At 40.8% G+C, this 112,421-nt stretch overlaps 7 protein-coding genes across 8 annotated transcripts; 4 read left to right on the forward strand and 3 right to left on the reverse strand.

Annotated features, from left to right (window-relative positions):
- Positions 1-4,122: 4,122 nt before the first annotated feature.
- On the reverse strand, positions 4,123-15,314 carry tmc1 (transmembrane channel-like 1). Its single transcript, XM_073465472.1, has 21 exons — positions 15,291-15,314; positions 15,180-15,192; positions 14,309-14,332; positions 13,070-13,541; positions 12,779-12,967; positions 12,595-12,685; positions 11,530-11,611; positions 11,275-11,381; positions 11,057-11,155; positions 10,800-10,942; positions 10,575-10,719; positions 10,294-10,488; positions 9,221-9,400; positions 8,986-9,138; positions 7,483-7,611; positions 7,269-7,336; positions 6,862-7,101; positions 6,655-6,780; positions 5,282-5,360; positions 4,675-4,798; positions 4,123-4,340 (listed from the first exon to the last, which is right to left on the reverse strand). Exons 1-21 carry the CDS (start codon positions 15,312-15,314, stop codon positions 4,123-4,125), a joined length of 2,901 nt encoding a protein of 966 aa, XP_073321573.1.
- Positions 15,315-31,592: 16,278 nt separating this feature from the next.
- Positions 31,593-39,468, forward strand: zfand5a (zinc finger, AN1-type domain 5a). Of its 2 annotated transcripts, none has more exons than XM_073466012.1 (6): positions 31,593-31,895; positions 35,204-35,365; positions 36,158-36,260; positions 36,368-36,453; positions 36,988-37,116; positions 37,485-39,468. In XM_073466012.1, exons 2-6 carry the CDS (start codon positions 35,206-35,208, stop codon positions 37,631-37,633), a joined length of 627 nt encoding a protein of 208 aa, XP_073322113.1. In that variant the 5' UTR covers positions 31,593-31,895; positions 35,204-35,205; the 3' UTR covers positions 37,634-39,468. The 2 variants fall into 2 exon arrangements, with proteins under 2 accessions (XP_073322113.1, XP_073322112.1); XM_073466011.1 differs by having other exon boundaries at positions 31,667-31,964.
- A 6,189-nt stretch (positions 39,469-45,657) lies between these two features.
- On the forward strand, positions 45,658-60,990 carry snrnp200 (small nuclear ribonucleoprotein 200 (U5)). Its single transcript, XM_073465604.1, has 44 exons — positions 45,658-45,943; positions 46,176-46,339; positions 47,745-47,916; positions 48,011-48,203; positions 48,353-48,408; positions 48,526-48,624; positions 48,745-48,897; positions 48,978-49,077; positions 49,169-49,305; positions 49,404-49,481; positions 49,669-49,842; positions 49,959-50,096; positions 50,187-50,342; positions 50,452-50,622; positions 50,720-50,913; positions 51,054-51,177; positions 51,773-51,922; positions 52,029-52,271; positions 52,357-52,545; positions 52,646-52,843; positions 52,959-53,111; positions 53,206-53,286; positions 53,445-53,528; positions 53,798-53,904; positions 53,988-54,106; positions 54,200-54,354; positions 54,440-54,629; positions 54,716-54,889; positions 55,023-55,183; positions 55,278-55,505; positions 55,594-55,785; positions 55,880-56,058; positions 56,165-56,316; positions 56,405-56,513; positions 57,429-57,537; positions 57,632-57,821; positions 57,913-58,077; positions 58,204-58,325; positions 58,451-58,594; positions 59,356-59,532; positions 59,636-59,796; positions 59,964-60,045; positions 60,177-60,269; positions 60,374-60,990. Exons 1-44 carry the CDS (start codon positions 45,899-45,901, stop codon positions 60,521-60,523), a joined length of 6,411 nt encoding a protein of 2,136 aa, XP_073321705.1. The 5' UTR covers positions 45,658-45,898; the 3' UTR covers positions 60,524-60,990.
- Positions 60,984-65,630, reverse strand: ciao1 (cytosolic iron-sulfur assembly component 1). The gene is made up of 7 exons (XM_073465605.1): positions 65,244-65,630; positions 63,764-63,912; positions 63,571-63,682; positions 63,250-63,338; positions 62,958-63,159; positions 62,163-62,232; positions 60,984-61,486 (listed from the first exon to the last, which is right to left on the reverse strand). Exons 1-7 carry the CDS (start codon positions 65,380-65,382, stop codon positions 61,252-61,254), a joined length of 996 nt encoding a protein of 331 aa, XP_073321706.1. The 5' UTR covers positions 65,383-65,630; the 3' UTR covers positions 60,984-61,251.
- A 235-nt stretch (positions 65,631-65,865) lies between these two features.
- tmem127 (transmembrane protein 127) lies at positions 65,866-68,499 on the forward strand. The gene is made up of 3 exons (XM_073466041.1): positions 65,866-66,662; positions 66,754-66,918; positions 67,008-68,499. The coding sequence occupies exons 1-3, from the start codon at positions 66,425-66,427 to the stop codon at positions 67,316-67,318; spliced, it is 714 nt and encodes a 237-aa protein (XP_073322142.1). The 5' UTR covers positions 65,866-66,424; the 3' UTR covers positions 67,319-68,499.
- A 722-nt stretch (positions 68,500-69,221) lies between these two features.
- On the forward strand, positions 69,222-74,089 carry gatd3l (glutamine amidotransferase class 1 domain containing 3, like). Its single transcript, XM_073467024.1, has 7 exons — positions 69,222-69,338; positions 69,427-69,479; positions 69,560-69,673; positions 69,816-69,947; positions 70,065-70,157; positions 73,625-73,790; positions 73,955-74,089. Exons 1-7 carry the CDS (start codon positions 69,222-69,224, stop codon positions 74,087-74,089), a joined length of 810 nt encoding a protein of 269 aa, XP_073323125.1.
- Positions 74,090-76,069: 1,980 nt separating this feature from the next.
- igsf9b (immunoglobulin superfamily, member 9b) lies at positions 76,070-110,598 on the reverse strand. The gene is made up of 22 exons (XM_073465415.1): positions 110,466-110,598; positions 103,071-103,166; positions 99,713-99,919; positions 89,329-89,475; positions 87,689-87,840; positions 87,377-87,494; positions 86,891-87,032; positions 86,313-86,458; positions 86,020-86,162; positions 85,798-85,938; positions 85,597-85,713; positions 84,757-84,907; positions 84,542-84,653; positions 84,263-84,438; positions 83,948-84,186; positions 83,717-83,801; positions 83,425-83,595; positions 83,214-83,250; positions 79,117-82,413; positions 78,801-78,958; positions 78,429-78,640; positions 76,070-77,381 (listed from the first exon to the last, which is right to left on the reverse strand). Exons 2-21 carry the CDS (start codon positions 103,129-103,131, stop codon positions 78,441-78,443), a joined length of 6,000 nt encoding a protein of 1,999 aa, XP_073321516.1. The 5' UTR covers positions 103,132-103,166; positions 110,466-110,598; the 3' UTR covers positions 76,070-77,381; positions 78,429-78,440.
- Between the last annotated feature and the right edge of the window lie 1,823 nt (positions 110,599-112,421).

The following is a 112,421-nucleotide window of genomic DNA, read 5'->3' on the forward strand; positions in this document are numbered from 1 at the left end:
TGGGATAACGGCTAAAAATATATCATCCACCCAGTAAGGAGACACCAGAGTAAATGTACTTTACATAAAGGTCAGACCCCATTAAAGTTATGGTGGTGAAAACTTAAGTAATCCTGAGTGTAATGTGAAACAAGTCACTGCTGTTTAAACACTATATCTGTAACTAGGATTGGTCTATCTTAAAACAACACCCACATGCCCATATGTGCAGTGAAAGAGTTTAAGTGTTTCTTGTCTCTTTCTGAAGCAATACCAATTTATGCAATGTGGAACAAAATCCACAGTCTTCGTTTTAATTTTGCCAAGTATGCTTTCACATACAAGGAATTTGTCTTGGTGTTTTGGAGCATATCAATAAACATTGTAAGTAGAGACAAAATATAGAGTCAGATAGAAAGTAAGCATTGCAAGTCAAGAACTAGAACTAGAAAATTAAAGATTGGCAATAAAATATGAAAAATACTATAAAAATATGTCCAATATGTCTTATTTTTATTTTCAATTGTGTGCAGGAATGTGCAAAGTATTTACAAAGAAATGTGCAAAAGTTCACATAATGCAGAATATTTTAAATGTGCAAGACAGACAAAAATGTTACAAATACACACTTGATTTAACAGTTTTGTCAGCTGAACTTTGGAATCAAAGTTTTAGGAAATGTGAGCCTGTCATTTGAGTTCGTCATAAATCAGATGTTAAATAAGGAGGTGAACGTGAGTGTTGAATGTTCATATGTATCCACATTCCATGTGTTTCCACCACTAAGATGCAGCAGCTACTACCTGTGTTATTATGGTCAAATGTTACATCTGACCTCTTGAATAATACAGGAGGAAACAGGAGACACCAGGCTGCTCACACAGGGAGCCACACACTTCAGAGGGTAATATGAATGCTCGCTTTAAGGCTTGTTGGAGTTTTTTATGTCCTCATCCAGCTCCTCCTCCTGATTGTCCTCTCCACTTCCTGCAACCATTCAATATCAATACTCTTCTCCTTCAGTCTTCATCCTCCCCTCTCACTATACTGTACTGGGAAAGGCCTGGATGCATTTATTCTTAAGAACCTTTTACTAAAAGATGTCCAACTTTCCATAAGTTCAGACACTCAGCGGCAACCTTTGCCCTTTTAAAGCAAAACTGGACACCGTCTGAGCAGTCAAATCAGTGCTTCTAGCGCCACAATGCCTCACTCCTCCCTTCATTACTGGAAAAGAGATCATGGTACGGCAGACGTGGAGATATCCGGTAATGTGTAACCTGTCATGGCTCAGTTTTCTGCCACATTGTACAAGCTTGGAAGGAGACTGGGGCAGCGCCAAGACACAACTCCAGGAGGAGGGTGAGACAGCGGGCATCAGGGGGTTGGTATTACCTGGATGAATAAGGGTGAGGATTATGATGTATACAGAGAAGATGGAGGCTCCTTATCAACGTGTCCTCAGTCTTCACTAAATAATGTGATTGACAATTCTTGGCCCACAATGAAAGAATAAAGCATTGGGGGCTTACTTCATCCTCTAGTTCTCAAATGACTGCAGAATTAATATTTAATGCTTACTTGCCATGAATTGATCATGAGCATCCATGGAAGTGGATTTGATTGGCACTGTAATTCAATGTCAGTGGCATTATGAGCTTGCTGACTTGTGGTCTTGAATGATTTAGACACAACACATCCTCAATGCAGGCCCTTACATCGCACTCTTCTTTTAATTAAACAAGAAGGACTTTCAATGTGTAGAATTTCAGGTGAATAAAGTTTAAACCTTTAGGTTTGACGGACAGGTCAGATAATGACAGGTTGATTGACAGTGCAGAGCAGAATCTGCCATTGGGACACTGGATATGACCACGGCGTTATCAGATGATACGACGTTGCTACATGATGAAAGTCAGACCAGGTTAATAGATTTACACTGACAGCTCAGATCTGAATGTCTGGCACAGATTTGACTGTTTCATTTCTAATAATCTGACAGTCTTTATGTGTCCCACATATTAATGTTTCCATTCTGGATAACTGATGTAAGTTGAGTGTGTAAGTGCAGCCAGAGATGAGAGTAAGATCCATTTAAGCCCAGCTAGCTAGGTTAAGTGGCTTCCATGTCTAATGAATTGTTTAAAACTTTGGCCCAGTCACAGGTCCAGGGACAGCTGTGCTCATTGACTCAGTGTGAGAGGCCGAGAGAAAACTAGAATGGCACCAGTAGAGTGTATACCTCCGCCAATGTCAAACAGCCCCCTTTTCCCAGCCTAATCCAGTATCACACTCAATAACCCTGTATCGCTCTAAATTTTAAACCACCCATAGCTAATTAACCATTACTTAAACTCACCAGCATCAAATTGATAGATACCACCTAAATACACCTAATTTTCTTCATCAAGATTCGTGCATTATTCCCTGAGAAATTAGTGCAAAATGTAAAAAAAAATGTAAAACTCTCAACGTAAAAGAAAGTGAGAAAAATAAAAAGTTGATTGGGTCTGTTTTGGGCTAACACACATCCTCCATCCAAGTTTTGTGGAAATACGTTCAGACAGACACAGGTAAAAACATCCTTGGCGGTGTCATGGTTTGGATTTTTGGTTTGATTACTTCCTGTTTTTTTTTTTTATTTCCACTTCCTTTGCCTTTTTTTCCCCACTCTTGTTCTGTGTATACCTGTGTGTCATTAGTTAAACACTCTCTGTGTGTTTAAGCCTGTGTTTTTCCCTACACCTGTTCCTGGTCCTGTGTTGTCCTCGTGCCTCCTTGGTTTGGAGTTTGCACATGAATTACTGTTTTGTTGCTGGAGTTTTGAGTACCTGCCATTTGTCATTGATTTTGGATTGTGGACTTTCATATCAGCTTATGATTAAAGCCCCTTTTTGTTCTTTACCTTCTTGCCTCTGTGTGTGTTGCGTTTGGGTAAATTTTTGCAAAACTTGTCAGGCGGAGGTTAATATATATCAGTGTGGTTTTAAATAGTTATAATTTTGAATACAAGTAAACAAATTTATTAGGAAACTGATCAACTTTTCCTAACACATGAAAAAGATCCACTAAGGTTAACAACCAAAGTTAAAGTCAGTTACTACATGGGATCTCATCATATGTTTGCAAAGACAACAAAAACAGAAATAGTGCAAGGAGTATTACCCTGGGTGAATACATTAAACTAAAATTGAGATATATATGTTAAAAGAAGTAGAAGCTAATTTTACATTGGCTAACATGGTCCACCAATCCAATTATAGAATGTGCAGAATTCATTAAAAATAATAATAATAATAATATTTAATCAACACGTCAATGTTTAGCTTTCAATTTCGACAACATGTGAGTGATGAGTTGCTGTGATATGAAGATTAGGCCAAGCAGAGCAAAATGGAAACCTCTGTGTATATGCGGTCTCACAATGTTTGTGGGTCAGAGGCGAAAAAAAATAAAAATGGCAGCAGCCGTATGTAGTGGGGCACCAGCACACCGAAAGTCATGATATATTTATTGTGAAGAGAGGGCACTTTATCACGTTTTGTCCGCTGGAAGGGCACCCTAGAGGACACTTTATTAGGTCTTATCTACCATAGAGGAATCCAAGAGGGCACTTTCGCTGTGTTTTTTCAAACATGGAGGCACCAGCGATCGCTCCTGCACCACCAGTGCCTACCATCAAAACAGAAAGCACGCTGCACACCTGTCTATAGCCAAAGTAGCATCAAAACACGAAGACTAATATTTTCCCTGTTTTGTATGCTGCACAGAAAGACAATTATTATTCAAATTTACTGCAGATTTAATTTACAAATGTATTGATTTGTAGTTTTAAAAGACACTGACACAGAACTGTAATACAACCTCTACAGAGAAATTACTTTCTGCTCTTGTTAACGTTTATTCATTAACAAAGGAACATCTACTAAACTGAAATTATTGCATCTTATTTTTTATCATGAATACAGTTTTTTTTATTATTATTATTATTCATTTATTCTTTCACTCAGGAGAAAATGTGAATTAACTTCCGACAAGTCAGCACTCTCGTTACTCTCAGTTCACAGTGTTCTGATCATCTGGACATGACTTTCTCTATAAAGTGCTTGGTTTCAATATGATATCATGCTGTTTTTCACTCCCTCAGTGTCTCTGCAGGCTCGGCACCCGGTACATCCTGTGTTCACTTTGCCGAGGGAAACCGGGCAGGTACCCAGGAGCCCCGTGGTTGCCGTGATGATAGGTCCTGGGGACGGGGGCTCTGGTGGCTGGAAGTTCCTGGTCTCTAACAAGAGGAGGAGGGTTACGTCCATTTTTCCCATGAGACAGCCTCTGACTGCTACCATGGTTTTCTTCTACATCTGCAGAGGGAGAAGATAGGATGAGATTTTATTATTTCAGATATATATATATATATATATATATATATATATATATATATATATATATATATATATATATATATACATATTTCCTCCATTTCAATTATCTCTTATTTTCTATGTATTAAGTTAAATGTTTGACTTGTCTGATAACCTTTAACATTTTTCAGTTTCAGGGCTCTGTACAGTCAGAACAAAGGCAATTTAGGAGGAAAGCTTAACAGGTTTTTGTTTGTTTGTTTTTAATTTATATTTGATTTTTCATTTTATTCCAGGATTACAGGACATCTTGTGTAAAATTCAAAAGTCTCACCTTCTTGGTCTTGCAGTGAGGCGTTATTGTTCTGCTGTTGCTCTGCAGCTTTCCTCGCCTCCTCGAGATCCATTTGTGCCTTCAGTGCTGCTTGTTTGTTCTTCTTCTTGTTCTCCTCGTTTTGCTTGAAAAGGACACACAAGCAGATATCTTATTCAGTCCACTTAAAGCACAGTGCAAACCCACAGAATTTTACAAATAATTTCAAAGTTTAGAAATATAGAATAAGGTACAGAAAGGTGCATTCTAATATTACTTTTATTCAGCTGCTGCACTTGACATGCAACATAGCTGGCCTGCTGGTTCTTGGAGAGATATAAGCTGTTACTCTGCTGCTCTCTGCTGGTGTGATGATACTGATACAACTACTGTGGCCTACACACTGTTGAGATGTTTCAAAGCTGGTCAAATGTATTGGAAAAGCAAACTTGAAGGACAAAGTAACAAACACTAAAGATCCTGAGAATTTTCTCTCTATATTTACAGTGTTAAAGGTTGGTGGTGTGACGTACTGTGCATTACATCATTTTGCAGAACTTTTACAGCCTCATTTCTCCACTTTGAGTGTCATTCATGTATAATTTCCAAGTGTAAACGTTTGAGTCACCGTTTGTAGTTTTTTCTTCAGTTCCACATTAGCTTCTTTGTAGCTTTTGGATGTGGACTGCAGGTAATAAATGGCCAGTCTGAAAGATAAAATAACAGATTATTACCATCAAAGAATCTGAAACGTTAAAAATCACAAGAAAACTATCAAAATAGCTTTATTGTCACGGCCTGGTCATGTTAGACCTTCAAAACAAACTCAGATGTGTCACACTTGATGCCATCAGAGATTGTTGTCCGGTCTACATACATTCCTTTCCAAAGAGCACCTTTAACAAACTCCTCCTAACTTCAGTATTTTTCAACTTGGACCCATTTTCCCATGTTTTTGTGTCTAAGCGATTTAATGACAGCGATGTCTGAAACAGCGCTGCAGCTGGCAGCAGCCATGAATTACAAATTTATTTCGATCGAACCAGAGTTGGTGACTGTTGAAACAGTAGAAAAACAAACGAGGATGTTTTTGTTGAGTTTTATTCTGTTTTTCTGTCGAGTTTCGATGAAGAGTGTACTACGATGATAAAATTACTTTTTCTGCAAATAGAGTCTGATGGCTTTGGCGAGCAGTGTGTTTCAGGTTGAACAGAAAGGATCTTATTCTTTAAAGGTCTGTCTCTATCTGGCTCCTCTCCATAATGTTTTCACACAACTCAGAACTCAAAAATTTCCAACGTGCTACAGGAAAAAGTACAATGGAACATCACTCGAAGTTGGAATTCCTACTTGTAAACTCGGGGCACATCACTCTACATACCCCCACTTTATGAGAGAGCTGCTGTCTGACATCACACAACAATAGCAGCACCCATGGGGGGGGGGGGGTACAGTGTATTTGCAGACTACAGAATTTGTATTAGAATACAGAATTTAGATACATTTCCAAGTGAAAAAGTGCTGTAAAATAAACTGTACAATAGCATCTGTTACCTCATGTGTCGTTTTCCAGCCTCTATTATGTTCATATTTACAAAGAGGCTGCACTGCTGAGGGTTCAGCTGTGTGCACACTTCCCAAAAGACATAATTTTGTTACATTCAGCCAAGTTTTTTGTCAATTTTTGGCATTGTGCACCCGGAAGGCTTTGATGTCGGAAGATGGGAATTTCAACCAGGAAATTCCAGCCTCCGATGTTGACTGAGTGCAGCAGTAGAACAATAATCTGGTCCTGTCAGAGACACAACACAGTTGCTGTCCCTATTAGTCACTTAGACACAAGAACATGGGAAAATAGGATCCACATTGAAAAATACCCTTTAGTTACCCTTTAAAATGTACCACTAAAAGAAATGATGACAACACGGTTATGCAAGATATCATAAGCTGTGTAAAAAGTACATATTCATGCAGTGTGCTGCTGAGTGTTTGCTGACTCACACCATCAGCAGTATGAAGGGTAGCACCAGCCCGGGGTTGGAGGCATAGCTGAACACTCTACTGAACCAGGCAGGGAAATCTGACTCCAGCGTCTCCTGGATCACATCAAACATACGTTTTTTCCCACTGAGGAGAAGAGAATGATTGTGACAGAAAGTCAAAGTAATTAAATTGTGAGTGCCAGATACCTTGAAAAAACATCATTACCTGAAAGGTCCACAGTCAAAGGAAGGAGGGATGGTAACGATGGTGTAGATGGCAGGCAGAGTGGACAAGAAGAGGATGACCAGCAACATGGCCATGTAGAAGTTGTTGGAGCCAGAGGCCTTGAAGACCCTTTCCTGGGGGACATTACAGCACATGACGGCCCAGCACTGCAGGTACATAGACACGTGGAGGCGGAGGACGTTCAGGGCGGGCAGGCAGGGGGCGTAGAAAGCACCCATCCTGTAGGGAACCAGGCATAACACTGAGTGGAGGACTGAGACTGAGTGCTCGCTATCATACATTGATTTTCATTATACCAGTGATGCTGGTTGTAAATAAAACATTAAAAAAATATAAGGGGGATTGAGCATCCTGATTTAAAAAAAACTAGTATTTTTACATCTCACCATATCATCCCTTGATTGAAGATCAGGCCCAGGACGTTCCCACTGACATCAAACTCAGAGTACGACGGCTTTCACAAACAACATGAAGGAGATAAACATTACTCTGCTGTGACCAACATTTAAATTCACCTCTAGAAGAAAAGGTGCCCATTTTGAATGTGTAATGACATTTCAGTGGCACAGTCACTGTAATGAGTGAGCACAGATGACTCACAAATCCGGCCTCCAGGTCCCAGCACCAGCAGTAGTTGAGAAAACGAACAAGCACGGCTCTCAGGAAATCACCAATCAGCAGCGTGATGTAGGTTGTCATGGTATCAGATATGATCAGGCGGACAAACTCCTGCAGAAGAAATCATAGAATGATCACCTTACAGGGGATATACTTTGTGTTATCACTATATTTATTGTATAGATTTTTATAGTCTTACCCAACAATAAATACTGTATTTTATTTTAATGCAAACCCTAACACATTTCCATTAGAAATCATAATAATTCACAAGCAAATGTAATCAGTGTATGGTTTTCGAAAGTTGCCAATATTGAATATTGAAAAAGTAAAAGATGGTATTATTAAAGTGTATTTTGTAGTTGTGAGCATGTTGAAGCATTTGAAGATATAACAATAAGCAAGAGTAGGCACTGGGGAATACTGTATTTCTATTGCAGATGAAACTATCAAAATGCCTCTGTTCTCTGCTCTTAAAAATTAGCATATCTCCAAAACTAAAATATGTACACAGTCAATAAGTTGTAGAATGTTAAGACATATTTGTTAATGTTTCTAAATTTAAAAATCTTTCAGATCAATATGTTTTTGTTTTTATTTAACAAAATTTGATGAAAATGATGATTCATTTCTGACATAATTTCAATCGTTTAATCAATATTATAGTTTTTTGACTTACATACCCTTATGGCTTAGGTTGTACAGATTCCAAGAATATGAAGCATTTGACGATACTCCAAAAAATCATCAAAATAAGCAAAAATACTAGTGAAGGCACGGGCGGATCATTTCTATTGCAGAGCTCAAAGGGTTAAAAATGACCACTCATTTAGACCAAATCACATAACTGCCACTGCCATGTTTGTGTTGACTAAGACTTAGTGATTAAAAGTGGACATATATAAATAGACTTTGGAAAAGGTACATTTTGAAATACAAAGCTGCTGGAATTTAATATAAATGACCTACAATAAACTCTGTCTGTATGATAATATATAGTATTTTCTCTCCTTTCCCTCAGGCTTAAATGTTTAAAACGTTTTGCTTGAAAATTAATTTGCACCCCAGCCTCCTCCAGCCCCACCTGCCATGGTTTGGATTATTGGTTTGGTCATTTCCTGTTTTATTTTGTAATCTATATCCTCTTGTGTCTTGTTTTACTCTCCACCTCCCGCCTTTGTTTGTTTACACCTGTGTTACATTAGTTAATCCTTCCTGTGTATTTAAGCCTGAGTTTAACCCTCGCTCTGTGTTGGTTCGTCTGTGTCATCTGCGCCTGTTGTTCCGGTCCTTATGTGTTCCCTGTGGTTTTCTGGTTTGTCCTCTGTTTTCGTATTTCTCTTTAGTTTTTTCCTTTGACCTTTGCCGGCCTTTTGCTGCTTGCATTTTGGACTTTGGTTACCAGCATCATGACTTTACGATATAAAAACAATTACGTCATACAAAAGTAATTGTTTACACAAACACACACACATGCGCTCTGACCTGCCCCACCATGGTCTCCCAGCAGGGCCCTCTGGGCACATCAGCAGGCTGCACAGTGAAGGGTGAACCAGTGCTGTTTTCTGATCCTGTTCCATTGTAAAAACTGGCTTCCCAAGTAGTTATATTAAACTTCACTATCTTTTCTTCTTCCCTCTGCAACACATACACACCTCAGGTTAACTGTACTGTAAACATATGAAGTATATGTCACACATCTGCATGCTGCAGTTCTCACTTTAAGGTTGATCTCATCCATGAGTGCGATGATGAAGGTGTAGAGATTTCCCAGGAAGAGGGCGAAGATGCGACCCAGCTGCCACTGCAGGGCGACACGGGGGTGGTAGTTCTCCAGGGCACTGATGACGTCAAACAACATGGGGCAGAACATCCCCAGTAATGACATCACCATGTTCACCTGAGGAACACAAAGGCCCAGACTACTGAAAGGTCATATGATACATCAGATAACTAAAGGACTGCACATCTGTTCCTTACCATGGCCGGTGTAGGTTTGTCTGGATAGTCAGAGTGCGTGCTAACACTTTAATGAACAGTAACCCAGATGTGACAAGCATTAGGTCTCATTTGAGAATGACAAACTCTGCACATACGTCATTCTGCACAATGAAGGTCGAACATCCAAGAGAAGTAACAATTTGAAAAACATAATTTTGAGTGGACGAAGGATTTAACACTCAATCTGTGTCCTAGATCTAAACTAAATTCTAAGTTTTTTTCTAATTTTCATTGGCTGTGGCATTCTAATGTCACATTTCCTGTCAGTACAAAATGGCAGTGATAGAATGTAACTAAGTACATCTACTCAAGTAGTTGTACTTTACGTAAAAAGTTACATTTCCTGCTACTTCATACTTCCACTCCATTACATTTGGAGGCAAAAATTGTACTTTTTACTCCACTACATTTATTTGATAATGTTAGTTACAAGTCACTTTCTGTATTCAGTATTCAGTGACAGTACAGAGAAGTTAAACTTGAGTAAAGGATCAAAAGTACAAATACAAGTAAATTACTAGATTTAAATTATCAGATCAGATATTCAGCATTTTTCTTTCTGTTCTGTCTATTCGATTGTTAATTCAAAATAAAGTTAATTTAAAAAAAAACACTACTTTGGCTTTGATGCAGTATGTAACATTCCATCACTGATGTATAATAATTAATGACACCACACCATTTAATGAACTTGCTCAGCACGTCCTGCCTACTCAAATGATTCATATCTATTCTATTCTTCTATTCTTCTTCTATTTCTGTCACTTTAATTGTCTCGTTTCTCATTTCTACCTCATTCCTCTCCCACCAGCTGTGATTCTCCAGTCCATCGAGGGCGAACTTCTGAGAGCGACGCACTACGAAGTAGATGAGGTATCCACTTCCTGCTAAGCAGCACAGCACCAGGAAGTTGGCCAGCACACGCAGAAAACGAGTCAGATGGATGTTGTCATCCTTCCGGCTCTCTTGCTCCTCTAGTATTGCCTCCTGCAGAGGTATCATGTACAGGATATAGATAAATGTGATATAAATTGCAACAACTACTTTACTGATTCATTAACAGCAGCACTGACCTTGAAACTGGTGGTGATGGAGGCAAACTTATTGTCTGCAGTTTCAGGGTTTCCTATCAGGTAGTCCCAGCTGGTGAACATCTTCCAGCTGAAGTTAAAGCTGTTATCATCTCCAACCCCAGATTCATTTGCATTACGGGCCATCCTTTAATCAGATATACAGATTCAGTATCATATTTTACCTAAAGGAGATTAATTAACTCTGTGTAGTCATTATAAACTCACGTTCTTATGACCACCATATAGCTATAGGCCACTGTTCCTACACCAACCAGGAAGTATGACAGAGGCATACGGAACTTGAGCCAGCCAATGGCACGCTGGTTGTTGTAGAAACCGTAAAAGAGGACTGAATACTGAGCGTAACCCTGTGGGTGGAAAATTTAGCAGCAAAGAATGCATCATTATTTTCCAGAACAAAACAACACAAAGCTATTTCGAGAGCTTGTGTGTGTGATGTAGCACTTGTATTATTAACTGACTCCAAAGTCCCATAAGACAGCAAAGTCCATGGCACTGCCCTCCTCAGCCCTGGGGACAGTCTTTCTTGGGATGCTGCCATAAGGTCGCCCCATTAATGCCTGATAGCAGTAGAGAAAACATGCAATAAATATATATATGAGAGCAAAACTGATACCGACACAGTACAAGGAAATGGAATATGATTTGATTCTGATGAAAAAAAATTCATGTACAGTACCTCTGGCACCATAACAAGGCCAAAGGTCAGACCGAACAAGATCATGTTGATTCCGTACATCCACCTCAGGAAGATAAAGTAAGAGGCAACCGAAGAGCCAAAATGACCTGAAGGAATGAATATGAGGATAACTAGAGCTACAACCTTTAGCAGCCCTGCTTTCAACCCTTTGAAGTCTATATATAAGTCTGTATAGAAGTCAATACCGGAAATTACGAGAAAAATAATATATCTGAAAAATAAACCAAACTTTACTTTCAATTTCCTTGATTTTCATCTCCCATGGAATGCAGGCCGTTCTGAAGTTTTCAAAGTCTCGCTGAAACTTCATCCATTTCTATAATAGAAAAATAGTTGAATGAAAATGCATTTTATATTCCAAATAAGGAAATCAAATCAGAGCGCGATTATCAGCCATGAGTAACTTTAAGTGCAGTCATGAGATACTTGTGCATTACTTGAGTATTTCCATTTTCTGCTATATTAAACTTTACCCACTACAATGTTGAGGCAAATAACTTAAATTACAGTTAGGTTAGTTATATTTACTTGAGTTAAAGTTACTTTACAGATTTAATTTAATAGTACAAATATAATCACCAAATAAATTATGATCATAAAACTTTATTGATCCCTGAGGGGAAAATCACAAGCTGCCCAGCAGATAAAAGTAGTTAAACCACCTTTATCAGCTTCACCATTAAAGTGATGAATACAGTACTTCATCAATAATTATAATTCATTAATATAATATGCATTATTCCGATATATTACATTTTGCACGATGAGTACTTTTACTCTAAGTACTTTGAGTATATTTTGACGCTAATATTTTTGTATTTTTACCTAAAGGTGCGATATGTAAGAATTAACTAACCTATCAAAGTCACATTCAAACATGGGGCAGCATATCGCCAGAGTAACTGCTAACTGTAGCTGCTAACTGTAGCTGCCTTTAGTTAGTTAGCTCCTGTGCTAGCCATGCAGCTAGCAATCGGCACTGGGAGTTTGGAGAACCGGGGGAGTGTTGGTGTTTACACCACTAGCACAGGAGCTAGGGCTAGCTGGTTAGCATGCTAACTTCGGTATATATATTTGCAAAGCAATACATAGACATCGTTACATCACAACTGTTCTTTACACTCTTTTGATAATTTAATTAATTTTTGTATTTTTTCAACTAAAATTCTTACATATTGCACCTTTAAGTAAGGATTTAAATAACTTTTACTTGTAACAGAGTATATCTACACTGTGATATTGTTACTTTTACTTAAGTACTAGAGCTGAGTACTTCTTGCATCTCTGGTCATTTCTTACCTTGGTCATCATGACCTTGTACGCATAAAGCTTCCTGCCTTTTCCTTTCCCCAAAGCTCCCTCATATTTCTCCACAAACTGCTGAGACTCCCTACAAGCAACAAGATGATGTGATTTAAAGTGAAGGTGTCACATCACATCTGATCCTGAGAAAGTACACGTCATTAATAACACGTTCATTTACCGTAACGTCACCAGTTTCTTTTTCATCGGCCAGGGTTTCCCCCTCAGACCCTGGATCAGTTTCTTCCTGTTGTCCACCGCCTCCTTCAGCCTCTCCAGCTCCTCCGGCGTCAGAGACTCCGGCCTCACCTCTTTCTCTTCATTGTCCTCTTCCCCATTGTCTTCTTGCTCGCTCGTCTCCTGCTCTGAACTGAAGGGATAGAAGAGAAGAGTGTTTAATGTCTTTGCAGCTTTCTTTTGTGCTTGAAAAGGCCTACAGATCACTCTGTGAATTTGTCAGATAATACTTTACCTTGTTTCAATTACTTTTTTGTGCTTTTTCTTCTTCACTTCCTTTGTCTTCTCCTTTTCTCTACGTCTTCCTCCATCCTCTTCTTTCTCCTCCTTTTTGGCACTTCCATGTTTCTTTTTTCCCTTGGCATTTCTTTCTTCAGACTCTTCCTCCTCCTGCTCAATTTTTCTTGTTTTTTCATTTTTGATGTTCTTCCTTGTTTTTGCCACCTTACCACTTTTTATGTTGGCCTGCCCCTCCTCGTCTCTCTCTCTTCCTCCTGTTTCTTGATAGCTCTTCGCTCTCCTTCTCCTCTCCCTCTCTCTTTTGTCAGGCCGGGCTTGTACTTCCTCCTCTCTCTCTCTCGATCTCGATGCTCTTCTTCTCCTCCCATGTCCTCTCTTCTTTCTCTCTCTGTCACCTTCCCTTCTTTTTCCTCGGTGTCTTTCCCTCTCATGTTCCTCTGGGTGAGTGGAAACTTCATCCTCGTCACCTGTTGTCAAAACAAAATGTCGTGTTTGTTCAGAGTTGCAATAAGCTTTAACATGATGCACAAATTATTTACCATAATATAATTTAACATAAACCCATTATCACCAAATAATCCTACAGTAATGTGAAGTCTGTCATTGTTCTCTACTTGACTAAACCATTTCTTTTTCTCTGTCACTGACATGTTTTTATCCAGGTGATAATCGTGTGATAAATGGGGGCAGAGGTCATGACAGAGGTCATGACTTTAAACTTTATCAGGATCTCCATTAGTTTTCTCAATGTGGTCGCTAATCTTTCAGGGGAACGCACAGCAAAGACTTAACTTAGCATTTCAGTTTCAACACAACAAGAAATTGCTATAAGACTTGGGCATGGGACAATATTATAACAGCCTGTTGATGAACAAAATCACCTTATCCTGAGGGTTTTTTATTATGAGCCACAATAAAGGTAGGTATTATCCCATCCCTATAAGCAACAGAGCCCATCAAAACAAACACAGAATTGTCACACAGCACACACGTGGCGTCTAGAAATACACAAAAATCAAACAAACAGAACAGGAGGAGCAGCGGGGCCAGATGGTGGGTATATGGTGGCAGCTTGTACGAGAAGTGACTGCTAAAATGGGAGGATATGCACTAAGTTTAGACATCTGTGCCTCAAGTTTAATTAGGAAAATCTTCATGAGCACCTCACAAGTAGTAATAAGCTGAACCGTAGGGACCAATAGTGATTCATGTAATAACACAAGAACCCACTCACCTGCAAGTTCCAGTCCAATGTCAACTGTAAGAATGACAAAAGTGGAGAAATTTCAACATTTTTCAGGTTGAGTATCTTTGAATTTTCACAAATGTGATGTTGGAGTGACCTGTTACAACTTATAATTTCTGAATTGCATCTGCACATTGGGTCAACAACAGTTCATTCTCAGCTTGACTTTTAAATTTGATCACTTCTCATATTTTCAAATGACGCCTCATGAGTCACAGCAAGGCGATGTTGAAACGTGTACATGCAGACACAATCAGATCAGAATCAGTGCTGTGTCACAACTGCTGCACAGATGATATAAGAGAGCAGGGAGTGACTGACGTGATACCCATCTTCATCGTAGTTTGCATTGTTTTCATTTTCATGACAGAGATTAAGTCCATGTGATTCTTCTGAGACACAACAAGACACATACCTGCCTCAATTATGTACCATTCTCAAGCTTGTTGTCGCTTTAACATTATCACCTGTGTATGTGTGTGTGTGTGAGAGAGAACATGTGCAAGTGTGTGTACTTTTACAATTAATATTGTTTTTTACTGACTTGTAAAGTTTACATGACTCTCTGGGTGATGTTCACTTTCAATAAACTGAAGTTGAATTTAAAATGCAAGGCTTCAGGAGAATTTTGTCTTAAAGTAATGCATGCTGGGAGTTTTAATTTGTCAATTTACTTTAATTATCTTTTCCTGTGGTCTCATGTTTATCGTGTTCCCATATAATTCCTCTAGAAAATAAGCAACCTCTTCCTCCTCTGATGACCTCAGCTTTATTAATGCACTCCATTATTCTTTGTGTTTTTCTTCAATACGACACTGACCTCTTTCACTGGCAGAGCTTAACCTACTTTATTGTGTACCTGCACTATTGTCCTGCAGTAAGGGGGATAAAGAGGAAAACAAAGAGGACCACTGACAAATTGAGCTGATATTTATGTAGTCGGCCCTTTGATGTGTGTCCTTAGTGTAACCGGAGTGGCCGGCACACGGGTCATTACGGCCGTGTGCAGCAGAGGGGCACAAAAGAGACAAACAATGGCCTAATGAAGGGAGACGGGGTGGCTAGGCCCACAAGGACGGGGAGACAGCCGAGGGCCAGAGGCCAGCTCCCAAATATGCAGCTGAGAGAGCAGGATGCAAGAAAGAAGCTGTTAAATGTGTCTGAGGTGGTCGATGGGCAGATTATTACAACCAGAAACCCAGTGGAGACAGCTGTACTATATTGTCTTGACTGTTTTATTCATATTACTGAAGTTAAAGGTGCACTGTGTAGTTTGGGAAAATAAATTTAAATTCAGAAAGATAACATTTACAATATTATAAGGTAACAGTGATACAAACCCAGAAATATTTATTTGATATATTTCTATAACTGATTATATCAGCTGTCCTCAGAGCGCAGTAAGGACCCCATATAGCTTTTTGGCTACTTAGAAGGGTCCTGCAAATATAATCAAAGTAAAATAGCATGAAAATGTTTATTTATTCAGTTTATTCAGTTGAATGCTCAATGAAGATCCTCCTTTTCTGATAAAAATTTCTTCCCCAAAACTACAAAGGGGTCACAGGGGTCTTGCTTTATATAAATAAATATAGTAAGTAAGATTTTCTCCTTCTAAACATCATGACATTTGATGATATTTAAGACAATCGCACCAGTTAAAAAGGTAAATATATCAAACTTTTATCTCCACCAGCACAAAGAATGAATGTCCTCTTATATCAAAACTCTTGCCTCATAAAATGTGAAAACAACACATACAACATGGTCATGAAGATATAAAGATGATAAGCCTGTGAACAGTATAATGGTACACAATATATATCTTGCTATTTTGAAATGTCAACCCAAATAAATGTTAGCTAAGCACTTTTCTGCCAAACCACAGATACGTTAAGACTTTTAGGTTCCATCTTCTATTTCTCTCGTCACAACACTGTGTGTATGCTCCCGTTAGGTTCAGGCACAAAAACCACTTGGTCAGGGTTAGGAAAACATCATGGTTTGGCTTTTAATAACTGCTTGGGTCGGTACGTTCACAGATGGAGATTGTCCGACTGCCTGTGAAAAATAGCTGGTTTTGTTAGCCACAAAACGGATATAAGTATCCCCAGGTCTCCTTATAAATATTCAGTGGTGTGACTCAAACTGCAGTCAGCTGTTCGGCAGCCTTGTTGGTAATAATAACACCACCACCTCCTGTTGTGAAAGGTGGCAAGTAAGCATATAATGTAATACACCATGTTTGGTACAAATGTCAGCCTTGGACACATCTGTGGTTCGCAGAGATGTTGACTGCTAACATGATATCCTGGTGACTGGGCTGCCTTGGAAACGGTATTGCAATATTTCTGAGGCCATATCACGATACACAATATACATTGATTTTGAAATCCTCTAAAAAGCGCTTCATAAATGCTAGGACTGGACAAGAAAATCAAAAATCACGATATTTTTGACCTTGATATTGTGACAATATTGTGGGGATGACTATTGGTACTTTCAGAAAAGGTTAATGCATGAGATTTTTGATAAATAATCATCATTAATGTGGATATAAAGACTAACTGGGTAAAGGCAGGCATTAGAACGTGTAGAACGTTCTGGAAAGTTCAGAAAATTGCATCACTTTACTGTAACGCAGCCTTTAAAACCAGGAAAGACAATACCTATATCATATCAAGGCATATAGTCTCATCCCACATAAACAATATTATACCGATATTGCCCAGCTCTAAAAGATGGTCTTACTGTCACTCTCAGAGGTGATCAGACTGTCTCGAGGCATCTTCCTCTCATGGTCCAGCACCTCCTTAAAGCGGTCGCCCCAGCATCCAGAGGACTCAGCTGGAAATGAAGCTGCAGGGTTTCAGTGGTCTCTCTCCTTCTTCATCTTTACAGGGAAAGATGCAGCTTATCCAAGCCCACACACTGCCATGGGAATGAAGAGTGTGTGTGTGTGTGTGTGTGTGTGTGTGTGTGTGTGTGTGTGTGTGTGTGTGTGTGTGTGTGTGTGTGTGTGTGTGTGTGTGTGTGTGTTTGCATGTGTTTAGGGGTTGGTACATGATGAGTAACTCGCATGAGAAGTTTACTTTTTCCTCGCCACCCATCGACCCGAAACAGGGACAATGACAGTGTGGAAACCCTAGAGCCACGCAATTTCACTAGCAATCAATTATTCAAAACAGTTATGACTGCCTTTATGCAGCTGTGTGTGTGTGCGTTTGTGAACGTTTATGTGTGTGTGTAGTTTTGGATATGTGTGTGAAATGACAATAACATGAGGGTTGTTGTGAGAGCAGCAGGCCCATGTGAGGGTCAGGACTCTTTGACAGATTGTTTTCACTGTGTCATAGCAGATGACTCAGCTGGTTGGGGTCACTGAGAAGTGACACTCAGAAATCACATTTACCGCATGGTGTTGAATGCCATCTTGTGTTTTATTAGTGGACAGATGGATTCCTGATTTTGTTATTCACATACCCATCCTTTAGTTCTAGTTCTTTATTATCTGTTACTGTTACTATCCTCATCATTTGTGAATGAGCCTCTGTGGGTAAAAGTATCAAAATGTTAAAGCTCGGGCTGGTAAGTTAATCTAGAGGCGTTTTTTGTTATATTTGTAAAAAAAAAATCTCTTTGCCCTCTGCACTCATTGTGTATGACTCGACTATGTTTTGCTAAAGCTATTAGCGCACTAGTGGAACAAGAATGGCAGAGAAAGAGCAGCAGTGAGTACTAGCAATGTTCATTGATTACGGTCATTAATAAAATATTTCTTTCATGTGAGTGGGGCATGAGGTAGCTGGGTATGGTTAGCGATGACAACGACAAGCAGCACTCAAAGCACACAGCCCCTGAGCCAAGCTAACCCAGTTAGCACAAAGCACATACCTAAAGCAGCAATGACTGTTGTGTGACGGTACATATGTGACAGCTATTTCACTTTTTATGATTGTGTCATTTTGACAGAGTTGTTTGTTTTTGCATTTACTGACTAAAGAAGCACAGAGAGCTCGTTGAACATTACAAACTAGCTGCCGACACATCTCCCTGCTGGCCTGTTAGAGCTACGAGGCAGTCGCTGTCGATGTACTGAGGCAGTGCACATTCATGTGTTTCTGAAGCTCTGAAGGGAGGGCTGGAGGGAGGAGATGGAATATTTCAGTTGGATGCTGTCAAAGATTTAGCTTGCTCTCTTGCTAGTTTCTACACTTTTACCAACCCCAGCTTTAATACAGACCTATGTGAAGCACTGGTAACAAAGTAAATGAAATGGGAGCCTAATACTGATTCTATTCCTGTAAAGGTACTGCAGGCAACTTGTTTGTTGATTTTGGCAGACAAAGGTGGAATGAGCACCACCGCTTTGTGTTGTAAAGATCTTGAACAACAATCTTGAACGCAAGATATTTTTTAAACACAACTGTTTAGGATGCATGAAAAAGAGGTCATGTATCCTTTGTTGGCCATTAATACATAAATAATGAATTACAAATTAATTAATTAGTTGATTAATGAATAATAATAAATAAAGTAATAAACTTGAGTTTTGTACCACCAAACTACAGAGCAGCTTCTTTCCTCAGGTTGTGAGACTCCTCAATTCATCCCCAGCACTGCAACATAAAAAGTTGTTTTCATTTTATGACTTATCCAACCCTGATAAGTAGGAATCCAACCTCGATAGTGACTATATGCTCACTGATGGCCTTGTTTATGTAGGTCATATAGAGGCATCAGTATTAAATTGAGACTGTTTCATCAACAGTTAAAAGTTCCTTGTAGTATTTTTAAATGCTCATTTCAATTGTCTTATTTGCTGCTCTTAGTTGTGCTGATGTTTTTGGTTACAGAGCCACTGCTCTTTTAGCTGGTGAGGAATATGAAATAGGTCACAGATATATTTGTCTGTGTGTTTGGGTAGGTTTCTGGACTAAATCAGCCATCTCACACGTCAGAGTGAGCTTGCACAATAATTTGGCCTGATAACACGACTACCATTTAGGGATGAAAAGCTGCTGCCAACAAAGTGAACTATTACATTCTAAAGTTAAGGAATAGTTTTTGGTTAAGCTCAGGGATTGGTTAAGATTAGTCTAAGGGTTGGGGTTAGTCATGCAGTATACGTCTCACTTAGGAGGATATTTATAAGGAGACCCTGGGATGACCTACATTCATTCCTTTGAGACAAACCCCAACCATTACTAAGGCCAGAATGTAATGTTAACATTTGAGAAGCCTGTGTGCGCAAAACAAACCTCGTGACCATGTAACAAATCTGGAAGAGATGCAGAGGTGAGCTCCTAGCCAATGAACCTGTAGAGGGCGATGTTGCTCTGTACTGGGGTGTGTAGGAAGAACCACTGCTGCTTTGGTAAAGATTATTTTTATCTTTAACCGACTTTTTCCCTGTATGTTCTTACATGCACGTGTGGAGAAAAGCCCAAAGCGTCACAGACATGTAAGTTTATGTCCATCAACTCGTGCATGATATGTGGGGCAACGAGAGCAGGGAAAGATATCAGTTTCCTCTTGCTAAACTTAGCTGCAGCTAGGAGGGAATCATTAAACAGCGAGGTGAGGGAGGTGGTCAAGGCCACTCAAGCAGAGAGTGGCATCAAAACAGAGTGTAAAATGGATCTGACTGGAAATGGATACATCACTGCAGTACTGCTAAGATGATAAATCACAGGCAACCAAACTCTATTAAGAAATGTTTCATGTTTGATAAACTGGGTATACCCTGCATAATATTAATTATCAAAAGGTTGATCCATGCAGATAAAAAGAATAATACAAACTTACTTGTAATATCTGGACATGCAGATATTTGGGGGGTTTCTTTCTAGAAACCTGAAAGCGTTTTCCAGAAGCATTTCATTGGAACTACTTCTCCAAAACAAATAGTTCCTTGACAAATAAATCCAAAACTATCTGCCTGGCGAGATACCACTCGGGGTAAACGTCAAAATTGTTTTATTTTTTTTTTATTTGGTTGAACTGACAAAGGATTTGTTCAGGTGATGTGGTCTAATGGGCACATGCAATATTTAATACACACCTTTCTGTCAAACTTCAGCTGAGCACTGGTACTTACTGAAAACATGTGATTCCTTTTTAAAGAACAAGTTCACCCAAAAATGAAAATTCAGTCATTACCTACTCACCCTCATGCCGATGGAAATACAGGTAAAGTTTCGTAGTCCACAAACACATTTCTGGAGCTTCACAGCAAAACAGTGTTGCAGCATTCTCCTAAACAACTGAAGTAGATGGGGACTTCTTCGTCCCTCGAAGCCCTGAGATCCAAAATTGGTTTGAAAATACATTATTTACATGCTTCTTTAAGCCGGAATCTTCACTGTAGCTGCAAAGCTGAAAGCGTTAGCGCGAGCTCGACATTGAACGTATGAAAAACATCTTTTCTAATCACTTTGGGATGTCAGGGCCTCCAGAGACTGGGATTATACCATATGAGCTGAATGGAGCCATTTTTACATTTTAAAACAAGTCCAGAAATGTTTTGTGGACCATGAAACTCAAATTTGTAAATATACATGGTAATTATAGATTTTATAGGAATCACAATGAAAACCTTTCTTTTCAGAGAGCAAAGAAGAGATAATAAAACCTAATCAAAAGTTAATATGTACCAGCATGTGTTTTGTTCTGTTCTAGACTGTACTGGCGTGTTGCTCTGTACCTGGTGATAAGCAGAAATGAAATGAAATGAATGTGTTGCTGTACATACACACTGTGTGTGTTCTGTTTTTTTGTTTAGTAAAACTAAAAGTATTTTTCGTTATCAGTGTGCAGGCATTAGACGGTGATTCATCTCAGAGTTGGCGTGGTAAAAGGCTGCAAAGGGGACCTGCATGTGCAGTGTGAGTCAAACGGCAGCTCTGTAACAGATGATCAGTCTGTCACCAAGCTCCCTGCAGGTTAGAGAGGCAGGAAAAACAACACAGAGAAAGGCTGTGCAGTGAGGTCAGAGGCATTGTACTGTTCCCTGTTAAATGCTAAATATAAATGTGAGGAGTTCATAGAAAATAAATCCTTTATCAGAAGGGTTATCACGAGCAACAGTCTATAAAGTCGAGGACATTTCTTCAAATCAGAGTTTCCAGTCTAAAAGTCCACTTGTTATTTCCTTTAGTGCACTGTAACAGTCAAAAACAACCACACAAACACTGTCGGTATGACTGTCTCTTCCCTGCCGACAACGTTCAGCACGTGAACTTTGTATAGCAATAAAGTCTCCTCAGCTCCACAAATGTTGACACTAAATGTAAAGCAGCAGGGAGTTGTGGCCCCGAGGGCAAAACTTGGCTGTTTTTGTCAGAGAGAGGAGGGAGCTAAGAGGAGGTGCAGGTTAGTCAGGTGTGAGTCAGACTATAAACACATTTTCGGCAAAGTGATTGAAAATGAGCACAAAGAGACTTGTCATTAAAGATGTCTAGGGCGCACAGTATCATGTGCTGTTTCAATGTGATATTGGCTGTTTACCTGGAAGACTGTCAGGGATGATTTACTGCTTCTGAGCAGAGGTTAGACTTGTTTTCGAGTTGAACAGAGACTATAGAAAAACAGACTGAAAGTCTTTACGACATCCATAGAAGGAAAATGATTCCTTTATAAACCCACAAATCTTCACTTCAAAACTCAGCCCCCTGCCCAGCTGGATCTCTCCCTCCCTTGTTTTCCCCTTCACTACATTCCTTCTTCCTGTTTCTGGGTGATTCTGCGGAGGAGAACCGACTGTTGAAAGAAGAGGAAGAAATAATTTTCAGGAAGGAAATTTCAGCCCTAAGTGTACCTAGAGCATGACATAAAATGAGAGAGAAATGGTTGGAAGAGGAGGAAGTGTATTGCTCAACTTTGCAGAGCGTGTTCATGGCACTACTGCAGATAGAGTAGGAGTGTGTGAGAGAGAGAGAGAAGGGAGCATGGTGAGTATGCGTGAGTAAAAAAGCGTCATCAAGCACGGAGGCGGACCCTGTCAGAATGAGGGTGCTGTTAGAGGTGGGACTTGGCCGCTGCGATTGACAGATTAAAGTGGCGGAGGCGTGGCTTGTCCTTGCAGACATAGAAGCACGTGGCCAGGCCAGTCTGCACGAGGGAGCAGCAACAAAGACCAGCCAGTCTGGGGAACAGAACAGAACACAGGACATCTGCTGCACACACATGTACACACACACACACTCTCTCTTTCACACACACACACACACACACATGCGCACTCACATGCAGGGGTTCACATTTGTTCACAACACGCAGGCATGCGGTCAAACATAGAGTCTCATATATCAGCTGCAAAGGACACACAGAGCTGCATGTAAATGGCAACAAATAGCAACATAAATACACTGTTAGACATGCACCACCTTTTTGCAACTTTCCACATGAACCACACTTGCACACACACACACATTTATACATCATGTCATACCAACAATCATGCAGACACCCATGTACGGTGAGGTTTGTGTGTGCAGAGAAGGGAGGAGAAAGGAAGAAGCAGAGCGTTTAGACAGTGTGTGACAGAGTGTGTGCTGGGAAAGTCTGGGGGGACTCCTCCCTGGTCAGAAATAACAAGAAACACATTCATGAGAGATGCAGAGGAGTTGTGCAGCAGCACAAGAGAGGGACTGAATGGTCAGTGGGTGCTGATTCAGCAGATCACATTCATTTGATCTGCTTGTTGTTCTTACTTTATCTTGCTCAAAATCTCTGTCACGATATCTTGCTTATTTACACTTTAAACATATGTGACCCAACAGTCATACTTGAGTAAAAGTAAAGATATTGTGTTAAAGAATTATTTTGATGAAAGTGAAAGTCATCCATACAAATAGTACTTGAGTAAAAGTCTAACAATAATTGTACTTAAACTGACAATAGACTTGTTTGCCTTAATGTATCATTTTGAAGTAAATACTGATTGCATAGTGTAATGATCTGTAGAAAAATGACACCATCCACATATAGATTAGTTCCTAATAACTTCGTTTTCACAGTGCTATTCAGCTAATCACTTCGTTCGATTTTTCCTGCAAAAACAAAAGATGAAGTACAGCACGAAGGAAACATCTGCCATTACACGGCCAAAACAGGAAGAGGCATTGTTTTCCCTGGTCACTATCCCCAGGTAATGGTGGAAAAACTGGAATAACTCTGGAAACTCTACACTGCAAAAGAAAAAGAATCCCGCTGATGGAGGAGGCAAAGAAGGTGAGGAGGGAGACTGACAGAAATCGAGGTAAAACAAGAGTACAAGAGTGTGTTTCCCCTCACCACTTGAGATGGTTCAAAACTGGCATTCCTTCTACTAGATCAGTAAGTAACAAAACCTGCCTGTTTATTAATACGTTTGACTCTGCCTTTTCTTAGCACTGAGATCAAGTTTTTTGCTTTGGACAGTAGCCAGGTCGATAGCGGTTGCCATGTTGCTAGCACTGTTTTTGCAACAGTGGCACCAACAGTATACCACCAACAGTATACCACAAGGAGACGTGATCAGTCCTCACGTCTCCCTGTGGTATACTGTTGGTGCTGGTGGTATAGTTCTGATATTCAGCATTTTTTGGATTATCGAAAAACAGTTGGGTTTTTTTGTGCTACTTTGGCTTTGATGTAGTGGAGTAAAAGTACAATAATTGCTGACATGCAGTGATGGAATGTGACTAAGTACAACTACTAAAGTACTGTACTTATGTACAATTTTAGAGGTAGTTGTACTTTACTTGTGTATTTTAATTTTCTGGCAAATATTGTATTTTTTACTCACTACATTAATTTGATAACTGTAGTTACTAGTTACTTTATATATAAATAGTACTAAACTAAATATATAGTATGTGCATACATGTAAATATATGTATAGTTTACTTTTACTTGTACTTTTGATACTTAAGTACCTTTAATATCAGATACTTTAAGACTTTTACTCGAGTACTATTCGTATGGGTGACTTTCACTTTGACCAAAGGAATATTTTAACACGATACTTTTGACTAAGCATTACTTGTGGGTACTTTATACAACACTACCAACATGTGACTCAAGTCAGTGAGTCCAAGTCACAAGTAAGTCCCAGGTCATTTTTTCTTGAGCAAATAAAGTAAAGTTTAGTCATTAGTTAAGGCAAGTCATTTTTCCCTTCACAAACTTCAGTGTTACCTGCAATATCTGGTCTTAATAAAGAGAAAAGTTAAGATATTAATACCTCAAATAACTATATTATTGACCAATTTATCCAATGTATTCAACAAATGTAACAATAAATGTAATTTGCTTATTTAGATTCAGTGAAATAAAAAAAATCAAACAAAAATCAAACTTTCTAAAAGCTTTCTTAATTTTTTCTCCATCAAAAACTATTCCCTCAACTTCACTTTTAAAAAGTGAAATACTGACAGCCAGACCTCAAACAACTAAACTGAAAAACATCAAGTCTTCAGTTGAGACTCACGTCATTTATTTTCTGTCCAGTCAAGTTGCAAGTCATCAAAACAGTGACTTGAGTCGACTTAAATCCAGGTCACAATGACTCCATTCCACACCTCTGAATATTTGCCTCTAAAATGTAGCAGAAAATGGAAATACTCAAGTAAAGTACAAATACCTTGATATACACTTCAGTACAGTACTTGAGTTAATGTACTTAGTTACATTCCATAACATGTTTCCTCAACAATTACTGAAAAAACAGTGTCAATGGAACTGAAAACACCAAGGATTTACAACAAAGCTGTCCCAGATCTACTCAGACAGGCACCCTCTGTTCCTGAAACGTTTCTCTTTACTTACATTAACACACACATAGACAGACACACACACATGCACACACACCGTGGTCCCCTTCATCAGAGGCTGCACATGAAGTTGAATGTGGGCAGAGCAGGGTGGGGGATCAAGTTTTGAAGCAATGGTTTTAGTCGACCTCAGTGCAGAGCTTATCAAGCCCCGCACACAGCTTATGTAAATGGATAAGCTGCCATTTCCACCACGAGCCCCTTTATCAACAGTGTCTCACCACGCCGACGCCAGACACAGGCAAGCTGTGCCTCTGTGTGTGTGTGTGTGTGTGTGCGTGTGTCGGGTGTGGGCCAATATCTGCCTAGTAACTACAGACAGGCTGTTCCAGATTCACAGAAGTAATCCTCACACCCACTCATCTACACACACACACACAAACACAAACACAAACACAGACTGAAACGCAACAAAATTGTATACATCTGTTGTCATGGTAATGTTGTCACTCTCAGCTGCTCACGTGTGCATGTCATGGTTTTCGAGAAGAATTATTAGTCCTAACCACCCACACACACATGCACGCACACACACTCAGTAGTACCAAAACCTACAAACACACACACAGGAGAAGAAGCTATGACAGCGAGGGGGATGGGTAATGATACTCGACACCTCCCACTCTCTCCTCAGCTGCCCCCTCCTCTTGTTGGAACTCATGAACCTTCACATACTAAACCGACATACATTTCACGTACACATGGTCCTTCTTTTCTGCTTCTCCGTACAGGGCACATTAACACAACACTCACACACAAAGACCTCAGTGTAAAACAGAGCAGTTTTCCCCTTGCCCTCCCCCTACCTCCCTGTGCTTTCTTTACTCATGTACAAAATGCCTGTACAATCAGGGGACCGGACCTCTGATACATGGAGGACGATTTGCATAGAAATGCCACATGATGAGTTTTCACAAGCAATAAAACCCTGACTGCCATTCAGTAGTTGTCGGTATTTCACCCCTTCATCACTTGATTACTGTTTTCTGAGGAACCTACCTTAACACATCATTAACATCGTGTGATATTGAATAAATTACTTAAAACAAGTGGGAATGTTCTGCTCAAGCCCTTGTGATGATGATGACTCAGCTTGTTTTTCTTTTATTCACTCCAAATGATAACAAAGAACTACTGTAAGGCTTTCAAATGGCTCAGATAACTACTGGTCCCTCTACAGTCGGAGTGACTCAGATAACCCCCAACTCGCTTTTAGTTTTCAGAGATTATAGAGACACTTTGCGAAATCCTTCTTATTAATGGCCACTGTGCGTGAAGTGAGGAAAGCAGTCAGTATCCTGTTACTGTGGTGCTTGCACAAGTTTTTCTTGTGGTTGGTTTGTGAAACAGTCAGCTAGCGGCAGAAGTGATACAGCGGATTGTGAGCTGTAGTTTCCCCAGTAAACACACCAACCACTATCGCTCTACCTATTAAAAGAGAGACCCTGAGAGGAGCAGCAGAAGAGAGAGGACCGAAGAGGTTGGTGTGTTTACCCATGAAACTACAGCTCATAAACCGCCGTATCAGAACCGCAAGAAAAACAGAGCTGTGGGAACGAAGCCAGCCAATCACACACAAAGTATGATGGTCTTAAAAGAAGTCCGGTTAGATCCATAATAACATTGTTAATGTTGGGGGGAAAAAATTATAATCATATATATAGAAAAACATTTATTCGAACCATTGGTTGCGTGGTACTCACTAGCTTGCTGTTTGCAAATCGCTTTATCAGCTAACGTTATCCAGATCCATTCAGCGTAGCTAAGTAACAGCTAATTTACCACTAACAGGAGTCTCCACAGGAGTCTGCATGGATTAGATGAAATTATGCACTCAAGACAGTTATTTGCTACATTAGCTAGCTAGCAGTTTGTCCAACAGAGCAATCAAGAGAGTTAGCTAATATTAGCCAGCTAAAACCACAATATTAAAATATATTTCCAGGGCTCAACAGTGCGAGTATTTCATAGGCATTAATCCCTAAAAATAGTGCCGTGGATAGAGTGTGTGGTTTAGCAAGCTTAATAGCTCAAATCTTGTTGTGTCTGAAAGGCCCTTAAGTTGTTTTCAAGCAGTAAATGTACAGTTTAGGTTACAATTTGTCAGTTAATACATCCTGGAGCTACTTAAGACAAAGAAAAGTCTCATCTGTTGTTCCCCAGCTGCTGGAAATGTGAATGGCGTTAGCAGCCTGAAGCAAGAATCAGCTTTGGCTCAGGAGGAAAACAAACATCCCCCCCCCACCCCGTGCTTCCCAACGACGGTTTGGAGAGAACACGTGCAGACATTGCAAAAGATAGAGCCCATTATTTTTTATTTCGCGCTGAGTATCTGATTGGATCTTTCCTTTTCAAGTTTAACTCTTTCTGGATCTATCATCAATTAATCTCTGTAGGTGGATCTCTGACAGATCCAAATAATGTAGCTGCACGTCAGAGCTTGTGTGTGTACAGCATTTCTATGGAGGTCTATGCCTCAACTGCTTTTCACATCATAATTGCACCTACATGTGCTCTTATTTTTTTTTCATTTAGGAGCATATGTAGGCCTACTCCTTGTATATAAAGTAAGCATAGCACCCTGTATTTCACATGCTTTGAAGTAATGTTAGCTTTGACTTTGGATGTTGTGTTGTGGTGGGTGTCCATCATTTTGTTGATGTTAGCAGACTCCAATTCTAAGCTAATTATAGCGAAAGTTGCACAGTGTGCAATGTTTAACTGTTTGTGAGAAGACAGATCAAACTTTTCTATAATTGTGAGACTTTTTGTCTTACTTAAATGTGTTATTAATGTGGGCACATTGACACATCTTTCTCAAAAATAAATAATCAATATAAAAGTAAAAAATTGTGACACCCAATGAATACAGCAAAGACGGACAGAGCCTTCTGTCCATACTCTGCGTTTATAGCTAATAGTTCAAGTGAGACACGACCGCAGGACAAGAAGAAGAAGTTTTAAAAGTTGGTGAGACGTTTTAAACATCTGTACTGTATGATTTTACTTTGCCCGGGCACAGGGACAAACAGTTACAGAACAGCTGGGAGGAGATTGGACTAAATTAAATATGAGTTGGACGGTGGTGAGGTGAAAACTGAGGTGTTTGTGAAACTGATTTGACTCTGAGTGACACGCTCTAGTGGCTGTATTTCTTAACATCCTTGTCAACATGAAGGACGTGTGGAAGTATGTGGGCACTGGGCAGTGACTGTGTCGCATGAAAAGGACATATCTATTTTCAGACGTACATGTAAAGGGAGCAATATTAACTTTTAGTCGATAGATACAAAACATATATGTGAATGATTTATTGAAAGACACAATCTTACACTTATTGATAGGTAAGTTTTAGTCAGCCCTCCATTTTGGATAAATTAATTCCTTTTTTTGGAAAAAAAAACCACTCCATGTTTCAGGTTGTTAAAAAAAACATCAACAAGATATCTTCTGTTCATTTGTACATGTGTTTTGTTACGACAACATGAGGCAAGATAATGATGACACCAATGTTGTCTGTGTAAGCAAATATCTGTGTTTGTGTGTGTATATAAATATTCCCCCTAAGAAATCTAGGGGAAGATCAGCAGTCACTCCTACTTTTACTTTCACTTGACTAAACCGTCTCCCAGTTTCCACAGAGTTCTGGTTTGATCTGGAACAAACAGACTGAGCTCTCCAATGGCTTCCAGACTGTACTAGCCTTTAAGTTTCCACGAAACCACTTACTGATATATGACAGCATGTTCCCTCACACACACACAAACACCACGCGGGCCCTACCCCACAAGTGTTTGTTTTCAGCCCAACGTGGCCTGCAGCGCCTGGGGATGTGTGTGACGTTATACTGACAAGGTGGGGGAATATGTTGGGACTTGTTAGACCTGCAGGGTAAACTATACAGCACACAGGTGAGGAGAAGACACACTGGGAGTGAGAAGAAGGAACGTGTTTTCATATTTCACAAAAACACGAGCTATAGATTATATCTAGTGGCTGTTGGCGTTAAAAACAGAATGCCTAAGTAAAATCTGATAGAATAAAAGAGCCAACATGAGGGGTTGATATTGGAAGTTCAGTGACTGTTCAGGCAGATCATGTTACTGTTGTTTATCGTCAGTATCATGATCTGGCTTTCTTTAAAAATAGATTTACCACAACAGCTGTAGCCAATGTTTTACTGAGCCCAAGTCCCATTTTATTTATATTTGTGACTACAAATAAAGATTTTCTTTCCCACCATATATTCTTTAATTAATTAACAATGTATTGATACTATATCAATGTCTGTCAGCGAAATGTGAAATCCATTTATTTTAACATGTGTTTTTGGCCTAAAACACCTTACTAACACTAACACACTCAATCTTTAGAGTTCAACATGTGTACTTTGTGTGTAACTGTAAACTCTTTCCTCCAAACTTTCTGAAACAATAGTGAGAACATGACCTAAAGGTCCTCGGTGGTGGCTACAACCCTGTTTATCAAACTAAATGAATTTCACAACCATTTTCTAACAGATGTACTGTAGCCTACATCCTGAAAACATCTCTTGGTGCTGTTCAGCTCTTATCTTTTGTAACCTCCCACAAGACATGTTTACACTCTAAACTTAACACTGTGAGTGCGTATCTATGTGTGTGTGTACTTGTACTTGCTACATAACGAGGACCGTGATAAGTTTTTGAACAACAGTGAGGACATTTTTGGAAAGTGAGGACATTTTGGCTGGGTCTCACATCTGCAAAAGGTTGTTTGATGGTCAAGACTTGGTTTTAGAGTTAATGTTAGTATTAGGTTCAGGTTTGGTTTAGTGTTGGGCATTTAGTTGTGATGGTTATGGTTAGGGTAAGGGGTTAGGGAATGTTATAGACTTTCGGATTGATGATATTTTATCCTGTTTTTGTTTTAGGATTGGGTTTACAATAACGTTTGGTTTAGTTTAGGATCTGGGTTTGGGTTGGGCATGTAGTTGTTGAATTACAATTAGAGACAAGGGGCTAAGTAATGGATTATGTAAATGAGGGTCCTCACTTGGGGTGGGCCAGTATACCTTAAGTATCGATGCTACCAATTCAAAGCCTGTTTTTAGTATCAATACTGACATCAGTAGGAGTGATAGCAAAAGATTAATTGGTCTTTTATAAATTTACATTGAAGACTGATGAATTCACACTATAAACATGTGAGATTACTTGATTAAATAAAGGTTATATACGTACATTTTGAGAGTGGTCTTGTGTTTTAACATGCATTTTAAGAAAATAGTAAATGACAATGTATTCAGAAGCAGCCTACTAATGATGAGACCCCAATTGATACTTGATTTTTTTTTTGGTCCAATGCTGAGATTGATATCAGGAAGTAAAAATTCTGATATCAATTTATAAGCTGATACACACAAATCTTTTGCAATGAACCCTAAAATGTGGTTAACAATCACTTAAACAGTAAACTTAAACGTAAATTTAACAACATTTTTAAGAGCTTATGATGCAGAAAAAGGTTCTTAGGGTAATTTATAATTAGTAAATTCCCAGTGAAGTTTACTGCTTCAGTGCACCAATGTTATTTTAGATGGGAATGTTTTTTGTTAAATTTGTAAAATGCACTGCCTCCATTACAAATCCTTGTTACAAGTGTTTGGTAAGCACATTTGAAGGATTATTCCAAAAAATGTGTGTATGTCGGCCATTACACCGATATCGGCCCAAAAAATCATGTATTGCCTGGCTCTTTTCTTTATATCAACACATATCGAACAACATATACACTAATATCAGCTGATGAAATCAGCCAGATGATATATCTACAAATGATTCATTCACCTCATAAATCTCGGCACATGGCTCTCCCCCGTATGATAGTACATAAACCAAAAGTACTGGCATTGTTATGATCTGTTATCCTAGTCATGGTATTGCTTGGTATCCATTTGAAATCAAATATCACCCATCCCTCCTGCTTGTTGTTACGTCCCAGAAAACATGTTTACACTCTCAGTATCAACACAACAAGTGTGTGTGTGTCTGTCTCTGTGTGTGCTCAACGATAATAAACAGGCTTGTATATCTTTCAGCTTATAAATCACACTTATTTTGTTGCTCTGACAGATATTATCATGCTAGAGGGCAGGAGAGGGGAGCCTGTTATACCAACAAAATAGTCCCCTCTCAGATATGGAATCTTTAACAAAGATGAGGCATCCCCAGGATGATTACCCTCTTGATCATAAGTGTGTTGATCCTTTTTTTTTTATTTAGTCATGTCAGCACCATTAATCACTTATCCATTCATTTAGTTGGATTACTCAATAAAAAGATTCGTGGTGTTGTAGGAGGATGACGAATAGATGTGTAATAAAGCGACTACGCGCATGCGCTCAGCCGACCACCCCCCCGCCCCCCACCGTCTCGCTGAACTGTACATAGCGCTCGGGGGCTCCGCGGGCAGCCAATGGCAACACGTTGTTTTACCCGTGACATCATCCGCCACTCCTCTTACTAAAGAAGGAAACAAACATCCATCCAGAAGGGACTAGAGACGGAGAGAGAAAGAAAGAGAGGTAGGAGGGCGAGGACGGGAGAATTTAACCCACCTAAACCTGCCTGACACGAAGGACAACGCCACGAAAACACGGCTCGATAGAGAAAAAGGGACGCGACCAGGACGTGAGACCCTCGACCTTTTTTCATCTGCCAGGACAAAACGGCCACTTTTCCTGTCGTCTCGCGAGAAACTTCATCGATTTTCAGCAGGTGATGATCTTGGATTATTTTTCGTTTTCTTAACAAGGATGAATTTTGAAGGGAGCTCAACCGATGGAGGTAAATAACGAAAATAATGAGGGGTGTTTAATTATGCTGATGGTCGGTCATGGCGACCTTTAACGGTGGATTGAAAGGTCAGGTGGTGTGTGCGTGATGGTATTGTGTGGTAAACAAGCCTTTTCGTTATTTTGCTCGTTGAAGTTGTCACCAGCGACACTAACAGCTCCACCACCATCTCCCCCCTCCATGACTGGGAATATCACAAGCTCTCAAACGTGACTCCGTCTGGTTCAGGAGAAAAACAGGGGAGGGAGCTAGCTTGTGCTGGTTGCTGTCTCTGTTTTTCTATTTGCTCCGAGCTGGGGGATGGGGAACCAAAGCCAGTTAATTCCTGTCTAGAAATAGAAAATACATAAGCCGAATAGTCGAGTAGAGCGACATAGTTCCTCTAAAATTACTACAGAGCTTTTGGTTAAATATTAAATGAACTGCCAGGGCAGCTTTGCCTTGTGTTTGCAGTAGTTTCAGCTCTGGGAGAAAACAAGATTGGTTGGGTCGGTGTTCAGAGCTATGTGGCAAGTCGTTTTAAGTACTTAAGAGTGATTATATAATGGAGGTTGTTCACATTGCTTCGTTGTAAACACGTAGAAAATGGTTATTAGGAGAAATGCTGCGAGGGAGGCCAGCCACAAAACGATGTCTAAACAGGAAGCAGGGAGATTGTAGACAAAGGAAGAAAGAAGAAACAAAGGGAGTAGAGACCACACTGTCTAGACTGTGGGTTATTTCAGAAAACATCAGTGCTGATGCCTTCCTGTTGGCCTCTGATGATTATTTTCCTCATTGTGTCCGTTCAAAGACATTAATTTAGTGCTTGTAACAAAACAACAGAGGGCTTTTTCTGTTCTGTCCTTCAGTGTGACTCAGTAGTTTTCAGCCACAGCAGGGCCTGAAATATGAGCTAAGCCTGCGACTGATAGAGAGGCAAAGTCTTCCTCTTTTGTTTGCTGCAGATTTTCACACTTATGTTCTTCAAACTGGCTTCAGATGTCGAAACCAAACTGCACGGTTTTCAGTCAGACCAGTGTTCACATTTTATTGCTGTGAGTGTTTTTGTGAAAGGAAGTTGGTGAATGAATATGACTGGTAATCTGCTCGGTGCTGGAAACCCCCTGACTTGCCCTGTCGGATGTATGGTATTTTACAACAATCTGAACAAACAAGGCAGGGTAAGGCAGGCATTATTTAATCAGTTGATGATGAACACCAACATTAACAACAAGCATTTCAGGAATAGCCTGTATGTTTGTCTCCCTGAATGACCTCCTTTTGATCATAAAACATTCACAACTTCTCAAGTATGACGTGTATTCATGTCAGGTGGAAAGCAGATTTAAACAAGGGTAACCAGAAGGATTTTACCTTCTATGCCATCCCTGTTTGTGATAGTTCTTGGAAAAGGTTAGGTTAACATGCCTGCTGTTTATCTGACAGCTGGGCCCAAATGTGACAGCTGAGCCACACCATCCATTGTTCCTTTGTGTCAGAAAGTCACAAGTCATGGTTAAGCTTTTAGCTGCTACTGGTCTTATCATGCTCTTTGTTGTATCTTGTGGTGTAGTCTCAGTTTAAATAGATATCCTTCCCCTTGAGGAACTGTTTTTTCTTAAAGACCTTGCCCAAGATTAGAGGAGCTAGATTTAAAACCCAAATCCTTCAGTCTAAATGTAGCTGTCCACATAATAAACGTGTGTTTTGGGGTTTAAAGGGAAAGAAACTGTTGATCACGTGTAAAGAAAAATTCCTTTCGAGCCACTCGGGAGTTACCAACCACTAGCTCAGTCCTCCTGTCTGGTATTTTTCAGCAGTCAGCAGTTGAACACGTGACGCGTGAAGGGAGAGAAGGTCTTTGTGGGGCTTTTCCAAGGAAACCCTTTGTTGACACGGCAGTGATAACATGCAGGGGTAGAGAAAGGGGTGAGGAGGAGGGAGGGAGGGGGTAGCTCAAAATTTAATAGCACTCGTTAGTCTGTTTTGTGAGGTCAGGCCACCTCGTCTGAACTGACAGGACGTTCTGAGACAACTGCCAGCCTCTCCTGGAACATTAAGCTCGCCTGTTTGTGTCCGTGACCGGAATATATACGAGCTTCACACCAACGCAGGCAGAGCAGCTGCCATGTTACAGCACAAAAGGGCCAAAGGTTGTTTACAAGGGAAATATGCCACTGTTGCTATGTACACTGGTAGTTTCTGAGGAGGAGAATCTAGTATCAGTTGATCTGATGATTTGTAAACCGGTCAGGGCAGGACTGGGAGACAGGATGCCTCTAACCCAACTAATCTAGGCCTTCCTGTCTCTGTTTGTTCATTCATCAAGGTGTTTTTGATCTGTTGCCTCACAGGCAGTAGCTCCCATTGCACAAACTCCTGCTGTATTGCATTGCGGTCCGACCACGTCACAGGACGGCACGTTCTGCCAAGTTACGCACATACACGCTTGTTTATGGGCGTATGAGTGGAGAGAAATGACTCGGGAAGTTTTGAAATGCCTTATGTGGCAAGAACCACGGGGAGGGAGGGGACTACTTCCTGAAACTGCCGACCTACTTTTATTTCATCTTAATTATCTATTATATCTTTTGGTAAAAACAGAACATTATTTTACCGTTGGTGTTTTTGTTCCCTTTGTGGTTGAGATACTGCCAGTGAGTCAGAACTTTAATTTGTGGAAGTGAACAGACTGATGATGAGGGAGTGTTAGATATTGTGAAAAGTTATTAGTCGTCATGATAATTATGACACACAATGATGACGCATTAGTTGTCGTAAGATTTTTTTCTGTAACACATGTTTGTGGAGGTTTTTCCTCTGTCAGCAAATGAGTGATTATGGGTCAAATGTTAGGAAAAACCATAACTGTTCTCAGAGCTGTGAAAAGGGGTTTTTGGGGGAGGAAAAGGGGGACACAACAGTGAATTGTGAACAAAGCTGTGGGAAGAACAGAGTCCAGCTTCTGCCAAGGTGCTGAACAGAACACAGTGAGTGTTGTTTGTTCCGGGACTTCCTGCGGAGAAACGGTCATCACTCTTTTCAGGCTAAAGGGCGAGTCTCAAACACACAGGCATGTTGTTCTCTAATTTTCATATGACTCCTGTTATCGCTCAGCCTAACAAGTTTCTTAGGAACCAGATTGACAGGGAAATGTGTCCAGTGATGGAAACATTTGAAGCTCTTTGTTGTATTTCATGTGTGCGTCTGTCAGTCTAATAAGCATTTTGTCTCTCTCATTCTATTAGCAATGGCCCAAGAGACGAACCAGAGCCCGGTGCCCATGCTTTGTGCCACAGGCTGCGGTTTCTATGGCAACCCGAGAACCAATGGCATGTGCTCCGTGTGCTATAAGGAACACCTGACACGGCAGCAGAGCAGCGACCGAATGAGCCCCCTCAGCCCTATGGGTAAGTCAGTTCACTAATACACAAAAACGATTTTTAGAGTCTAGACAGTGTGGACAGAGATTCTGTCTGTTTCTCAGAAAGAAGGTTAAAAAGTGGTTTTCAGGAGCCCTGAGTTCATGATGGAAACAAATAACATACTTCAACCTATATATTTACAGTTAGGGATAAGGAGGGACTCCAGGAAGTGTAGACATTGTTTTGAAATACAACCAGTTCGAGGCCAGCCGGTGTATTTTCCCAGCTCTCCTCCCCCTTTGTTTTTCCTCTCTGTGTAATGAAAGACAGCTGTTTTCTTCATTACAGTGTTCAGGGTTACATGGGTGTTCACTCCTTTAGAAGTTTCTAAGGTCAGACATTGAAGTTTCTCTTACAATGTGACACTGGCTGCCTGTTTAAACCTGTTTCAACAAGACATTACAAAAGAGGAGGAAGGTTATCTTGAATACAGCTTTGAGAAGAGAAAAGGCCTGAAACTTTTTGAGGTTTAAAATTGTTAATAAGTTATATTTTATTTTATTTGTTTATGGTTTATTTGATAGGGACAGAAACAGTATACATTGATAAACTGAAACAAGCATGGCTAGGTTTTTTTTAGCAGATGCTAAGGACTTTTATGAGAACAATGACACAAAACAGCAGTAAAAGTGGTACAAGAACTAGACATTTGCATTACGATTTTCATACACTGGTCTCAGAAATATTTGTTAGTATAGAGAGTATTTGTCTTTGAATTTTATATGTTTGTTTTCTGTTTGAGTTTTGTCTAATGGAGTTAACCCTGTTCTCATCCAGGCTCAGCTGCTAGTCCTACCTCAGAAGCCTCGGCCATCCAGAGACTAGAAGCCAGTCTAGCCAAGGTTGATGCCTCCCCTGCCTCTTCACCAGACATGTCTAGGTCAGTATCTGCTGTGTTTCATTGTTCAAGGTAGTAGGTTGGCCTTCTTCAAATCGGAGAATGTGTGATCTTTTGGCTAAATGCTTCCTGTTTTATTTAACCTTCAGAACTATTCAAGGATCCCTCCCTGTGACTCAACAAATGACAGAGATGAGCATCTCGAGAGAGGACAAGCCAGAACCCCTAGAGCCTGGTAAGACACACAGACTCACACAAACACACTTGTGGTAACAGACAGGCTAGCAGACATAAACAAGCGGACATTTACCACACACAGGTGACCGCTCACATGCAGACTTCTTAAGGCAAACATCGCCTTGTAGGACCCACAGTTTATTTTTGATGCTTCACAGAATAACTTAAACCCAACTGTTGGTTTTACTTACAGCCCTCCAAGAAAGAGAGGAGGACTAAAAATAAACTTGTTTAAAAATACCTCCACACCAGAGGGCATACGCAGATTTGATGCTGCGTGCCAGAGGCTTTCTCAGGGCAGTGCACACTTTCTGCCAAGAACAAGAAGTGGCAATTTAGAGATAAGGAACATGCTAATTACTATCATTTGGGACAAAAGTACACAATTTCAGCAGCCATTGTGTTTGCATGTCTTCTAGAACTCTAAACAAAACTCATTAAGCGGCTTCTCTTGCAAATTGAAGATATCAGATAATGGCTACTTAAACTTACCTTGAATAATTCTTTTTTTTTCCCTGTTGTCTTTCTTCAGTTGTAAACCAGCCTGCTGCTTCTAGTCCTACTCCTGTAGCTTCTTCTAGCGGTGACGATAGCAAGGGCGACACCCCCAAACCCAAGAAGAACAGGTGCTTCATGTGCCGCAAAAGGGTTGGCCTTACAGGTGAGCAGGGGGGCATGAAGGGGCTTCTGATGCAACACATATTAGAGCTGCAAGATTGAATAGTTGTTAGCTGTCAAATTAATTAACTGTTTTGATAATCGATTAATCAGTTTCAGTTATTTTTTAAAGAACGAAAAAATCCAAATTCTCTAAATCCAGCCTCCTAAATGTGAATCATTTCTGGTTCTTTACTCCTCTATGACAGTACACTGAATATCTTTGAGGTGTGGAAACACTGATCGACATATTGCACCATTTTCTGACTTTTTAAACGCAACAAGAATCAATTAATAAGAAAAATAAAGGATTTCTTTTTTTCTTAATACATTTCCTGTTCTAATTTTGACCCCTAACACTTGTGCTTCCAGGGTTTGACTGTCGCTGTGGAAACCTGTTCTGTGGCATCCACCGGTACTCTGACAAGCACAACTGTCCCTATGATTACAAGGCTGAGGCTGCCGCCAAGATCCGTAAAGAAAACCCTGTGGTGGTGGCTGACAAGATCCAGAGAATATAGATGTGACAAAACAGCAGCAGCAGAGGCAGCAACAATGACAACACCTTTGACAAAGACTGGAGTATGAGTGTGAACCTTTTGAAATGAGCACTAGCTTGAGTGGCTAAGTGACGATTGAAAGGACTTGATTTACAAAATTACCACCTCAAGAAAAATGACGGGGGAAAAAAGAAGAAAAAAAGAAAAGATCCTGTCTGAGGGAGATGCATGAATGATCACTTTCCTCCTTTTTTGATTAATTCATTAGTTTGTTTTATCCAATTTTCTGTGGTGTGACTTTGCCGCTGTTAAGTCCTATTTTTTTTTAAGAATATGTATTGTCTTACTCAGAGCAGCCCAGGCTAACTGTCCAGGATATGCTGTGCTCCTCTCACCCAAACCAGGCGCCATTTTGTGCCAAACCGTAGACAACCATTTTAATCAGACCCTGTCGTGTGTCAGACACAGGCAGGTCTTTTAAAACATTCATACTACACAGTGTAGCAGTCCACACGAGATGTGTCCCTGAACTTCTTGCTCTGTGCTCCGTCGGTACTGGAGTCGGTCAGCGTTTGGAGAACTGTACAACTGTCCCCCACCATGCACAAGGGGCTTTGTTACCATGTCTCTGTCTTTCCTAGCTTTACCTACCTCACAGCTGCTGTGTTAAGCTTTGTTGTCTTCCCTTTTACTTTGTTTTCATCAGCTTTGACCCCAGCAGAACAATGGATCATCTATGATAGTCAGCCTCAGTGATCAGCACATCTGTGTTGACTTTGATTGTGATAAGGCTGTTCCGTTATGACTGGAGGTATCATGCTAGACAGGGACAAACAAATTCATCCACGTTTCACTGAATTTAAACACTTTCAATGGACATAATGAGTCAAGGAGTTCCCCAACTGGTCTGCGCTCATGATGTGATCACAGACGCCTGGTGTAGGGCTGTGTGTACCGATGTGTGGCCTGAGAGGAAGGATGGCACCCTTCCCTGGCAGGCCTGGTAGGTGAATTTAAGCAACAATATTGTAGGGGCATGAATGAACGAATGGGATAAATGCATGAGTAACTCTTCATCTGCATTAGTGTTTGGCATCACTCAACTTAGGGTTTCAGACATTTTATTTGCTGAGAGACAGTTATCTGTTATATTTTATTAGCTTTTTTCCTCTTCCATCGATATTGTACTGATGTTAGCGCATGTATTCAGTGCATTTGTGGAACTAGGGTATGTGAACCATGACTTTTTTTTTTCTTTTTTTTTAAATGCGCTAACAGAACATTCATGTGAGCACAGTGAGTGTGAGTGTGAGTGTGCGTGCGTGTGTGTGTGTGTGTGTGTGTACCATATTTGTCTGTGGAGCTACCCGGTTTATCAGCACATGTTTACAGAACTACAGGAGCATGCCAGAGCTAGATTTATGAAAAATAATAGATACCAAGATTAGATGTAACTTCTCATCTGTCTAACAGCTATCGGTCTGTGTCTGCTTTAGAGCACCATAGAGAAGTGTGTTAGTGTGTGTGTGTTTGTGCGCGTGCATGTGCACATACCTGTGCAGAAGTGTGTTTTGATGGCTGCCTGACACATTGAATTCATGTATGTTTGTGACTTGTGTTAACCCCGCCTCCTCCCCTTATTTTTTTTTCTTCCCTGTAAGGATGTTTTTCATTTAAAAGACAACTGTATGTATCCGTTTGAGTTTTTCCTTTCTGATTCTTAGTTATATGCAAATTTGTACAAAAAAAAGAAAAAACAACAAACTGTGTTGATATTTATGTATTACATATAATCTTGCTATCCAGCATTACGACAGAATAGTATCATGTAAATAAAACTGTACAGAGAGACATTACCAAGCTTTGTTGTGTGTTGACTTTCACAGCTCTCTATGTGCTCGATTCTCAACGCTGTTGGGGGTTTTAGTGGCATGTGTCTGGCTATTTCAACAGTTTGTCTTCACCAGTATTGAACAGATTATAGCCTTTCTTGTGGAGATAAACCTGTCAGGCCAGGATGAGGCAACTTCAAACTTCCCCTCCAGTTAAGAATATGTTTTTCTTCTTGATCTGACAGCTGAATGTTTGAGCTTCACTGTGCAGAATGACTGATTTATGTGCAGAGTTTGACACTAGAAGGCTAAAAATGCAAATTTCAAGTGAGGGCTCAGGTGAGCATATACGTGTCATTTGTTATGTCACAAATAGTTTGGAAGCCACAAGTGGGATGTGGACATTTGAAGTCTGAATGGTCTTTACAGTGTGGGATGAGACATACCAACTCCAGCAGTTAAACTTGTGAAAGGAATATTTGCATATTGATATATTGAGGAATTTTAAGGGCAGGGGAAGGAAAAAGTGCAATTTTAAGGATTTGAATGTGTTAATTGTGTATTGATCAATGTTTTTTACACAAGGAGAGAAATAACTCCATGTATAACATATGCCAAATTTACAAGAGAGCCCAAATAATTGAGATCTAATTAATTTATCAAAGCCAGGGTTTCATAAAGTTTAAAATTCTCCTAACTCAACAACTAACAAAATTGAGAGATTTAGTAAAGGAGTCTGGGGAACTTCTCCCTCTTCATCTCCTTGCTGTTGACTGTGTAGGTGCAGTGGTTGCTTTGACCTATAGTATGTTGGTGCTCAAGTTTGCTCTCTGCTGTAATGCAAAAAGGTTTCATATCGTTGTACATTTTTGTTAATAACTATGAGATATAAGTTATCCTGACCATTCAAATTAATGTAAAAAAATCTTGAATGTGTGTCGTACACCATTTACTACAAAGTCATATTGACTGACCTCTCAGCACCCCAGCTGTCACTGACTTCCAGTGTCCTTGTCCCCATCATTTTTTAAAAGCATTAATAGTTAATATGTGCCAAAAAATAGCTTGCACCAAGAAAGGTTAACTAGTTAATTTTCATGCACTATTATTTTTCCCGCTGTAATTATCTTCTCTGACCTCATACAATCTCCTCATTACATTGCCTAAAACTGCATGTGTTGAAAACCATTTAAAGGTCCAATTTCTCAATTGATTTTTGAGTCTCATAACCAACTTGTCAAATACTGACGCTTTAGGTTGGTAGGTCGGGTTGGCCACCATCCCAAAGCGTAAGTATTTGATGAGTTGGGAATGAGAATCAGAGTCAGCTTTCTTACAAATTTAAAAACTGTTTTGGGTTTTTTTTTTCTTTTTTATTTGAGCCCTTGTTTCTCCAAAGTTTTTCAACACAAAGTGACACCCTTGGTGAAAGGGATCTTTAAATGTAGTCAAATGATACTTTAGCATGGTAAATATAACAATAAATGAGACTGATTGGGGAAAATAAAGTCAGTGATGAATGAACACAAGATAGTTTTGAGTAAATATGGAACTAATTTCATCAAGAAAAATGTAGGAGATACGTCCCAGGAGCTTCAGCATTATTACTCTGTAATACCTTACCCTGGCTAACCAGGACTCTTCAGCATCCTCATGTTAATACAGACTGTTGGCAGCACAGACAGTAAACCTCGCTCAAGAGACTTTCCAAACCTTGTCTGGGTCACACAGGAAGTATTAATCCCTGGACCCTGGAAGAAAGTGATCCTGTTACGCTCTATGTAGGCTAACACTGACGCACAAGTGTGTGTTTCAGAGACAATGTGTTTTCTCACACTCCTGTTGGGAGCTCCTGGGCAGAGTGCGTTCACAGATGGCGTCACAGCAACAGCTGCTCAGACAGCTGAGGTGTACTCATGTGCTGTTCCTCTGACAGAAAGCTACAGAGATCACGTTGTCTGGACACAACACTGTAGTACAGTGGAGGATGTGCACAAAGGCATTTTTGGTGAAAAGTGTTCAAACTCATGTTTTTTCAGTCTAAATCCAGCCAGTGAGCAAGGTACTATCAGACAAACTCATCACTGACCGCACCGCCCTCCTTGCTGTTGACCATAAGTCGGCATGTCCTTTGAACCAGAGAGGACGCAAGACTGCACCTCATAACTAATGTGGTGACAGATGAGACGAGGATCAACACACTCCAAATATGACCTGGAACAACTGCAGGCATCCTGAATCACTCTTTATATGTGTGTGTACGCACATGGGCAAAAGATCCAGACGCACACACACCCCAGTGTCAGTAATCCCTCACCCCCACACAGACACATAACCTATAATTTGTTTCACTGATGTGTGCAGCCTATGTATCTCTGTCACCCTCTCTCTCTCTCTATCTGTGTCTGACATTGGGTGTGACTGAGGTCAAAAAGCTGGCTTGGAAGAAAAAAAAAATCAGATATTCTGAATGGAGGAAAGTGACAGATGTTGTTGCCAGATGTGCAAAGGGTTTGGAAGTTATATGAGGCCACAGACAGTAAATATGAGCATGGATTCACTCTTCTCTCTCAAGGAAACAGTCACACCCACATTAACTGCATCTTCCTCCTCTGCTTGATTTCTTCAGTGCTTAATGCACTTTATACTTCATTAGTACTGTAAGTACTGCAGTAATTTGAGCTTAAATAAAAAAAAATTCACATGGATATGATGCATAATAACACTTAAATTATGTCAAATACTACTCATAAACTTATGAAATCACTTTCACTTTGATGTATAATAAATACTCACATAATCAGGAAGCCTTTCTGCATGTATGGGAGCTGTGACTCAGGAGGTCGAGGAGGTCGTCCATGAATCACAGGGTTGGTGGTTTGATCTCCAGTTCCTCCTGTACATAAGTAGACGTATCTTTGAGCAAGACACTGAACTCCAAATGACTCTTTGCTGCCATCTGGGTGTGAGTGCTATAAGTGCAGTCCATGTATGATAAATATACTACAAAGCACCCGTGCATCTCCAAGTGAAACACCCAATGAGCATATTTAAAAACATATACAGTGAGTATACGCCCAGAAATGGAAAAGGGTTGTCGCCTTCACTTTTGGAGCAACCAAAAGAGGATAAACATATATATTAACCAGTTCATCAATAAAAACACAATAAAGATTAAAAGTAGACAATATAACTTGATTATAAATTGTCATTTAAGCATTTAATTTGGATCATTTTTAGGAAAGATAACATGGTGGTCAGACTCACGAGAGAGAGCTGCAGTGTTGAAAGATTTGGTTTATTAAGGAACTACATGTGCAAACTCGTGCTCAAATGCAGTTATATGTACTGTATTTATTCCTTTAGAATAAAATAAAGCTTCTATTTTTCAGAAAAGTAATGTGTGGGATGTCATTGTGGACAGAAGGTACTGTGGATCAAACCTGAACAACTCAAAATGGGGGTCCAGGGAGGTAGTTCTAATAACAAATTATAATATTTTCACTACAATTCCATCAATAAGTTACACATGACAAAATGTATGACTATTTAATATATCATTCTGTAATAAAACAATGAAAAGGAAACTTCTTATCAGATGGGGGATCCTGGGACAAAATCTTATCAAACTGGGGAACTTGGTCTCATGCAGAACTATTGGGCCAAATGCGTCCTTTTAACAACCTTAATTCGGCCTTTTGGTCATCATGCAAGTAAGCATATTTTCCCATTCATAAGTTTTGTCTGTTGCTGACCACAAAAAGTTTTAATCCAGGCTGTTTAAAGTCACATAATAAAGCATACACTGAATCCTCTCTCTTGTCTTTCCTCAGGCGAACACAGACCCTCAGTCAAAACTACGCTTCATATCCTCTGACAAGTTCTCGCACAGCCGCCTCTTCCTCAATGATGTTGTTACTGGCTACCAAGTTCTTTGAAAGGCAACTTGCATTGTACCCTAACATCTGAACAAGGCTTGAAATCTGAAACAATTTCCATCCAGAACTGAACTCATGTCAGTGTAGGAAGGTTTTGGTGCTGCTGAAAGGACTGTTGGAGCTCACAGGCTGGACACTGCTAAATATTTGCACTACTGTCTTCAAGAAGATGAGAACATGTTACTGTGTGACAAAATGTGAAATTTCTGTTTTTGAAACTTCTGAAAACATGGCACATGGAAGTGTTTGAGTTCATCTAAAGGCAATCAATAAAATTGTATTGTGCTTATTTGTTAAAAGACATGTCCGTGTATCATTTATGATGTTTTCTCATCAGGTGTTCCTCCCCTCTGTTGAAGGTTTGGGAGCTTGAGCTCTAGAGGGCATACAGTTGTTTCTCAAGTATGAATACAAACACTGCTGCTCAGAGGCCCCCTTGTGGACAAACATCTGTCTCCAGTGGTGTAAAATCAATCAGATGAGACGCCTCCAAACGTCATTCTCAGTCACGTATCAAACCCTCTCTATGGTGACTTTGAGTTGTTATATATATTGGTGTGAAGCACTTTGTTGTTTAATGTCTGTTTTTAATTGTAATTGTTGTAATGTTGTGGTTGTTTTTGCTTTACATTTGCCACAGACACAAAACACATTTCCTAACAACTTTCAATGTGTTGAAAGACAGTGTGAAGGTTCACAAAATGATTCATGGTACATGAAACGAGAAAAATAATGTTTTGCTACTGAATTTTCGATTCATTTTTTTTTTTTTACTTTTCTTTGATTTTAGCTTTTTTCATTTTGGGAAATTCTGGATAGTTTCACCTCTTCAGACCTCAAACACTTTCAGATTCCGCTGAAAGGTGAGGTCAAGAGGAGAGGGGTAGCTGCTTACAATGGACATATTCTACTCGGGAAGCGGAGTAACAAGCAGACACTGCTTCATTTTTTAGAGAATATCAGCTGAAAAGGTTGGGACAATTGGTCATAAACATAAATGACAGCAGCATAGGTCACATTAACTCTACATAACCAAGAACATTTAGCAATCAAAACATATTAATTGCCTGAATTTGGCTTGTTAGTGTGCAGTTTGTACTGAGAGAACAAATAGCATCAAATAATAGGTCTTTTTCATTTTAATCTGAATGGAGGGTACACTATTTACATTAACTGAGCAGCTCCTAAATCACAATGTAAGTCAACCTAAGAGCCTCCCCAGTTTCCTTCATTAGTGACTGAATAATTTGAACCTTCCTTCACTGCCTTCAGGAACACTGTGAGAGACGATCATGCTGAAACAACAACCTTTAACAACCTCATTCTGGCCCGTTGATAATTTTGTCATTAGCCTAGTTAGCCCATAACTAGATAGGTAAAAGAAAATTGGTTGATTTGAGACTTTATATACATGAAACAGTATAAATATTCTTTGTTAATTAGTTCATACATCCTGAACAAAATATCAGGATAATTAATGGATCAACACATACACATATAATTTATAGCTAATAAGTTAAATATGTATATAAGAGATAATGAGTACTTGGTATAGGTATACGTACTGTATGTGTAGTATGCTTGATTCAAAAATATGGTGAAGTTATTCCTTTTAAGGTTTTGGATGTAATGGTTCACTGTCATGAACAAACCCACCCCTGCTGAGTTGACATGCTCCAACATTTTTCACATATTGTATATCAAAATTTTGTTTTGGAAAAGCAGCTGAGCTTTATGAGCTACCAAACTGTGGAGACTCTGCACTTTACTCTTTACTCTGTGTTAAAGTAAAATATGGCATTAAAGGAAACGTTACTTTGTATAGATAAATGCATAAATAACTATTAACTGAAGTTATCAAGTAAATATAGTGGAGTAACAGTACAATAATTGCCTTCAGAATGTAGTGAAGTGTAAATGTACTTAGTTACATTCAATCACTGGTCATGCCTAAATAGAAAATGAATTCTTCTCACTTTCACTTCTCTCTCATTGATAGAGGGAATTATTTTGAGGGCAATGGGCCGTGTCTTTTTAATGAAGAAAGCTGGGTTTAGCTAAGAATTAAAAGGGATTCTATTAGTAACATTGAATATGAATTTACATAAATAATAGGCTATGGGAGCATGCTAATTAGTAAAACATAAATAAGCATTGTTCTTGTTCTTGAGAAACCACTTTGATTGTGGAATAAAAGCAACCTGTAGGGGGAGCTACTCGCTTGTGCTCTTTGTACCGGGTGGAACCTTTGACACCGGAAACGGAAACCAGCGGCAGCAGCGGCTTGTTGTGCGCTCGTGTTAGCGCTGCTTTGTAACGTACGGGGGACGCACTTTCTTCAATGAAACTCGAGCATTTGGAAAACAATCTCATGCTACAAAATTAAACATCGTACCGATGTTCCCGTCGTCCCCATAAAAAGGCAGAGTGAAGTCAACTCTGTGGATGTTTCGAGTCAGCTGGCTGGTTCACGTTCAGTTTAAGTTCGGTAAAAGCTAAAAGATAAAACTCGCACCATGGCGGATGTTACTGCCCGTAGCCTGCAGTACGAGTACAAAGCGGTGAGTATATTTGTGGAAAAACCCTGGGAATATTAACACAAAGAAAGATGTAACTCTTTGGTAGCGTTTAATACGCCATTACATTATCAAGCGTATTTTCTAGTTCTATGTTTTTATGCTACTACGTGTTTTGCTAGCCGCTCCGCTAACTAGCTAGCGTTAGCAGTTAGCCTAGCTACAGCTTTGCAGACTGTTCTTGACTGACCTCCTCGTCTTTTCATTGATTTCTTAGAACTCAAACTTGGTGTTACAAGCTGATCGCTCTCTGATCGACCGCACACGGAGAGATGAACCCACCGGAGAGGTGTTGTCCCTGGTGGGGAAGCTGGATGGGACCAAGATGGGTGACAAGGCTCAGAGGACCAAACCTCAGAAGCTGGAGGAGAGACGAGACAAGTCAGTAATGTCAACAACACAGTTTATTATCTGTGTTGTGCAGTGGTGTTGGGACAAGCTTTATTCTATTTAGACATTTCCACATATATGCAAGTGTGTTTCTATATTTTCAACATATGTATTGCCTTTAGTTCATGTTTGTCAATCCACCCACAGTGAATTAGGGATTGACTGATGTTTTTTCAGGGCAGATACAGTTTATAGGTTTTTTAAGCAGGCTGATAACAGCTATTTGGAACTGATATACATTTGTAGTAAATGTAAAACTCTTTTGAATAAACAGTAATTGAATGTGACTAATTATGATTTACGAAAGTACAGTAGTTAAGTACAAGTTTGAGGTACTTTATTTTAGTGTTTCCCTTATTTGCTACATTACACTTCTGCTTCACTAAATTTATTTGATCCATTAGATACTTGTCAGATTCAGATTATTCATTGTTACTAGGCTATTACTTGTGACGGGCAACCAATCAGACAGTGTTGTGAGTGAGACCACAGAATAATGACAACACAGAGAAATAGTGCTGCATCAGAGTTGAAGTAATACACTTTAAAATTGATATATGTTATTAGTGAACAGGCACAGTAACACAGATTATCATAATATTGCTGAATATCGGCCAGGCTGATAATCTTTCTATCCCTACAGTGATTATTGAGCTTTTTTGAGTTTTTCACATTACCAAAGCTTGTTAGTGCAGCTGAGAGTTATGATTGGTTTAAAAATTCTTAAGGATTTTTTTGTGTGTGCTTTAAGTTTTTGGCATTGCTGCTTGTTGTTTAAAATTCAAATCCAGAGGAGAAACATTAAAGGTCCAATTTGTAATAATGTTGATTTTCGAGTCTCATTCCAAACTTGTCAAGAACCGACACTTAGGGATGGCAGCCGACCCGGCCTACAATCTCAAAGCATCAGTATTTGACGAGTTGGGAATGAGACTCAGAATCAACTTTTCTTACAAATTGGACCCTTTGAGTAAATTAAAAAATCAAAGTAAGATAATGCGATCCAAAAATTAAGTGCAACTTGATGACTGACATAAGCCAACTGATATCAAATGATATAATGATTCCAACTAATCCATGAATATGTTAAACACAGGAGGCATTTCAAAACAATATTCAGTTTAATTTGCTTTACCTCTTACCAATCATATAACTTTGAAAAACTCTGCCATGTGTTTTTTATTTTGTACTGAAATTAATTTCATTAAAAACATTAATGGCTGTCTGGAAGGAAAACAAAGGAAAAAAATCAGTGCTTTTCTTTGAAAAATATTTGGCTCTGAAAAGGCAAAAGGATTTTATGTAAGATCATTTCAATGCACTTTATGTTGTTCCAGTATCTGTTAAAGAAACACTCCCCTTATTCCTTTTATCTCCACTTGTTCTGTGTATACAGGAGGCGAAAAAGAGACGAGGACAGACACGACATCAACAAGATGAAGGGCTTTACCCTTCTGTCTGAAGGCATTGATGAAATGGTGGGCATCGTGTACAAGCCGAAAACCAAAGAAACCAGAGAGACCTATGAAGTGTTGCTCAGTTTCATCCACGCTGCTCTGGGAGATCAGGTGAGAAAACCTTAAAACATTTGTCAAATTTTAAAATGTCAACATGCGGTTTTCATCATTGACCTCCACCTGGTTATCTTATCTTATCTTGCAGCCGCGTGATATTCTGTGTGGAGCAGCTGATGAAGTATTAGCAGTACTAAAGAATGATAAAATGAGAGATAAAGAAAGGCGACGTGAAGTAGAGCAGCTTCTTGGACCCGCTGATGACACACGCTACCATGTGTTGGTTAATTTGGGAAAGAAGATCAGTGACTATGGAGGAGACAAAGACTTACAGAATATGGGTTAGTACACCAGAAGTAACTGTGTTGTTTTTATTATGAGTACATTAACAAATAACTCACTTTTTGCTCTCATGTGCATGTCAGTTTTCTGTGGAAATATTATTGTGATGGTAGATTTCATCTTTTTTTTTCTTTCTATTTTTTAACAGATGACAACATTGATGAAACCTATGGTGTGAATGTCCAGTTTGAATCTGATGAGGAGGTGAGGGCTTTCTGCTGATTCCTTAAATGTGCAATTCTTAAGTGATCCCTGATTTGTAGGTTCAAGTTATGGTTCTACTATATGGCTTCACTCATATTCTTTTTTCTTGTTATTAAGGAGGGGGATGAAGACCAGTTTGGAGAGGTACGAGATGAACACTCAGATGAAGACAGCGAAGGAGAGGAGGCAGATGTGGGCTGCGCTCTTTCAGCCAATGTAAGTGCAACAATTGCATCAATATTTGTACTGAATTAAGACACTACAGTTACAAGTAATTGTTTCCTTTTGCAATGATTGCACACTACACAAAAAGTTAATAAATTACTCTTTGTTTAGCTTGGTGCCACCGGTGACGTGATGACCGTGAAGAAAAAAGATCTACATCCCCGAGACATTGACGCCTTCTGGCTCCAGCGTCAGCTCAGCCGTTTCTATGACGACGCCATTGTCTCCCAAAAGAAAGCTGATGAAGTCTTAGAAATCCTCAAGGTATGTCTGAGATCTTGTCTGTTGTGTTTACATATATGTTTTCCAGAAAAGCTCATCCATTGTCTGTCTGTATTCCACAGACTGCCAGCGATGACAGAGAATGTGAGAACCAGCTGGTGTTGCTGCTCGGCTTCAACACTTTTGATTTCATCAAAATTCTCCGTCAGCACCGTCGCATGAGTAAGTCAGTCGTGTAGAAAGATGAAATTTAAGATTATTTTATCTTGTGTCTTTTGAAGTTGTTAATCACTGTCTATCTTCTGGTATACAGTTCAGTATTGTACCATGCTTGCAAGTGCTCAGAGTGAGGCAGAAAAGGAACGGATCATAGGAAAGATGGAGTCAGATCAGGAACTGTCGAAGATTCTTTACCAGCTGCAAGAGACGGAGAAGGAGGATATTATCCGAGTGAGACCTCTTGCTCATAAAACTTTTCAAGAAATTGTATAAAAGGATTTTAAATTTTTTTTGTCAACTCCGTTATTCATGTGTTGTCGTGTTCTTAGGAGGAGAGATCTCGAAGGGAGAGGGTGAGGAAGTCTCGGGTTGATGACTTGGAAGCGATGGACATCGAACATGGAGAGGTAAATAATGTCACTGTGATCACAAATCAACTGCACATCATACAAGTAGGTTAGATACCTGTGATATTTCTCACCACAGATTACTGCGGTGGGTTAGTAAATGTCAACAGTGACGTTGCCAGAGATACTGCGTGTAAAGACTGAAGTTGACAGGTTTTTAAAATTATTCATTCTTCTTATCCTACAGTCAATGGCCCCTCGACAGGTGCTGGACCTTGATGACCTGGCCTTCACCCAGGGGAGCCATTTCATGGCCAACAAGCGTTGCCAGCTGCCAGACGGCTCATTTCGTAAACAACGCAAAGGTTATGAAGAAGTCCATGTGCCTGCGCTCAAACCTAAGCCTTTTGCTGATGATGAGGTTTGTTGGTTGTCTCATTTTGTAAAACATGTCAACACTTCAGCAACCAATGCTAAGTGATAAGCAATGCATTAGTGTGTTCATGTCTTACATTCAACATATTATTGTGTCATCAGGTGCTTGTTGCCATTGAGAAGTTGCCTAAGTATGCACAGGCTGGATTTGAAGGTTTCAAAACATTGAACCGAATCCAGAGCAAGCTATTCAAGACCACCATGGAGACCGATGAGAACCTGCTAGTGTGTGCACCTACGGTATGCAAACTTTGTTAAAGCCAATTGCATTGTGACTGGTTTTCCCAAGTGTATTTTCTCCTTTAAGTTTGTTATTCTTTGTGCACACAGGGAGCTGGTAAGACCAATGTTGCTTTGATGGCAATGTTGAGAGAAATAGGAAAGCACATAAACCTGGATGGAACCATCAATGTGGACGACTTCAAAATCATCTACATTGCTCCCATGCGCTCACTCGTACAGGAGATGGTGGGAAGCTTTAGTAAGGTGAGTCCTACCTCCGTTCTGCAGAGATTTGTAAATATATCATTTGTTTTAATGAACTTGAATCAATTCGTTTCGGTGATTGTAATGATTTTTTCTTGCTTTTTTCCAGCGCTTGGCAAGTTACGGCATCACAGTCTCTGAGCTGACGGGAGACCACCAGCTCTGTAAGGAGGAGATTAACGCCACTCAAATCATCGTCTGCACCCCTGAGAAATGGGACATCATCACCCGTAAAGGTGGAGAGCGTACCTACACCCAGCTAGTGCGGCTCATTATCATTGTAAGTGTTGTGGATGTGTTGACAAAGTCATAAAACAGTAGTGTACATTTTTTTGTGCTGATAATTTGACATGAAACTTTCATGATGTGTTCTGCAGGATGAAATCCACCTGCTGCACGATGACCGTGGACCTGTGTTGGAGTCTCTGGTGGCGAGGACCATCCGCAATGTGGAGCTGACTCAAGAGGATGTCCGTCTGCTGGGCCTCAGTGCCACCCTGCCCAACTACGAGGATGTGGCTACCTGTCTGCGTGTGGATCCTGCCAAGGGACTCTTCTATTTCGACAACAGGTATGGCTGTTTAGAGAATGACCAAAACTTGAACAGTCACGTTGTGTTTGGAGAAGTACACTTACCATTACAGTTACATGTTTTCTTGTTTGCTCTCTTTGCATATTCCTCTCAGATAACCACATTCCTTTTCTCTGTAGTTTCCGCCCTGTCCCCCTGGAGCAGACTTACGTTGGCATCACAGAGAAGAAGGCCATCAAGCGTTTCCAGATCATGAATGAGATTGTCTATGAAAAGATCATGGAGCATGCTGGAAAGAACCAGGTGAGACCTGTTTGTCCGACTCTGCTCAAGTGAGCAACTTTAGCTACCTAATTCCTATGAAGAAGAAACTTGGATAAATTATTTTACACCCAAATTAGTGCAAAGTTGCCTTTCTATTTTTTCTGGTGTGTCATGTTAAACGTCATGAACGTGCCAGGAAACGGTAACAGGGAACAGTAGAGACTAGCATGGAGGCCAGTGATGTTACAGTGGTTACTTTTGTCTATCTTTTACTTCGATCTCACTTTCAAACTCATCGCTTCAGTGTAGGTCATAGCACTGTGCCAGAAAAGGGGAGAAAATTTGTGTGTTCACCCTGGTGTCATATTTCCTACTAAATCAGAGCTGGAGTTACTAATGCTCTTGACTACTATAGAGTCATTTGTCCTGGGAATGAATGCTGAATTTATCCTTTCTAGCTGAAGACAAAACTCAGATGTTAGTGGGTGTTAGTGTTGTTTTGTCCACTGTGAAAGGGCTTCTAGATTTAAGTACAATCCTGTAACTGCACATGCTGTTGCCCTACACTACCTCCTGACTTGGAACTCATCAGATCAGATTTGAGAGTTTACTGACTTTCATTTTTCTCCACCAGGTGCTTGTATTTGTCCACTCTAGGAAGGAGACTGGAAAGACCGCCAGGGCAATCAGGGACATGTGTTTGGAGAAGGACACACTGGGTCTGTTCCTCAGAGAGGGTTCAGCATCCACTGAAGTGTTGAGAACTGAGGCAGAGCAGTGCAAGGTGAGCAAACTTCACTGCAACAAAATCAGATAAATAATGGAATATGAAGATACTTGTTTGCTCGTTCAGAACCATGTCAGACTTATCCCTGAACTTTCTTATCTAGAACCTCGAGCTGAAGGATTTGCTGCCTTACGGCTTCGCGATCCATCATGCCGGTATGACCAGAGTGGACCGTACGCTGGTGGAAGATCTGTTTGCTGATCGACACATCCAGGTTCTGGTGTCCACAGCTACTCTGGCTTGGGGTGTCAACCTGCCGGCACACACTGTCATCATCAAAGGTACTCAGGTGTACAGCCCAGAGAAAGGAAGGTGGACTGAACTCGGAGCCCTGGACATTTTACAGGTCAGTCTAAATGGATACTAGCGAAGAGTGCTTCATAACTTCTTTATTAACAGTAATAACTCAATGAATTATGTCTTTATTTCAGATGCTTGGTAGAGCTGGTCGTCCTCAGTACGACACCAAAGGAGAGGGAATCCTGATCACATCCCACGGAGAGCTGCAGTACTATCTGTCCCTGCTCAACCAGCAGCTGCCCATCGAGAGTCAGATGGTGTGCAAGCTGCCTGACATGCTCAATGCTGAGATCGTCCTGGGCAACGTGCAGAACGCGAAGGTGAGCCACGTGCAAAAAAGCAGCTTCAAATGAATAAGGAGCTGGTCAAATTGTCTGTTTCTGTTATAATTTCTGAAACTTTGTGTATTTGTTGTGTCAGGATGCTGTGAACTGGCTCGGCTACACCTACCTGTATGTGCGCATGCTCCGCAACCCCACCCTGTATGGAGTCTCCCATGACGACCGGAGTTCAGACCCCCTGCTGGAGAGACGCAGGATGGATCTGGTGCATACTGCAGCCAGCGTCCTGGACAAGAACAGCCTCGTCAAATATGACAAGAGGACCGGCAGCTTCCAGGTATGAATGTTTATCATCTCTTATCTTGTTCTTCAATTCATGCAATTCATGTTAAATTGGTGATGACTTTGACTTCAGGCTTTTAATTGTTGACTATTTGCCCTTTTACCTGAAGGTCACAGACCTGGGACGTATCGCCAGTCACTTCTACATCACTCATGACTCCGTTCAAACCTACAACCAGCTGCTGAAGCCCACTCTCAGTGAGATTGAGCTCTTCAGAGTCTTTTCCCTTTCTTCTGAGTTCAGGAACATCACTGTGAGAGAGGTATGGTTGGTGTCCAAACAGTCATGCTTGTTTACTTATAACCCCCAACAAAACTTAATTTAACATGCTAAATTTAATTTCTTATGTCTTTTAGGAGGAGAAGCTTGAGCTGCAGAAGCTGCTGGAAAGAGTTCCTATACCTGTGAAGGAAAGCATTGAGGAGCCCAGCGCTAAGGTAAGATTTATAACCTGTTCATAAAAATTACTTTAAATGGTCAGCAACCAAAATGGAGGCGTTGTTTCTGTTTTTCTGGTGTGCAAATTGTCACTAATCACTCATTAATTCAATCTTAATAAAAACATCTTCATGTTTTTTGTGTCTTACCTTTTCAGATCAATGTGCTGCTCCAGGCGTACATCTCTCAACTCAAACTGGAAGGCTTTGCTCTCATGGCCGACATGGTGTACGTTACACAGGTAAGAAAGAACCAAATTTCTCATGTTTTCACACATTTTCTCCAAAAAGGCTTTATTTGTGTTTTAGAATCTCTCAATTTTTCTTCAGTGGATGAATGGTATATCTTAGACAACCCCCATTACCCCGACCCGATTTTGGTTTGCGTATAATGTCGCCTTGTTCACTACTCTAGAGTTTGCAGGTCTGGAGAAAACAAATCCTACAAAAGTGAGGTTTTGTTCTTAGGATAAATTAGTCATGAGATTAATTTGAGTTATTTGTCTTTCAGAGTGCTGGAAGGTTAATGCGGGCCATATTTGAGATTGTACTCAACAGGGGCTGGGCTCAGCTGACAGACAAGACCATGAATCTTTGCAAGATGATTGACAAGAGAATGTAAGTAACTCTTTCCTCTCCAAAACAGGCTGTGCTGAGTTTGCTAAGGCAGGCTGCTGATATTCTGTATCCCTGTTCTCTAGGTGGCAGTCGATGTCTCCGCTGCGACAGTTCAAGAAGCTACCAGAGGAAGTGATTAAGAAGATCGAGAAGAAGAACTTCCCCTTTGAGCGTCTCTATGACCTCAACCACAATGAGATCGGTGAGTTTTCTTCCCCCACAACATGCTCGCTGAACTCTCTCTCTCTCAGCCTGGAAAGCAATTACATGTTTTATGTTTCATTTCATTTGTCAGGTGAGCTCATCAGAATGCCAAAAATGGGTAAGACCATCCACAAATACGTCCACCAGTTCCCCAAACTGGACCTGGCTGTGCACCTGCAGCCCATCACCCGCTCTACACTGAAGGTGGAGCTCACCATCACACCTGACTTCCAGTGGGATGACAAGGTCAGTAGTTAGAACCATGATGCTCTTCAACAAAATTGTCTCTGTTTCTCAGCCTCCTGGTAAAACGTTCCTTTTCCCCTCTTAGATTCATGGATCGTCTGAGGCTTTCTGGATCCTGGTTGAGGATGTGGACAGTGAGGTCATCCTCCACCACGAGTACTTCCTCCTCAAAGCCAAGTACGCCCAGGACGAACACCTTGTGACTTTCTTTGTCCCAGTGTTCGAGCCTCTGCCACCGCAGTACTTCATCCGTGTGGTCTCAGACAGATGGCTCTGTAAGTAACTGGATTGAAACTTGTTATCACAAGACGTGCATGTTAAGCATTTCAACTAATCGCTTTATTCCTTCTGTTCTATTCAGCATGTGAGACTCAGCTCCCGGTGTCCTTCCGTCACCTGATCCTACCTGAGAAATACCCCCCACCCACTGAGCTGCTGGACCTGCAGCCGCTGCCTGTCACTGCCCTCAGGAACTCTGCTTTTGAGGCTCTGTACCAGAACAAGTTCCCCTTCTTCAACCCCATTCAGACACAAGGTGCAGAAGAAGATAGAGCACACATTATCATTTAATAGAATTATAGCTTTATTCAGTTTTTGAGGTGAAAGTGCTTGGAGGCTCTCTGTCCATTTCACATTGTTTTCTTGACGTATTGTTTCTGTCCCTCCAGTGTTCAACGCCGTGTACAACAGTGATGATAACGTGTTTGTGGGAGCTCCCACCGGCAGTGGAAAGACCATCTGTGCTGAGTTTGCTATTCTGAGGATGCTGCTGCACAACGCTGAAGGTCGCTGTGTCTACATCACCCCAATGGAAGCTCTGGCTGAACAGGTATAAAGTCATTTGGAAGTTGAAAATGTGCCTATGTCAAAACTAGCCTTGCTCGCCATCTTACATAATAATTATGTCAATCTTTGTCTCTCAGGTGTTTGTCGACTGGCACCAGAAGTTCCAGGACATCCTGAACAAAAAGGTGGTGCTGCTGACGGGAGAAACTAGCACGGATCTGAAGCTCTTGGGAAAAGGTGACATTATTGTCAGCACCCCCGACAAATGGGACATCCTGTCTCGTCGCTGGAAGCAGAGGAAGAATGTCCAGAACGTCAGCCTTTTCGTCGTGGACGAGGCACACCTCATCGGAGGAGAAAATGGAGTAAGCACACAAAACTGCTTTGTGCCACGTTGTAATAGCCATTCTTAGACCGTGCACTTTGTTAATGTTCTGTGTTTCTTTTCATTAGCCCGTGTTGGAGGTCATCTGCTCCAGGATGAGGTACATCTCCTCTCAGATTGAGCGACCCATCCGCATCGTGGCCCTCAGCTCGTCTTTGTCCAACGCCAAAGACGTGGCCCACTGGCTCGGCTGCAGCACTACAGCCACATTCAACTTCCACCCCAACGTCAGACCTGTGCCTCTGGAGCTGCACATCCAGGTCTGTAAACAGTGTGCCAATCAGCAATGTCTAAAACTGCTAATGTGTCATGTACATGAACATGGTAACATTAATTCCTGTTAACTCCGTTTAGGGCTTCAACGTGAGTCACACTCAGACTCGCCTGCTGTCCATGGCTAAACCAGTGTATCACGCCATCATGAAGCACTCTCCCTCTAAGCCGGCCGTGGTGTTCGTCCCGTCCCGCAGACAGACTCGCCTCACAGCCATCGACATCCTCACGTTCTGTGCTGCTGATGTGGTTCCTCAGAGGTCAGTCACTGCAGTGAGATCACAGCTGTAAATAAGTAATAGAATGATAGCGCTGATGCTGCCATAATACATTTTACACTGTGGCTTAATGTTTGTCTCTCTGTAGGTTCTTGCATTGCACTGAGAAAGACCTCGCTCCATTCCTGGACAAAATAAATGACTCAACTCTCAAAGAGACTCTGGCCAACGGTGTGGGCTACCTGCACGAGGGCCTGTCTGCAACTGAACGCAGAATAGTGGAGCAGCTCTTCAACTCAGGTACGTCTCACTCCTTCTCTGCACTCCCAGCTTGGTGTGTGATAAACTACAGAATAATAATTATTTTTGGCGTCCTCCCCTTTGACAGGTGCTGTTCAGGTGGTGGTGTCCTCTCGTTCACTCTGCTGGGGCATTAACATCTCTGCACATCTCGTCATTGTCATGGACACCCAGTACTACAACGGCAAAATCCATGCGTAAGGCTTCCAGTAGTTTGATGCTCTTATTGAAGGGGAATTTCAGTATTTTTAAAGCTTGGGCTTTATGTTTACATACTTTGGTGTGTAAATGACTAATAAGTAAAAAAAGTTTTGGAATTGGTCGATTGCTTCAGATTGCAGCTGCAACACAGGCTGCAAACTCACCACTCATATGCTTAGATTGTTCTTAGAGTGTCTGACAACATTATGGAAAGGATCCCTGCTGAGATAGACCCTCTTGTAAAAGAGTAAAATCCCTTTTTTTTAAACAGAAACAGCTGTTATGTTGCTCTCGCCAAATCTACCAGACTCACTGAAACTAATTCAAAATAAAAATAAAAATAGTCTTTACACTGTTCTTAGTATCACTTACTCTGGTTTGGTCCCAATAACCCTTAATTGAACCCTTAATTCATCGTGTTAGATGTAAGAATATTTGTACTCTATATGCTGTTTCCCTCCACTGCTTTCTGAATTTACACCTCTCTCGCGCTCCTCTCCCGATATTTTCACATCTAACGCGGTGAATTAAGGGTTTACCTTAACCAAACCAATGTTGGTGATTGTTGAAAAAGTGGAAACATGAACCAAGATGGTTTTGGTGAGCACCATAGCTGCCATTTCTGGTTAAACAAAAAGGATTTATACTACTTACTGTTTAAAACAGGGTTCTTTCTCTGTAATGATCCTTTCGATAATGTTGTCTGACACTTAGAATAACATTCTCAGCCTGCTGGTCAAAAACAATGACTTTTCCAAAACTTTTTGTATTTGTCATTTACACGCCAAAATATGTAAACCAAAGGCCCCAGTTTAAAAATACCGCAATTCCCCTTATAGGTGTGTACTGCAAATGATATGTATTCTGTTGTGTTGGTGACATTCTGCTCCTGTTTTCCTCCTTTCTCTCAGATATGTGGACTATCCCATATATGACGTCCTCCAGATGGTGGGCAAGGCAAACAGACCCATGCTAGATGATGAGGGACGCTGTGTCATCATGTGTCAGGGCTCAAAGAAGGTAAATACCCCTCTGCTGTTTCAGTGACCAGGATTAAAGCAGTAACTGTATAACAGTAAGAACAATCTAAACGGTTTGTTTTTTTTCTTGATAGGACTTCTTCAAGAAGTTCCTTTACGAGCCGCTGCCGGTGGAGTCTCACTTGGACCACTGTCTCCATGACCACTTCAATGCCGAGATCGTCACCAAGACTGTGGAGAACAAGCAGGACGCCGTGGACTACCTGACCTGGACGTTCCTCTACCGCCGTATGACCCAGAACCCCAACTACTACAACCTACAAGGTACGTTTCATCCGGTATATATGGTTGTACTTATACTGGATCAGATGTAGGAACAACTTATAAACGTCAACTTTTGTGTTTACTTTGCCAGGCATGTCCCATCGTCACCTGTCAGACCACCTGTCTGAGCTGGTGGAGCACACGCTACATGACCTGGAGCAGTCCAAGTGCATCAGCATAGAGGATGAGATGGACGTAGCACCACTCAATTTGGGCATGATTGCCGCCTACTACTACATCAACTACACCACCATCGGTTTGTGCCAATACAGCTGTCCTGTCGCTGATAATCTGTTATCATTGCCTATCATAGATTCTTTATATTTATTTGGCAAAATGTGATGAATTCACACATGACTTTGTGTCTGTTTGTGTTTGGCAGAGTTGTTCAGCATGTCCCTGAATGCCAAGACAAAGATCCGTGGGTTAATTGAGATCATCTCTAATGCTGCCGAGTACAAGAACATTCCCATCAGACATCACGAGGACGCACTTCTCCGACAGGTAACAAACAGCACTCACATATAAATCAACATTTGTGCAAATCATAATACATCAACATTTCTCTATCAAGTCAGTACATTGAGACTAATGATGTCGGAACAACTTTTTAAATTTTCTTATTTCAGTTGGCACAGAAAGTGCCGCACAAACTGAACAACCCCAAGTTCAACGATCCACATGTGAAGACCAACCTGCTGCTGCAAGCCCACCTCTCCAGGATGCAGCTGAGTGCTGAGCTGCAGTCAGACACAGAGGAGATCCTGAGCAAGGTACAGATTCATGCTGATTTAGACACTAAGACCCCATTTAAACCTGTTCCCAAAATGCGATCTGCACCCGGACATGTCATCAGGATATGTAGTAGATGTGTAATGATCACAATGTACTCGGATTTGCCTGACCACATCTGGAAGTTGTCTGGCTCGCGTTGGGTTTTTGACAAAGTGCTGGCATCTGTACACAACATAACACTGATAAAGATATTTGTTTTGAGCTAACATGAAATGTAGGTATTAACTGATTATACATCTATTCTCTGACATGAAAGAATCAAAAGATGCATTTGCTGTACTGCATAAAAAATCCAAGCTAAACATGTGGGAAATGACTACTATACAGTCAGAAATAACGTGTGAGTGTGTGTACACATCAGTACTGCAACATTTGTTGGGTATTCCTTTCTTTGTTTTAACATTTTTAAAACAGGAGGGGACAAATGATTAAGAATTTGTCTTAGGTGGGTTTCAGAAACCTTGAAAGTTTCCCTCAGTCCCAAAATTCAAATTTTTAGTACTGATTTGCTGTAACCTCAGATCACTCATGCACAGGTCTAGCTCTGTAGTAAAGAGATCTCAAAGAAGATATCGAGACACAAGAGCGCAAGATTTGTATTGCTGACTATCCAGAAAAATGTATCCGGGTAAAGACTCCATTTAAATACGAGGTGTAAATAGGATGTGAGTTGGAAAGACCTGTCAATTTCTGGTTTGGATTTCTGTGTGTATATTTGACCCATGTGTTGTGTTTTCAGGCGGTTCGTCTGATCCAGGCCTGTGTTGATGTGCTGTCCAGTAACGGCTGGCTGAGTCCTGCACTGGCCGCTATGGAGCTGGCTCAGATGGTCACCCAGGCCATGTGGTCCAAGGACTCATACCTCAAACAGCTGCCCTTCTTCACTTCTGAGCACATCAAGCGCTGCACAGACAAGGTACATCAGTGTTTTTTTGTTCTGCTAAACACGCTTCATGACATCTAGATTTTGCTTCAATGCAAGTGTACACGGACCATCTCATCCCTACTCTTTTCATCAGGGGGTGGAGAGTATCTTTGACATCATGGAGATGGAGGATGAAGACAGAACTGCATTGCTGCAGCTCTCAGATGCCCAGATGGCGGATGTGGCTCGCTTCTGTAACCGCTACCCCAACATTGAGCTGTCGTACGAAGTGGCAGAAAAGGACAACATCAAGAGGTATCAACAGCATTGTTATTCACAGCAACATTTGAAAGACTACATAAATAATGTTGCAAAGGAAATACAGCTGCTTGCTAAGGATACCGATGTCTGTTTGCCATCATTTTTACCCCACATACCTGTTTTTGGTGAATGTTGATGCATGTTTTCATGTCTCTTCACAGTGGCAGTCCAGTTCTGGTTCAGGTTCAGCTGGAGAGAGAGGAGGAGGTGACTGGGCCTGTTATCGCACCTCTCTTCCCCCAGGTAAATAATTCCTTTTTAAAAAGTAGTTAATGGGTCTAAAAGCTCAATTTCCTTTGGTTGAAAACAGGGCTAATGATATTTTTTTCACTGACCTGTCAGGACTCTATTGATAATATTTTTCATTGTTACAGAAACGTGAGGAGGGCTGGTGGGTGGTGATCGGAGACCCCAAGTCTAACAGCCTCATCTCCATCAAGAGGCTGACTCTCCAGCAGAAAGCAAAGGTCAGTGAGAGTCGCCCACTGCATGTTTTCTGTGACCAAAAATAGATTCTCTTTAAACCAACAGAGGCCTCATTTTGCTTAACGCTGATGTTCCTCCTCTGCAGGTGAAGCTGGACTTTGTTGCACCAGCGATGGGTGTTCATAACTACACCCTGTACTTCATGAGTGACGCATACATGGGCTGTGACCAGGAGTACAAGTTCAGCGCGGATGTGAAGGAGGCTGACAGCGAGGGAGACAGTGACTCAGACTAATCAGTCTGCTGCAGTTTGTTTTATATCCAGGGGGATGAGAAGGTGTTGTTTTTTACTGTAGATATTCAGTCTGATTTATGTTCCTCACTCTTTTCTGTAAGCATCTCTACTCTTGTGAAAATAAGTCATTTTATTAAGTGTGTCTCAGTTAAACCACCTGAATGATGTACACCAGTCCAGAATCAGTGTACAGGTTGTGTTCAGTTAAAGTAATCAGACATGTTTTACAGATACATGTAAACACTGAACACTTTCTGATTACTGTCAGTTTTCAGGTGACTGAATTTGACAAACCTTTAAAAATTAAAGAAATACACATTTATCAAGATGGTATGCTCTTATTCCAGATTGGATCTACCAGTGATGTTTTTGTTGAATCTAATTCTTGAACTGGTCCAGATGTTTTTAGTACGACGTGTTGTCTGGAATATTTTTTGCAATAAAGAGAAGCCACACAATTGTTTATATATTGTTTTTATATTTATTTCTTTATATAAACATCATGAAATGTCAGTAAATTCTTCATTGAGCTGTTAAAGGAATATGTAGACTCAAAGTACAAAATGTGCTGAAGCAACATGACAAGTGACATGTTCATAAACTAATATCAAGCAGATTAGCTGTAAAAGCAGACTGGACTGATCTGAACATATTATGTGTGTTCACCAGTTTCCAGTGTAACTTAACTTTCTGAGTTCAGCGAGAGGCCAGTTAATGTTGATGAGCATTCAGTCTTCTTCGTGGAACCTCCAGATGCTGATCTCTCCGTCATCGCTGCAGGAGGCCATCAGTCCCGCCTCCTTCGGGTTCCAGGTGACACAGTTGACGTCCTGGCTGTGAGCTTTGGGCACATGTGCAACCAGCGAAAACACCGGCTGGTCGGGATCGGATGTCGCGTCCTCCTTAAACACTCGCACTGCGTCGTCACCGCAGGCAGTAGCCAGAGCGCCAGTCAGCGGACACCTGAGCAAAGAAATGCTCTCAGATTGATCTCACAAATCAAGAAAGTGCAGCAGAAATGTCCACCAGTGACGGTGGGTAAAAATCATTTTTGAATGTTTTTTGACTTGCTTTTACATACAGTATGTGTCAGTTTGCACCAATAATAAGAAAGTGTGTTTTAGGGATCAACCAATTAAAGTTTTTCAGGACCAATACTGATTATAAGCAATCAAGGAGACTGATGAGATATTTGGCACCGATTTACATTTGCAGTAAAAATGAAGATCTTAAATTTCAAAATCTAGAATAATCACTGTTGGAATGTAACTAAGTGCAATTTTCTAAAGTACAATCAAGGTACCTTATTTGAGTATTTTCATTTTATACTTCCTCTCCACTACATTTATTTGATAACTTTACCAATTCCAATAATGAGTAAAATGCTGACTATCAGCCCTGAAAATCTGCTCAGCCAATAATCGCTCTATCCCTCATATGTTTACCATCCAATGCCACATTTTCCTCAAGTTTAATTCGATTCTCTCTCCAATATGTAAAAAAAAAAAAAGCATTCCACTCCACAGTGATGAGACAACCTAAAGGGAGGAGCAGACTGGTCCAGTAATCTCAACAAGCCGAGGGTACAAACAGGTCTGAGAGTGTATTGTACCTAATATATGAAACAGAGGATTCTTACCAGGCGATATCGTACACTGTTCTTCCGTGGTACCCAGACAGAGTGCAAATACACTTCCAGGACAAGTCTCCTGTTTAACACAGAGAGCAGAGAAAAGGATGAGTTATAGTAGTCCACCAGCATCTGTCCACTTATTCACACTACTTCTACTGACAAAAATGTGCATTATCTTTAGCTTTGTATAAACTTGGTCAATTCAATTACCAACAAACTAAACAGCATTTTAAGGTTTTCCAGATTAACAGAAAGGTGCCATATTGTTTTCAATTTAAAGGTGTGACTGATAATTAGGGTGATCTGGACAAAAATATCTATCCATTTAATAGCCATAACTATCCACAATCTAAATTTCAATCTTCTTTCTCAATTGTGAAATGTATACATGAATAAATAGCATATGAATTTTGCATTTGCACCATTAAAACACAACATTGCATTAAAGATAGTTCTTTTATGGCACAAGCTACTCATTCAGAATGCTGCTAGCTGTAAGTCACATTGAATTGTTTCAATACATCACCCAAGGAAGAGCCATGTAAAGTAATTTGTCCAATCAGCACAGCCATTTTTTTTACACCTTTGAGACTGATCATGATCTAAAATTGTCAGATCACCCTCCCTCCTCTTACTGACACTAAGGTCTCCTATTCTTTGCAGCTTCTCTTCTTGTTAATTTTAAAGAGCTACCTATGATAATTACCTGCTCAATTAATTTCTGTTGATACAATTTTGGTCAATAAAACAATTTAAATGATATTTAGTTTAGGCAATGATTGGATACCAGTAACAACTCACCCTGTGCACTTTCATTTGGATGCTCCTTCCAAATCTTCACGGTGCGGTCGTCGCTGCAGGAGGCCAGCCTCTGTCCAGCCGCATCAAAAGACAAACTCCACACTGTGGATGTGTGTCCCTTCAGGGTGGCCCGGCACTCCCAGTCGTCATCCTCTTCCTTGTAAATACAAATGTTGTTGTCGTAGCTCGCTGAAGCCAGAAGCTGTAAGAACACATCGGTAATAGATAGTAAGATGATGGTGCAACGAATTGAGAAATCGTTACGGTGTATGTAGAGCAGAGGGTGACCTACCTCCTGGTTCGGGTGCCACACAACATGTTTGACATCTTGTGTGTGAGAGTTTACGACGGTAACACACTCATACTCGTCTTCTTCATCCACTGTGAGACACAAAGGGAAAGAGATGTTAAATACAGTGAGGTAAGAGCACTAAAACTTTGCAACTATGGTAGATAATTTAATAAACAAAAGAGCTAAAACGTAAAAAAAAAATAGTTACGTAAAACAATTACAAGTAGAGGTTGGGAGGTTTAAGATTACATTTCTAAAATGAGAAAAGGTGTATTGATTTTATGCCTCTGAGGAGGTGACACACTGCAGTTCAACACAAACCTTCCCAGACCCAGACGCTCTTGTCTCGGCTACACGTTGCCAGCAGATTCCCTGAAGGCGCCCACGCCACACACTTGACCTCATTTTCATGTCCTTCCAAAACAGTCAAACTCTGGAAGACAAGAAAAACTCTTGAGTAAAATCGATAAAAGGTTCGGCACTTTCAAAGTGAAGATTAAACATCTCATCTAACCTCAAAATCATCGTTCTTCTTTTTCCAGATGCACGTGGTTGCATCAAAGCTGGCAGAGGCCAGATAATTCCCACAGGGAGACCACGCCACTTTCCTCACAGTGCGCTGGTGGCTGTCCTGAAGCATACTCTTACATACCCAGGAGTCACCTAAAAGAAAAGAAGGTCAGGAGGGTTTTCAGCGACCATACTGTTTATAATGAGGAAGCTATCCCTTTCATTTCTCGTAATAAACATGGAGGACAATTTCAAAAATCAATGAGCAACACTTCTTTATGGTAATACAGATTTACAGGACTTATGCATCACTGTAACTATGTTGTTCTGGTATTTAGTTCAGTGTCTAAAATGTAAAAAAAAAATAAATTGTGAAAAATGCTCATAACAATTTTCCAGAGCTTAAAGTGACATCTTTAAATTGCTTTTTTTATCCAACCAACAGTCCAAAACCCAAAGACTCTTCATTAACTGACATAAGTGACAAAGAAAAGCAGCAAATCCTCACATTTAAGAAGCTTCAATCAGTAAATGTTTGACATTTTTGTTTGAAATATTACTGAAATTATTGATTATCAAAATAGTCTGATTTATTTTCTTTCAAACAACTAATCAATTAATCAATGAATTGTTGCAACTCTTATCAAGATATATCAATCAATCAATTAACCTTTATTTATCCTGGAGATGACTGAGGGGTAACTCTCACTTATGATGACATTGTGTCAAAATAAAACAAAGAAAAGGAAAACACACAAACAATAACTAGGAGATAAACTGAGATAAAAAGGCAGTCCCACAATTGACTAGTATAAAGCTATTTAAAAGATGGTGAATAATTTTATTTAGAAAATATAAATAATCAAAAGGAGAAATAACATTCAGTCATAAAAAAAATAGATACATTAAAATAACTGGGTGTTGATTAAAATACAGTTAGTTAAAACATTATGGGAGGTTTGGTTCAAAATTCTAGTATGGCCATAGTTTTAGACACCATAATTAAATAATAACACGTGACTTGAATATAATCCCTCTATATAACAAATCTATATCTCCAAAGAAATAACTTCAGATGCCACTAAAATTTTTCTCATAATCATGTTGTGACAGCTCATACTGAATATTACAAACAGGAAATTAAAGTGAAAACAACTTACTCTGAATATTTACTCTTTTCACTACTTTCATTTAGCTAATAAAATGATGTCAGGAATATAAAACATCTTTTTTTTTTATCAGTGAAATGAAAGGGCATGCAGGAGGTGAGTGTAAATTAGTAAAGGGTCGTGTAACTGGAAGACGCAATGACATGAGCAATGGGTTTTTGTGAGGGTGCAGGAGTACATCCTGTCAAGCTGATCTAATGACTGCTCTCCTGTCAGTCATTATCATCATTAGCTAGCTTCATCTGTAAGAATCAACTCAGTGTTTTGCACAGTAGCTAGCTAGCTGTCAATCAGTTCATTTTGTTATCAGCTCACCCTCTCGTCCCCATATCCGGATGGCCTTGTCGCCCCCGCACGAGGCCAGCAGCGTCCCCGACGGGCTCCAGCTGACGAACCAGCACCGAGAGTCCGGGTGTGCATTCAGTTTCTGAACCAGGGCCAGAGCCTCCTTCATGTCTGAGCTGGTACGATATTTCTGAGCGGCTGTCACTCACGTGCGTCTCTGCACTGTCTGTTACCAGTGACGGTTAACTGACACGAGCTAAGTCTGTTAACAACAATCCGCACAAACGGCACCGATACTGTCCTAAACCACAGGAAGCTGTCAGCTTGAATATAAATTGAATAAAAGGACTGTATTTGCACCAAAGAACAAAATACAAAAGTTAACAAACACAACTATCGTCGGAGTTATGTTGGAAATGTCGCCATCTTTGCTTAGACCCTTCACGCGGTGCATTGTGGGTCTGTTTTTTTTCTTCTTTTCATGATAATAACATACAATACGTGGAGCAATGACAGCTATTAGAGTAAAAAATAAAATATAAATATAAAATAAATAGTATTGATTAGGAGTGGCGCACTATTATCTAAGCTAGTGTTGTTGTCGTTTCACTGTCTGTGGAGAAGTCACCAGTAGGTGGCAGCACCGATCACCACTCGCGTTTAGCCTGCAGCCAACTGCAGTCACGAAGTAGAATGGTGTTAACAAGGAAGTCGATGTTTTACAGGAAACAGGCGTAAGCTGCCTTTTGTTTTGTTTTGTCTTTGTTTTTCTGACCAAATTGATTGATTTTTCATCAATATAGTTAGCTGGAGTAGTTAATAGGCTATTGTTTATCTACTTATTTTCTATTAAGTTGTTTTTTCTATGACAGTTGGCGACATTTGGCGTTAACTGTGAGCTAGCGTCAAACGCTAACAACAGAGCTAACAGGCCCGAAGGCCATCTGTTCATTGTCTGTCCGTCAGTCAGATACTTATCCTGTTTATTTCAAGCAGCTAGTTTTAAGGTCAGACGTCGTTTGGAAACATTAGATACTTCCGTGATCAAAGCGCCAGGACCGCTGTCATCTGTTCATCGCTCAGGTAACGTTAGCTGTACCGGCTAACTTATTACTTTGGACAGTCAGTTGGCTGACCTTACTAAGGGATCGTTTACTGCAGTCACATACTGTCAACAAAGGGACCACAGACAATAAGGAGAGTGGGTGATCATGTATGCCCCGCCGGGTTCTACTGTCCCTGGAGGTCGCCGGAGGAGAGGGGGCACCTCCCTGCCTAAGCAGCCGGAGCGGAGCCTGGTGTCGGCCCTGCCCGGAGCTCTGTCCATCACAGCGCTGTGCACGGCTCTGGCGGAACCGGCTTGGCTCCGGGTTCATGGAGGCACCTGTCCGAGACAAGAGCTGGGAGTGGCAGATGTCCTGGGGTACATTGACCCCAAGCTTCTGGACGGTGAGGACCAGCACAAGCCCATTAAAACGTACAGCAGAGATTGATCCAGGAGGTCACTTGTAATGCTTTGTGATGTCTCTGTGTCCTCCAGATTACTGTGTGAATCCACAGACCATCTTGCTGCTGAGGGTGATCGCCGCCTTCTGTTTCCTGGGTATCCTGTGCAGCCTGACTGCTTTCCTCCTGGATGTGTTTGGCCCCAAGCATCCTGCACTTAAGATCACACGCAGATATGCATTTGCACATATTCTAACAGGTATTAAGCTGTCATACAACAGCAATGTGTTTTAGAAAAGATGGCTTGTCATTTTTGGGTTCTTTACTGTTTTTTCTTTCTCCCCTCAGTGTTGCAGTGTGCCACGGTCATTGGCTTCTGCTACTGGGCCTCGGAGCTCATCTTGTCACTGCAGCAGCAACACAAAAAGTACCACGGCTCTCTCATATACGTCACTTTCGCCATCAGCTTCTACCTGGTGGCAGGGGCCGGTGGAGCCTCCATCCTCGCCACAGCTGCGAACCTCCTGCGCCACTACCCCACCGAGGAGGAGGAGCAGGCTTTAGAGCTGCTCTCGGAGATGGAGGACAGCAGTGAAACTTTTCCTGCTGATTATGACATTGCCAATCAGTTTCAGCCACCGCCTGCCTACACGCCCTAATGCTGCCAGACAGGCCTTGTTAACACACGCTTCTCTCTCTCAGCACGGCTATTGGCTTGATGAGCAAAACCCCAATCTTTATCAAATGGATATCTTCGCAAAATACATAATGAACACAGCGTGCGCAGTTAGTGCACAAACTCCTTTAATGACAGTGCTTGGGTGCATGAAAGCTTTCTTTAGTGGTGGCAGGAATTTAGGAGATGATTCGTTCTTTCACCACTGAAGTTGTTAGTGATTTGCATGTAAATGGCTTTTAGGATTTGGTTCTAACATGTGAAGCAAACAAAACTGCAAGGAGTGCTCAACGTGGCTCATCACAAGTCATTGATGACAGCCACGGCCTGATCAGTGCCAATTATTGAAGCTGGGCTGTCGGCAGATTGTCAGCAGTTGTGTTGCTCTTGGTTGGACGTGGATCAAGCTTTGTTAAGCATCATTTTGATGTAATTTTTGATAAGCTTGCCATGTGTATGATTTTATTTGACCGAAAAAATGCATTTATCAAGAATGCAGTCATACACTGAGAAATTTGTTTTAGACCTTTCTTTTATATAAAAATATCAGATGGACCTTATTATTTATTATTTAGCTGTCTGTGCCGTGTCTTACTTTCTTTCCTTTGCTTTGTAGACATCTGTCACTGGTTTAGTCTTATTTAATCACATTTGTACTTGAAATAACACAAGGAAATTGAAAAAAATGTGAGGCTGGCCTATGTGGTTTTTTCGATGATGGCGTGTGTTGTGTGTTGAAAGCTGGATGCCACGGAGAAATTGAGAAACACGTCAGTATGTTTCACAATAACTGACACTTAACAGGAAGCTGGCCGCAGAAGCCGGTCGTGTCACGTTTCTTGTATTTGATTTTTAAAAAAAGAAACCTTATTTGTACTTTGTGATCACCATACGTGACAGTTTGAGTATGTGTTTTCTATGCATGAGTTCTTTCGTGTGCAAATTTTAAACCTTCAGGCAGAATCTTATGAGGACATCTCACACGAGGTTCCAGCTGAGGTTTAAAATTGTGATTGATGTGGTGACTCTAGTTGATTGTGTATTGTTCTGTTTATTCCGTTTTCTGCATTTCGTTTCTCAGATTGTTGCTATACTTTCATCACCAGTATGTAAATATTGATTGTTTATACATAAAAAAGTGGTCATAATAAAATAAATGCCATATTTTGCCTCCTGTTTGTGATCTCTAACTTCATTCTGGGTTCTTGTAGTCTACAGGTAGGAGCTGTAGTTTTGATTCAACTATATATTGACTTTGACATTTCAGTCTGACCAGGGTATTTCTGGGTTTACCGTCTAGACGCAACACGGCATTACACTGAGTAAGAGCCTTACAACCTAATAGACTTTAAAGGGCATAAACTATGCCCTCAACTGTATAAAGGCATCTCATCCAAGCTAACCTATAGAAAAATAAAGTGAGAGGCACTTTCACTAGATGCAGAATGTTGTGTAAAAGTTACAACTATAAGTCAATTGCTCTTACAAATGACTATTTAAAGGATATTTTGATGTATTTCTGCAGGTTTATCTAGATCTCGTACAAAGTTAAATTGTAACCGGGTCAAGATATTTCATGGGTTAAAGCACTACATGTTTAAATTCCACTCTAAAGCTGAACTGTCATCCTGTGGCCAAATCATCTGATTAAGTTAATCAGATGAATAAACAGGGTATTAACAGGGAAGGGTGTTCAACAGGAGCATAGGCCACTCCAGGCAAAGGAGCGTTGCCTCTTCTCAGAAAATAGAGCTTACGTGGCAACGTGTACTCGTCACACCGGTGTATATATACAGACAGCCAGATCAACGTGACAACTGAAAGTCTTTACAGACTCAGAAGCAAGTTACACTGTCCTCCTAAAAGAGTGAGACTGAAGCAAAATCATGCAGGCAACCAGGACTCTGCTGTCAAAGAAAACCCTGACTGTTCTCTCCCGGCAGCCTGCCTGCTTTGTTCACCACGGTGACTATGGCAATTGGGGAAACACCAATATTGCAGTGGTAAGTGAAACATATCAATATGGGATCAGATGAAATAATAGACAAGATACAAGTGTTCGCATTATTGTGATTCATGGATGTGCTCCAGGTTTTCTCAGGATGTGGCTGGTGGGATGGGACTGATGTCCACGAGGGAGTATAGTGAGTATCACTCCTGCTGAGCTCAGCACAGGTATTATTCATTACCATGCACAGATAGTAACTGACACCTCTGTCTTCAGCACCATGTACCACCTGAGCCGTAACGGTGCTCGTTTCCAGATGTTCGCTCCAAATCAGCAGCAAATGCATGTGATGGACTACATGAGAAAGCAGCCGGCCTCAGGGGAGAACCGGTAGGCTTGATGGCAAACACTGATGCACTTTCAGATGCATCTCAGACGGGTCCAGTGACTTACTTAACTATTTAATCTTTATGCTCCCGACTTGACTAACTCCACATGATAGTATTTATGATTATTTCTGGCCGTTGCATAGGAACATGATGATGGAGGCGGCCCGCTTCAGTCACGGTCAGGGAATGATGCAGATGCAGGACCTGGCCAAGCTGGACGTCAACAGCTTTGATGCTGTCATCTTCCCTGGAGGCCACGGCGTCGTCAAGAATCTGTGAGGGTTAATGAAATATGCTGTAATCACTTCAAATGAAAATAAAATGAGAGTCAATACAAGCTGGCATGATGGAGATTGAGCACTGATATTATTACATAACTCTCAACTCTGTAGATCCTCTTTTGTGAAGGATGGCAAAGACTGCAAGCTGCATAACGAAGTGGAGAGGGTGATTAAAGAATTCCACCGTTCACGCAAGCCTATTGGGTATGTATCATTCAGTCACTCTTCAATCTGTCAGCACTTTTATAACTAGATCAATGCACAGTCAGTCGGTTGAAGTATTAGAGCAGCGGTGTGTGACATTGTAGTTAGTTTTTTGACTGTACAATCACTTCAAATTCATTTTAAATCCAGACATGAGGCAAAATTGCAAAGTGCCGCTGGTTTGTACACACAGACACACTTTAAATCAGATTACATTTGACTGCATTAGGCTAGATAAATACACAAGGTTTAAAGCAATCCCTGTTATTTAATTGGGACATTGAAGCTATAGAAATGGAAAAAAGGTCAGACAATTTATTAATTGTCTGACCTTTTTCCCGTTTATAAATAAATAGAAATAATATAGAACATCTTAATTGACAAATTTTGCATAAAGATGTTACGGATCATGTTATAAAGTTGGATAAAATGCATCCTGTATACTGGGACCTTAATTACCTCTGAGAACAGCTTGTTTATTCAGTTATGGATAAAAATGAATATTTCTGTGTATTTATTATTAACTCATTCATATTGTAAATATTAAGATTTACAGTTTGAAATTCTTCTCCAAACCTACAGAGTGATATGAAAGATGTGATGCTTCACCTTTGTCAGTGTTCAGTTGTCCTACTGAAGAAGCCGACAGTAAAATGACAACGTTACAGAGAAGAATGTCCAACTCGTTAAGAGCAAAACTTCATAGTTTACACAAAGAATAACTAGTGTTTTCTCTAAAGAGGAAAGCTGACATGAAGCAACATGAAGGCAGTCAGACCAGACAAATCCTGAGGGTTAAAACAGACAGGACAGAATGAAAGCAACACACCTTGCATGTAATCTGTTGGAGAGTGATTGATCCTACTAACTTTGGCACACATGGGTGATGGGATGAAGAGGGGCAACGGTCAGACAGGTGACAGGGTCAGGTGAGGGGACACCTGGTGGCCAGGTGCAGAATGGCAGGTCAGAGATAACATGAGATGCAGGATTACAGGAATTACAGGAAGAGTGGAGATGGAGGCAGAGGAGGAGGAAGAAGAGGATGAAGCAACTGTTACCTCTTTCCTATTTTCATTGAGCCATTAAGGCTAATCTATTTTTTTTTTTAAAGTGTAGGAATCACTGTGATTTACATGTTGCTGTTAGAGTCAGGAGCCTCACTGCTCTCAGATACACCCCCCTCCATTGTTCTGTTTTGTCAGAGCTGTAGTTTGTGCCATGAAAGTTGTTAAACTGATCACCCTCAAAGCAACAATTTAGCCCCTGGTGGCAGTGACATTTACCTGCAGCCCCTCAGCAGTGCAGACCCTGCAGCTGCAGCTCCTTACCTCATGTGTGTCCTCAGATTTAATCAGTCCTGTTTGATTTAGGAGTATGATAAAAAGTTGAACTTAGCGGCATGTTCTGGTCATAGACATAGAGGCGTTAACTTTGCAAACTGTGCCAGTGGCCTATTTAGCTGAGTTTTTTTTTAATGAGAAGGCTTTACTGATCATACTTGTAGAGTAAGTTGACTACACAGATGACTATTTTACTGGCATTATGTCATTGTCTGTTACTGTAAAAGTCAGTGATGGAATGTATCCAAGTACATTTGCTCAAGTACTGTACTTTTATTTTGAGGTACTTGTCCTTACTTGTATTTACACTTTCTGCTACTTGACACTTCTATTCCACTTCATTTGAGGCAAATACTGTATTTTTACTCCACAACATTCATCTGATTATTTTAGTTACAAGTTGCCTTGTAGATTTCATGCTGCATCAGAGCCAAATTAGCACATTTTTTAAATGACTTTATTTCATCAGCAACCGATAATCAAAAAAAATATGCTGGATAATCGGTTCCAACAATTGGCCAGGACATTTTGACACGTCACACTAAAGCATGTGTGAACACTTACATTAATGACGGCTGAATTTCATTCACCTGCATCACTTCCATGGTCCTACTATAGTTCATGCTGGCATAATGTCAAGGCTTACTGGAACATTTGAACACTTATCTTTTCCTATACTAAATCAAAATGTGTGGTATCTTCAATAAATACCAAGTATAAGCATATTTAAGCAAGTATAAGCGAGTTTTGCAGAGAATAATGTGAAATTACTGTACCACATGCCTTTATAATAATGACGATGGTATAGGTTTGTTTCTTGTCTGTCTCTACTGTCAGCCATCAAATTAAAATAACAGGCGGTTGACAAAGGCAACAGTCATGTAACACCCACACAGTACTCAGAAGTGGTCCAATCAGACACAGTAAGTGAAGACACGTGTGGGTGGAGCACAGTGCTGGTGTGTGGAGGCTTTAATTATCATCAGTTATAGTCTAAGATTGTTGCATTTGATGGAGCGGAAAAAAGTTAATGAGGTTCATGCTGGCCTCAATTTGAGGTTCATGTTGCCTGTTTTGTAAGTGAAACACTTACACTGTCAAGTATCAGTTGGGATCCTACTGCCTTAAAGGATGAGTTCATCCTAAAAGGAAAAGTTATTATCTAGTCACCCCGATGCAGATGGAAAGTCAGGTGAAGTTTTGAAGCACAAAATATTTTTGGAGCTTCACAATAAAACAGTGTTGCAGCATTCTCCTCAACAACTGAAGCAGCTGGGGACTTATTCTATATATATATATATATATATATATATATATATATATATATATATATATATATATATATATATATATATATATATATAAAATGACTCCATACAGCTTGTCCGGTGAAATCCAAATCTCAGGACGTCCCAAGATCCCAAATTGATGTGGAAATACAATATTTACACTCCTTTTTTAAGCCGAAATCTTCAATGTGGCTGCTAAGCTAAAAGTGTTAGCATCCACCCTGTCTGAAGTGGGTGCTCAATCTTAACCACAATTTCAAAATCAATTTTGAATCTCTGGGTTTACTGAGAATTGGATTATGCTGAATGAACTGCATGGAGCCATTTTATATTCTCCCCCCCCCCCCCCCCCCCCCCCCCTTTTTACTTCAGTTGTTTAGCAGAATGCTGCAACACTGTTTTGCTGTGAAGCTTCAGAGTTGTTTTGTGGACTACAAAACGTCACCCACCTTTTCATTTTCATTTTTTTTTCAACTGTTTCGAGGATCCCAGTAAAACTTTTAAAAAATACCCAGTGCAGGTTTTTCTGTCCAAAACTGTTGAATATTCTTCCACAGCTTCATTTATGGACAAATGGTGATAACAAGCAGGTGACGATCTGTAATCTGGCCTAATACTCATCTTTTTGTTCGTAATAGTAGTTTAATGAGTAAACATTGTTTGGACAGAGCTTCACACTGCTGTCTCAGCGCTTCATGCTGGGAGAGTTTTCTTTTCAGCCTCTCAATCTCTCCTGTCTGATACTGGTAAGGTAATTATTCTCACACCCTGATCAGTCTTGTCTCTTAATCTTGATTTATAAACACCTCATTTGACCGCCTGCTGACTGTTTCAGACTGGCCAGCATGGCTCCAGTGCTTGCCTGCCGCGTGCTGCCCAACATCGAGGTGACTATGGGCTACGAGCGGGACGACACCACCCGCTGGGGGAGCTGGCCTCACACAAACATGGTGCAGGCTGTGAAGAGCATGGGCGCCCGCCACAATGGCCGTGAGCCATATATATCCTTTACTATCGGTGTTAGTAAACCAAATCTGCAAAGATGTATGTTCATTTTGTTGCTGGTTTTTACATTTTTGAGCATTTTTTGACATTTTATACACCAAACGATTGTGAGAATAACTATTGAAATAACTCCTGCTTTGACCTTAACCCTTTCTTTTACGAGGCCTATGTGGACGAGAAGAACAAAGTGGTCAGCACCCCGTCCTTCATGTGGGAAACTGAGTACCACTATCACTATATATTTGATGGTATTGGAAATATGGTCAAACATGTCATGCGCATGTCAACTAAGTAATGTGACAGTTGAAGCCTGGGAGACACAATAGAGAAAGTCTGTGTTTATGTACAACATACATACACCTCTGTATTGTGATGAATTCTTACCTGAAATGACATAAATGTTTTAGTGAAAGAGCAAATGGCTTGTCATGTGGAACTGATGGTATTGATTTATATAGGCAAACATGTGACATGTGTAGCAGGTAGGTTAAATTGACTGTATGAGTCTAGATCTGTACATGTCGAGGTCTTAGGAAGCACTGTCTACCTTAACTGATGTCTTGAACTGGAGACTTAATCATGAATAAACATCAAAACAAGTCACTGAAACACATAAACATGAAATGTTTCTTTGGTGTCATTTAAGCTAAAGATGATGCTCCACACGTGTTGCACTGACACGGAAATATCGATACTTCTGATCCCAAGCATTTCTGATCCAGGATTGAGTCTCATATGAAAAGATCAATATTTAAACTCAGAGATTTGGGGTAAATATGCATTTTATCATCAGCAGGGACACCGTAGAACCGTAGAAAGTAACTGTCACCAGGATCCAGTGTAAAAAATATCTACAGTAGATGATAAGAACTACTTCTCCTTCCTCCTGTCACAGTCTTATGCAAACTTAGGCTCTATAAACCCTTAAGGTGCCACTGAAATAGTTGACATTGATGATGGCTGAAGGCAAGTGCAGTCATGTGTAGAGCTTTTTCAGTTCTCAGAACAGCAGCAGTGCTGTATGTGATGCAGCTAGAACAGTGACTATGGCAACTATGGCATTGACATTGAAAACAAAACCTCAACTAACAAAGGAGACATTCACATGAAACATCTGTATTTTAAAAAGTTGTATTGGCACTGAAACAAATATTTGACACTGAAAAAAAATCAACAGACATCAATAATTATTTGATTATATTTTGATATATTTTTTGCATTTTGTGACCAAAAGTTGAAGCTGACAAGCAGCCACATGACAAAAATTACTGACATCATAAAAATCCTGTCACTGAAAATAGACGAAGGAAAAAGCAAGAGGTTTGTTACTGAAAAACTAAAAATATCAAAATAAAATGAAATCATTTTAAATGTCTGTGTTTTTAAATGTTTTCAGTGCCAAATATTTGTTTCAGTACCAATAAAACTTTTTCAGATACAAGTGTGTCAGTGTGGATGTCTCCTCTGTTAGTTCAGCTTTTGTTTTCAATGACAAACTTAATTTTCAATGCCATAGTTCACTGCCACTGTTCTGGCGCCATACGAGACCATCTACAATTTTATAGGTCATCAGAAGCACCTTAACGTCTGATCTGACTTGTACAGAGAAGCAGAAATTGGTGTAATATGGTCAAATTTTCTTGTTTTAGTTCAAATTCTAGCTGCAGACTTCTGAATCATTTGTAGACGTATCATAACATACATATCTGCTCACCAATATTTGAGAAACACTGCAAGAAGTTGATAAAAACACTTTTATTTCCAACGTTTTTGATTAAAACTTCCAGGATTATACTAAATATTTGTGAATTAACAAACAAATGTAACTACAGAACCAGTACTTCTTTTACCGGTTTCACTAATTTGATCTAATTTAATACATTTAATTACAGTTTTAATCCTGAAAGTAACAGAATTACACTAGACATGTAGATTCACCGTCTACGTTTGTATTTTTTTAAGGATATTTTGTATTGTTTCCAAAATTCAGGGAAAAACTGTTAACAGGAAAAAAATATGTAAAAAGACAGATTATTTTTTGAAAGTGTACTTTTGACACTTGAAGTGGATTTTGCTGCCAATCCTTTCGTACTTAAGGTTTTGAAGGCTGTATTTTTATTTGAATGCACTGGTACTGTTGAGCAGCCCAGTTCATTGTCACATGCTTTTCCTTAAAGCACTAAAAAAAAAACACATTCCCCCAGTCTGGTACATTCTGAATAAAACAATTTATTCATTACAAACATATAAAAATGACAAAAACAACCAGGTGACAAGATATAAAAATTTCCAGTTTGTACAAAACTTCTAAAACCATCATCAGAAATGCATACTCACTCCATATGAAGCTTCTCATCTGGGTTATTTCTTTCAGTAAATATCGTACAAAGTATAGCTACAAAGATTTCCTTTACATCTCTGTTTTATCAGGTGACATAAAAAAACAGCATTTGTCATTTTTTTAGTAAAAAAAAACAAACTAATGGGCACAAAATTCATAAACGACTTGCAATTCAAACACAGAACCAGAAGTCATTGAAATATTCACAGTGTTGCCTTCACATCAGTGACGTGAATTGTAAACATTGTTGCATATCAGAACTCACCTCAATAAATATACAGAAATACTCATCATGTGAGCTAAACTTGTGTTAAAAAAAAGGGATACATTTTTTTAAAATATTTTTTAAATCTCAGATCAGTTTTGTTCAATTATAACTTGTCAGCTCAAACCTCCCATAGTCAATCAAGTAGTGCGTTTAACAAAAATAAGGCAAAAATCATTTTCCCTGTCTGTCATTTAATCACAGAGGCAAGGTTTGATGGATTCAGGTGGAGTAAAGTAGCATTTTCTCATCTGATGAAATGATGAAGTGGAATATACAGTACAATACAACAGCAGGGTTCATTCACATTAAGGTACATATAAACATTTGTACATTTTGAACAAATACTGGGAGGCTATTTGAAGAAATCATTTCATATATTAAGTCTCAACAGGGGAACGTTTTTGTGACATATAAAATGTATGAAACAGGAAGTCAGGGAACCAGCAGGAAAATCACAGTGGCCAGTAAACAAAATCTTTTAGATACAGTAAATTAAAATCAGTTTCCTTATGATGTGATCTTTACGCAGTATTATTCAAGTACTTCATTCTAGTTATCAAAGGGAAGTCTTTGCTGTGATGGGCATAGACTTGAAATACAACCTTCATCATGTAGCACTGCTGCTTTTATAAAGCAGGCCCTTGTCAACTTTCAACAGTACACCTTATTTAAGGGGAAATTTTCATTTATCAAAGTGGCCATGTGTGCCTGATTGTCAAGGTAAAGAAGAAAAAAATAAATAATCCCTTCTCAGCTTCACTATGCAAAGCACAATGGAGCAGGTACAAGAAAAGTTATCTGAAAGCAACAAAGGAGCTGCAGACTGTCTCATTTGATGGCATAGAACACATTAAATGCTGTAACAGAAGATAAAAACTTTAAGAGTGACAAAGCTCCAGTGAGGTGTGACAGTGTCTGGGACCACAGTGCTGTCGTCTGTTCATTAAAACTGCTTTTTGGTGTCTGTCTTAGATAAACCTGTGAAAGACAAAGAGCAGCACAGCATTAGAGAAGAACCTTTAAAGGTTTACACATGTTAACTATGAATTGAAGAGCAGGTTTTGGCATGCACAATTCACTGCACATGGATGATACAGCAGCAGGCAAGAAAAGGATGCAGGCGGGCGAGCAGTGAGAGGCAGAGCTGCAACCATTAGTCGATCAAAAGAAAATTAATAGCAATAGGACTATTTTGATAATCGATTAATCATTTCAGTCATTTTTTCAAGCAAAAATGTCACATTGCTGATTTTGTCATACAGCAAGCTGGAACCAGCAAAAATGTCACATTGCTGATTTTGTCATACAGCAAGCTGGAACCAGCAAAAATGTCACATTTTTGCTGGTTCCAGCTTCTTAAATGTTAGGATTTGCTGCTTTTGTTTGTCATTTATGATGGTAAATGAATAGTCTTTGGGTTTTGTACCCCTGTATGACAAAATCAGCAATTTGAAGACGTCACTTTTGGCTCTGGGAAATTGTGATGTGCACTTTTTACAATTTTTTGACATTTTAAAGCAGACCTATTCAGCTGGCAGGCCTTAAGCAACCTCATTCTGGCCCTTTTTTTCATTTTGTTAGTAGGGTAATTTGCCCATTCATTAGCTGTTACCGTTGCTAAGCACAAAAATACTCTTATTTCATTAAATAGTTTTAACCTTGGCTGTTTAAGCAGATGGAATTTACAAGAATCAGACAGACAACAACCTTTTACTAAGATTAAGTGTGTTTTTCTTTTCCTTTTCCTACAATTGTGTAAATCTAAAAATAAAAAGTGAATTGTTTTTGACACATTTAAATTCCAAGCTTTACAGGCAGACATAGGGAATGTAAAAGTCTGATCCCTCTGCACTTCACTTTTTGACTTTTTTTTCGAATGTTCTCTTTCTAAAAAAGTAGTTATAGAATAGGCTTGTTTTATAGACTAAACGTTTAATCGATTAATCAGGAAAATAATCGTTAGTTGCAGCCGGAGTAAGAGGTGGAAAAAAGAGGAAAGAGGTGAGAGGGCAGGCAGGAACGGACCGAGTTAAGCTGCTAGAGCAGTGCTGAGTTGGCGTCAGAGTCTGAATCGTGGCCAGGGGTGAGGCAGGGCTCACGGGAACAGATGGACTCCTGAGCCCGCCTGTACTGTTGGTACTCCTGCCGGAGAGCGTTGAAACGCTCCTCACTTAGGGAGCGGCTGTACTGGCAGCGGGGTGGGTTGGAAACTGGCGGGCTGACTGAGGGAGACGGGCCTGGGGAGGGCATCAGGGAGAGGAAATGCATGGATGGGCACGTCATGGGACAAGCTCACAGTAACAGCACAAGGGATGAACACATGCAGCATCACATCAAGCGTTACACTCACAATGACACATGCAACGTCAAAATCCAAAAAATAAATAATGAGCTCACCTTTCCGTCGCTGGTCCTGGAGGCCACTGGCTTGATCATGTCTACCTCTCCGAAAACCCATTTGTGACTGATCAAACCTCATGGCCTCCAGGACCTCCGAGTCCACACAGGCATCAGCAGAGTCCCACTCATAACTCTCATCTACTGATGTGTTCCTTCTAATGAGATACACAAAACAAGTGGTCAGATCACACTAATCACAAGCAAGACACAAAAACAACAACATTAATGTTAGTTTGGCAACATAAAAAATCCCTCTGCCAAGACGACACTCCAGTGTGTTTGTTGGTAATGCCCAGGTGTGGTGGCGTTTCACCTTTTCGCTCTCCTCTCAGGCAGCTCCATGTCAGCTCTGTGCCGATCGCTCTCCTCTGTGGTTTCGGGGGAGCTGAGGAGTGTTGGTGTGATGGACAGGGACTGTCGGAAGAGGCCGGCACTACCTCTACCACTGCTCTGACTGGCATAACTGGCCCTGCCTCCCTCCCTGATCTCTGTCTCTCCTCCCCTCCCCATCATCCTGTCTGGCTGTCTGTAACCCTCTCCCTCCCTAGGAGGGAAGGGGGCGTAGTAAGGTGAGGGCCAACTGATGCCCCTGGGCAGGTAGGACCTCGGAGGGCCCCTCCTGGGGTCCACTGGTCTCATGCTTTCCCCTCTGGATCCTGGCCAGTGTTGGTACTGGGGGACAGGGATGGAGGAGGGCATGGGAATATATTTATGCTGGGCAGACCGCAGGGTATCTTGGTAAGAGGGAGACCACCTGGAGGACTCTGGGAAAACAGCGGCTTGCCGTCGCGGATCAGAGGGTTCCAGCATCGGGGAGACTGAGGTTTGTCTGGGTGGGTACATCAAAGGAGTGAGGTAGGAAGGACTAGCTAAAGGTCTTTGTGCATGGTGAGGCCTCTCTAAGCTTCCCATGCTGGGGCGTCTGAATGGTACATACTCCCTCCAGGAGGGGCCTGGCCTGGGAAGGGAAGACGGACTGTGACCCAAACTGTAGGACTTCACCCTGACATCTGGGCTGGGGAACTCATCCCAGTAACATCTCTCAGAAATATACGTCCTCGGGGTCTCAAAGTGCTCCCACCTCTGTGAGCCTAAACTCATAGATTTCTTTAGGAAAGGACGAGGCGGTACCATACCTGAGAGCGTTCTACAAGGGCCCATGCTTAGGGATTTCCTTAAAAATGGCACAGGGGCTTGACATATTCGTGATGCAATGTTATTAGTCCTGCTGCCCTGAGAAGCTTGTCTTTGAGATTGCTCTGATAGAGACTCACTACTGTCTACAAAACTCTGTGAGTGTTTTGACACTATGTCTGCCATGCCTTTAGCTGCACTGAACAAGGTGTGAGCTGACCTGGATCCAAGTCTGGACTCAGGTCTGTCTGTGTTTTTATTCCCAGCTCGAATTTGTGTTTTCTCATCATAAAGTTGTTTGCTAGTTTTTTCTGGACCAGGTGATGATGGTCTTGTCTCATCTGGAAATCGTACTCTAAGTGAACCTTCCCCATGCAGGGGGCGTTTATAGGCTTGTTTTTTACTACCATAAAAGCTGGACTCTGCAGCACCCGCAGAATGAGGTGGTTCAAAACAAACCTTTCGGTTTGTTTCCTGGGTTTCCTGAATGTGAACCTCCCAGTTTTTAGGAACCACATCAGGCTTAGCCCCTGGGGATTTTTCTGGCTTTAGTTCTGAACTTTGTCCAGCAGTATCTGTGGTTTCAGCAGCTTCCACAGGCTCGTCCACACTCATTTCAATGAAACCTGGAAGGCTAAGGTATTCAAGAATTGCACTTGTCTGCAGCGGAGACATTTTGGGAGATGGAGTTGAAGGCTTGGCCTTGAAGGACCCTGACATTCCTGGGACAGAAAATTGGGACTGGTCACTCTCGACCTCTTCTACAAGAGTCAATGTTGTAATAGGGCTTGGACTATCAGAGAAGAGACATTTGTCACTCCTCCTGGAGCGTGTTCGTACGCCCTCCCTCTCTAACTCAGAGTAAAACCCTGAACTTCGTCGGTCACCTCGGGCCTGAGTGTCTTTTTCTTTGGCCTTTACCCCGACTTCATGATGTTGATAGGGCAAAGTAGCATAACTTGATGGACTCTGACCCCTTGTGGTAGGGTAGTCCACTTCTTTAGGTCTCTCAGGCTGATTATGTGGAACAGAGGCTGAACTTCTAGGCCTCTCACTGTCAACTGAGGGACCTCTGAGGGGCTGAGTGCTTGCATAAGCGTATGAATGTCTGGACCTTGAGGCAACACCTCTGTCCTGCTCAGTCATGGACTTCCTGCCTAGATCTGTCTCTCTCAGAGGACTCAATGACCTGGCTCTTTCAGGGAGACTTTCTGATGAGTTGTCAGGGGAAAACATGGGGAGGGAAGTGTTCTGGGTGACTGGAGAACGCGATGAGTCTACATTAAAAGAGTCGTCTGTGGTTTCCCTACATCTGCGAGGATGCTGAGACCTGGGCAATGTGGTCTCCTGGGGGCTCTGTACAGGAATGAGGCTGGTGATCGATGTAACAGGGCTAATGTCCCATTGTATGCGAGTGGCAGGGAGCCGGTCCATAGGACTGCTGGTGCTCCCAAAGTAGCATGCCCTCCGATAGTCAGACACTCGACTTGTCTGACCCGAAGGCCTGTGTTTCTGTCTGATGTTAACATCTTGTGGCTTCCATACAGGCTCATCTTCTGACTTTGGTGCCTCCCTTTGAGGGCTTGACTGTCGCTCGTCTCTTCCTCGACCACGACTTCTCTGATCGGCTGTATAGCTCTCCAGCTCCCTCTCCATTTTTTCCCTCTCCTTTGCCAACTGCACACACTTGTTAATGCTATCCCTCTCCAGCTCACTGTCAAGTTGTGACACCAGAGTGCTGTTATTTGTCAACTGACTCTCCATAGGCTGGTAGCCTGGTCTGTCTCTATCCAGAAGCTTAGTTTTCCTGCCCAAACTAGGGAACAGATCTTCAGCATTGCCTGCCAAGCGAGCTCTCCTGAGAGAATCACTGGGTTTTTTCTCACTGTTGTCTGAATAGAAGCTGGCTCTTTCCAGCAGGGCCTCTGCACCTTGTTCGTCGTCAGAGTAAAAGCAGCCATGACGGGAGAAGTTTCTGGCCATGGCCCGCACTCTTCCAGGGGAAGAAGGAGGTCTGCTGAGCTCTGGGACGTCCACAGTGAGAGGAGAATTCTTCCTCTCGTCCTTCTCTGAGCTTGACTTTGGAGAGTCCCTGAATGATGTTCGGTTGCTCCCTGAGCCACTTGCTCCACCGTTAATTTGAAGGATTTCTTCCTTTAAGTTATTCTTATTGGAAGGACTGGAACCACCTTGTTGTGGTTGGACAATGAAGCGTCCATCTGGGCCTCTGGAGATAGACTCCAGAGCAGATGGTGAGGGTGCCTGAGACCCCAGGTGACTCTCAAAGAGTGTGTAATGTGGTGGAGGAGACGAGTTGGACAGGAGTTGCCTTCGCTGGTCGTGGTATTCCCCTCGGCTGCCTTTGTCATAGGACGACCGATCGGACTGTGAGGAGGAGGTGTTGGGGAAGAAGGGAAGTGGCGGACAGAACTTCAGCTTCAGGACACTGTCTGGGCTGCGAGGAGGTGAGCGACCACTGAAGAAGACAAGTTTTAAATAACATTAGGTCTGGTCTGACAAAATGATTAAAGATGTAACTCTCTAACATCTATACTCAAAGATGGCAGAGAAGCATTATTTTAAGTTTTGAAGTTAGACAGCTGGTAGCAGAGTATGATGAGAGGTTGCTTTAAGTGTTTAACCACAGTCAACCAATGTCTAAAATAACCACATTTTAAACCTGCAGTGCAGGACTTTTACAACCACATGAATAGAGCTGCAACAACATCGATAAGTTGCCAAGTCAAAATTTCTGATTCTAGCCTCTCAAATGTGAATAACTTCTGGATTCTGTCCTCTTCTACGACAATAAACTAAATATCTTCAAGCTGTGGACAAACAAGACATATAACTAATCAAATAATCAAAAAAATGATTGACGGCATAATCAACATTCAAAATAATAGTTAGTTGCAGCTCTTCCAATGAACTTTACCCTTACATTCAAGTCCTTGCCAAACAAGTTGTCAACGGCAGATTATTTGCAGTATACCAGAATTTTTAAATCTAGAGTCTTTGACGCAAGCTACAGCATATAGGAGTACAGTAGAGCCTAAGCCCTCGCCAATGGTGCTTATTGGTGGTGATTACTTTCACTGCCAGGAGGGGGAGACAAAAGTTCAGCAATGCAGTTCAAATTAACAAACATATACACTTTACAAAAAAAGCCAAAAATAAGCAAGATAGATGTACTTTAAAACGTGGACTGTTACAATCAGAATGCAAATTAGAAACAGTGTTTAATGAATATACATGTGCGCTGATGAAGACACTTACTCTGGAGATGAGTTCTTCTGGAAGGCAGATGGAAGATCTGAGAAAAGGTGAAGAAAGGATTAAAAAGTCAAATGATAGCACAGTTGAGTTTATTTAACATAAACTAAAAAAAAATAATCAACAGTTGCTCTTCCTGCACATGAACAGAGTTTTAACAACAATGAAACATTTTTTAGAGAAGAAAATTGTATCTTTAAATCTGATGTCTTACCTTGTCTTCTCTTCCTGCGCCGACGCTGTCTCCTGTGACTCATATAGCATGCTGTCACCAACGAGAGGATGATGGCCACAAACAGGAAGCACACTCCTGCTAACACACCAGCCAACAGGGGCTCAGGGATGACCTCCAAGAAACTTGGGCGCAGGGGGTAAATCTCCATCCCTGTAATCAGACGATAATGGTGGTCACAAATTCCACTGCATTTTATCAAGTGACATAAATATGCCAGAACCTTGACTCAATATGCAAGCAAAGCTCCTGGTAATCTTTACAAGCAACTTACCAATAGTAGAGACATTGACAGACTCACTCGGTTCACTGAGTACTTTGTTGCTACGAGACATCAGCCTCAGATCATAACTGGAGTCCTGAAAGAAGACAGGTCAAGCGTTTGATTAGATGTGAATTAGTATGCTTAATTTACATGAAAGCAGGTTGAGAAACCAATAAACATGAGGCTACACTGATTAATCTTAGAAGATAACATAAACTAAATAAATAAACTAATGATTACCCTTAGCAGTCCTGGTACAAGTAGTTCACTCTGATTGGCACTGATGTCACTGCTGAGGATGACCCAGTGGCTCTGATCCCTGCGGGCCTGCAGCACATAGCCTGTCAGTGGAGAAGATGGAGCCTCAGGAGGAGACCACTGGAGGAGGACACCCTGCTCAGTCCTGTTGGCTGACAGGAATATGGGAGGATCCAGGACTGGTAGAGAGGTGACAGCTGTAGGTGTTTCTGTTGGAACAGCTAATGAGAAGAAACAATATAAGTAAGAAATACAGAGAGTAAGGGAAACTCAAAACAGAGCCTAAGTTGTACAAACCTTGTGTTCGCACAGAAACAATTTCACTGAAAGGTCCAGAGCCAAGTTTATTCTGAGGTAGGACACTGAATTGATAGCCGGTTCCAGCAACCAGCCCGGTCACCAGCAGGTAGTTTTTGGACGTCGGCACTGGCAAAGAAGCCCATTCATGTTTCCCCCTGGAGGCCTGCTTGACCCTGGAAAAAAAATCAAAACAGCCAAAATGTAGACAGAGCACAAAACAGTTTGTTGTTGACAGCAGAGAAAAGTGTAAAACAGTATGTATTTGATGCTACTGACCAAACTGTGAACTTCTGGGTGTATCCACCATCAAACCCAGGCACCCAGGACACGTTGGCTTGGTTCATCTCCGTGGTGACAGTTACCGAGGACACAGCATGAGGACTGGTGCCTAAGGAACAGAAAAACTAAGTTGAGCCTGTTGAGGTCAAGTTAACAGGACAACTGTTACATATTATTATATTTGTTTGCAGAAATAAGTTTGGCCCACTCACCCAGCACCATGACCACAGTGCCTGCACTGACTGTCGCTACACGATTAGTGGCCAAGCACTCCCAGCCACCATGATGATCTTTACTGAGTGGCTGCATTAGGAGGGAGCCATTAGCCAACACAGTGAACTGGGAGCGAGGAGTAGGGCCGATCTGTGAGGAAGAACAACAAAAAGTTCAAATACAGGCAGTGATGGAATTTAACTAGGTACATTTACCTTTGAGATGTACTTAGTGTACTTAGGTATAGTTTGAGGTGCTTGTAGTTTTCTTGAGTATTTATATTTTCTACTATTATTTTTTACTACTTTAAAAACATCCACTTCACCAGTTACAAGGCAAACTTTGTACTTTTTACTAAAAGATGAACAAGGTATTCCATTTACTTCTATTCTTCTTAGCTGCAGAGACAATGTTCATTGCTCCCGTTCTTGTTAAAAATAAAAACAAGGGGAGACTTGTAAACCACAAACCAACAATGTTCAGACATTTGTAGCCTTTATCATCATATCAAAATTGTTTTAAATGCAATTGTAAAAAAAAAAAAGGGTTACAGAATTCCTTTACACCCACAGCAATCAATCAATCATCCGTTCATATTAACTTTGACAGTATGTTTTGATCACGATTTTTTAATGCTCGCTATGTTGATAAAACTCCACATTACATTGAAAGTCAGGCATTTTTCAAGAAGTATATTGATATTCAAGCATATTCCTAACCTTAAAAATGCTTATAAATAAGCATTTCCAAAACTTTCAAGACTTTGTATGAACCATGCAAATAAGGGATTAATAATAATTTATTAATTTTCCCCTGCACATACGGAAAATCTCCTGTACCTTGCTCCATGTGACGTTTGGAGTGGGGTCTCCAGTGGCTTCACACGGGATCATCAACTCTCTGCCCACCTCCTGGAGATACTCAGGTCGAGGTGGTACCTTGAATGTTGGCGGGTCCTGGAGGAGGGAGGGAGCAATTTTACTTGTGCCTATGTACACTCATAGGAAAGGGTTTTCTCTGTCAGTGAACACCAGCCTTACCTTCAAAATGACCTGGGTGGGTTCAGACCGGCCCATGGTGCCATAACTGTTATAGGCCGTACAGGTGTACATGCCCACAGCATTGTCATTGGCTGTTGTTATAAAAACGGAGCCCTCAGAGTTCACTATCCAACCTGGGAACTGAAAAGGAGGAAAAAAACATTCAGTGTGACTTAAAAGCATGTGCGCAGTTTGTGACTTATTCTTTGCTACAGAGCTTACGTTGTCAAGATTCAATTCGTTCCCATCTTTAGTCCAGTTGACATACAGCACAGGGGGATCAGCCTGGACTGGGCAGACGAGGACACCTTCCATACCGGCAGGCAAGTATGTTTCCCGGGACATTCGGCCCACACGTGCAGGATCTGAGGAAGAGGATGAAAGGTGAAATTACCTAAAGAGGTTTTTGCACCGGGCATTCAGGGAAATGCTCAATCCCTGACCAGATTTAGGGTTATAGGAAATGAATGGACGCATGGACAGATGCTGCCTCTCACTAGAGATTAAACCCTTACGTTTCACTTTAAGGTGTGCAGAGGCCGAGGGCGGGGCCAGTATCCCATTAGTTGGGATGCAGGTGTAGTTGCCAGCATCTTCTGGGATGAGATTAGGGATAAGAAGAGTTCCATCCACCAAAACCTTCACCCTGGACTTTAGGGACCTAAAGCCAAAAGATACAAGACATGGTGCAATTTAGGAAGTGATCAAAGTGACGTTAAAAAATGTGTTCTACTGAAATTGTACTGTTTGAGAAGGTGATTTAACAGAGCATGGAAAATACTGCAATAATCTGAACACTAATCTCCTTTGTCTAAGGTTTATAGTGTGCTCGTGACAACATGTTTTAATAGTCTTTTAAATAAGCTAATTAGATTTGATTGTATTAGAAGCATGTGTTGGCTTAAATGATCCATTGTGTTTATTCAAAGGCCTCCTTTAAATAGTCTTCCTGGTAGTCCACCAAAGTAATTGAGGATATATTTAGCGATGCTATCTAGGAATCAGGAAGTCGTAAACAATTTTGCATTTGACAGAATAATATATATTATCTTGGGTTCACAGATTCAGGGATACTTTAAAGACCTGTACTCACTCAATATGGTAAACATTCTGTCCTTGTTTCAGCCACTCATAGGTGAGGTTCGAAGGGTAGGCGTCAGCCTGACACTGCAGAACTGCATCTTGGGACATGTTGAGTGTGGTGTCCTCTGGGGAGATGATGATGATCGGAGGTCCTTTTGAAAAAAACAAAACAACAATCTTACGTTAATATTGTGTTAATTCAATGATTCGATGCAATAGCAGGGGATGGACTGTAGGCGGCAGTATAGACTCTGTAACGATGATTTTAACTGTTTCTCTTGGTTTGTGGAACCACAGCAAGATCATAAAGGCTTGGATCAGAAGACAATTTAATCTATCTGGATGGATGTTTTGTCCTAGAAGTACACAAAAGGTACATATCATTTTCAAACACACCAATTTTGTGTCTTGTTCATTTCCACATCACAGTATGTGCTTAAACATGAGCTCAGCAGAGACTCCATCTCTCTCTGGTGATTGACAGTTCAACACTGACCTTTGACCTGCAGCTGCGTATAGTGGGTCAGGTTCCCCTCTGTGTTGGACACGTGACATTTGTACACTCCTGAAATATTTCTCGTGACGGAGGCCAAAGACAAGGTACCATTGAGCACCTAAAAGGGGGGCGAAGGTCAGAGGATCAAAGAGAGAAGGAGAAGTCAGAGGAAGATCATGAGGCTGACGTGGACAGGATGACAAAGCAGTTTGCTTCAAAAAGAACATCAAAGCAGCAACTCCTACAGAAAATGCTAATTATAAAGCATTTAATTAAAATACTGCCATAGTGCCATCTGTTAATCCAACTCACTTTTATTTTTTCATGTTTCTCAATTTGGCTGTCATCTTTATGCCAGACAACAGTTGGCCGAGGGTTGCCATGGGCTCCACAGCTGAGAGTCAGCGAGTCGCCGAGCAGAACCTCCACAAAAGTTGGTGGTGTCTTGATGAACACAGGTGGAGCTGGAACAAAGACGGCACAGATTATACATCTATCTTTATTTAGATATTCAAATGGGACATAGAGGACAATCTGAGCACAAACTTGACTTTGAATTCTAGGGTAGGATACCGTTCACATTTGAACCAACACCAGAACTTAGAATACCGTACATTTTCCGGTACTTCACTCTCTCTGGAATAACAAAAATGTCATTTCAATTATAAAAAAAGTCCAAAAAATATGATCAACATTGCCTCAAAGGAGGAAGCTGTTCAAATACCTGCAAGCAGCTGGAGAAACTCAACCTGAATAACTGAACTAAAATGCAGAAACTGATGGAATATCAGTACAGTACTGGACTACATAAAGAAATGATTTGGCACTGAACGTGAATAGGCACTTGGTAGTATGTAATTTGGTTTGATCCCTTAAAAGTACAGAGTTCGGTACCCAACCCTAATGAACACTTAATGCAGATGTCAATAGTCAACAATAGCATCTTCAAGGTGGGTAATTTCTCAATAAATGATCAGAAGGGATAGTTAGTCCACAACAACAAGCACACTTAAATAGTTTAGGTGTTATTTGATACGACTGAGAGAAAGTTATTTCCTCTGTGTGGAGATGGGCAGTTGCTGGGTATACTTGGATGTAGTTGGATGTTTTCAGTGTTGACCATGTCGATAAAATTTGACAAGAGGCACTGCTAATGCTTCCAAATGTGGCGTTTTGAGTACCACGAATTCAAATGGAACCAAATAACTGGGATACCACCAGACAGCAAATCCCACAAACTGACCGTCTGAACTGACGGATGTTTTGTAATCCATTTCTTTTTTCTGAGTTATTGAGTCGAAATATGGACTTAACACGGCCATGCTTGGTCTGATGGAGCCATCCGTGCTAAAAATATGTGCACTCATTGAATTGGAAAGGGTATTGTGTACAAAGCTCTGAGTCAGGCTGGGTTTTGGGATTACTAAACATATTATTAGGTAACATGATGTATGATATTCAGGGGATGCACTGATGTAATACCATTATGTACAAAAAAGGTGTCCAGTGTTTATCTGCAACCTGACGCACCACACACAGGTCTTTCATTCACTGTAATACGACCATGTCATCATTGTGTGTGTGTGTGTTTGACAGAGAGTGGGAAGGTTGAAGGCTGGTTAAAAAGACTCTGATTTAAGCATTTAACCTTAATCTTTAGCCCACACAAGCCTTATGTACTCTGTCCTGCTCCTGTTATTCTTAAGAACAACTCCTACGTTGACATCAGCTCACAGCACGCCAGAAAAAGACAAGATGTGATCACTGTGTGCACAGAACGTCACACAGAATCCTCTAATACACAGCTATTACACTTAGGAAAATTCACTTTGCCAGGACCTCCAGAGTCCCAGCCAGGCTTCATGCTGTGTCTGTTCTAAAAGCAGGACAGTGCCAGTGATGAGCAATGAAAGGAGCGGCCCCAGAGTCCCCAAAACCCTGCGGTGCTGCACCTGTGATGGAGAGGAAGGTCCATGTGCCGTTTCGAAAATTGTCTTTATCGCTGTCCAGCAGGAGGATGCGGCACTCGAACCAGCCCTCATCCTCCAGGGTCAGCCGATCCACCAGCAGAGAGGCACCCCGGGTCAGCGACACGCGGCCTGTGGGAGGAGGGTGAGGGTGGGAGGGCAAAGAGGACAGGGTGTGAGATGGAGAGCGCACACAGCCAGACAGGCAGAGTCAGCACATGCAGCAAGAGGGCTTACCATGCAGAGGACACAGGCATCCAGTGTCACAAAGGCCGCAGTCAAAGTCATAGACTTTATACTCGCAGACAAAACCACACAGAGTGTGAACATCAACTGTAGCTCAACTGTTTGTGGCAAATAACCAACCACATAACTGAAGGCCACTGCACACAGTCCGTTTTATTTGTCAACAATTGCCACACGTTCAAAAATAAATACGACCTCATGTTGTGTCAATCATGTTTACACAACGACTCCAAAACTTTCATCTGTCATTTTTTTTAGGAACAGGTTAGATTTTTGCATCTGTCAAAGGCATTTAGAGGGTTGTTTGACTATTCAGAGCCACCGCTACTAAAACAGTGCGATAAAGTGTGACAAAAAAGACTGATCACAAGACAGGGATTGACCGTGATCTTGACCAATATCTGCGGATCCAGGTGAAACTAGCGCACGCTTTTTTTCGATGGCACAATTTGGATTAATCATTTGATGTGGTGTGTATCTGCCTGTCATGACATCTGGAAATACACCTGGTAGCTATCGAGATAATTCCACAGCTCCTTTATCAACAGTTGAAACTCTCTTTGCTCTTGTCTTGTTTTCAGGAGTGGATGGACTACTTTTCCAAGAAGTGAGAGGACCACAAACTCACCTTCACTGCTTGACGACTCCATTTTGTCTCGTATTACAAATTTTCGCAATGAATAGAAATAGAAACACATCTGACTCAGTGTGCAAGGTTTCTGTGCGTCATGTTTTTTATCAGATGACTGATTAAAAATGCATCCAAAAAACGGACTTGGTGTGCAAAGGCCTTTAGATTCATTAAAATAGGGGCGGTGGCAGTCAAAATATGCAGCTCTGAGTTTCAGAAGTCAAGTTGGAGTTCAAACACATGAATCACTCAAGAGATTATTGTAAATTATATGCAAGATCACAGATAAAGATGGTGTCCTGTCATTTATGGTTTGGGTGGTGGTGGAGTGGAGAGCTGGGATGAGCATGCCAGGAAACTTGAAGGCAGCTTCATTAAATCACTAAAATAGAAAAAAGTGTTTTTCTTCTTTTTATTTTGTAGTTTTCATCTTTAAATGGATTTCTATGGCAGATGCGTCATGAAATGAGTCACCTGTTTTTGTTTATCAACGCTGGGCAGAGATAAACAACGTGGATCACGGCAGATGCATGCTCTCAACTTGTGTGTGAACATCCTCAAAGACACAGATGGATCCACACACACACACATCTCCCTATCACACACACCCATTCCCTCCCTCTCTGTACTTCTTACAACTCCTTGTCAGGCTTTGAAACTTGATCTGTTGGTTGCCTGGTGACTGCAGCCTGGTTTTCAGGGTACTGAAGTTACCCTTCCCCAACCACCCCCCTTCCCTTTATTCTGTCTCTCAATGAACTCTTTTTCCCCCTTCAATCTCAGGGCTTTAAACGACAGGAGGATGCGTGCAGGGGGGAAACACACACGTTGCTCATACCAGGCCCAGGCCAAAGCAGTTTGAAAGTAAACAGGGGAATGTGGAGAAGTTTCCGGCATCACGTCATGCTTGTTTGCAGATAGAAAGCTGCTTTGGATGATAAAAGTAATGTCTGTTGCATTTTATCTTTTGTGCAAAGTATTGGAAAAAAATGCAGCAGACACATTGTATATAAGAGCATAGAAATCTTGAATGTCCGGCAACCCTGAAGCAACAATATCATGAGAAACACAATATCCTCGCTATTCACACCAGTTTACCTCCAGACAGCAGTGTCTGGAAAGCTATGAAATTCATTTAATTCTATATGTGGCCTTAAGATAGGGTGAAACACACACTGAGAGAAAAGACAGACAACAATGGCTAACAATTAACCCTGCATTCCTGACTGGGGCAGTTGCTGTGCTTAATAGTTAGGTTTAATGTTTGACTGACCTCCTAAAAGACAGACCAGCGTTTGATGGGCGGTGCTCACTTACAGGCACCATAAAATGAATGCCTCTCATTTCAGTCTGCGTCTTTCAAACAACTGGGCAGGGCCAGGAGAGAGGAAATGTGCAGGCAGATGATAACAGGTACGGGGATAACTTTAGGCATTTTCCTTTTATCTCTCTATGAGGGATCCTCCCTGAGCTGTCTGAAACCTATGCAACCTTTTCCAGTTGGACATGGTTTTAACTGCCTACTGCAGGCTAAGAGGAAAAACACTTTCACGTGCAAAATCACACAAACCCTCTTTAACATACACCTAATCCCTTGTGTGACTATTATATTATCAGATACTTAAAGATTACTGTGGCCAGGCCAAACATTCCTCTCAGCCCCAAGAGAACTTTTACAGAAGCATCCTCTGCCACTGTGTGAGGCACGGGGAATTGTGCTCTCAAACCTGGACACAGTGTATGCTAGCAATAGCTCAGTAAGGATCCAACCCACCCAGGTCACAGTCTGTTTGTCCCCCTCCCAAACGAGCAATCAAAGTCTGATCTAACTGACTGAAGAACAGCTTCTCCCTCAGAGCTGTAGCCTCAATCACTCCCCACCCTCCCACATATGTTGAGGGCTGAAGACTGTAAAAATAACCAAGTTAGTGTCTCCCATCCATCCACCACCCACACCCCAACTGCTGCTGATGCACTCCTACATCTTATTACTTACAATACATATTGCATCTGTAATATCAGAGGGGAAGAAAAAATGATTCTTAGATGCATTGCGATCTCATCTAAGATTATGTCTGAATGTAGAAAAGTGAGTAATTAGAAATTTAAAACCCAATTCTCGACATTATGATCACCTGTAGCAACTTTATAAGACTGGTCTACATGTTCCCTAGTGCTGAACCAATCTGTTGGTGAAACGTAACAGACATTAATGTGCATGTTTACATTCTAGGCTAGCTACAGGCTGCGTGATATGGTTAAAATAATCATATTGCGATTATTTTGACAGATTTTGACTAACTGGGTCACGATAAGTGGGAATGATTATTATTATGATCCCATCATCACAATTTTCATTTTCACTGAAAAAATATAAAAGCACTAAATTATTATCCTGTTTTGTCACTTTGCAAAATCAAAATTTGCAAATTGCCATTTGATACATAATTATGCATCGATAATCATTTTTTAATGGCATCATAGATCTCTGCATCAGAATCAAACAGAGAGCAGCAGTGATGATGTATTTTTGTTGGCTAACCTGGAAGGTCTCTCGATCCCTATGGGATTTATTAGACTTAGACAGATTTTATTGTCATTCTGTGAGCAACAAATGAACACAGAACGAAATTTAGTTTCAGAGGCTCAGCATAGAATTAAAATGAAAGTATACCAAAATAAAAAAATAAATATCAAAAACAGAAACATACTAAAAAGTGCAAATTATTGAAAGTGACATAGTTGAGTTAAGAATAGACGACAATTTTCACTTAGAGTTCAGCAGTCTGATGACATGGGGGAAAAAGCTGTTATAGAGCCTTGTGGTCCTGCACCGAATGCTGCAGATTTATCTACTGGATTTTGAATTACGCCAGACTGTGGCGAATACAAGTTTATCAGACATGTTTTATTCAGCAAGATAATCTTCAAAGATGAACATCACTTTTATGATTTTTTAACATAAATGCAATCACCATGAGTAAAGAGTTAGCATTAAGTTATAGGCTATAAATGGACTACTTTGCCGTTGCATGACTTCAATGTCACCACCACCAAGCTTCCTAATACCAGAAGCGAGTAGACAAGTCTCTGTGTTTCGCGTGATGACTTTTAATGTTCCCGACAACCTCTGTAGTCTCTCATTTAGCCACTTGTTAGCAATCGCCTTTTAACACTTTATAATTCACATGTGGAGTATTGTCGGACCAATTTTTTTCGGAGAACAAAACATAAAAATCTCTTAAGCCTGTGGTAACCACAGATCTTATTTCAAGCATTTAACCAAAAACCCATTGATTTCTCATTCCTGCAGCACTCTATTACATTGTGAGGTGCCGAGAGATTCCTACCTCGAATCTTCACACTACCTTGTATCAGTGTTGTAATGATCTCATTGTTGTTGCAGTCCGTTATACTACACTGTTACACTTTAGCTGGCATGCATAAGTGCCTTTTATATATGACACTCACATGTCTCTGTATTGTTTTTAACTATCTCATTTGTTGTGCAATACTGCACTGTTTGCACTGTCACTGATTACCTGCCTCATCCAAGTTTTTATTTGGTTTATTTGTCTTGTTTTTGTCTTGTTTTCTACTGCAGCAGGTATCTGAGAGTCACCAAACATAATTTCATTGTATGCCTACAATGACAAATAAAGGGTATTAATCTTAACAGTGCCCCTTGTAATATTCTGAATGGAAATTCCTCTGACTGACCATGTGCACTGATCTCGTAGGTTCAGGAGCACGTGGGTGTGTATACATGTTGATTTTCAAAATTTGGCAAGTGCCCTGCCCCCTGGGTCTCCGCAGGGGAATTCTGGTTTCGCTGTCAAACACTTAACTCTTTCCCGTAGCCTCCCTCTTGTCCATCACTACAAAGAGTCGACAGCCCCCCACTCTTCATTCTCTCAGGTTACCATAGTGATGAGCGCGAGAAAAACCCGGGCTGTAGGTTTAGATTTGAATTCAGTTGCTGTAGAAACCTGGCTGGGGCCAAACATGGTTAGGGGAGGGTCGATCACGCTGAGGAGTGGGTTCTACTGTCAGATATTTGAAGAATTACCAGTGGGGGAAAAACATGTTTAGATTTTAGAAAAAAAAAAACAGGCTTGCGTCACATCCAGCAGCATAAGAGGCATAAAAGGAAGACTGAGAGAAATGAATAAGGGGAAGAAAAAGAAAAGACTGTTTTCCTTTCAGCCTGTGGACAGACAAAAGGCTGACGCTGTGTGACAAATGTTGCTTTATTTAAATTTGAATGTTGCATCTTTGGACTTGAACTGAAATCTCAAATGGCCCTCGGCAGGTGCTCTGCCCCCAAGATGCTTTTAAAAAAAGGGGTTTCTTTTCACTCTGATGGTCTGATGCACAAAAACAATGCAAATATGCTGCAATAATTAAACACAAGTTGAAAAATGTTCAAGCATATCAATAAAAACCCCATCCTGTTTTTCAACCTTTGAAGGATTGAGCGAGAGGTTATGGGGAGGTTACTCGAATTGTGTGCATCGATAATCCACTGACAACCAATGAGGGGTCGACCTTTCTGACCTCTGTGCGCCTTAGCTCCCCAGCAGACACATTCATCACTCCCCCTGGTTCTAGCACAATGTCTACAAGTCCTCCTCTAGAGACAAACATCATTAGACTCTGCGGTGGACAGGGAGGATGGCTGAAACAATAGCTGCTGCTCCGTTCTTGTGTCCACCACCTTCCTCCTCCTCCTCCTCCTCCTCCTCCTCCTCCTCACTGTTTTTCTTCCAGCAGCTATCACATGACAGCTTCAGTCCAACTTAAAATGAGCCCTTGTTTCTAGCAGGTCGAGCTGCTGTGCAGCCAAGGGTAGAAAATGGAAACGCTAATCCACCGATGCTGTGTGAACCTCTGAGACGCACCCTCTTCATATGAGTGAGAGTCAGGTTCTCGCCCAGTGGGTGGCAGGTTAGGAAGAACTCAGCCTTCAGAGCCATGCCGCTGGCCAGGAGCTTGCCTCGTCTCACGGTTTCTGATCTCCAATTTCTTTTTTTTCTCCAAGATTGATGAAGCTTTTTCCGAAAGTGAAACCACTGCAATGCAGTTTAGCTGAAAACTGAGTAAACCACATTCATTTTACCCACATAATTCTTGCTCATTTTTATATATTTATAATATATTTTCATGTTTTACTGTTATATTATATTTCCTCTTAAGTCTAGGGCTCCTAAAGCTCCAGGATAAGGCTTTTTATTGTTTTATTGAGTCAACATGTGATTTTTGCATTGGGGGTTCCCAGTGGTTCTTACTGACATAGTAATACATGCGGTATGGTGAATTATATGTGATACAATAGCGGGGGGAACTATGGAGGAAGACAGATTATTCTGTTTGCAGAAGCGTCAGCACTGCTTTTCTTTGTCCATCCGCGTATGTGCATAAGAGAGTCGGGCAGAGGTGCATTGTGGGATGTGTTTTGATTTGAATACAATCATAAGTCTGGGACCGGCCTCCAGCTTCTGACAGCTCACCCCTCCCACTCCCCCAAATTTCTCTCTTCAATCCTCCTGTCTCCCTAATCAGTTTAACCCTCTTATGAATAGCTCTTTGTCGTGAGATAGATTACAGTTAACTCTGTCCCTCTCGCTCCGTCCGACTCTGTTAACTCCTGTGCCAGCAAACACACAGAGTTCACGTGCCATATTATACTACAGCGGCCACTCAACTTAGCACAGGCATTAGCCCTCGTACATGATCCCGGAGTCAAGTATTAGAAAATACGGAATTTGGTCCTGCAAGATTACGAGAGCTGTTTTCCACTACAGATCTGCGAAAGAGCTTTGCTTTCTGTTCAGGAAGAGATAACACTGATGTTAATCATTGCTAGTTGCCTAAAATTTGCTTTACTAACTAAACTGGAGTGACCATCAGGAAAAACTACTACTAGGAATAATCCTCATCATTAGTGAACAAGCTTGTTATAATGTTTAAAATATTGTAAGCAAAGCTGATCAATGAAACACAACTTCACTTCACTTCAAGAAACCCTCTAAACTGGTGCATTATTAAAATATTAATGTTTGCATTAATAATTGAATAAAGTGGTTTCAGAGATGTGTGGTCAACATCTGCCAATGGAGAAAAAAATGGGATATTGTTGTGATTTTATCTTCGAATTATTAAAAAATGCTGCAGTGAAAAAACAAGAAAGTAATGACAGATGTAGGCTTGTGTAATTCAACAAAAGGAAAATTTAAAATAAATAAAAATGGAAACTTTCCCATTTTAAATAACCTTTGTGGCCATTCCAATAAAGACTTTTGATTTTATAAGTTGCACCATGAAGTAAGTATGTTGGCAGTCATGCACTTTGCTGTACAAAGCAATGTAGACTTCAGAGTTTATTGGGTACACCTGAATGTTCCACTAAGTGCCTGTCCCTATGCCGTATCCCTTTCAGTGTTTCCCACACAACTAATTACTGGTTTGTTACTAATTACTAATTTGTGGCGGTGCGCCACAAAACTTTTTTTTTGTTTTGTTTTGGTTTTTTTACACTATTTAAAAACGCAGCGCAGTGAAACACTGCCTTTACATGGTAAATCATCTCAGCATAGTTTTTAACTGTTTGGGTACAAACACTGACCTGCCAGTGTGACAGAGAGCCTTCTGAGATTTACTCGCCAAACAGAAAATGTACCTGCATTTGACTCTTGGCAAGTTAATTTTGTTAATTTTCCAACCACATACATGGCATAAGGCATACATTTAAAAATACATTGCCAATTTTATGAGTCAATATCTGATTAATCAAATGAAGATTGATTTGAATCGGGAAAATCAATTTGTTTAAACCCAGCCCTCACCTATTGAGTTAACATTTCCACAGTAAAACCAGATTTGATTTGCACTGACTCTTATCTCATGCTCCTCACATGAATCTAGCTAGTGACACACCTAAGGCATGAGGTAACAGTGCTTCCATAATGGCCTGCTGCTCTAAGCCGAGGATCATGGAATTCCCAAGTTGCAGCGATCTATTCTTCTTCCATTGTGTCATTGTTTGCCACACATCATCCTGGTCTAGTTATGGCAGAAAAACTGGTTGATGATGGATAAAGGTGATCAGTTTCACCTTTCAGCTGAGCTACTCATTGCTTTTCAAATAGCCGCATGTTTGCAAAAGCTTAGCTGTTCAATATTAAAGTCCACTCCAAGGTTATGGAGTTCACAGTTTGTGTAGATTTAAGTGTGTGTGTATGTGACTTGTGCATGTGTGTGACAAATGCAGGCCTCAACTTCATCAGTGTTCAGAGGTCACACTGAGAGCACGATGGAGGCCTGCTGAGATCTGGGGGTTTGCCCATTGTCGTTCTAACCTCAGGTCGGAGTCTGCTGCTCACAGTCTCTACTGATTTACTTCAGCATGCAGGAGACATTTGATCTGGCCCTGCAACAGTAAACCATCCTGACACTGCAAGACTTGAACATATTGTCTCAACAAATGCAACTCAAACAGACTATAATGGCGTGTCAGTCAGAGTTTTTCCGGCTGTTTCCGCTTTGTTGTGAGTTAACTAATGTTCAGCCCCGGAGGGCATGCTGGGTGTGAAACGGAGAGGAAAAGGGGCAAAGGGGGACTAATACCTTCCTGATTCACTTTTAGCAGACAAGAGGTGGTCTCTGAGACCCAGACAGACTGGTGTCTGAGGGTGTCGACACTGCTCTGTAGCCTCAAATACAAAGTGCAATCTCAAATACACCTGATATCGTATCAAAAAATGTTGGTTTAATGGACGACTGAAATAGTCATCCAAGATACCGCTTGCTTTGATTCTTTCATCTCAGTTTCTAAAAATGGCAAATCGCATCAGTGAGATTGAGACAAAGCAGCAGACCAAGGACAGACAGCGTTTTATGTTTTATTTAGCCTACTTAAATGTGCAGCATTTGCAATGCAATGAGTCCACCAAAGGAAGGACAGAAAAACAATTACATTTAATAAAACATATTGAACCACCACGCTGTAAATCCACATCAGCTCTGAAAAACAGCTCAGGTTTCATCCCTGCTCTCTTCTTCCTGATCTCAGGCAAGCCAAGACAAAGATCAGGAAATGGTCGCCTTCTTGACTGTCTTGTGGTTAAAGCTGAAATCCCCCAACATTTTAATTTGAGGGTAGAATACATTAGACCCACAGCGCTGACACGCTTCACATGCTGCCATCTGCCTCCAGTGGGAGGGGAGATATGAGGATCTGAGGCAGACAGGGGTAAAGCCCACACCAGACGAGTACACACAAGGGACAGATATGACAAAATATTACTGGGACATCCCAAACAGTCTTCCACTCTGAGCTCCATCTCTGCGATGTTGTTTACTTCATTATGGCTGCTTGTGCATCAGATGACTGCCTCAAAACAATGACATAGTTAACGGCCTACAAGAGGGTTAACATGCCAAACACATGTAGCCCAGTTGCCCAGCGGAGGCAGCCTGTTTGTGGTTCAGCCTCTGTAGATCTTAAACATGGGTTGTCACGATGCTGCAACCACGTTTCTGAATCAGGGGCGTTCATTCTCTGTAGGACCTCCTGTTAGAATAAGTTCTAACAGGACAAATCTGGAGGGCTTTAAAGCAGGGTACCCTGTACATTTTAGTGACCTAGTTGGGACAGTATGGGATTTTGGGGTGTCCTAGTACTCCTGTTGGCTTTGGCAAAGCAAGGGGAGGTTGTGATACCCCTCTTTGTCTTTTGTCCTCTGTTAGACAATGACAGGATTATAGGGCTCCAGCAAGAAAACTCCCATTATTCCCAATGCTTCATCCATCCTCCTTCCACAACAATCTCCCCTTACTGGGTCACCCCTCAGCATACTAATAAAACACTGTCATCAGACCACCAAGCCCCCACCTACACTCCTAATCCCCCAATACACAGCGTTACTGGTACCCCCCTTCTTATTGCTCAGCTACCCCACCCCCCTTTACTGCCTCCATTAAAACACATCCATTCTCCCTTCCCCTTCTCCCTGCAGTCTCAAAAACACAGACTGAACACCAGCAGTAATTACAGGGACTGTGGTTTGGATGGATTACCTATCTGGGATATTGTTTCATCCAAACTTCCCCTCCACAAGTCTTTATAATTACCAGTGTGGCCTCCTTATGCCTACCTTTACTCACATAGGACCAGTAAACTCAAGGTAAAAGAGAAATGTTGCCAAATGGACACCTCCACCTCCTCGCTACTGAACCATAATTAGAGAAACCTGTCTATTGGCGAATCCTTTCAGAAACAATTGCTATGATAGTAGCTACAGAGTCTGCTAAGCAATGTTATTAAAATCCACGCTAGCAAAGGAAAAAAGAAGAAAAGAAAAAAATGTCATCAAAATAAAGTCTTACAGGTTTACTTTTTTACCTCTGGTCAAGTTGCAAATGTTGTGACAGATGCCAGTCTTTTAGTTTCTGAAAGGAGTGTGTACTTGAACACATCTGAATAACTCTTACCCTTGTAGTTTGGATGAACACGAGGAGCATACACTCCAAATTTGATGAGGATGGGAACGTTATAACCGAGGCGCACCCACTCCACCACATGCAGAGGAAAGAGGTTTGGGGTGGTGGCTTCTTTGGCTGAAGGAGTGAGACTGCAGCTCAGCTCTGCAGAGCCCCCCTCTCTGGCACGAACCAATGACGCCTCACCTTGAGACACACCTGGAAAGACAACAGATAAAGCATGAGGATTCACTGTGGACATTTGCTCATAGCACAGAAGGCAATAAACGGTAAAAATATGAATACATAAATCTTGCTTCATAAGGGCCTGAGAGATATGGGCCTTTTAAAAAGAGTTATGGCTGCCAGAGAGGCCCGATAAACCTCTCTGGAATATTTTTGGTCGTTCATTCATGTGAAAATTGTTTGCTATGCTACGAATAGATCATAAAACATCAGCAGCAAATATCTTGGAAGAGAGAGCAGGACCACACAGGCAAGAAGAGGTCAAGACTAGGTCTGTAACTAACAATTATTTTCATTAGTGATTATTCTGCCCATTATTGTCACTATTAAGTTTGTAAAATGTCAAAACATTTTAAAAGATGCTAATCACAATTACCCAAAGTAATGTCTCCAAATTGCTTCTTGTGTCCAGTCAACAATAAATCCTTACATTTAAGAAGCTGGAACCAGCTAATGCTTGACATTTTTGCTGGAAAAGTGGCTGAGACTATTAATCTATCAAAGTGGCTGGCAACTAATTTCCTTGATCGACTAAATGATTAACCCCCAGAACCCCAGTGTCTGGCCATTTCTTTTTTTCCTGTCACGCTTTATTCAGTGTGGGCTCATTTTTCTCTGTAATCTATAAGTCCTGAAGAAACAGCATATTTGTGGCTAGTAAAAAACCTTGCATGTCCTCTCCTACAGGCTCCTGGCTACCCCTCTGTAGCTGCAGCTCAGTTAGTTTCACTGAATTTTGTACATGTGACTGCTGCTCTGAGTCTAGTAATTCAACACTTCTCAGTTTCGCTTAATGGTTTTTAAAGGATCCAGATATTGCAACCGGTTTATTTTTTGGCAAAATTTTAAGCAAGACGTACAATGAAATGATTTGGATGAAAGATCACAATTTTAAACTTAGATTTGTTTCTTTCCCTGATGGATTTCAGATTTTTACAATTTCTGGTAATGATAAATGGTGTCATTTTGGTGACTTTTTAAAACAAAACATGCCTTTGAAACCCTACCCCAGAGTTTTGAGGATCTCAACTTACTGTTGAAGCTCCAATCAAGACCCAGGGAAGCTGGTGGGAAATTAACTGAATTAAGTACTAACTGATTCATGAATGCTTATGTTGAATTAGATCATTCAGTGACTATGACATCCCCAGAGTGTTCCCTGCTATAAGCCATCAGAGAGCATGTAAAACAATCACGTGCCATTTGGCGACAAGATCGTATAGCCGCAAAGCTTGCAAACACACAGCAATCCCATTAGTGACACCTGGAGCAGTCTTTCCTCTCTCTTTTGCTGCCATGTGCTCACGTGGGTGTGTGCGCTACTGGGTGCCAGTGTTTGCTCTGTTACTCATCTGGCCTGGTGATTACTTTAATCTCAGAAGGGGGGGTGGTGGTGATACTCTGATGCTGGGCAGCAGGACCCTCTCTGCTCTATCCAGCCGACCTCCCACCACCCCCTGGGGTCCACACATGGTCTGCGGACCAGCACAATCAATCCCACCCCCCACCCCCCCGGTACAAACACATGCACACACACAGAAGCGTGCCTGGGTTGGGGGTAGTATAAATCCAGGATTGATCTAAATCCACACCCACAGATATTATTTAAGTTGGATTTTGGCCTCATTCCCTTTGGTCCACTCATGTCTATGTTGTAACACCCCTCCCTCCTTACTTTCTCCAATGTAAGGCAATGGGAGCTGTGCCAGATTCATTATGGTGTCAATCAAACTGTATGTAGGCAGCTCAACATCAACATATGCCAACTGTTTTGCGATGCGTCATCATAACAAGGCCATACTGTAGGTCTTGTTGACTTTGGCAAACAATGAACTTTTGGTGAAGCAATGCAAACAAATTGCACAGACAAATGGAGGGAAACAACTGTTGGTCCTAGAAACTAAAAAGCCAAATGAGAAAGTCTTGAAAAAGCAGATTTGTTTAAATATATGACATGTTATAACTGGGTGATTGCCTTAATATTGAAATAACATTGCGATATTTGTAGGATAAATCGTGATGTGCAATATATTTCTCCATATTTTGAAATCTCTTTAAAGGCACTTCATAAATGCTAGCACATCACCATATTTTGATCATATACTTTGATATTGATATTGTAGGGATGATCATTGGTATTTTAACAAAAAATTCACAATGAGATTTTTGATAAATAAACACCAGTAACAAGGATATAATGACTGAGTGCTCAAAGGCAAGTATTACAACAAGTAGAACAATCTGGCAAGTTCAGAAAATTACATCACTTTACTGTAGGGCAGCTTTTAAATCAGGAAAAGTCAACACTTATGTCATATCATGATATTATGATATGCAAAGTCTAAGACCATACATCCTGGTCCTATGACATGATATGTTTGGATAAAGTATTTTATGTTATTTGCGTGATTTAACTTTTCAATAAACTTTACACAGTTAGTACAACAGATAGCTTTTTGACACACCTGTGGATGGTTTTCAATTGGCTTTAAACAACGTGCACAAATTTGACAAATTATTTGACTAAATTCAATCTAGATCAATTTTTCATTCATTGCCCACCACTAAAACAGTCTAAAAATAGAATAAAAAATGACAGTACTGTAATAATGCTACGTAATGTGGTGAAAGCGATTCTTCAAAGACACTCAGGGACATATTGAAAAGCAGTACAATCGTCATGATCATGTAAATGTGATCCAACAAAGCAGATTTTTATCAGATAATCTCTGCTGTGCATGTGCAAGTCCTATTGACACATGTTGAATGAATTTTCTAAGTCGTTGTTACATGATTGTGTCTGTCTCTTACTGTTTTTGAGTTTTAATAAGTAGAATAGGATCTACACAACAATTTGATTTCTTCTCTGTCTAACACTGCAAATACATGAAAAATACATCTTAAAAGAGACTGTTCCAGCTGCCTCAGAAGACTTAGTCAACATTGGGAAATGTCTTTAAATTTTTTATTATCTGAATGCATTTTTTTAATTTTTGAACAGTTTCTTAGCAAGATAAATATCAGTCCACTTGAGAAAACCTCTAAAAATCCTACAAAGATACATGAATTATGGAGATGCATTGGAATATATGCGATGGATCCATATTTGCATTAGCATACTTACTTAGCAGACAGATGGCTACAGCAGTGGTGACAGCCTGAAGCCACCGTCTCTCCAGTCCCATGGCCGTCCGTCACACTCCTTCACACATCTCCCAACCTGAAAAAGAGGACCACACATCCCTTTTACCCTCCGACAGAATACTAATGTACCATTCACAGATTCACTGCTGCATAAGGACATCCCTAACATCCCCTCTCAGACAAATGTAATCCCTCAAGTTAACATCACCTCATAATCCAACAACTACACTTCATTCCAGATGCTTCTTGGTCAATAAATAACTGTATTCTTTGAAAACACTTAATCCTTTGGAAGATTGCATGTCTGTGCTGCTGTGGCTGGATTAAGGCAAATAAGCTATTCCAACAAGTGCTACAAATAGACAGTATGGCACGAGAATGCTTAAAGTATGCACCCTGTGGAAGTGCACAGGCCAAACTGTGTGCGCGTGCATGTTTATATGTGTGTGTCCACAGAGAAGACCTGTACAGGACACTAAGTGTACGTACAGATTAACCCGATGCTTGTGATTGGGCCAGCTCATCCAGGAGGTCTCGTCTCACACTAAATAGGCCAACAGCAATTGACAGGTGACACGAGCAATACTGAAAGGTGTGTCTCCCAGACTCCAGATGTTACCCTATTACCAGTGCTTAAAAAAGGAACTTAACTGGTATAAATAGATTGATATTTATAACTGGATCATGATCGCTGGAAAGAGACATTGCTGTTGAGATTTTTAAATGTATTTTTGGCACTTTGAGCACCACAATAGAGCTAATTAGGGCAAATTTGGATACAGCATTGAAGACGGAGACCTATTAATTCCTATAAAAGCTGCTCAGTGGTGCGTGAAGCACAAAAAGCTCAACTTCCTGATAGACTTTCCAAATCAGACTGAATGGCTCAAATTCTGATAGGGAAATGTGTAATTTTACTGGGGGGTGTGTGTGTGTGTGTGTGTGTGTGTGTGTGTGTGTGTGTGTGTGTGACACTCAAAGAAATTAAGGTAGTGCTTAACAGTTCGAACAATCTTTATTTGTATAGCACCAATTCACAACAAAAGTCATCTCATGACACTTTCCAAACTGAGCAGATCTCAATCATATTCCTTGATTAACTAAAGTTGCTTCTTTTACAGTGTAAGCTAATGGGAAAAAGTCTTTTGGGCCGGTGTTCCATAATGTGACGTTGTATTTACACAGTTTTGGCCACAATGTCAAATTGGCTCTAACTGGCTCTGTTACATCATATTCAACAGAAGGCAGACATTTCTACGGTGATATCTCCAGAACCCTGCAACTCACACCAAAACAATCTAGGAGCATAAATAGCACTACAGGTAAGATGAAAAACGTTTCATTTTAATGTGGGGGGTGAACTGGGCTTGGGCTGATATGAGATATTATCGATTATCGCAATATTTCACATCATATGCAATATTTTTCACAGTATTGAATATTGAACAGCTGTTACTGTATCTTTGGGCTTTTATTTTGAAAAGAAAATGCACACTGAGCTGTCTTGGCAATGGAGGCAACACGCATCGATATTTGACGAGGTGGGAATAAGACCTGGCATGGTCTTATGTAGCGGCATGCACGCAGCACTTTAACATACGAACATGGAGGACTTAGTTTCTAAGAAGAATACCAGCTCGCCAGTTTGGCAAAGATTCGGGTTTAGAGCGAGAGAAAACGGCAAGCCAAGCGATTCAAATAAGACTACATGTCGTCTTTGCCATAGGACAATCATACTGTCTATCATGATATTAGTGGGACAATACCGTGGTATAACATTTTGGATATCTCTCGAGCCTAGGGTGAAGTGTCCCTTTTAACTGAATTCAAGACTTCATCGAGTACAGTACATGTCAAGCAGCCAATGGCAGCAAGTGCAGTTCCCCTTAATGAGTCTTAATGAATCTCACAAACAAAACTCCACTTATACAAATTGTGGGCCTACTTCACAGTCTGAAGGATGAGAACAGCTGCAGCAGCTCGCCAGGCCCTCTACCTCAAATTGGATTGGAGGCACAAGTTTAAGTTGTTGTCCTTCGAACATAATGGTGGACCTCGCCCCCTCCCATTGAGTCACTCCATTCAGCACCCCTAATACCAGCTTATTACTTTAAGATCATCTAAGTAATACAAGAAGGAGGCTATTCTTAGAAAGCAGGTAGGTGTTGGATATTAGCTGCTCATATAACCACAGATGCACTGCAGAAACATGTTTGGTCTCTTAGCGGTAGTGTTTGCACTTGAGTAAATAAACAGCCCAGAATAGAGCAGCAGAAAGATGTATTTATCTCCTTGCCGACACACTGTTGCTGCAGGGCCCTTGAAGCACAGTAATAACTTTTGTTTAGCACCTTTCTGAAAGAAGCAGAAAGTCAAAACCAATGTCACACAAGCACTGAAGAGCAGTGGGATGAAAAACACATTAGAGTGGCTTTACAGTAAAAGCTGATGAAGACAGTGGGGGGTGGTAGAGCACGAATAATGGCTGAGGGTGGTGGTTTTTGTATGACAACCATTTTAAGGCAACGTCTGTAATGAGGAAAGGCTTACTCCTACTGAGCAAGCATTATTCGCTCAGTAGGGTGTCGGAATGAACAGGACTCTTATAATGGGTTGAAAAAATAAAGAAGTAAATCTTTCTAAAGTCTTATCATTTGGGTGTCACCGCCAGCTGTCAAAAAAATGATGGAAGTGATTGCACATCACATGCATTATCCTGGCTGTCATCCTGACAGTCATTTTAATGACATGACAGGAAAAGTAATGAGCAGATCCTATCATATATCTAAAATTCTAGCTCATACCTAGACCTCAAGTAGTGTAACTTCTGACAACCTCAAGACTGAACAAATCTCATCCTTGCTCCTGTCTACTCTGATGTGCTTCCACACCAGAGTATATGACTGTCTCATGGGAACAGACAGGCAGACACACTGAGCTGATATATTACAGAGGAAGCCTTGAGGGGGGGTTTGTCTGCAGGTGCAGGAGCAGACGGAAGACAACCAGGTTATTTCCTCAGGCAGCAGAGCGAAGCAAGGGGCCATTTAATTGATATGTACACAGAGAGGGCCTCGAAGAGAGAGCCCAGTTGTTTAAGTCAGAACATGGACTCTGTGACAAAACAGTCATGCTGCAGTCAGTGTTGCTATCTATCTGACTGCAATTTGAAAAAAGCACTTGCATACCTGTGCACAGCTATAATTTACTAAGAATTAACAAATAATGTTGATTACAGCTCCCATTCATCAGCGAGGACATGCACCATGCATACTTGTGCATGTGAGAGGTGAGAAAGGAATCCTACACACTAATCTCCTCACAAGGGTATCTGAGGGAAAGTGGACATTATTAACGACAGTGTTTGCAAGTTGCACACAACCATGTTGAGAGACATTACTGAATATATTAGTGTTGAAAAGTAAATCGTCTTTGGCACTCTAATAATGAGGTTACTAGGATTTTTGAAGAGAAAAGGTTATCATGGGTGAGCAGAAAAACTAAGGGTAAAAACAAAGTAAATTCCTGCCCACGCACAAGACATTTAGCTCAATAACATGCGTGGACCCAGTTGACTGCTCCGATGTTTCGCTGGATTTCATTGACACAAATTGCTTTAGATCTAGTCATGACTTAGCCTTCTGGATGGAACGTTTGTAACACCCAGACTAATCCTGCCCTTCTGCTCTGCGTGTTAATAGTGTAATTAAATTAGACATCAAATTGGTGAGACAAATCAAGGACATGCTGTCATCGGGCTGTGCATTGCAGCATCAATCACGGGAAAACCGAGTCACCAAACACAGATTATTCTCCTTTCTGGAAGTTCAAGAACATTGGTGGAGATAACACAGCCAGTTTATCTGCTTGTCAAGCACCTAGGATGTGTTGTCCATATTTCAAGGGGATGTCAAGCGAAGAGTAATGTGGATCTTGAGAAAAGCACCTAGTGTATCAGTGATCCTCTATGCCAGATCATGATACATCTCTGTTAAAGAAGCTACATTTATCATCTCCACTGCCTAGCAAGAACTTTACAAATGCAGACAACTCAATGTTTGTGACAATTTAATCAGAAAATCTGAGATTCAACTTTCATCAGAATCAGCATTTATATGGATGGATGGATGGATGTGCTCTTGAGATGAATGCAAGGAAGAAGCTGATTCCAAGCTGTCAGCTGCAACAGCTGGTAAGCCTGAGCTCTCCATATGCATCTCCTCTGACTCTCACTATAATTAGCTGATGAGGAGACACAAACTGAAAAATGCAAAAGTAAAGATGCACTTTGTACAGAGTTGAACTGTGTAGGAGTTAACACGAGAAGTGCGGTCGTCAATTAAATGGTCCATTTCCTAACGTCTTCTAACAGAAACCTCAACACACAAACTAAACTTTTGACCTAGTGTGTGAGAGTGTGTGTGCTACCCCTCAGTACCATGTTTACTCACCATGGCAGGGCCATCAGTGATGTTAGCGACAGATACAGGCCTGATAAGAAGTAGCATTACTCTCTTAGTAATCCTTGTTAATCCTGACAGAGGCCGTAGCCTCAGCGCAAACCAGCCTGCAGCAGCAACTCAAAGTGTTACTTGAGCAGAAACCTTCACAGGTGAACACGACATTTACATTTACATTTAGGGCATTTAGCAGACGCTTTTGTCCAAAGTGACTTACAATAAGTACACAACAACACACAACAACCTCATACAGAGGCAGAAACATGACGCAACCACCCACAACAAAGATCTGCACAAATAGTACATGTGATCATCAGTAACTGGGTTGTAAAACCATCAATCCAACCATGACTGGTTGGACCAGCCTACAAAACACAGTAATCAATTCATGGATGTTGTCTCTGGCACGGCAACCCAATTCAGTATCTGTATTGACTTTACTCTGAGCAAAGGAAATGAACTGGGCACACACTGGGCACGAGAGAGAAGCCCTGATCTCGTGACTGAGGAAAGCCTACTGTATATGGATTAACATAGTGATGGTTGGTGTGGTGCTACAGGGTGTAAAAGTATCGACTAATGAGAACTGGTTGAATGTTTTTCATTTACTCACACACAGAAACACGGACAGTGGGGATTACTACAATGCAATTTTACAGCAATTGAACAATATAGCAAATTACAACAATAAATCACCTTTATGCTCCACACATGAGTGGCTTGATTTTATATCACTCAGGGGTCTCAGGGGAGAGGAGACTGACATGAGTCTAGTAAAAGCAAAGCAGCTAACATCCGTCTTATGAGCCCTAAATCTTTGTCCTTTCCTGCCCTCGACTCTAAAGGACAGATCAGTCCCATAAAGCTACTTTCAAGACCCGACAGTGAGAGAGGAACCAAGAGGTCAAAGGCCAAAGGTAACGCACTCAAGAGCTCCAGCACTGGAGCACAGCATTTATTTTAAAACTTGAAGTTAAAAGAAAAGAAAATCCTAAATATTTAGCCTACAAATGTTCATCGATATGGTTCACGTTTTCCTCATTTATGGACCAGATGTTACTGCCCAGATGTAAAAAGCTTTTTCAAACAGGTCAGCAATAATGAGACGTAAAACATACAATGGTGACTTACCATTTATGGTGCACTGCATGGCTGTTAAACTTTATTTGTCACTTTCTCAAATCTACCATAGCTTTGGTTCACATTACTTCACGTAAACGCACAGTATGCAACTTCTGCTGCTTGGGTCTCTTAGTCAAAACAAATACTATATCTAATACAAATGGAGCGTGGGATCATGGGAGTTGTGGTATGCAGTGCTGAACAGCCACCATTGGCAAAGAAAATGTATCTGATGTCACACTGATGTCAATGTTATGTTTACTCAAGTTTGTCAACTTCCTTCCTCACTTTTTGACTCTCTCCTGAAGTTATAGCAACGGGCAACCAAGTAAAATGCACCGTTACCATGAATAAAACTATGAATAACATTCTGGATAATGGTAAGTACACAACTAAACAAAATATATAACAAATGTCTTGTCAATTTTAGACATTTTAAAGCACAAATGTTACATATTACATCTTAAAAGTGCTTTTATTTTTTTGCATTTTGTGTCTTTTCTTCAGTACCTCATAGTGTCAGCGACATGCTTTCACTTCAGACAAAAGGACTCTGTCTTAACCACTACCAACACAGCAATTTAGGGTAACCACTTTCAGCTCATGAATAATTTGTTTCTCAATACAATCAATTTCCTCCAGCCTGACAGTCTGCCTACAGGGCACAGTTGGCCATACGGTGTTTTGAATGGTGAAAATATACTGCTGCTAGTGAAATGTCAAGGCACGCTAAATGTTGAAATATGAGGGACATTATTGTGTAAAATACACCTGCACTGGTATCTGACATGCACAGACTTTGTTAAGCTGGAGGGCCTGGATGATATGCTCAACGTTTCCTTCAAGGATCTGGGTAAAAAAATGCAAAAATGCCCCTTGCACATACTTGCCATCCTGTAAATAATGCAAAAGAAATCACAAAAACTGAGTTATAATTTAGCCATAAAGACCAGACTGTAAGTATATGTTTTACCTGTTTTATTTTTTAGAGGAAATATCACTTCAAAATTTGTCAAAGAAAACTAAAAACATGTGACAACCGACAACCTGATTAACGACAGCAGCTTATATTTATGAAAGTAAACACTGTCCCTAGATAGAGTCTTATGGCCAAGCATAAGGGATTACAGGCTCCTTGGTGATGTATGTACCTCATTTCTCACCAGAAGCACAACAAAAACAAAGGATATGAATCACTGGAGCAGGGAGTATGCATCATGTAAAAAGCACTGCACTCCTCTGCACAAAACAGCTCAAATTAGGTTCTGTCCAGCACATTGCACCATGTGGAGCAGCAGCCAAATGCACTGTCTGGTCCAATTTCAAACAAACACCAAGCAACAAGCTCTCTATTTTTATTTCTGCACCCCTACAGTGAATTGTGATGCTCAGTCCTCCAGTGCAGAGCTCCTGTAATACAAAACAGGTGCACCTTTTGTCTGAGTCAGTGAGTCTGACACCAGCTGAGAGGAGGGCGCCTTGATATAAAGAATAATTACCAAAAATAAAAACATTATTATGGCTGATTATTATTCTCACTATTGTAATCATAGGGATAGGGTTCACTTATGGGTTATTACAGCATGTTGAACCTATTCATGGAGGTATTAGGGGGAGAAAAAAACACACACACTCACTGGGAGATTATAAGGGTGCATGTGATACACTAAACATAAACAAAGGGGCGACACTGCAGTACATCACAGTGTTATTACTATACAGTGCGTACAGTGCGAAAGGAAACTGGTGTTATAGCAATACACAGGGCCGATAGAGGATGATTTAGCTCTTACCTTGCTTGAGGCACTTTTTCACTTGAGGCTGAAAGTAAAACCTATCAATCCATTGATGCTCTTCTTTAAGACTCGTCTTGCAGAACACATTTAACCGCTCATTCCTTTCTCTACAGAGGGAAGTGAGATTAAAAACACGACTTTAAATTAAAAACAAAAACAAGAGAGAGTTGGTTTAAACGCAGGTGCTCACATCTTGGTTCTCAGTCCGCGCGTGGATCTAAAGAAAGCAAAAATTAATCCTCGACATCATGATGATCAGACCTCCTAAAAAACACTCAATAAAATCCATCAACCCAGACCACCTTCACGACTTCGAGCACATTTAAAGTCCATTTAAACTTTCCACGTCTTGGCTTTTTATGTCCGCAATCGTCCAAACTTGCTCAAAGTACTTTGAGTCATAAGTGAGAGTTTCTAATAAACTTCATAAAGATGTAGAAATGGCTCCGGGTCGACGCAGTGCGCATTTATCTTCAAACAGGCGCAAGTTTCATGAGAAAGAGAGCTCCCACTGCACGTTTTTAGTTGTAGCCCTGCTGTTGATACCCTGCCTGCGTCCCTCCTCCCATTATCATCATTCACTCCTCCTACTACAGGCGCTGTTTGCACCACCGACACCACACACTGAACACAACCACAGCACTTCCTGTTACACCTGTCACAATAAAGCCCCTGCTGACGAACAAGCTACATGAAACATCCATTGTCACAGGTGGAAATTAAAACATTTTCAGCCATTTATCATGGGAACAATTGCTGTCCCCTTCCTCTCAGATGTTTTCTGTGTTTATACTATCATACATTGAACATGTTTACATTTTTGACCGATTATTTAAACAAAATAATACATTTACAAAATAATTGTGATAGGCATTAAGCATGGCAAAGATATGAAAACGTCATGTCACCATTATCCTGGTCAAAGTAGCTGCAATTTACGACATTATCTCGATAATCATTCAAATATGCTCATAGGCATCTCATCTCCTCGTCGTTCTGGACTCTTGTAGTGTTAAACTTTATTTTGTGGGAGATACAGTAGGCAAGCTTTCAGCCATAGGGATAAGTTTAGGATTTTGGAAAAACTGGAAAGCTGCAGGCTCCTCTTCTGACAATTCAAAATGAATCAGGAAATCAATACAGGGCTGTATGTTATGGAGCTTAAACAGGATTTTCAAGTCACTCAAGTGGTGATATTCACATATATTATCCTGAGTGTTTTGTATGTAATCTGGGATAAAATCTTAAACCCCCCATCTCTAATGGGCACTCTCTGAATTTTCCATCATTTTATGGACTTAAAGAATCATCAACAATTGCTATTATTATACAAAAAGAAACAACAGATGTCACGTGCTCCCCCTTTCTGTTTTTTCTCCTCCTCTGGTCTCCTTCCCTTCTCTCAGGTGCTGCTCATCAGGCAATTAGCCCTGCCCCATATTTAAGAGAGGGTGGAGGAGAAGGAGCTCTCTTCTTCCACAGACCAAGCAGTCCGGACTGTTTTAGATTGTCTTTGTCCTCAGTTGGTGTTTTGTTTTCTTTTGAGGATGGAGGTCTTGTAGTCCTGTTTCTGGCTTTATTTGTTAGTTTAGTTTATGTAGTATTTTCTTAGTTTAGGGAGGGACGTTTTGGGTCCTACAGCACACTGCACCCAGACTTCCTCCATGTTTTTGATCATTTTGGCCAGGCCTCCAGACTCCCAGAGTTTTGGTTATTTTTGGTATTATTTGAAATAAACATTCACTTTCTTTTGCAAACTTTTTCTCAGGTATGGCGTTGTGTTTTAATATGTTAATGGTCACAAGATAGAGCCAACTGTATGTTTTGTTGTGGCTGTAACACAGATAAATCAATGAAGACCCTTTTCCACATGAGACATTAGAAAATGTACTAAAAAATGTAGATACTGAAGTAATTGATGAGTATTTTTCTGCTTCAGTTTCAGGTTACTGG

Source organism: Pagrus major, chromosome 5, assembly GCF_040436345.1.
Source record: "Pagrus major chromosome 5, Pma_NU_1.0".
NCBI classification, from domain to species: Eukaryota; Metazoa; Chordata; class Actinopteri; order Spariformes; family Sparidae; genus Pagrus; species Pagrus major.

What these genes read in the sequence shown, in the direction of transcription:
- ciao1 (XM_073465605.1), bottom strand. Translation starts at nt 65,382, where the DNA reads ATGAAGGAGGCTCTGGCCCTGGTTCAGAAACTGAATGCACACCCGGAC. An exon ending in CCGGATATGGGGACGAGAGG is followed by an intron (nt 63,913 to 65,243) that starts GTGAGCTGATAA and finishes CTTTTCTTTTAG; the next exon opens with GTGACTCCTGGGTATGTAAG. An exon ending in AGAAGAACGATGATTTTGAG is followed by an intron (nt 63,683 to 63,763) that starts GTTAGATGAGAT and finishes CTTGTCTTCCAG; the next exon opens with AGTTTGACTGTTTTGGAAGG.
- tmc1 (XM_073465472.1), bottom strand. Translation starts at nt 15,314, where the DNA reads ATGACCCGTGTGCCGGCCACTCCG. An exon ending in TTCAATCAAGGGATGATATG is followed by an intron (nt 7,102 to 7,268) that starts GTGAGATGTAAA and finishes GGTTCCCTACAG; the next exon opens with GATGGGTGCTTTCTACGCCC. An exon ending in CTCACTGCAAGACCAAGAAG is followed by an intron (nt 4,341 to 4,674) that starts GTGAGACTTTTG and finishes CTCCCTCTGCAG; the next exon opens with ATGTAGAAGAAAACCATGGT.
- tmem127 (XM_073466041.1), top strand. Translation starts at nt 66,425, where the DNA reads ATGTATGCCCCGCCGGGTTCTACTGTCCCTGGAGGTCGCCGGAGGAGA. An exon ending in TGACCCCAAGCTTCTGGACG is followed by an intron (nt 66,663 to 66,753) that starts GTGAGGACCAGC and finishes TGTGTCCTCCAG; the next exon opens with ATTACTGTGTGAATCCACAG. An exon ending in ATTTGCACATATTCTAACAG is followed by an intron (nt 66,919 to 67,007) that starts GTATTAAGCTGT and finishes TTCTCCCCTCAG; the next exon opens with TGTTGCAGTGTGCCACGGTC.
- snrnp200 (XM_073465604.1), top strand. Translation starts at nt 45,899, where the DNA reads ATGGCGGATGTTACTGCCCGTAGCCTGCAGTACGAGTACAAAGCG. An exon ending in AAGTCTTAGAAATCCTCAAG is followed by an intron (nt 48,898 to 48,977) that starts GTATGTCTGAGA and finishes TGTATTCCACAG; the next exon opens with ACTGCCAGCGATGACAGAGA. An exon ending in GCAACGTGCAGAACGCGAAG is followed by an intron (nt 52,546 to 52,645) that starts GTGAGCCACGTG and finishes TTGTTGTGTCAG; the next exon opens with GATGCTGTGAACTGGCTCGG.
- igsf9b (XM_073465415.1), bottom strand. Translation starts at nt 103,131, where the DNA reads ATGGGACTGGAGAGACGGTGGCTTCAGGCTGTCACCACTGCTGTAGCC. An exon ending in CACTGTGGTCATGGTGCTGG is followed by an intron (nt 84,654 to 84,756) that starts GTGAGTGGGCCA and finishes TCTGTTCCTTAG; the next exon opens with GCACCAGTCCTCATGCTGTG. An exon ending in CCTGAGAGGAGAGCGAAAAG is followed by an intron (nt 78,959 to 79,116) that starts GTGAAACGCCAC and finishes GTATCTCATTAG; the next exon opens with AAGGAACACATCAGTAGATG.
- gatd3l (XM_073467024.1), top strand. Translation starts at nt 69,222, where the DNA reads ATGCAGGCAACCAGGACTCTGCTGTCAAAGAAAACCCTGACTGTTCTC. An exon ending in CACGGCGTCGTCAAGAATCT is followed by an intron (nt 69,948 to 70,064) that starts GTGAGGGTTAAT and finishes TCAACTCTGTAG; the next exon opens with ATCCTCTTTTGTGAAGGATG. An exon ending in ACAATGGCCGTGAGCCATAT is followed by an intron (nt 73,791 to 73,954) that starts ATATCCTTTACT and finishes CCTTTCTTTTAC; the next exon opens with GAGGCCTATGTGGACGAGAA.
- zfand5a (XM_073466011.1), top strand. Translation starts at nt 31,934, where the DNA reads ATGAATTTTGAAGGGAGCTCAACCGATGGAG. An exon ending in GAGCCCCCTCAGCCCTATGG is followed by an intron (nt 35,366 to 36,157) that starts GTAAGTCAGTTC and finishes GTTCTCATCCAG; the next exon opens with GCTCAGCTGCTAGTCCTACC. An exon ending in CAAAAGGGTTGGCCTTACAG is followed by an intron (nt 37,117 to 37,484) that starts GTGAGCAGGGGG and finishes TTGTGCTTCCAG; the next exon opens with GGTTTGACTGTCGCTGTGGA.